Source organism: Anomaloglossus baeobatrachus, chromosome 6 (genome assembly GCF_048569485.1).
Source record: "Anomaloglossus baeobatrachus isolate aAnoBae1 chromosome 6, aAnoBae1.hap1, whole genome shotgun sequence".
Taxonomy (NCBI): Eukaryota; Metazoa; Chordata; class Amphibia; order Anura; family Aromobatidae; genus Anomaloglossus; species Anomaloglossus baeobatrachus.
The window spans coordinates 110,407,479-110,551,657 of record NC_134358.1 but is presented as its reverse complement, the minus strand read 5'-3'; the positions used below and the strand labels follow the sequence as shown (position 1 = coordinate 110,551,657).

At 46.2% G+C, this 144,179-nt stretch overlaps 1 protein-coding gene across 1 annotated transcript; it reads left to right on the top strand.

Annotated features, from left to right (window-relative positions):
- Positions 1-49,232: 49,232 nt before the first annotated feature.
- On the top strand, positions 49,233-74,920 carry GDAP1 (ganglioside induced differentiation associated protein 1). The gene is made up of 6 exons (XM_075353162.1): positions 49,233-49,375; positions 55,490-55,682; positions 62,257-62,430; positions 65,417-65,511; positions 68,012-68,126; positions 74,372-74,920. The coding sequence occupies exons 1-6, from the start codon at positions 49,265-49,267 to the stop codon at positions 74,755-74,757; spliced, it is 1,074 nt and encodes a 357-aa protein (XP_075209277.1). The 5' UTR covers positions 49,233-49,264; the 3' UTR covers positions 74,758-74,920.
- Positions 74,921-144,179: the final 69,259 nt, after the last annotated feature.

Here is a 144,179-nt window from a genome sequence, read left to right as displayed (position 1 = left end):
AGCAAAGTGAGACGCAATCAGCTGTTCAGTCTCAGTACTAGGAGGGCTGCGCCCCCAACTTGCAACCAAGCAAGAAAACATACAAAAAACACAAAAACCTGAGCTGAGACAATGTTCAGTAAACATGCAACATTAAGCATGTGAATTGCAGCCTTAAGACTAGAAAAAACCAAGGAGAAAAATTGTATGAAAAATACCCTGAATATAAATAAATAAATTGCAAGTGCTTAATAACAGGGTACTTAGTGTATACATTTTTGCAAAAAGGTAAAAAGCTGTCTCACCTCGTCACGGTGTACCCATCTGAGACAGTCCCTAACCTACTGAAGTTAAAAACATTATCAATACCTGACTTGTGTCATGTCAGAACTCCAATATGGATGGTGGCAAGTGGTTAGCTGTGTCCCAGATAAAATACACAGCAAAGTGAGACGCAATCAGCTGTTCAGTCTCAGTACTAGGAGGGCTGCGCCCCCAACTTGCAACCAAGCAAGGCTGCAATTCACATGCTTAATGTTGCATGTTTACTGAACATTGTCTCAGCTCAGGTTTTAGTGTTTGTGCTCTACCCGGACGGCTGATGGAGGCTGTCTTTCCCTGCACCTGTTAGAATGTTCTGACTCCTGTGGTTGCCCACCGGTAGTCCGCTCCCCGGCGTATATGTGCCGTAGGAGCCCATTTTGCCCGCAGGCGCTGGCCCTTGGATCTCTAGCCTATGGCAGTGGCTGTATATCCTCTCGGTGTGGACTGTTGCCTTCTGTCGGGTCTTGGTTGTTGGGAAACCCCTGGGGTTCCTGTCACACTCAGATTTGACTATTGTCGGCGGCTCCAAGCCTGGTCGGGGTCCGATGGCCCTGCCTGTGTGCTTAGCTTCACTCCGCTCCCCGGTTCGGTACCGGCGGGCCACCGCCCGACCCCGGTCCTACGGTTCTGTAGAGGTCCACTACCTCCTACAGACGGCTACCACCGTCTGCCAACCTTGCTATCAGTGCCTGGGCTCCGACCCAGACACTTGCAGTCTCTGTCCTTGCACTTTCACCTCCAAACTCTAACTACCGCTTTTTCCCGCCTCCAGGCTTGTGAACTGCTCGGTGGGTGGGGCCAACCACCTGGCTCCGCCCCACCTGGTGTGGACATCAGACTCTGGAGGGAGGCAACAAGGGTTTTTGTTTGACTGTTATAACTGTCTAGGGAAGGGTGTGTGTGTGTTGTTATGTCTGTGACTACCTGGCTTGTCCAGGGCGTCACACTTGCATGCACTGCTCTTTTGTGGTCTAGCCATAGATATTCAATGATCTTCAGATCAGGGTACTGTGAGAGCAAGTGAAAAACCTTCAGCTTGTGCCTTATGAGGTAGTCTATTGTGGATTTTGACTTGTGTTTAAGATCATCATTTTCCATTTGTAGAAGTTATCCACTTTTCAACTTCAGATTTTTTACAGATGGTGTTATGTTTGCATCAAGAATTTGTTAAGATTTCATTGAATCCATTCTTCCCTCTACCCATGAAATGTTCCACGTGCCATTGGTTGCAACACAACCTCAAAGCATGATTGATCCACTCCCATGCTTAATGGTTGGTGAGATATTATTTTCCTGAAATTCTGTGCCCTTTTTTTCTCAAGATATACCTTTGATTATTGTGACCAAAGTGTTCTATTTTATCCTCATCGGGCCACAAGACTTATTTATAAACTGCATCCGGCTTGTTTAGATGGTCTTTTGCATAATTCTGATGCTTAATTTTATGGTGAGGACGCAGGACAGGTTTTTTTCTGATGACTCTTTCATGAAGGCCATATTTGTGCAGGTGTCTCTGAACAGTACCACAACTCCATTATCTCCTAAATTTTCCTGAAGGTCTTTTGCTGTCGTGTTTTAATTTGCCTCTCTAGCAATCATATGAGCGGCTCTCACAGAACGTTTGCTGTAAAAAAGCTGAAGGTGAAAAAAGGATAGCTTCTTCAAATGGATAATGATCCTAAACACAAGTCAAAATCCACAATAGGTACCTCAAAAGGCACAAGCTGAAGGATTTAAAATGGCCCTGGTCTCCTGATCTGAACATCATTAAAAAAATAGTGTGTCTGGACCTCAAAAGAATAGTGCATGCAAGACGACCCAGGAATCTCACAGAACTAGAAGACTGTTCCAAGGAAAAATGGATGAAAATCCCTCAAACAAAAATTGAAAGACTCCTGGCTTTCTACAAAAGCGTTTACAACCTGTGATACTTGCCAAAGGGGGCGCTACTAGGTACTAACCATGCAGGGTGCCAAAACTTTTGCCCTCTGCCCATTTTCTTTTTTTGTTGATTTAAAAATGTAAAGGATGAAAATATATATATTTTTTGTCTAAAATACAAACGAAATGTGTCATCTCTAACTTTATGCCTTTTAGGCTACTTTCACACATCCGGTTTGAGCCGTGCGGCTCAATCCGGCTGTGAAACCTATGCAACGGATGCGGCGAAAACACCGCATCCTTTGCATAAGTTTTTACATGCGGCCGGTCCGTTTTTTTCCGGTTGCGGCACGCTACTGAGCATGCGCAGTGGAAAAAAACGCATGCGGCGGCCAAATGCATTTTTTTCCGCATCGCGCCGCATCCGGCATCCATAGGCATGCATTGAAAATGCGCCACAGCGGCCGGATGCGGAGCGATGCGGTTTTTTTTTGCCGGAGCAAAAAACGTTGCAGGGAACGTTCTATCCGGCTGCCGCATCGGCTAAATCTGCCGCATGCGGCAAAAACCGGACCGAACGCAAGCCCCTGCGGCACAATACGGCACTAATGTAAGTCTATGCAAAAAAAACCCACAACCGGCGTTACAAAAGCCGGTTGCGGTTTTTCTGCAGAACACCGTATTGTGCCGCAGAGCAAAAATCCGGATGTGTGAAAGTAGCCTTAGAGCTAATTTTATTTTTCAACTTGCTTAATTGTTTACAATAAAAATCATTTTGATAAAGGGTGCCCAAACTTTTGCATTTAGGTCTAAATAAAGCCATAACCATCAATCAACTTGTGGATATTCATATTACAGGCTTTGTCTCAAGTTCATAAATGAGTAAAATTTAAAAAGTGCTTTTAAAAACATGCAAATGTATCTCCTTATTATAAAATCTCTCTGTTCTCAAGAAATTACGTATTTTTAATTTTATTCTGTTCAGCTCATTACCTAGATTACCAGCTACCCTGCAGTCCCAGTGTGACTGCTTACTTAGACAAGGCACCAGTAGCGGACATAGGCCAGAGTTTGCGAGAGACTTGTGTGAGGCTCGTATCGTATCACCCAGCACAGCTACACACTCTCCTGACAGGAGTGGGTCGGCTTCATGTATTTCTATGCCGCTGAGATGCTCCTGTCTGGAGAGCGGTAGGCCATGCTGAGTGATGCAATACGAGACTTGCGCGAGTGTCTCGGGCCATAGACAGAAAAGGGCCCCTGTGCAGGAACAATATATGGGCCCCTTGTAGTCAAATAATTCAACACAATGCACAATTCCACATGCTCTGGAGGTACAAGTGGGGGCCTGGTACCTTTTGGGCCCCTGTGCAGCTGTGTAAGGGAGTGACAGGAGCCAGGTAGAAAGGTGGGTTGGAGTAAAGCACTCAGTTCAGCACTAGAGGGCACAGGGTCCCCATAGTTTGTTGCAAGAGAGGGAGTTGAGGAAAGTTAGGGTAGGGCACGGGAGAGAGGGGGTAGGAAAGAGATCAGGAAGAGTGAAGCAGACAAGGAAGAAGGAGGCTGCAGAGTAATATGGAGTGCAGGGTAGTTGGATCCTGAAGCAGAGAAGGTCGCCCTGTTGTTTCAGGACTAACAGGAAAGAATGTTGCTGAGGTTCCCCGGGAAGAGGGAGGTCAGCATGGCCAGAGCACCCGTATTCGCAGGGAAAGGGACCAGTAAACCAGGAGGCCGATGGAAAACTCTGACAGCTGGGATAGTTAGAATAGCAAGAAAATGGATGTGTTTGGGAAAGAAGTTCCCTTTCTCAGAGGAAGAAGATGTCTACCCACTAAATAAAGCGAAGATGTTGAATGACAATCCAGAATCTACCAATTCTTTATCGGGACTGTATACTAATCCAGAGGTAAACTCCTCAGCATCACTGGGGGCTGGCATCCTCCTGTCAACCCTGCAACCCTCTTCCCTTTTTCATGAAGTGAGTCAGTCGGGGACAACACGATAACTATAACCCCCAGCCTCAGCAGAGCCAATGGTATGTCCGCCCCTGCAAGGACCACATGAGAGAAGTCTCTATACTTTTCAGCCTGCTGATGCTATTGAAAAGATAGCCGAATCTGACAAGCCTCAGTGCTCCGCTGCTTCTGTGACACCCCTGGACTATTCAGGGTGTCACAGGGTACTGCACGCTCTTTATCTCTTAGTGCAGGACTCAACCCCCCATGGTTCTGGGTTCCCAACCTGTAGTTCTGCCTCCATCAGCATCCAAAATTCCAACCACACCTCACACCACACCCTGTCAGGCTGCTGATCTGGAATAGGGCCGCCCACCTAGGGGTCAAGCAGATTGGTGGGAGGTGACAGAGTGTGCCGCCCCCATGCCAGCAGCCGGCACTGCTCGGATCCAGGCCTTCAGGGGTGCTGGCTCGAGGGTCTCCGGACCTGGGGGTCTCGCGGACACGCCGAATAAATGGCGGGACATATATGTACGTGTGACGCCCTGGGCAAGCCAGGGGTCACAGGTCATGACACCACTACACCCTACACCCCAGTTAGGTACACCAAAGCTAACCTAAAATCCTTGTTGCCTTCCTCCGGGGGCTGATGTCCACACCAGGGGGTGGGCCAGGCGGTTGGCTCCACCCACTGAGGAGTTCACAGCCCTGGAGGCGGGAAAACCAGGCAGTTGAGCTCAGGCAGAGCTTGAGTGAGGAGCAAGATGAGTTTAGGAGGAGGAAGTAGAAGGAGGACAGTGAGAGTAGTGACAGAGAAAGTGAGAGTGTAGAAAGCCTGAAGTTGGTCCGGGTGTGTGCCCCGAACTGAGAACAGCAAGGTCAGCAGACGGCGGTTTGCAGTGGAGGCTGATCGGAGGTTGCCGAAAGGACCGCGGACGGGTGGTGGCCCGGCGGTACCGGAGCGGTATACGAAGAGAAGCCTGCACCATTGGCAGGGGCCTTTCGGATCCCGGCAAGGCTAGGAGTCGCCGTGAATTTGCCAAATCCGTCAGTGCAGGGGACCTCTGGGTCTCCCAACAACCAAGTCCCGATTGAAGGCAACAGTCCAACCGTTAGAGAGAGACACCGCCACCGCCAGGGCACCAGTTTCTCAGGGCCAGTGCCTGCGGGCAAGAAGGGGCTCCTCCGGCCCAGATTGAAGCCGGGGAGCGTGTTACCGGTGGGAACCCATCGCTACCAACACAGAAACATTAGGTGCAGGAAAAGGGACCGTCACCGTCAACTACTGGGGAAAGCAACTGCAGCCGTCCGTGGGAACCGTCTTTCCAGCCGTGTGTTTTACCGAGAACTGTGTCCCTGTCTCAGGCTGAGTGAGTACCACAGTGCCGTGAGGCACAGCGCTGCCCCCGCGTCCCTGCACCCCGTCAAGCCCTGCACCGGCCCCACCATCCCTCATCACCCACCCCATCACTGGGCCCCGGGACAACTACCCCTACCCACGGAGGGAAGAACCAACAACTTTGCTGCTCCCTGTCACCGCTCCCGGGATCCCCATACAGAGCAGCGGTGGTGTCCACACAATCACCACAACCGTGGGTGGCGTCACGGACAATAAACAATCCCAAAAACCAATCCCCTTTCACTCACGGGCGAGGAGCGCTGCTCGAGCACCCGGGATCCGGCCCATCGCTCGAGCCACCGAGCAGCAGCAGCAGCAGCAGCCGGACCCGAGCAGTGGGAGAGCGCGGCGTCCCCTCCTCCGCCCGCGACATACGGGCTGGGCCGTATTAAGTTCGTGACGCCACCCACGGTGTGTGGGGAGGTGGGACACCACCGCTGCTGTTACGGGGCACCCGGGGGAGATGTTGTTCAGCAAGTTGTTAACCCCTCCGTGGGTAGGGATGGTGGCCCCAGGACCCGGTTGGTGTGTGCAGGAGATGGCGACCGCAGGGGGTGCTGGTGTAAACTCACTGTTAGTAAAACACACAAGTCTCTGGTAAACCAAGGTGATGGTGGCCGGTGCCGCGGCCGGTTGCGTTCTGGTCCCCCACCCGGCTGGTGGTCTCTATCCTTTTCCTGCACTGCTGTGTGTAAGGTGGACTTTCCTAGTGTGAAGCTCAGGAGTCCGCTCCCGGCTGGATGTGGCCTAAGGAGCCGTTCCCACAGACGCTGGCCCGTGGGATCTATGAGCCCTGGCTTATTCCTAATCGGTGGGCTGTTGTCTTCCATGAGGGATTTTGGGTGGGACAGGACCTCTAGTACTGGCCTCAATCGGTTAATTATACAGCTCCAGTTGGTTCTGGTCCTGGCTTCAGGGTCAAAGTACCCCCCTTTATGCTCCGGTTTCCGGGTCGGTTCCCCGTGTCAGTACCGGCGGGCTACAACCCTGTCCTGGTCCACCTCGGTTCCACTGCGCCGTCTTCCCATCTCCTGCTTACAGACACCACCGTCTGCCTCCTAGCCAGTGGCACCAGGGCTCCTACCCTGGTACCGTTCAACTTGAACTTCACTGCTGGAGCCACACTTAGCTCCAGCCCACACTCCTCTCCAAACTCCACTCTCAGCTTAACTCACTGTTTTTCCCGCCCCGGGCTGTCTGGACCCCTGGGTGGGCGTGTCCCAACCATCTGGTCACGCCCACTGGTGTGTCTATCTTTCCCTAAGGGGGGTGACTAGGTTTTCTGGTTGTCTGTGTGTTTCCTAATGAGGGAAGGTGTAATGCGGGGGCCTATTTGTGACTACCTGGTTTTGCCAGGGCGTCACAAGAGCAGTCGACTCCAGGGGAGCAAAGAGAGAGGAAGCTGGGGGTTGAAGCTCCTAGGAAGTTAGAGAAGTGTGTGGCAACCTGTTTTGTGACAGGTTAGGTTCCAGATGGTGGTCTGGGCCCGGAGGAGTCGGAGACCCAATTGCAGGGTATTGAGGCTGGGTGCTTTGACCTGGTCTTGGAGGACAGGAGGCAGCTGAGACTAATAACCGGTCCAGGACCAAAAGCACGGCAGGGTACAGGACCCTAGGTTGGGGAGTAGCTTCAGGCAACCCGATAAGTAACATGTGGAGGATAGTGACTTTATGGACTGTCCCCAAGAAGCTCAGCGATCAGGGGCACTAGCGAAACGAGGGGGATAGGGCTTTCCAACCCAAGCAGCCCACAGAAATCCCATGCGTGAGCCCTTGAGAGCACAGCTCCTTTATCCCAAAAAGGAGGGAGCGGGGACCAGACAGCTTTATGCCTACGGGCCACAAGGACACTTTATAATTTGTGCACGGAGGCGGGCTCCGGACCACCAGGCAGTACCACAAGGGACAGATACCCAGACAGGCTCCCCCAAGAGGGCAGCGGCACCTAGAGACTTGTTTCACCTTGTTGTCAGCGTCTTCTTTGTGGCTGCACCATCACCAAAGTTGCCTGAGTGAGTACATGGTCTTCCCCTGCTTCCAGCTGGCCTTGTTGTGCACTCCCGCTCCACCATTACACAAAGTCCCGGGGTCTCCCCTAGCCATGGAGGGAACGTCACCTGGCTGCCCCACTCCATCTCCCCCGGGTACTCCCATCGGCAGCGGCGGTACTCCCTTACCATGAACCACGGGTGGCATCACAAACTTTTATTTAGTTGTGCATCACCAGAGTACACCCAGCAGTGGACCTTGTTAAGCACCACCACCAAGGAGAGACTGGGTGCAGCAAAGGTCCGGGACAGAGATGGTCACTAACGGAAGCGATGACCTGTCTCCTTAGAGGGTTCTGAGACCAGGATCTTTGGGTGGTGGGTGCCGGGAGGGGTACTCCAGTTACTGAAATGTTAAAATGAAGAACCTCCCCTGCGTGGGAAGACCTGTTAATCTTTATATGTTGATAATACCAATGTAACCAGTTTCACTTGCAGCCCGAGGATGTGCTGGAATTAACCAAGAGGGAATGTAGTGCCCCTGAAGCCATCAGGGTGCTACAAGGTTCTGCATCCTCACAAGGATACCGATAAACAAGAGCACTAGGAGTACTGGTGCAAAAGTAGAAATTTATTATAAGTATCAATAAATAACAACAAGTAAGACAAAGGACATTTTTCAAGCAAAGGTTGAGTGAATGAATACCTGGGTCCCGTGGACCACACTAAAAAGACTCTGTGTGAGATCGATGTATTGGGGCTTACATCAGGCTAGTTTACAGGCAATCTGAAAGGGGTGTTAGGCAGATGTATCAATAGAATAAGTAAAAGTGTTTGCCTATTCACAATGGTGGGGTAAGGGAGCCAGACAGGAGGGAATCCTACCAGTAAAACGCTGAGTCCCATAGACCCCAGTAATAAGGAATAATAAATCCTGTTGTCGCGGGCAGAGGAGGGGACGCTGCGCTCTCCCACTGCTCGGGTCCGGCTGCTGCTGCTGCCGCTGCTCGGTAGTGGCTCGAGCGGTGGGCCGGATCCCGGGGACTCGAGCGGCGCTCCTCGCCCGTGAGTGAAAAGGGGATGGGGATTTTGATTGTGGGGATTTGATTATTGTCCGTGACGCCACCCACGGTTGTGGTGATATTGGTGACACCACCGCTGCTCTAGACGGGGATCCCGGGAGCGGTGACAGGGAGCAGCTTTGTTGTTAGTTCTCTCCTCCGTGGGTAGGGGGTTGGTTGTCCCGGGGCCCGGTAATGGGGGTAGGGGGGGTTGACAGGCGGGTTACAGGGCCTGGTGAGGTGCAGGGTCGTGGGGGCAGCGCTGTGCCGCACGGCACGGTGGTACTCACTCAGCCAATGGTGAGGACACAGTTCTCGGTAAAACACACGGCTGGATGGACGGGTCCCACAGACGGCTGCGGTGTTGTTTCTCCCGGCAGGTTGATGGTGACTGCCTTTCCCTGCACCTGTGTACGGTAGATGGTTCCAATGGGTTCCCACCGGTAACCCACTCCCCAGCTTGGATATGGGCTAGAGGAGCCCCTTTTGCCCGCAGGCTCTGGCCCTGGGAAACGGTTGCCTTGGCGGTGGCGGTGTCTCCCTCTCTTGGTTGGACTGTTGCCTTCTGTCGGGACTTGGATGCTGGGAAACTGAGGAGGTTCCCTTCACTAACGAATTCGGCAAATTCACGGCGACTCCTAGCCTTGCCGGGGTCCGCAAGCCCCTGCCAGATGGTGCTGGCTTCTCTTGGCATACTGGTCCGGTACCGCCGGGCCACCGCCCATCCACGGTCGTTACGGTAAGCTCTGATAGGCCACTACTGCAGACGGTCACCACCGTCTGCCAACCTTGCTGCTCCGTCCGGGCCACACACCCGGACCAACTTTAGTCTGCTCAGCTACCACTTTCCTTCCTTCCACTTTCACTTCCCTAGCTGATCTCTCTACTTTTCCCGCCTCCAGGACTGTGAACTCCTCGGTGGGCGGGGCCAACCGCCCGGCCCACCCCCTGGTGCGGACATCAGCCCCTGGAGGAAGGCAACAAGGGTTTTGTGTCTGACTTCGGTGTGCCTGACCGGGAGTGTGGGGTGTGTGGGTGTTGTGCTCTGTGGCCCCTGGCTTGTCCAGGGCGCCACACTGTGATATAGCCCAATTTCACAGAGAGAGGCCCCTGTATTAATTCATATGACTACCGGGCTAGGCAAGTGCACATAAAGCATACATATAGCCCTATCACTAGAGTTGGTAGTGAAAAGCCCATGTTATAAGTTATGATCTGCAGGGTAGTAATTCCATATCCGCAGGGCGATAAAGCGCTTACCTAATCACAGTGGTGGTGCAGGGGAGCCAGGCCAGACCAGAGGGGAGCCTCCGACGGCCGTTTCGCGGTTCTCACCGCTTCTTCCAGGAGGAGTGAGGATGCTGGGCCTTTACCCTAGAGCCCCGGGAGACCAGTGCCGGTAACACCAAAAACCAAGGTAATCCCAGTTTCTCCCCAACAATCCCCCATACAATGGTACTTAGCTAGGGTAGGACCAATGGAGGGTCGCCTAGAGGTGGAGCCAGACCAGTCCACTAGTTGACCAGGTGGGAGGGCAGACTGTGGAGAGTAGTCAGTAGTCAGACAGTAGCAGGAGAGAAGTGAAGGTGGAAGCGAAGCGACGTCTTCACTCAGGTTAACCGTAACCTGATACCCAGGAGAATAGTTGCCGATGGAGTACGGTGGAGTAGTCCCGGAACTATGAACCCGACAGGGTACAGGACCCTAGGACAGGAAAGAGCTTCAAGCCGACCTGTTAATACCTGCACAGCGAGGGGACCATCAATGACCTTGCTGACCCTAAAAATCCGAAGACTCAGTAGCAAAGGGAGAGCCGGGGACAGGACCAGAGACTCCAACCCCACAGGGTTCATCCTACCGTCAGGCGGACAGAAGTGGACAAACCACCGGACGGGGAGCCACAGTTGCTCTACGCCATGGGGACCCATTTATCAGAGACAGGTGCAGGGGAAGAAGGTACCAGAGTACTAAACTGGCACTGGGACGAAGGGGACCAGGAGGTGAAACCAGCCGACCTCGGGTAACCTGTTACCATCAATTAGCAGTGAGTAAAATCCAGTTGCACTATACCTCTGTGTGGACTACCTTCTTCCGACACCCGTCGCATCGCCCATTCTCTGGGGCCCAGCCCTGCTTGCGGAGGGCCTACCATCCAGGCTGCAATTAACACCAGCCCCAGTAGTGAGATTCTGCAGCAACAGCTCCACATATATAGCCGCAACACCGCAAGTGGTGTCTCGTATGAACACTAACCTAAATCCCCTGTAAATACACCCCATTACAAAAATGCCCACAGCACGGAACCACCGTGACATTCCCAAGACATATACCGCCCGGGACCAAGTACCCCATATCCCTGGGCGCGACACCAGCCCATATCAGTACCCCACCTCCACTTTGCTGGCATCTGAGTCGGAGTGGAGCTCTCTACCCTTTACTGATCCAGCCTCTGGCCCATCCATCTGGCCCATCAAGAGTCACTCTCATTTCACCAGTCCATAGAACCTTTTAAAAATCAGTCTTAAGATATTTCTTGACCCAGTCTTGACGTTTCATCTTACGTTTCTTGTTCAAAGATGGTCATTTTTCAGCCTTCCTTACCATGGCCATGTCCCTGAGTATGGCACACCTTGTGCTTTTTGATACTCCTGTAACGTTGCAGCTTTGAAATATGGCCAAACTGGTGGCAAATGGCATCTTGGCAGCTTCACGCTTGATTTTCCTCAATTTATGGTCAGTTATTTTGCACCTTTTTTGCCCAACACGCTTCTTGCGACCCTGTTGGCTATTTGCCATGAGCGCTTCATTGTTCGGTGATCACGCTTCAAATGTTTGACAATTTCAAGACTGCTGCATCCGTCTGCAAGACATCTCACAGTTTTGGACTTTTCAGAGCCCGTCAAATCTCTCTTCTGACCTATTTTGCCAAAGGAAAGGAAGTTGCCTAATAATTAAGCACACCTTATATAGGGTGTTGATGTCATTAAACCACACCCCTCCTCATTACAGAGATGCACATCACCTGATTTACTTAATTGGTAGTTGGCTGTCAAGCCTATACAGCTTGGAGTAGGGCAACATGCATAAAAAGTATCATGTGATCAAAATACTCATTTGCCTAATAATTCTGCACACAGTGTAGAGCAAAAAGGGATTAATTCTTTGGGAACCATTTGGCATCCGTCTTTGTTCTGCCTGTAATGGATCAGTTTTCATTATAGGTGTCCCTGAACACCTCTAGTTAACACCTCTAGTCTAGCTTAAAAAATGGATCCATTAATGGAAGTTGTGACAGATGAACATATGGTATGATCTGTTTCTCATAGACTTCAATGTTAAATATTGAATGCTGACATTTGTCCCGATTTATATTGAATAAATCCTGTATAGGTTTGTCATCTCAAAATTAATCCAAAACCAGAATTAGATAATGGGCACTTGTGTTCTGACATGTATGGCGGCCTCTACAAACACCTGGCCCTATTGGTTATGTAGTGCCCCTGAGACACTCAGGGCACTACAGAGAACTGCATCCTCTAGGGGATGCAGGACCTACCCCCTGGGACCCAGAGTATTAGTGCCGATACCACCAAAGAACAACCAAAATCCTAAGTTCTCCACAGCAGGCATAGAGGGTTAACCATGTAAGGGGATGGTCGCCATGGAAAGGAACGAGTCCCTGGGATTAGCCAGCCTGGTGGGAGGGGTCAGCAGTCAGTCAGTAGAGAGTCGATGAGAGTGTGGCACACAGAAGAGGTGTGCGGACGTGCCTGAGCTGGATCTGTGCAGCGGTGACCCGGGTGCACAGGAGAGAGGTCGCCAGGTCGGGTACCGGAGATACCGCTGGGACCGGAGCACGCATGGGGCACAGGGCCCTAGATCAGGCACCAGTTCTACACGGCTTGATAAATACCTGCCCGGTGAGGACACCTCATGAACTTCACCGAACCAAATAATCCGGCGGCATCAGCAGTAAACTGGGATCGGGGTTCGGACACTTACCTCCCCACAAGGTCCGCACTGCCCGCCGTACGGAGAAGGAGACTGTACCCCAAAAGGGACAGTCGGGCCCCAAACGCTCCACACTACGGGGACCCAACCAACAGAGAGTGTTGGGAACAGAGCAACCTGGGTCACTACATTGGCACCGATACTCCAAGGGACCTAAACCAGTAATATAAGGGCCTGAGTGAGTAGAGAAAACCTTCTATAGATACACGAAGGGGTATTGACTCCAAAACCAAAAAGAAAACCCTTTTTATGGGGGGTTTTCTTTTTGGTTTTGGCCTGAGTGAGTAGAGACTGTTAAAAACAACCTGGTGTGGTCTCCGTTATTGCCCCTTTTAATCTCCCAGGCACGGCCCTACCTGCGGAGGGCCTAACACCATTGCTGCAATCACCACCAGCTCTGGCAGTACCCACATTTAGCAGCGGCGGTTCTCCATCCTTAACCGCAACCCGCAGGTGGCATCACATGACATTAACTCTATTTTCCCCTGTAAATAAACCCCCTGACAAAAAGGGCCCCAGGGCACGGAACCGGGTAACGGCCACCAAAGTGACATCCCTAACGGTATATTCTGCCCGGGACCGAGTACCCCATTCCCTGGACACTGCATCCCCTTTTTCCTGGTGTGACGAACAGGATTCGAACAAGGCCCGCTAACACGGGTGACGTGTGCCTTAAGGAACTGTATTTAATGGACTGTTTGTGTAAAGACTGCCGCCATCTTTAATGCTGAAAAATTGGCTGCACCATCACTGTGCCCCAAAGAGTCCAAAACTGCAAAAGCACGCAAGGAAGTCTATACCCCATTCCCTGGGCACTACAGTTACATGGCGATAAGACACGGACGGAGGTGTCATCAGTGGCTTTCTCTCTCCTCTTTTCCCATATAAATGCTCGGCTGAGATAGGAGAGATAATTGTCACTGAAACCTATGGGCACCTTAGCCCGGGGCCGCCTGTAACGATTTTCGATGAAATGTATTGTGTTATTGGTCATCATCAGTTTATATTTTACCTGCTGTTCCGTTTATAATGAATTGTGTCTGCACATTCTTGGCTGCTCCTGAAAAGCCTCTATGAACACATGAAAAGGGACATTGTTGGTTATCTTCCTTCTATTCATTGTTGGTTAATCATTTACCAACAAGGTCAGTATTGTCATTTTACTCACGCTTTATGATTCTCATGACTGTGGGAAAGAAGCAGTTTATTAAAATATAATAGTGGTTCTATCATGTTGAACATATTCTCATCCCCCCAACTCTCATGCAACTTGCTGTCTACATACTGGACTTTTAAGGCCACGTGCACACATTGAGTATTTGGTATGTTTTTTCCCTCAGTATTTGTAAGCCAAAATCAGGAGTGGGGGAAAAATACAGCAGTGGTGCCCGTGTTTCTATTATACTTTTCCTCTGATTGTTCCACTCATGGTTTTGGCTACAAATACTGAGGTAAAAAACTCACCGAATACTCAGTGTGTGTACAAGGCCTTGCAAGCATTTTACTTTAGTATTTATGCCTAATCAAAGACAGGAGTCCAATTTTTCACATACAGACAATATGTAGGGTGTAGACCCAAATCCGGGACTGTCCACTGTATCCAGGACGTTTGGGACTAGAGATGAGCAGATCGAGTTGCAGGAGTCCGGTCCAGCATCCAGGTCAGTGGTACCCAACAGCTAGACTGGAGGCTGCAAATCCCTTAACTTCTGGTGTCCCCTGCAGCTTTTGATTATCCATTGCTGGTGCGACATCATCTATCTGTCATGCTCATCTCTATTTCTGACCTCTGGATTTGTTTCTTATTCATTCATAGTCAAAGGAACCATAACTTTCTCAGTTTATATAGCTTCAGTGTATGAGGTTTTGCATTTTTGTGTCGTAAAGCCATGTTCATATGTTACATAAATACTGTTTTTGTTTTCTGCAGCTGTCAGCACCAAACTCCGGGTTGTCGAGATTAAGAAGACACCAAATATGTCTGTTATTTGCGGATTTGTGATGTTTATTTATTTGTTTATTTAAAAAAAGTGCTTTAAAAATGACTTATGTAATTGTTTTTCATTTTTTTTTAGTAATTTTATAAGAAGAAAAGAAATCATCATTTGCTTTATTTAAAAAAAAAAAAACAAAAAACAAAAAAAACAGCCCTGGTTGAGATTGTGTCACAGCCTGGGCCCACTTGAAATTATTAGTAATGGATTTTGTAATATGGAAGTGACCTAAGTTTCTTTTTCCCTCTAGAATACAGGTACATAGAAATACACTGCTATATACAATGTATCTCTATGTACCGGTATAATCTGCTTCTAGGTTTAGTGGCTGCACTGAAGCTTCAAGTATAAAAAATCCTCCTAGTGATGTCAATGTAACCTCTGTCTCTCAGCTTAGGCTACTGCCTGCAATGATGTAGGTTGTGATTTCAATTCCCAAGGAAACCGGATCTTTTAAGAAAGAAAATAAAAAAGACATTTTTGTAATTGTTTTTTTCATTATTTTTAACAGTTTTATAGGAACAAATAAATCTGACTTTTTCTTCACCTCTAGAATAAAAAGACATAGAAATACACTGCTATGTACAGATGTATCTCTATGTACAAGTATAAATTGATTGTGCGTGTGTTCACTGCTTGCAATGCATCTTCAAGTATACCAAATTCTCCTATACTGATCAATGTAGGCCGTGGCTCATAGCGTTAGCTACTGCCGGCTAAGACAGAGGTTGAGGGTTCAGTGCACGGGAAGATCAGAAGAGAATCATTTATTAATGAAAGTTCTACCCTAGTGAATAGGTCACATAGAGTGAGGAAGTCAGATGGTTGGGAACTATGTTGGACACACAGGGCATATCATCTATCACTCAGACATAAAGGGCCGCTGTCAGTCGCATGGCTTTGGCATTGAGTTTAAGGCAAGAGACCCACTTACGAGTGCCTTGCGTGTAACTCGCATGAGTCTTGAATCGCACGGCCTGACACTCTCCAGACAGGAGCGTCTCAGTTGTATAGAGATACATGCAACTGACCTGCTCCTGTCCGGAGAGTGTGCGGCCGTGCCGGATGATGCGATGCAAGACTCACGCGAGTTACACGCAAGGCACTCGCAAATGTGACTCTGGCCTACTACATTCTATTTCCTACTCAGAATACCATGGAAGATAGCCATTAAAGATGAGCGAACCAGAGGTTCGGTGTTAATACTGAACACAGACTTTACACAAAAAAAGAGAGTGCAAGTTCGGGTGCTTTATGTATGAACACCACTCGCACAAACATCACTGTGCTTAGGTACGCTCACTCCTCAGCCCAGTGCAAGCTACTTGCTGTATTTGAACGTCTCACACCGGCGGTAACAGTATGATTGGATGTAGTGGGCACCAACAAAAAAACAGAAAAACCCTTCCCATCCGTTCCTAGAAGGGGTCTGTTTATGGCTGCCTGCATGTGGGCAGAGAGCTGAACTGCACAATAAGTTACTTTCATTAGAGTTCAGGTCAAGTTAGAGTCCCAAACCAAACTTAATTTAAATTTTGTCTGACCCCGCTGAACCAAACTTCCACGGGTCCACTCATCTCTAATAATCATACCTCCCAACCTGCTAGCACTTCAGGTTATGTGACTAAGCAGTGGTGGTGAGGAGCAGGATACATAAATTGTGTGTGCTTGCTGATGCATCACAACTATGTGTGGGTGTTCATGTAGCAGAGTTGCGTGTATGTGTACAATACAAGGAGCATCATACTTTGTGAAGGACATCACACTCATGTGTGTTTGGCTATAGGGACATCATACTGTGTGAAGGAACTGTAGGGTCATTATCATACTGTGTGAGACACTGTGGTGGCATAATACTGTGTGTTTGGGGGATATGAGAGCATCAGATTGTGTGAGGAGGTTTTAGAGATGTTATACTGTCTATGGAGGGTCGGTGGAAGCATCATACTGAGTGTGGGAGACTATACTGGCATCATACTGTATGTATGTGCGACTACTGTTAAGGTGTTATATTCTGTGTGAAGGGCTGTGGTGGCATGATACTGAGTGGTGGGTCCTGTATGGACATCAAACTGTGCGGGGGACTACGGGGACACCATACTGAATGGTTGGAGTTGTTTTTCTTGTAACTTACTATGCACTAATGCTTTGAAGAAAACATATATTTGGAATGTGAACAGATAAAAAAAAATAAAAGGCTCCAGTGTACCTCAAGTGATGCAGAAAAAAATTATGGGAGAAGGTTGCACAGTAATCATTTTTCTTCATCACTTGCATTAGTGACTTTGTCTGTATAACAGCACAATTATATTTCAGGTTGCTGCTGCTTCTTTCTTTTTTTGCTTCTGAGACACTTCAGTGTTAACCCATTAATAACTGAGCCTCATTTTTCAAATCTGACCTGCACACTTTATGATGTAATATCTCTTGAACGCTTCATCATATCCTAGATTGTTACCATATCTGTGATTGTTTTTTTCGTAACATGTTGTACTTTCATGTTAGTGGTAAATTTAGCGGGATATTATTTGCGTTTATTTATGAAAATGTTGAAAATTTAGCCAAAAACTGGAAAATTTCCCAATTTTCAAACTTTTAATTTTGATGTCCTTAAACCAGATAGTAATACTGTACCACCCCGCGCTCGGCTGCAGCCGAAACGCTCGGATCCGGGCTCATTGGTGGGTGGCTCGAGCGCCTCCGGACCCAGGGTCACATCGCTCTGAAAGGGGATGCTGGCGCTTCTGGTGGGGGTTAGGTAGGTGCACGGCCGGAGCCGCGCTTGAGTTCGTGACGCCACCCATGGGATGTGGTGAAGGTAGACACCACCGCTGCAGTTACGGGGCACCCGGAGGAGATGATAATGCAGCAAGTTATTAACCCCTCCGTGGGCAGGGATGGTAGCCCTGGAACCCGTTGGGGGTAGCTGGGCGGTGCAGGGCGGGGCGCGGCCGAATGACACTGTTGTACTCACTGTTCTTGAAACACACAAGTCTCTGGTAAACCAAGTTGATGGTGGTCGGTGCCCGCAGCCGACTGCATCTGGTCCCCCACCTGGTTCGGTGGTGTTGGCCTTTCTCCTGCATCGTGTTGTGTATTTGGGCTGCCTGCACTTCAGCGACGGGAGTCCGCTCCCCGGGTTTGTGGATGTTGGGAGAGCCCTTTTGCCCGCAGACGCTGGCCCGTGGGATCTCTCTGCCTGTGCGGTGACTTTCTATCCCCCTCGGTGGGCTGTTGTCTTCAGTCGGGACTTGGGTGGGAAAGGACCTATAGTCCAGACCTCAATCAGTTAATTAACTCAGTCCAGTGGATTCTGGACCTTATTTCAGGGTCTGAGTACCCCCCTGTGTGCTCCGGTTTCCGAGTCGGTTCCCCGGGTCGGTACCGGCGGGCCACTACCCTGTTCTAGTCCACCACGGTTCCACCGAGCCATCTTCCCGGCTCCTGCAGGCTAAGGCCACCGTTTGCCTCCTAGCCAAGGTACCAGGGCTCCGACCCTGACACCTGTCAGACTGCTGCAGACCTGCTACACAGGCCTGCTTACACTCTCCTTCACTCCACTCACTCCCTGCTCTGACTGTGTGTTTCCTGCCTCAGGCCCTCTGAACTCCTCGGTGGGTGTGGCCAACCGCCTGGCTTCGCCCCCCTGGTGTGTTTATTAAGCACTGAGGGAGATGACTAAGTTTTACTGGTTGGCTGATGTGACCTTATTGGGGGACAGGTGTAATGCGGGGGTCTACCTGTGACTACCTGGCTAGTTCAGGGTGTCACAATACCACACAAAATAGTTAGCAAATAACATTTCCCACATGTCTACTTTACATCACCACTATTTAGGAACTATTTTTTTTGTTAGGAAGTTAACAGGGCTAAAAGTTAATCATCCACTTCTCCTTTTTCCAAGAAAATTTTCAAAACCATTTTTTTAGAGACCACATCACATTTGGAGTGACTTTTAGGAGCCTATGTGACAGAAAATACCCAAAAATGAGGAGCACTTTGAACCCACATGTGCGTTACAAAATTTTAGCACAAGTAAAATATATCTTTGTACCGTGTTAGCCAGTAGAGATAACAAAAATTGTTTAAAAGAACTGAGAGTCCTCAGTGGTTGATACCTTTTAATGGCTAACTGAAAAGATGGTAATAATATATACCATGCCTGATGAAGAGACCTGAGTAGTCTCGAAAGCTTGCTATTATTACCATCTTTTCAGTTAGCCATTAAAAGGTATCAACCACTGAGGACTCTCAGTTCTTTTAAACAATTTTTTTTACAAAATTTTAGAACATTCAGCCATGTAAATGATTTAACTCCCAAATGCATTTTTCATTTTAACAAGAGTACAAGAAGTAAATGGACCATACAAAATGTTATGCAAATACATTCATACCTCATATATGATGGAAAACTACTGTTTGGGCACATGGCAGGGGGAAGGAGCACCATTTGACTTTTGAGTGCAAAATTGGCTGGAATAAACAGTGGACGCCATGTCGCAATTGCAGGGCCCCTAATAGGCTTAAACAGTGGAAACCTCCCAAAAATAACCCCATTTTGGAAACTGCACCCCTTAAATAATTTACCTAGTGGTGTTCTGAGCATCTTGAACCCACTGGTGCTTGGCAGAATGTTAAAATATTGAACCGTGAAAATGAAAAAAAAAAAGTTTTTATTCCCCAAAACTGTTGTTTTAGCCCCAAATTTTCATATGAATTAAGCCTGCTTTACACACTTCAATAAATCCTTCAATCCGTCATCGGGGTCAAGTTGTAAGTGACGCACATCCGGCATCGTTCGTGACGTGTTTGCGTGTGAAACCTACATGCGATCGATATTGAACGAAAATACGGTGATCGCATACACGTCGTTTATTCCTCATACATTGGACGTTTGGTAGTACGAAACTAGTCAATTGTAACGTGTGACATCCCTCATACGATTTTGGTGTCTGATGCTATGTGCGCAGGTGTGCGCTCTGCACCGCAGCTTAAAAAAGGTCTGCTGCAGAGCGCAGCTGAAAAGCTGCGTTCTGAAGCGCCTCACAATGTCTGTCATTCACTAATCTCTGTCAGTCCGTCACTATCTCTGTCCCTCACTCTCTGTCCATGTCAGTCTATCCCTCTTACCCCCTCTCTCATATACTCACCGATCCCCGATCCCCGGCGCGGCTCTGCACGGCATTCACACTGCTCCGGCGGCTTTTACTGTTTTGAAAAAGCCGGCCGCCCATTAAACAATCTCGTATTCCCTGCTTACCCCGCCCACCGGCGCCTATGATTGGTTACAGTGAGACACGCCCCCACGCTGAGTGACAGGTGTCACACTGCACCCAATCACAGCAGCCGGTGGGCGTGTCTATACTGTGTAGTGAAATAAATAAATAAATAATTAAAAAAAACGGCGTGCGGTCCCCCCAATTTTAAAACCAGCCAGATAAAGCCATACGGCTGAAGGCTGGTATTCTCAGGATGGGGAGCTCCACGTTATGGGGAGCCCCCCAGCCTAACAATATCAGCCAACAGCCGCCCAGAATTGCCGCATACATTATATGCGACAGTTCTGGGACAGTACCCGGCTCTTCCCGATTTGCCCTGGTGCGTTGGCAAATCGGGGTAATAAGGAGTTATTGGCAGCCCATAGCTGCCAATAAGTCCTAGATTAATCATGTCAGGCGTCTATGAGACACCTTCCATGATTAATCTGTAAGTGACAGTAAAAAAACACACACACCCGAAAAAAATCCTTTATTAGAAATAAAAAACACAAACAAATTCCCTCATTACCAATTTATTAACCCCGACAAACCCTCCATGTCCGGCGTACTCCACAGTCCTCCAGCGTCGCGTCCAGCTCTGCTGCATGGAGGTGACAGGAGCAGCAGAAGACACCGCCGCTCCGGTCACCTCCACGCAGGTAATGAAGACAGCCGTGCGATCAGCTGATCTGTCACTGAGGTTACCCGCTGTCACTGGATCCAACGGTGGATGCAGCGGTGGCCGCGGGTAACCTCAGTGACAGCTCAGCTGATCGCGCTACTCACCTCAGTTGCTGACTGGAGCTGACCGGAGCGGAGGTGAGTAGCGCGATCAGCTGAGCTGTCACTGAGGTTACCCGCGGCCACCGCTGCATCCACCGCTGGATCCAGTGACAGCGGGTAACCTCAGTGACAGATCAGCTGATCGCACGGCTGTCTTCATTACCTGCGTGGAGGTGACCGGAGCGGCGGTGTCTTCTGCTGCTCCTGTCACCTCCATGCAGGAGAGCTGGACGCGACGCTGGAGGACTGTGGAGTACGCCGGACATGGAGGGTTTGTCGGGGTTAATAAATTGGTAATGAGGGAATTTGTTTGTGTTTTTTATTTCTAATAAAGGATTTTTTTCGGGTGTGTGTGTTTTTTTACTGTCACTTACAGATTAATCATGGAAGGTGTCTCATAGACGCCTGACATGATTAATCTAGGACTTATTGGCAGCTATGGGCTGCCAATAACTCCTTATTACCCCGATTTGCCAACGCACCAGGGTAAATCGGGAAGAGCCGGGTACTGTCCCAGAACTGTCGCATATAATGTATGCGGCAATTCTGGGCGGCTGTTGGCTGATATTGTTAGGCTGGGGGGCTCCCCATAACGTGGAGCTCCCCATCCTGAGAATACCAGCCTTCAGCCGTATGGCTTTATCTGGCTGGTTTTAAAATTGGGGGGGACCGCACGCCGTTTTTTTTAATTATTTATTTATTTTTTTCATTACACAGTATAGACACGCCCACCGGCTGCTGTGATTGGGTGCAGTGTGACACCTGTCACTCAGCATGGGGGCGTGTCTCACTGTAACCAATCATAGGCGCCGGTGGGCGGGGTAAGCAGGGAATACGAGATTGTTTAATGGGCGGCCGGCTTTTTCAAAACAGTAAAAGCCGCCGGAACAGTGTGAATGCTGTGCAGCGCCGGGGATCGGGGATCGGTGAGTATATGAGAGAGGGCTGCTCAATTCAGTTACTCAGGGGACTAGCGGTCACCGGTGAGTCCTTCACTGGTGACCGCTAATCAGGGCGCGACACAGACAGAGCCGCAGCATGACCATGAAGTCGGGTGAAGTTCACCCGAGTTCATTCTGATCGTGCGGCTCTGTCTGTGTCTGCTGTCATCTGCCATTCAGCTCTGCTACATGGCTGTCTGTGTCTGCTGTCAGCGGCCATGTAGCAGAGCTGAATGGCAGATGACATAGTAAAAACGCATCCCTACACATTACACACGCTTGGCAAGTCAATAAATAAAAAAAAAAAAGGGTGCCCAATGCATACGTCACAGAGCACATGATCTAAAGGATCGCACACAAAATTGATCAATTTAACATAGGCTACTAACGCTCGTGTGACAGCAAATGAACGACCTATGTGCAATCTCATTCAATCTCATATGCGACCTGGGCGTGTCACATCGCATACGAGATCGCATACCTAATTGTAAGGTGTAAAGCTGGCTTAAGTGGACATCATAATTTGTTGTGCAATTTCTACTGAGTACAGGGAAACTCCATATGTGGTTACAAACTCTTGTTTGAGCACATGGCAGGGTTCAGAAGGCAAGGAGTGCCATTAGATTTTTAGAATGCAAAATTGACGCTGAGGTTCCAAAACAGCAGAAACCCCCAAAAGTAACATCATTTTGGAAACTACACCCTTCAGGGAATTTATTTAGGATTCTGCTGAGCAGCTTGAATCCAATGGTGCTTTACAGAATTTTATAATATTGGGCTGTGGAAATGAAATATTACTTTTTCAACACAAATGATGCTGAAGGCCCAAATTTTTCATCTTCACAAACAAGTGTAACAGGAGAAAATGGACCACAAAAATTGTTATGCAACTTTTCCTGAGTATGGCAATATGTGGTTGGAAACTACTTTTCAGCACTGTCCATAGCTCAGAAAGGAAGGAGCACCATATCAGAGTGCAGATTGGCCTGTTATGGTTTGCGGATGCCATGTCACATTGGCAGAGCCCTTGAGGTGTCAGGATAGCAGAATCCCCCATAAGTGACCTCGTTTTACAAACTACACTTCTTAATGAGATGATCTAGCAGTGCACTGAGTATATTGACACCATGTTTCACAAAATCCTAGAATCATAGAATGCTAGAGTTGGAAGGGTCTTCCTGGGTCATCTGGTCCAGCCCCACTGGTCACAGCAGGATACACTAAATCATCCCACACAGATGTCTGTTAAGTCTCTTTTTGAAGACTTCCATGAAAGGGAACTCACCACCTCTTGTGGGACCCTGTTCTACTGTCAAAATGTTTTTTCAAATATCTAATCTGTCACTCATCCCAACCAGTTTCAACTGACTGCTTTTAGTCTTTCCTTGTGCAAATAAGAATAGTGCTGCTCCCTGTACAGTGTGACAGCCCTTCAGATATTTGTACACAGCTATTAACGCTCCTCGTAATCTTCCTTTTTACAAGCAAAGCATTCCAAAATTCTGAAACCGTTCCTTATAGGACATGGATTGTAGACCTGTCACCATTCTGTGACCATTCTGGTCACTCTTCTCTGAACTTGCTTCAGTTTGTGTCTTTTTTAAAATGTGGTACCCAGAACTGGACTCCGTATTCTTGAAGAGGTCCGACCAAAGAAGAGCAGAGAGTAATAATTACTTGTGATCTAGACTGTATGCTTCTGTTAATACATTCCAGAATTGTATTTGCCTGTTTTGCTGCTGCATCACACTGATGACGCATGTGCAGTCTATGATCTATTAGTATACCCAAGTCTTTTTCACATGTGCTGTTGCTTAGCTCTAATCCTCCCATTCTGTATATGTTTTTTTTTTATTTTTCTTGCCCAGATGTAGGACTTTGCATTTCTCCATGTTAAAAACCATTCTGTTAGTTACTGCCCAATTTCCAGTTTATTTAGATCTTTATGAATCCTCTCTCATGTCTAGTATTAGTTAATCCACCAAGCTTTGTGTCATTAGGAAATGTAATCAGTTTAAATTTCATCATCTAATAATAATTGATAGATGTTGAACAACACAGGTCCCAGGATAGAGTCCTGTGGTACCCCACTTGAGAAATTCTTAAACTGGATGTGCAACTATTTATGACCATTCTTTGGTCCGATCACTGAGCCAATTATGAATCCACCTGTAATGCTACCACCAGGGTGGTGCAAGTACACAGGAGAGATATAAAGCGCCTAGGTGTAATACGGCATCTGCCCACTAGATGTCACCAGTATCTAGACGGGGAAGTAGCAGAATGGTCGAACACACAGAGAGTCAGAGCTGGGAAGTCACGTCAGTGCAGGAAGAGGAGCTGAAGTGACGTGGAAACTTAAGGTCGGTAGTTGGGCCGGGAAGTAACGTCAGATACACATGGGGAACAAAACCATGTCAGAGAGCAAGCTGGGTCAGAAGCCGAAGGGGAACGTCAGTACAAAAGGGGGAAGCGGGACTGAGGGAACAAGACAAGCAGAGGGTCAAGAAATCAGGGAGCACCAACAAGACGGACGGAGCCGTGGACAGGACATTGAGAGGAGTCAGGGTAGCAGGATGTGAATCAGAACAAACTTACGGGAACCAGAAGCGCACACTGCAGAGCAGAAACGTCTTGCTTTATCTTTGGGCTGTATCCACCGTAACTTCACCAGTGATAGTCTGCAGAAACTATCACTGGTGAAGTTACGGTGGATACAGCCCAAAGATAAAGCAAGACGTTTACGGGAACGAAGCACCAAACAAGCCCTACCCACCGGAAAGGACCCATGGAATACAAACAACCGAGCAATAGACAAAACGTAATGGCTCTGCAAGAAGCAGAGCCAAAGGTAAATCGTGAAACCACCCAACTGTAGCCTTGTCAATCCCATACTTGGTCATTTTTTTTTCAATAAGACTGGTATGAGATACTTGTTATACAATTGGGCAGTGAAGAAAAAAATAATTAAATGAATGAAAAAAAAATAATTTTAGCCCCAGATTTGAAATTTTCACAAAGGGAAATTGATACAAATGACCGCATAATTGGCACACAATTTCTCATGAACATCACAATACACGTAGTTTATGAACTCCATATACAGTGCTCAGAAGAGCAGAAACCTCCCTCAAGTGACCCAAATTTGAAATTACACCCCTCTGGGAATTCATCTACAGGTGTAGTAATTAATTTGACTCCATGGGAGTTGCATCACCTTGTTTTGGGAGCTATAATGTTTCTATAATTCTGCTGACAGTCATGTGAATGCTTGTTTTTTGTGGAATGAGTTGATGTTTTAGTGGCACCATTTTCGGGCACAATATTTTTTTATTGCTTTCTATTTCGATTTTTGGTAGGTTGAATGAATAAAAACCAGCAATTCAGAATTTTTTTATGCCATTTACTGTGTGGTAAAACTGATTAGACAGCTTCGTTCTTCAGGTCAGTACAATTACAGTGTTACCACAGTTATATAATTTTTATGTTTTGTCACTTTTGCAAAGTAAAAACAATTTTAAAGAAAAAGTATTGTTTTTGCATTGCTGTATTCTGAGAGCTATAGCTTTTTTATTTTTTCGCTGATGAAGCTGTGTCAGCTTATTTTTTGCGGGACAAGATGATGTTTTCAGCTACACCATTATTATTTGCATTTGTCTTTTTGATTGCGTTTTATTCCACTTTTATGTCGGAGGTATGATGTATTTTTTGCCACGTTTTTATTTATTTCGTTTTTTTCTATTCTGTTCACTAGTGGTTAAATAGTGGGACATATTTATAGATCGTATTGTTCTGGACGTGACAATACCAAATATGTGTACTTTATTAGTTTATTTTTGTTTTTATATAAATATTCCATGACAACCATCGGCTCCCCATGATTTCTTCACGGGGATGCCGATGGGGGTGAGAGAAGGAGCCCCTCGCTCCCATAACCTTCTAAATACCAAGATCATTATTGATCAAGGCATTTAGAGGCTTAAACAGCCGGGGTCGGTTTAGACCCTTACCCTGTCTGTAAGACCTCCTTCACACGTCAGTGATTCCGGTATGTATGACGCCTGTTTTCATACGTACTGGAGATACGGACATATGTAGACCCATTTAAATCAATGGGTCTGCGCACACATGTGTGTTTTTTCATGGATTTGTGTCCATATGAACACACGTGTGTCTGTGTTTTCTGCAGGGAGACAAGTCCGTTTTTCTCTGGCAGCACTGATGTCACATGGATCACACATTGATGTGATCCTTTGTGACATAAGTGTGACACGTATCAGAGAAAACACGTGTCTTTGAAATAAAATGATGTTCTATACTCACCTGTCTTCAGCACTGCTGTCTTCGGTGCTGCTGTCACTTGCTTCCGGGCCCGCTCATTATATTCATTGCATATTCACTACACCGCGGACCCGGAAGCAGCACCGCTGGAGACAGGTGAGTATGGAAATTCATGCTGTCAGAGTGCTATCTAGATGTCACATGGATATTACACTGACAGCAAATGCTGAACACACACACGGACACATGCACACATTTCTATACTCACCTCTCTCCAGCGATGCTGTCTTCGGCCCTGCTGTCACTAGCTTCCAGACCCACTCATTATGCTCATGAATATTCACTGCACTGCGGACCTGGAAGACTACAGCGCCAGGGACAGGTGAGTAAAAAGTTCCTGATCTCTCTGTGCAATCATGGATAGCACACGGAAGACACACATGTGCCAAAATCACGGCACACGGATGGGCATACGCACCTTCAAGACGGACTGTGAAAAACGTGCGTTTTTATCACGGATGTGTGAAGGGGTTACTGCAGGAGCTCGGCTGTCAGGTAAGCCGAGCTCCTGTGCTGATGGTGTGGCGCCCCTGAGACGTCAGTCACCACAGGGCATTGCATTTAATTTAGGGTGCAATGCTTGGACTTGGGTGATGAAGGGATTAATTACTCGTGTTGTATTTCACTTGCAAAACATCTAGCTATGAGTCACCACTTACACAGGAAGCCAGGCAATCTGGGGAAATCCAGGTTGCCAGGGCAACAGCCACTAAGAGTCATCCAAAGGGTGGGGGCACTGACTGAGTGAGAGGCACACAAACAGATTCTAGTCAGATCAGTCCAAGACTCAGAACAGAGAAGACAGCCTTGGGAGAGCAGCGTTTAACAGACTGGTCCTGAGGACGGGAGACAGGTGGAAATAGTCCCAGGACCAGGGGCCACAACACCACTCTGAGTCCGCAGGAATGAGACTGGAATAGGGTGAGAGGTGGATGGTTGAGATGGTGAGACAGAGGAGACATGGTAGCTGAGGTCGAGCCTAACCATTCCCACAGTGCCAGCGCAGTTGCGGTGCAGAGACCTTGGTTGGGGAAACCTGCATGGACTCTAACAAATCTGCAGGGGATGGGGATTTCATGACCCATCATCCACCACCCACTTTCCCGGAGCACAGTGACATATAGGATCCGGGGTCGGGTTTACAGCCAGGCCCCATGACGAGGACCCGCGTCATCTACATACGGGGCGGGACACTTAACACATACAGCGGGGTCCCCAAGTTGCTTCAAGCCACAAGGAGACGCTAGTCAGCACAAGGAAGAAGTTTTCACACATTTCCACAGACACCGGTGATTGCCTCTGATTCACACGGGACCGGCTGGAGTCCATCCATGGTGGCAGAAAGCGTCACCTCCGGGGAGCTTTTAGAACTGTGAGTAAAAAGAACGTTGAACCGCAACCCCGGTGTCGTCCTTGTCGCCCTCTTCCTCCCTAGGGCTTACTCCACCTGTGGGGAGCGCGACTATCTGGGTTGCATTAACATCAGCCCCAGAGGAGAGCAACATCTCGCAGCGGTGGCCAATTCCTAGCCACACACCACGGGTGGCGCTGCAAAGCATCCCCCATTCCCATCCAACACCGCCCCTGGAAGAGGAAAAGTTGCAGGAAGGGTCTACAGCGGAGGAGGCCGAGACCCCAGTCACCGCTGCAACCGGTGACATTCTTCCCAGAAACCCTTCACCCTCCTTCCCTCCCCCCTTTACATCTTGCTGATGCTTGTTTGTCTTTTATATGTAGCCGATGGGGCCACGGAGTCGGGTCAGGCCAGTCACAGCAACTTCACAAAACCACTGGCCTGGTGACAAGTAACCCCTTAGGCCCCCTGGGGTGCTGCAATTATAGCGGGCGGAGGGGACGCGCTCGCCACGCTCGGGTCCAGGGCTTCTGCTGCTGCTGCTCGGTGGCTCGAGCGGTGGACCGGACCCGGGAACTCGAGCAGCGCTCCTCACCCGTAAGTGAAAAGGGGGTGGTATGTTTAGGGAGATTGTTCGTGACGCCACCCACGGGACATGGTGATGATGGCACCACCGCTGCTGATAATGGGGATCCCGGGAGAGATGGTAGGGTGCAGCTGGGATGTTGTCTCCTCCGTGGGTAGGGGGGTTGGTGATCCCGGGGCCCGGTGGTCTGACGGGGAGGCTGGATGGCTGGGGTGCAGGGACTGCGCGGCGCGGTGCCGGACGGCACTGGTGTACTCACTCAGACAATCACTGACAAAGTCACTGGTAAACCAAAACGGCCGGATGGACGGGTCCCGCAGCCGGCTGCAGTGTTGATGTTGTGCTCTCCCCGGACGGCTGATGGTGGCTGTCTTTCCCTGCACTTTTTAGAATGTTCTGACTCCTGTGGTTGCTCATCGGTAGTCCGCTCCCCGGTGTATAGGTGCTGTAGGAGACCGTTTTGCCTGCAGGCGCTGGCCCTTGGATCTCTAGCCTGTGGCGGTGGCTGTATATCCTCACGGTCTGAGCAGTTGCCTTCAATCGGGACTTGGTTGTTAGGGAACCCCGGGGGTTCCTGTCACATTCGGATTTGACTATTGACGGCGGCTCCAAGCCTGGTCGGGGTCCGATGGCCCTGCCTGTGTGCTTAGCTTCACTCCATTGCCCGGTCCGGTACCGGCGGGCTGACGCCCGACCCTGGTCCTTACGGCTCTGCGGAGTTCCATCAACTCCTGCAGACGGCCACCACCGTCTGCCAACATTGCTGTCAGTTCCTGGGCTCCGACCCAGACACCTGAAATGTTTACTCCTCTCACTTTCACCTCCAAGTCTGATCTGACACTTTTCCCGCCTCCAGGCCTGTGAACTCCTCAGTGGGTGGGGCCAACTGCCTGGCTCCGCCCCACCTGGTGTGACCATCAGACCCTGGAGGGAGGCAACAAGGATTTTTGGTTGACTGCTGTAACTGCCTAGGGTGGGGGTGTGTATGTTGGTATGTTTGTGACTACCTGGCTAATCCAGGGCATCACACTCCCCCTTGGTAAAATGCAGACCATCCACGGGCTGCCCGTCCATCACCAGTTTAATTTTTCAAACTGAAAAAGATAAATAACATTTAAACAGTCAACATACGTATATTTAGAAATTTTTCCTTTACGGGAGGTGCAGTGCTTTAACGTTTCAAACATTTTTATTAAACGGGCGGGTTCGTTGTCATCCGCTCTCCCACCCAAATAACCTGATCCTTGATGCTGCCCCTAAGAAGCGGGCAGCACCCCTTTTCCCCAGTCCAGGTCCAGGTTACTCGAACGGGTACGGTGTCTCGCACCCGGCTGTCACTTCAGGGGACCCCACGTCCAGGGGGACCCCTGACCCCCGGAGGATGGCCACCGGTCCAGGTGGTGGCCGGGCACCAGTCTGCTCTGCTTCGGGCCCTTCCTCCAATCTGCCTATCCGGAGGCGGCACGGACGGAAAACGGCCCAACAAATTATTTACAGGCCCACAAGTTCGTGGGTGGCCTGCTAGTTCTCGGCCATGTCCATGAGCAGTTCCTCATGCAGACGGTAAACACATAGAGTCCCTTCGGGGACAACTTGCCGGCAACGGCCGGGATAAGCAACTGGTTGCTGATCAGGTGATAAACTCAGGTGATTGGTGTTCATTCATTTAACTGAAACAGGTGCTGGGAGTCCCAACGGGGACAACTTTCCTCTTTTCCTCATCTTTAAACAGCAATCCCGCGGCACAGCTGCCGTTGCTGCCGCTACCGGTGTGGAGCACCCTCTGCTTGCTCCGGTTCAGGCGGTGTGGGGGATGGGCCCAGACAGAGTCCCTCCGTGCCGGCTACGACCGATACCTTCGATAATGAGGGACCCTGCTGTGACGTGGCCTGCTCTGCCTCCTGGCAGCTGCATCCCTGCCGTGCCTCAGCCGAGGCCCGGGGTCTCGGAGAGGTTGACAGGACTTGCGGTGCTGGCCTCTGGTCGAGGATCGGCTCCGCTGTGGCCGGGCGGACTTCCGGGGCCGTCGTCATCTCCGTCGCAGTCGGGATGGAAGCCGGGACGGGTGCCAGGGCGGTGACAAAGGTAAAGCCCAGGGGTCGCAGGTCTGGGCCCTCTCCCTCAGACGCTGCGGGCTCCGCTACCGGTGACAGGGGTAACGGGTCGGTCGGGGCGTTGGCCGCGGACATGGGCAGTGAGGAAGGTAGCATGGTGGACGGCAGCAGGCCGGGCCCCTCAGCCGTATCGACCGATCCCTCAGGGACATAGGGGCGTGGGTCGCTTACCCGCTCCTCTGAGACCACCCCACCTCCACTTCGGATGCCCAAACGGTTGCGGCCAGGCCCTTCATCTCCGACGTCCACTTCGCCAGCATGAAGTGGACTTGGGCCTGGAGCTCCTGACACATCTTGCGGCTGGATCCAGGAACGTGTTTCAGCAGAGTCCTGGCGTTCCTGCACGCTGCAGCGCTAGTTACATGCCGCCGCGGCTGCGACCGCCGCTCCTCCGACTGCTCCGTCAGGCGCAGACATCTTTTTCCCGTCCCCCCTTGGTTCTTTCTAGCACTTCCTCTTTGGGGGCGGGGCTTTGCTTTTCACGCCTTCCCTGCTCGGGGAAGACGCTCGAGCAGGAAATCTTCGCGCCAAAGATGGCGGCGCTTCAAATTTTTCGTCTGGACGCCGCCGGCGGGAACCACAAGGCGCACTTCTACCGGTAGGTAGATCGGTCCAATCCTGTTCACAGCGCCAAGTTGTCGCGGGCGGAGGGGACGCGCTCGGGTCCGGCGCTTCTGCTGCTCGGTGACTTGAGCGGTGGACCAGACCCGGGGACTCGAGCAGCGCTCCTCACCTGTGAGTGAAAAGGGGGGTGGTATGTTTAGGGAGATTGTTCATGACGCCACGGACGGGACGTGGTGATGATGGCACCACCGCTGCTGATAACGAGGATCCCGGGAGAGATGGCAGGGTGCAGCTAGGATGTTGTCCCCTTGGTGGGTAGGGGGTTGGTGATCCCGGGGCCCAGTGGTGTGACGGGGAGGCTGGATGGCTGGGGTGTAGGGACTGCGTGGCGCGGTGCCGGACGGCACTCGTGCACTCACTCAGACAATCACTGACAAAGTCTCTGGTAAACCAAAATGGCTGGATGGACGGGTCCCGCAGCCGGCTGCAGTGTTGATGTTGTGCTCTCCCCAGACGGCTGATGGTGGCTGTCTTTCCCTGAACCTTTTAGAATGTTCTGACTCCTGTGGTTGCCCACCGGTAGTCCGCCCCCCCGGCGTATAGGTGCCATAGGAGCCCGTTTTGCCCGCAGGCGCTGGCCCTTGGATCTCTAGCCTGTGGTGGTGGCTGTATATCCTCACGGTGTGAGCGGTTGCCTTCAATCGGGACTTGGTTGTTAGGGAACCCCGGGGGTTCCTGTCACATTCGGATTTGACTATTGACGGCGGCTCCAAGCCTGGTCGGGGTCCGATGGCCCTGCCTGTGTGCTTAGCTTCACTCCGTTCCCTGGTCCAGTACCGGCGGGCCGACGCCCGACCCCTATCCTTACGGCTCTGCGGAGTTCCACCAACTCCTGCAGACGGCCACCACCGTCTGCCAACCTTGCTGTCAGTGCCTGGGCTCCGACCCAGACACCTGAAGTGTCTACTCCTCTCACTTTTGCCTCCAAGACTGATCTGACACTTTTGCCGCCTCCAGGCCTGTGAACTCCTCGGTGGGTGGGGCCAACCGCCTGGCTCCGCCCCACCTGGTGTGGACATCAGGCCCTGGAGGGAGGCAACAAGGATTTTTGGTTGACTGTTGTAACTGCCTAGGGTGGGGGTGTGTATGTTGGTATGTTTGTGACTACCTGGCTAGTCCAGGGCGTCACACAATGGTGTGGGAGATGCTGATCACATTCATTTTTTGGTGTATGGAGCAGGGGAGGGTCTCTATACACCATACAGGGCAGCTGCTCGCTGTGTTACAGGTGGCTCTAATAGTGATGAATGGTGCTAGTTTCTATCAATGCTGTTTAACCCCATAAATGCTGCTTCCAGTCTCTGACAGCAGCATTTTCCCTGGTGGGGCATACATTCGAGGGCTTACCATGATAGGCCACCGTTTTAATGCTCCTGTAAGGCCAGACACAGGCTTTCTTATGTGTATAATTATTTGTACTCGTCACTCTGACTGTACTGTACTAAAACAAGCCATGATATGACTATACCGACAGAAAAATAAAAAAGTTATATATCTTTGAAGAAGGGATGGGGGAAACAAACGTGCAAAAATGAAAATTGGACGTCCTTGTTTGGCCTTTTACCCTGAATATAGATGGACAGAGACATCTAGTGGTAGCATAGATAATACTGAGGAAAGATTGCAATATCAGCAGAAAAGATTCTGATTGGCTCCAAATTTATTCTGCAGCAATAAAAATGCTTTTAACTATACAAGATTTAATAGTTTATATTAATTAACAAAATGCAAAGTGACAGAACAAAAGATAAATTCAAATCAATATTTGATGTTACAGCCCTTTGCCTTCAAAACAGAATTAAAGCATCAATTCTTCTAGGTAAACGTGTACATAGTTTTTAACTCCTTCACGGCCTCTGACGTACCGGTACATCACAGGTCGTGTCTGTTCTTTCAATACGGGCTCAGGCAGTGAGCCCGCACGCGCATTTCAGTTGACCTGATCAGGCAACATGTGCAGTTAACAGGCATGGGTGTTAACCAATTAAATCCCTCTGTCAATCTCTGACTGCGGGATTTAGGCCCCTTTCACACGTCAGTGATTCTGGTACGTTTGTGCTTTTTTTTAAACGTACCAGAATCACTGACATACGCAGACCCATTCTAATGAATGGGTCTGCTCACACGTCAGTGATTTGTCACTGCACGTGTCTCCGTGCAGCGTACCCGCGTGTGCGTGATTGCTGCACGGAGACATGTCCATTTTTTTCTGGCATCACTGATGTTCCACGGACCACGCAGTGGTGTGGTCCGTGAAACACGTGCCAGAAACAAACGTGCTTTTAAAATAATAAACATTTTAACTCACCCGGCGTCCAGCGATGTCCTCTGCAGCCCGTTCTCCCTGCTCCTTCTGTGCCGGCTGATTACTAATAATGAATATGCGCGACACAGCCGACCTGGAAGCAGCTCCTGCAGGGGTCACCGCCGGCCGGATGCTGCGTCGCGGGAGGATTCAGCACCACGGACAGCGGGAGCGGGCGCAGGTGAGTTGATTTCTAAGTGCAATCACGGGCCACGGAGAACGGAGCCCGGATTGCACTTAGACAACCCACGTGTGCCGTGATTTTCGGCACACGCAGGGACATGTGCGTGTTTTACACGCCAGTGAAAAACGTCTGTGTTTTTCACTGACGTGTGAAACGGGCCTTAACGTGTGTCATTCCCCGCCACCATCGGCGGCCCCATGACATGATTGCGGGGCGCCGATAGGTTGTCATGACAGCCAGGGGTCAGCTGTTGAACACTGTTATGGGCAGCTTCCTGCATCGCTCTGAACAGCAGAAGTGATCGGAGTGTATGAGCTTAAAGTCCACTAAGGGATCTAATAAAAAAGAAAACAAGAAAAAGTGTAAAAAACAAAAGTTTAGAAATAACAAAACAAAAGAAAAACACAACTCAAAAGTTCAAATTCCCCCTTTTGCATCATTGAAGATGAAAGAATTAAAAAGTAATTAAAAAAAACACATATTTGGTGTCGCAGAGTTCAGAAATGCCCGATCTATCAAAATACAAAATAAATTCATCTGATCGGTAAAGGGCGTAAGGAGCTAAAAATCAAAATGCTAGAATTAAGTTTTTTTGGTCGCTGCAACATTGAAATTAAATGCAATAACAGGCGATCAAAACTTCGCATCTACCTCAAAATGGTATACTTAAAAACGAAAGCTCAAGTTGCAAAAAATAAGCCATCACTGAGTCCCAGATCCCGAAAAATCAGAACACTATGGGTCTTGGAAAATGGCGGCAAAAATGCAATTCTTTTCTTTAACAAATTTCTGTTTTTTTTTTTTTTGTTTTTTGTTTACCACTTAAAAATAAAACTATATACGGACCTGTGCTTTTAAAATTAGAGGGTGTAGGGCTTTCATACTGGGAACTGTGGTACTATCATACTGAGTGGGCTAGGGAGGGTATCATATTGAGTGGAGGGTGGGCTGTGGTAGAATCATACTGAATGAGAGACCGTGGGTGCCATCATACAAAGTGTGGGACTGTGGAGTCCATTATATTTAGGGGATGTGGGGGCAATTATATTGAGTGGTTCAACTGTAGTGCTATGATACAGAGTGGACTGGACTGTGAGGGGGAACCATCCTGAGTGGGGCACTGTGGGGGGCACCATACTGAATTGGGGACTGTAGGGGCTGTCACATTGGTTTGGTTACTATAGGTGCCATCATAATGAGTGAGGTGCTGTGGGGGCCTTTATAATGAGTGTTGTGCTGGAGGGGCCATCATCATAATGAGTTAGATGCTGTGGGGGCCTTTATAATGAGTGTTGTGCTGGAGGGGCCATCATCATAATGAGTGAGGTGCTGTGGGGGCCTTCATAATGATTGATGTGCTGGAGGGGCCATCATATTAAGTGAGGGACATCATAATGAGTGAGGTGCTGTGGGGCCATCATATTAAGTGAGGGACATCATAATGAGTGAGGTGCTGTGGGGCCATCATAATGAGTGATGGGCTGGAGGGGCCATCATATTAAGTGGGAGACATCATATTTGGGAACTATGTGGGCTATCAGTTTAAGTGGGGGCTATCATACTGATTGGCTAATGTACTGGGTAGGGAGTGTGGGAGTAAAATACTAAGGGACTATCATATTTTGTAAGGAACATAATACTTAATCTTGGAAACATAATACTTAACCTCTTCTCAACCTATGATATGCCCATATGTCATTGTTGGAAAGGGGTTCCTGATCTGTGAAGTATGGCTACATCTTGGTGTGACGCCCTGGCCTATCAGGTCATCACAGGGTTTTGTGCAATCTGCCCTTCTGCACAGTATCCAACCCTCCTTGGTTACGGGTCCTGGTCCTTTGGTGTTGCTAACAGCTTAGCCAGTCAACATCCTAGGAACACTTTGCACCATACCCACCAGACACACCATTGGGGGCCTGAAGGGAATAGGGCCGCCCATATGGGGGGTTGGTATGGGAAAGTGACAAGGTGGAAAAGGAGTAAGAGAGTTGTGTGGTGGCTCTTAAGAGAAGAGGTCACAGGTTAGGAGCTAGGCTCTTTGAGTAATGGGTGGCAGACGTTGGTCTGGACCTGGTAGGAGCTGGAACCCCGGTCACAGGGGATCATGTCTAGGGGCACGTATCACCGAGGAGGGCAGCCGGCGGCCTTGAGCCATCTACGGGCAGGGGCAAGGGCACGACGGGATACGCGGACCCTAGGCCGGGAAGTAGCTTCAAGCGTCCTGGTAATTTACCCGACGGGGGTGAAGCCTTCAAGATTCATCCCTCACCCGCTCCAAAATCGGGGTACTAGCGCACCGATGGGATAGGACTTTCCCTGACACGGTACACAGAAATCCCGAGCGTGAACCCTGAGAGCAAGCTCACTCCGTTAGCCATACAGGTGAGTGGGACCCGACTAGTTCCACACTACAGGGTCCAAACAGTGAACAAGTCGCCACGGAAAAGGCCACAGGCTAACAAGCAACACCAAGGGTTCGGACCCAAGCGTGCTCCCTCCTTGCTGCAGCGGTGCTCAGAATTCTGGTTTACAAGCTGTCGGTGTCAGTATTCTTGGACTGAGTGAGTACGCAGAAACCCTTCCTTTTCCCAACGGCACCCCCACGCCTGCACCACCAACACCGGGACCCGGGGCACAAACTCCCTACCTACGGAGGGGTTAAACATCTTGATGCAGTACCATCGCCACCGGGCTCCCTCTCTCCCCAACAGCAGCGGTGATATCCCTCCTTACCACGCACCGTGTGTCACAAACGTCTAACTCCCCTGTACATACTCCCCTTTTCAAACTCGAGTGTCCGCACGAACCCCCGGGTCCGGAGACCCCTCAAGCTACTGCGGTTCCGTATCGAGTGGCTCGGCCGCTGGCACGGGGGCGGTACATTGGCAATCATGCGCAGCACAGGAGCTGTACCTATGCGATCGCTACTGTGACATTGGCTTACATGACTGCCGTACCCCTACTCTCACAGCCAGGAGCAGTCCCCGTACCACTCTTAGCTGTTTAACCCCCTAAATGCAACGATCAATAGCGATCGTAGTATTTAGGGGCTTAGAGAGGAAGTACACTCCCTCTACCAAGCAACCAGGACCCCAATGTGGGTTCTGATAGTTGATATGGTAACCTAAGGTTGTCATGGTGACCTCTGGGTTATCCACCTACGGCAAGGCTTGTGACAGTGCAGTACTGACAGGTATAATGTATTGCAAGCTGGTGCATTTCAATACATTTATACCAGTGATCAGAGCAATAACAGTTGATGTCCCATTTAGGGACAAAGTAGAAAACATGTAAAAAGAAAATTGTAAAAATATAAAAAAAACAGAAAATAAAATAAATTACATAAAAATATTATACCAATACTTGCATATATTTATCTAAAAAAAAAAATACCAAATATAGGTACTTTGTTTGTATAACAGAACAACCTAATCTATACAACTGTCACACTAGTTAACCCCTTCAGTAAACACTGTAAAAAAGTAGAAAAACTGTCTTTTCATCATACAGCTGACAAAAAAGTGAAATAGAACGCGATCAAAAAGTCACATATAAATAAAAATGGAACCACTGAAAAACGTCATCTTGTCTCACAAAAAATAGGCTGCCATACATTTGTCAGCAAATAAAATAAAAACGCTATAGCTCTCACAATACAGCATTGCAAAAACTATTTTTTTTGTTATAATGTTTTTTTTATGGTGCAAAACGTAAAACAAAATTCTAAATGTGGTATCGCTGTAATCATACTGATCCAAACAATAAAGCTGTCTTATCACTTTTACGACATTGGGAATTGAATTACAAAACAAACAGAGAAATAATAGTTTCTGAAGTGCTGCTTCTTCTTGTTTCTGCCTTTCCAAAAGTGGAATAAAAACCGATCAAAAAATATTATGTGTTCCAAAATGTTACAGAGAAAAACTCCAAATCATCACGCAAAAAACAAGCCCTCACATGACTCGGTCAGCAAAAAAATTATAGCCTTCAAAATTCGATGTAAAAAAAACATTATTTTGTAAAAAAGCATTTTAGTATGCTAGTAGAAAAGCCTAAAAAACTAAATAAATCTGTAGTAGAAAAAAGGAATGTAGGGCACACCCAATCCAAAAGGTATATTATATTATTCAAAACAAATTAAAAACGGCATAACTACTGAACAGATTCTCATCAGCAGATATGGCGTTTTTAATATTTTTTGAATAAAGAAGATTTTAATATACCTCTGGATTAGATCTGCCCTACAGTAGATATGGGCAAACCTGCAGATGTTCGGGTTTGGCGTATCCTTTAAAAATGTGGGACCCTATGTGGCTTTTTTTAAAAAAATATTTAAAATATAAGTTTAAAAAACACCAAAAACTCAGCATGCACACATAGCCTAAAGCAAATCTGTCCTGAGCTAAAACGGTATTAACCTAGTGTACCTATATAACAGTGCTGTTATCAGGGTAGCTATCAGGGTATTACAATCATGCCCGGGATAATTACTTAGCTTTATTAAGCCCCAGCCGGGCGGTGTCACTTCAGCCACTACATATGACTACGGTGCATGCAAAGCCCTTCTAGGGCATCGCATGCACATTAGCCATGTGGCCGGAAGCAAGGTGAGTGGAGCAGAGCAGGGAGGCGGCGCGTGATTCCGCAGTGTGATGAGGTCATCACTCTGCGCCTCATCACAGTGATGCTATACAAGAGAAAAAGAAAATGTGCAACAAGTGGGATCACCAGAAATGACCATATAATATCATTTTATTAATCAAAAAGGACATACAAACACACAGATGTTCATTAAAAACAATTAAAAAAGCAAAAAAGCTTGTACATACATTTGGTGCCAATAATATGAGCCACCAAAATACACCCCACCCTCTCAGCAAGCCAAAGAGAAACCCCACATAATAAGTCAGAGTAAGTGTGATAGCCAAAAAAACCTTGTTCAATCAATAACAGGCAGTGAACACGGCATGCTAAATGAGACAATAGCAGGCAGAAGGACAATTGCTGCATACAAATACCTCAAAGCCGCATGAAAATAATCTGCCCTGAAAACAAATGTCTGGAACCAGTATAAGGCAAATCACATACCCAGGGGTCCTGCACGGGGTAAATGGCAAAGCAAATATCATGAGAAGGGTGGGGTGGAAACTCCACGCGTATCGCTACAAGGAGTTGTAGCTTCCTCAGGGGAAAGTGAGGCACACTATGGTAGGTATGTCTTAAATAGCCATTATAATCAAAGAAAATTGCTTACCAGCATGGGCAAGGAGGAGGAGGGAGAGGTCGCTATGCAACCTGAAGATGCCGATGGGCGCCGCCATTGTGAGTCATGTGATCAAATCATGTGGTACCTTTTTTTTTTTTTTTTTTTTTGCAGACAAGCGTCACAGCCCAATTGCAAGCTCCAATGCCAGGTCGCTATGCAACCTGAAGACGCCGATAGGCGCCGCCATTGTGAATCATGTGATCAAATCATGTGGTCCCTTTTTGCAGGCAAACGTCACAGCCCGAACGCAGGCGCAGTGATATCAGCGCCACAAGCACGATTAGCAATCCCTTAGTATAGTGAAATAGGTATACAAAAGACATATATATTGTACACTATGCATGCGAAACAGGTAGTACATATGTGCTAGATGAATAACGCAAGTCACTTTGTATATACGGAAATCCACATGAATCTGCGCGTGCGCAGTTTCAGTAAGAGATCCCCGAAGGGACATTTCAAGTGCAGGGATTAAAAAAACCTGACAGCACAGAGGTAATACTCAAGTTACCACTAGAGTAACATTGAGTGTTAATCCATCATACGGGTACCTATGTTATGCACACACAATGCTGATATGTCACGCACAAACACTTGTGGCCTGCATCACGTGTCTATATGACACCATGCCAAAAACAGTGCTTCTCATCGCGCATGCGCCGAGACATCAGCAATGTCCCATTCAAAAGCAGAGAAATGATCTCAGTGGGCAGCACAGCCCATTAAGGCCAGTATAACTGAATAACAAGAACTCAAGCATTCACAATCTGTGCGCACAGAACCACACGCATACATCCAATAAAGATTGAATATGGATACTGTTCCCGAAAAATATTTATCTCACCACTTCATGCGCATGCGCTATGTAAATGCATACTAGCATAGAGGACTCTGTTGCCCAAAATACGGGCCTACAGGGAAACCACACAGCCATTGTATGAATTTGTCACAGAAAAAAGTCTTTGTTCAGAGGACATAACATAAAACAGTACAGGTACACGAACCCCCATCCCAGATTAGCACAAAAATAGACCTGTGTGCTTGGATGACACAAGCACATAGTCTGAGTACATGAAGTAGGTAATATGCATATGAAGGACCATAAGGGAACCAAGAAGACCAAATTATTAATACAGAAAGCCCCACTAGAGGGTTGGTAACCTACAAGGGGGCTAGCCAGAAACCGCCTCGGAATTACAAGCAGGTCATGAGACCAAACTGAGCAAGCAAAAGGGTGTGTTCTGGTCACCCATACAGGTATAGCATGTTCACATGATATATAAGTGTCCAAAAAAAGTGGGATTGCCAGGTAGAGATAATGTCCAAATAAATGGCAGAGTCCCATTGAGGCGGGTCTTCCAGAAGTGGTCAGCAACTTGAATGTATCCATCACCGAAAGGTAGACAAAAGAACGCTTCAGATCATAGTTCGGGTAATCCCACAGCTCCAAAGACCAAGAAAGAAGGAAGAGCCCAGAAGGACGGACTCAAGTCTGCACGTCACTGGACATCAAGGAACGGACGTCCAAAAGTGATTATTTGTGTGTACATAAATTCTTCACGAGCTGTAGTCAACAGACCCTGTTCAGGGCAAATGGAGCCAAGCCCACATGGTCAGAACCCTGGAATGTTAAAAAGGTAAATACATAATCAAGATTGTATCCACACCAAAGAGTGGGGAGGTGGGAAGAGGCTGGTGGGAGGAGACACAGGTGGCGCCCATCGCTTTGTTCCAGAGGCACGTGTCAAACTGGTTTAGATACATCGACGATGTTCTCTTTCTCTGGACAGGTGACCGTGCGTCTTGTGAAGATTTTATTGCCCAGCTGAATGAGAACCCGTGGCACATCCGACTTTCTGCAAGTATATCAACAACAATGGTGGAATTCCTTGATTTGAGGGTTATGTTGGAGAATAACCATATTACAACATCCCTGTTCCGGAAACAGACGGCTACCAACAGTGTGTTACATTATTCCTCTTTTCATCCGAGACATGTGCGAGACGGGATACCCAAGGGGCAGTTTTTGCGAGTACGCCGCAATTGTACTGATGTCACCACCTTCAGGAATGAGGCACAAGATTTGACCACGCGATTTATCAAGAGAGGATACCCACGCAAGGTTGTTTCTAAAGCCTTCCAACACTCAGCCAACACTCCACGGTCCGACACGTTTCGGGGCAGACTGAGAACTGAGATGGGTACTATAAACCTGGTGACCACATATAACAACCATTGGGATAAGGTACGACAGGTTCTTACAAAAAATTGGAATATCCTCCTTAGTGAGCCCAGGTTGACTCCATTTATCAGCGCCCATCCCAAATTGACCGCAAAACGTGCGATGAATTTGAAGGATATGCTTTCTTCTAGCCATTTTAAGAGACCCACTATTCCTTTGGGTCGGGGACACAAACTTGTTGGGTCTTTCCCGTGTGGGGACTGCACCATTTGCCCTTTTCTTGTTGCTGACAGTTGTGTTCGCATTGGTGTTTTTCCAGGAACCATCATCACCAAATTTTACTCAAACTGTCGAAGTAGGAATGTTGTGTATCTCCTGATTTGCGAGTGTCCAAAACTTTATGTCGGACAGACCACACAGGAGCTTCGCCGCAGGATCCAGCACCATTTTTCTGACATCCGTCGAGCACAAAAAGACCAAGCTCAAGGTAAGCCCATTTCCTCTGTGGCTAAACACTTCCTTGACTCACATGGTTGCTCGTTTCGCAAGGTCCAGATCCTGGTATTGGATCATGTTCAAATGAACATCAGGGGGGGTAGGGTATCTGACGAATTATTGAGAAGGGAAGCGAGATGGATATACCAACTTCAGAGTCTCTCCCCCCAGGGATTGAATGAGGAACTTTTGTTCACCGGCTTCTATAAGAAGTAAATGCTTGACCTGCACCAATTACATGGGATACTCCCAGTTGGATGTGGCATCCCATTTACTTGGGGATTTGTGAGAGCCTCATCACATTTACACCAGTATTTTTGGTGGGTCTGGCCTTCCACCCCTTTCTCTACCCCCCCCCCCTCTTCCCCCCCCCCCCCTCTTCCCCCTCCCCCCCCCCCCCTCTTCCCACCTCCCCACTCTTTGGTGTGGATACAATCTTGATTATGTATTTACCTTTTTAACATTCCAGGGTTCTGACCATGTGGGCTTGGCTCCATTTGCCCTGAACAGGGTCTGTTGACTACAGCTCGTGAAGAATTTATGTACACACAAATAATCACTTTTGGACGTCCGTTCCTTGATGTCCAGTGACGTGCAGACTTGAGTCCGTCCTTCTGGGCTCTTCCTTCTTTCTTGGTCTTTGGAGCTGTGGGATTACCCGAACTATGATCTGAAGCGTTCTTTTGTCTACCTTTCGGTGATGGATACATTCAAGTTGCTGACCACTTCTGGAAGACCCGCCTCAATGGGACTCTGCCATTTATTTGGACATTATCTCTACCTGGCAATCCCCCTTTTTTTGGACACTTATATATCATGTGAACATGCTATACCTGTATGGGTGACCAGAACACACCCTTTTGCTTGCTCAGTTTGGTCTCATGACCTGCTTGTAATTCCGAGGCGGTTTCTGGCTAGCCCCCTTGTAGGTTACCAACCCTCTAGTGGGGCTTTCTGTATTAATAATTTGGTCTTCTTGGTTCCCTTATGGTCCTTCATATGCATATTACCTACTTCATGTACTCAGACTATGTGCTTGTGTCATCCAAGCACACAGGTCTATTTTTGTGCTAATCTGGGATGGGGGTTCGTGTACCTGTACTGTTTTCTGTTATGTCCTCTGAACAAAGACTTTTTTCTGTGACAAATTCATACAATGGCTGTGTGGTTTCCCTGTAGGCCCGTATTTTGGGCAACAGAGTCCTCTATGCTAGTATGCATTTACATAGCGCATGCGCATTAAGTGGTGAGATAAATATTTTTCGGGAACAGTATCCATATTCAATCTTTATTGGATGTATGCGTGTGGTTCTGTGCGCACAGATTGTGAATGCTTGAGTTCTTGTTATTCAGTTATACTGGCCTTAATGGGCTGTGCTGCCCACTGAGATCATTTCTCTGCTTTTGAATGGGACATTGCTGATGTCTCGGCGCATGCGCGATGAGAAGCACTGTTTTTGGCATGGTGTCATATAGACACGTGATGCAGGCCACAAGTGTTTGTGCGTGACATATCAGCATTGTGTGTGCATAACATAGGTACCCGTATGATGGATTAACACTCAATGTTACTCTAGTGGTAACTTGAGTATTACCTCTGTGCTGTCAGGTTTTTTTAATCCCTGCACTTGAAATGTCCCTTCGGGGATCTCTTACTGAAACTGCGCACGCGCAGATTCATGTGGATTTCCGCATATACAAAGTGACTTGCGTTATTCATCTAGCACATATGTACTACCTGTTTCGCATGCATAGTGTACAATATATATGTCTTTTGTATACCTATTTCACTATACTAAGGGATTGCTAATCGTGCTTGTGGCGCTGATATCACTGCGCCTGCGTTCGGGCTGTGACGTTTGCCTGCAAAAAGGGACCACATGATTTGATCACATGATTCACAATGGCGGCACCTATCGGCGTCTTCAGGTTGCATAGCGACCTGGCATTGGAGCTTGCAATTGGGCTGTGACGCTTGTCTGCAAAAAAAAAAAAAAAAAAAAAAAAAAAAAAGGTACCACATGATTTGATCACATGACTCACAATGGCGGCGCCCATCGGCATCTTCAGGTTGCATAGCGACCTCTCCCTCCTCCTCCTTGCCCATGCTGGTAAGCAATCTTCTTTGATTATAATGGCTATTTAAGACATACCTACCATAGTGTGCCTCACTTTCCCCTGAGGAAGCTACAACTCCTTGTAGCGATACGCGTGGAGTTTCCACCCCACCCTTCTCATGATATTTGCTTTGCCATTTACCCCGTGCAGGACCCCTGGGTATGTGATTTGCCTTATACTGGTTCCAGACATTTGTTTTCAGGGCAGATTATTTTCATGCGGCTTTGAGGTATTTGTATGCAGCAATTGTCCTTCTGCCTGCTATTGTCTCATTTAGCATGCCGTGTTCACTGCCTGTTATTGATTGAACAAGGTTTTTTTGGCTATCACACTTACTCTGACTTATTATGTGGGGTTTCTCTTTGGCTTGCTGAGAGGGTGGGGTGTATTTTGGTGGCTCATATTATTGGCACCAAATGTATGTACAAGCTTTTTTGCTTTTTTAATTGTTTTTAATGAACATCTGTGTGTTTGTATGTCCTTTTTGATTAATAAAATGATATTATATGGTCATTTCTGGTGATCCCACTTGTTGCACATTTTCTTTTTCTCTTGTATACCATAACTGTTTGCTTTGAATGTGCTAGTGGTTGTGATCCCATCTTTATATATTTTTTTCATTATCTTTGGTGCCCTCCCGCCTGTCTTGTTCATCACAGTGATGCGGGCAATGCGGAGGTAGCGAGGATGTGGCATCCGGCGGGAATGGTAGACACTCAAAGAGCTGAAGATTTCTGGGGGTTGTGGGGGGCTCGCAGTCCCCAGCCTCTGCATTTCTTTAGCAGGGTGCGTGTCGGAGGGTGCACATCCAGCCTAAATGCATGGTGGCTCAGAGAGGATGCCGCGCAACATGGGAGCTGGGGAGGGTGAGCAAAATGTTTTACTTTTTCTTTGTGTGGCAGAAAATATAAAAGCAGAGGCCCTGGAAGGGCATGCATACAAGAAGGAGGGCATATATACCAAAATAAGGGACAAAAACTGGGATGGGGACGACATTATACCAGAATGTGCCCAGGAAGGGGGATTATATATATAAAATATATATATACAGTTGGGTCCAGAAATATTTGGACAGTGACACAATTTTCGCGAGTTGGGCTCTGCATGCCACCACATTGGATTTGAAATGAAACCTCTACAACAGAATTCAAGTGCAGATTGTAACGTTTAATTTGAAGGTTTGAACAAAAATATCTGATAGAAATTGTAGGAATTGTACACATTTCTTTACAAACACTCCACATTTAAGGAGGTCAAAAGTAATTGGACAAAACCCAAACAAAATATTTTTATTTTCAATATTTTGTTGCGAATCCTTTGGAGGCAATCACTGCCTTAAGTCTGGAACCCATGGACATCACCAAACGCTGGGTTTCCTCCTTCTTAATGCTTTGCCAGGCCTTTACAGCCGCAGCCTTCAGGTCTTGCTTGTTTGTGGGTCTTTCCGTCTTAAGTCTGGATTTGAGCAAGTGAAATGCATGCTCAATTGGGTTAAGATCTGGTGATTGACTTGGCCATTGCAGAATGTTCCACTTTTTTGCACTCATGAACTCCTGGGTAGCTTTGGCTGTATGCTTGGGGTCATTGTCCATCTGTACTATGAAGCGCCGTCCGATCAACTTTGCGGCATTTGGCTGAATCTGGGCTGAAAGTATATCCCGGTACACTTCAGAATTCATCAGGCTACTCTTGTCTGCTGTTATGTCATCAATAAACACAAGTGACCCAGTGCCATTGAAAGCCATGCATGCCCATGCCATCACGTTGCCTCCACCATGTTTTACAGAGGATGTGGTGTGCCTTGGATCATGTGCCGTTCCCTTTCTTCTCCAAACTTTTTTCTTCCCATCATTCTGGAACAGGTTGATCTTTGTCTCATCTGTCCATAGAATACTTTTCCAGAACTGAGCTGGCTTCATGAGGTGTTTTTCAGCAAATTTAACTCTGGCCTGTCTATTTTTGGAATTGATGAATGGTTTGCATCTAGATGTGAACCCTTTGTATTTACTTTCATGGAGTCTTCTCTTTACTGTTGACTTAGAGACAGATACACCTACTTCACTGAGAGTGTTCTGGACTTCAGTTGATGTTGTGAACGGGTTCTTCTTCACCAAAGAAAGTATGCGGCGATCATCCACCACTATTGTCATCCGTGGACGCCCAGGCCTTTTTGAGTTCCCAAGCTCACCAGTCAATTCCTTTTTTCTCAGAATGTACCCGACTGTTGATTTTGCTACTCCAAGCATGTCTGCTATCTCTCTGATGGATTTTTTCTTTTTTTTCAGCCTCAGGATGTTCTGCTTCACCTCAATTGAGAGTTCCTTAGACCGCATGTTGTCTGGTCACAACATGCGGTCTAACATCAACCCCAGACCTTTTAACTACTTCATTGATTATAGGTTAACGAGGGAGCCGCCTTCAGAGTTAATTGCAGCCCTTAGAGTCCCTTGTCCAATTACTTTTGGTCCCTTGAAAAAGAGGAGGCTATGCATTACAGAGCTATGATTCCTAAACTCTTTCTCCGATTTGGATGTGAAAACTCTCATATTGCAGCTGGGAGTGTGCACTTTCAGCCCATATTATATATATAATTGTATTTCTGAACATGTTTTTGTAAACAGCTAAAATAACAAAACTTGTGTCACTGTCCAAATATTTCTGGACCTAACTGTATATATATATATATATATATATATATATATATATATACATACACACACACACACACCCACGGAGAGGGTGTGTGTGTGTGGATGGATAGTATACAGAGGAGCAGTTTATGTGTGAGGATACTCTGTTTATATATATATATATATATATATATATATATATATATATATATATATATATATATATATATATATATATATAAAAAAAGGTGGGGCATCTTGTGTGGGGGATAGTACACAAGGGGGCTGTGTACTTGAGGGATATTATACAGAGTGGCAATGTGTGTAGGGGATATTATACAAAGGGGTAGCATGTGTGTGAGGGATACTATACAGAGGGGCAGTGTGTGTGTGTGTGTGGGGATATTATACAGAGGGGCAGTGTGTGTGTGGGGGGATATTACACACGTGGTCAAAATTGTTGGTACCCCTCATTTAATGACAGTCACAGTGAATGGTCACAGAAATAACTTGAATCTGACAAAAGTAATAATAAATAAAAAAAACTATGAAAATGAAAGTCAGACGTTGCTTTTCAACCATGCTTCCACAAAATTAAAAAAAAAAATAAAACTCATGAAATAGGTCTGGACAGAAATGATGGTACACTCTTCCTTAACTTAATATTTGTTGCACAACCTTTTGAGGCAATCACTGCAATCAAACGTTTCCTGTAACTGTCAATGAGACTGCTGCACCTCTCGACAGGTATTTTGGCCACTCCTCAAGAGCAAACTGCTCCAGTTGCTCGTGTTTGAAGGTTGCCTTTTCCAGATGGCATGTTTCAGTTCTTTCCAAAAAAGATGCTCAATAGGATTTAGGTCAGAGCTCATAGAAGGCCACTTCAGAATAGTCCAATGTTTTCCTCTTAGCCATTCTTGGGTGTTTTTAGCTGTGTGTTTTGGGTCATTATCCTGTTGCAAGACACATGACCTGCGACTGAGACCAAGCTTTCTGACACTGGGCAGCACATTTCTTTCTAGAATCCCTTGATAGTCTTGAGATTTCATTGTACCCTGCATAGATTCAAGACACCCAGTGCCAGATGCAGCAAAGCAGCCCATAACATAACAGAGCCTCCTCCATGTTTCTTAGTAGGGACAGTGTTCTTTTCTTGATATGCTTCATTTTTCCGTCTGTGAAAATAGAGCTGATGTGCCTTACCAAAAAGTTAAATTTTTGTTTCATGTGTCCATAGGGCATTCTTCCAGAAGCTTTGTGGCTTGTCAACATGTAGTTTGGCAAATTCCAGTCGGGCTTTTTTATGTTTTTTTTTCCAAAAATGATGCCCTCTTGGTCGTCTGCCATGAAGTCCACTTTAGCTCAAACAACGATGGATGGTGCGATCTGACACTGATGTTCCTTGAGCTTTAAGTTCACCTTTAATCTCTTTAGAAGTTTTTCTGGACTCTTGTGTTACCATTCATATTATCCGTCTTTTTGATCAATTTTCCTCCTGCGGCAACATCCAGGGATTTTGGCTACAGTCCAATGGATCTTATATTTATGAATAATATGTGCAACGGTAGTCACAGGAACATCAAGTAGCTTGGAGATGGTCTTATAACCTTTACCTTTAACATGCTTGTCTATAATTTTACTTCTAATCTCCTGAGACAACTCTTTCCTTTGCTTCCTCTGGTCTATGTTGAGTGTGGTACACACTATGTCACCATACAGCACAGTGAGTATCTGTAGCCCTATATAAAGGCCCACTGAGTGATTACGAGATTGTAGTCACCTGTGATGCTAATTAGTGGACACAACTTGATTTAACATGTCCCTTTTATCACATTATTTTCATGGGTATCATCATTTCTGTCCAGGCCTGTTTCATAAGTTTTATGTTTTTAACAATTCTGTGGAAGCATGGTTATAAAGGAATGTCTGACTTTCATTTGTTCATTTTCATAGATTTTTTTAAATTTATTATTACTTTTGTCAGATTCAAGTTAATTCTGTCATGATTGTGGGTTTTTCTTTCATTAAATGAGGGGTATCAACAATATTGACCACGTGTGTTTATAGATATTATACAGAGGACCAGTGTTCGTAGGGGGGATATTATACAGAGAAGCAGTGTGTAGGGGGATATTATACAGAGCAGCAGTGTGTGGGGGGATATTATACAGAGCAGCAGTGTGTGGGGGGATATTATACAGAGGAGCAGTGTGTGTGTGGGGGATATTAGGATATTATACAGAGGAGCAGGGTGTGGGGGGATATTATACAGAGGAGTAGTGTTTGGGGGATATTATACAGAGGAGAAGTGTGTGTGTGTATGTGGGGATATTATACAGTGGAGCACTGTGTGTGGGGAAATTATACAGACGAGCAGTGTGTAGGGGGGATATTACACAGAGGAGCAGTGTGTGGGGGGATATTATACAGAGAAGCAGTGTGTGTGGGGGGGATATTAGGATATTATACAGAGGAGCACTGTGTGTGGGGATATTATACAGAGGAGCAGTGTGTGGGGCGATATTATACAGAGGAGGAGTGTGTGTGGGGGGTTATTGTACAGAGGAGCAGTGTGTGGGTGGGTATTATACAGAGGGTCAGTGTCTGTGTGGGGGATATTATACAGTGGAGCAATGTGTGTGGGCATATTATACAGACGAGCAGTGTGTGTGTGGGGATAATATACAAAACAGCAGTGTGTGTGTGGGGATATTATACAGAGGAGCAGTGTGTGTGGAAGAGATATTATACAGAGGTGCTGTGTGTATGGAGGGGGGATATTATACAGAGGAGCTGTGTGTCTAGGGGGATATTATAGAGAACAGCAGTGTGTGTGGGAATATTATACAGAAGAGCAGTGTGCGTGTGGGGATATTATACACGGGGCATTGTGTGTAGGTATGTTATACAGAGAGGCAGTGTGTTTGGGGGGATATTATACATGGGGCTGTGTGGGCGAGATATTATGGAGAGGAGCGGTGTAGAGGGTGTATTATTAATTTTCTGAAGGAAATACCATTTTCTGGAACAACTTCAAGAGTATTAACACTTTTGGCTATGACTATGTGTGTATATATATGCACTTTTTTCCCAGCATGGCGGTGAGAGTGTGGAAGGTTTGAGTGGTGGAGGCGGAGCTGGTGTGGAGTCTCAAGGGGGCCCAAAACGTTTGCCAGTATGGGGCCCTGAAATTCCTAGTGGCGGTCCTGGCTGTTATACATACACACACACCACTGGTGGACACAGACAGGACAGGTCTCCTTTGCAAGAACAATATCTGGGCTTATTTCAGTGCAATAACTCAATAGACACTTGCACCTGTATTGGAGGTAGTATGGCCCCTGACCTCTCGGGCTCCTGTGCGGTCGCACATGTTGCACCACTGATATCACACTGTGCACGTAGAAATCATTATTGCGCTGTCCGCCCTCCTCAGTGGTTGAGGTGTCTCAGTGTCTGCCCTCCCACAATGCTTTGCTGCTGCCGGTGCTGATGCAGCCAGAATCCCAGCTTTCCCCGGCAGAGATGGGTGAGCAGCCCGGGCCGGCCGCGGGGGATAAGCTCATCCTCTACCACTGGACGCACTCGTTCACGTCCCAGAAGGTGAGCGCGGCGCGTGGCCCGGGACAGTGCGCGGGGTGCTGTGCGGGGGGTGCAGTGCGGGGGGTGCAGTGCGGGGTGCTGTGCGGGGGTGCAGTGCGGGGGGTGCAGTGCGGGGTGCTGTGCGGGGGGTGCAGTGCGGGGGGTGCAGTGCGGGGGGGTGCAGTGCGGGGGGTGCAGTGCGGGGTGCTGTGCGGGGGGTGCAGTGCGGGGGGTGCAGTGCGGGGTGCTGTGCGGGGGGTGCAGTGCGGGGGGTGCAGTGCGGGGGGGTGCAGTGCGGGGGGTGCGGGCGTGTCATGGGCATCCTCGCTGTATTGCCGCTGCTGCTCGCTTCCACAGCGCAGGCCTCCGAGATGGGCAGAGCTCTCACCCCCCGATTCCCTCGAGCAGCCCAGGAGATGACTGGGGAGGAGGCTGCAGATATTGGGCTGTGCCGACTGCAGGCACAGAGGCCGGGCAGCTCCATCTGCTCCTCTGCATCACACAGGAGAGAGTATATCTGCATGTACAGTATCTGAGCTCATATGCCTGTATACGTGCCCTGTGCCCCTGTATACATGTGTGCATGTACAGTATCTGAGCTCATATGCCTGTATACGTGCCCTGTGCCCCTGTATACATGTGTGCATGTACAGTATCTGAGCTCATATACCTGTATATGTGCCCTGTGCCCCTGTATACATGTGTGCATGCACAGTATCTGAGCTCATATACCTATATATGGGCCCTGTGCCCCTGTATACATGTGTGCATGTACATATCTGAGCTCATATGCCTATATATGTGCCCTGTGCCCCTGTGTGCATGTACAGTATCTGAGCTCATATGCCTGTATACGTGCCCTGTGCCCCTGTATACATGTGTGCATGTACAGTATCTGAGCTCATATACCTGTATATGTGCCCTGTGCCCCTGTATACATGTGTGCATGCACAGTATCTGAGCTCATATACCTATATATGTGCCCTGTGCCCCTGTATACATGTGTTCATGTACAGTATCTGAGCTCATATGCCTATATATGTGCCCTGTGCCCCTGTATACATGTGTGCATGTGCTGTATCTGAGTTCATATGCCTGCATATGTGCCCTGTGCCTCTGTATACATGTGTATATGTACATATCTGAGCTCATATACCTATATACGTGCCCTGTGCCCCTGTATACATGTGTGCATGTGCTGTATCTGAGCTCATATGCCTGTATATGTGCCCTGTGCCTCTGTATACATGTGTATATGTACATATCTGAGCTCATATGCCTATATATGTGCCCTGTGCCCCTGTATACATGTGTGCGTGTGCTGTATCTGAGCTCATATGCCTGTATATGTGCCCTGTGCCCCTGTATACATGTGTGCATGTACAGTATCTGAGCTCATATGCAGATGTGCCCTGTGCCCCTGTATACATGTGTGCATGTACATATCTGAGCTCATGTGCCTGAAGTTGTGCCCTGTGCCCCTGTATACATGTGTGCATGTACAGTATCTGAGCTCATATGCCTGTATATGTGCCCTGTGCCCCTGTATACATGTGTGCAGGTACAGTATCTGAGCTCATATGCCTGTATATGTGCCCTGTGCCCCTGTATACATGTGTGCATGTACAGTATCTGAGCTCATATGCCTGTATACATGCCCTGTGCCCCTGTATACATGTGTGCATGTACATCTGACCTCATATGAGTGTATATGTGCCCTGTGCCCCTATATACATGTGTGCATGTACACTATCTGAGCTCATATGCCTGTATACGTGCCCTGTGCCCCTGTATACATGTGTTCATGTACAGTATCTGAGCTCATATGCCTGAATATGTGCCCTGTGCCCCTGTATACATGTGTGCATGTACAGTATTTGAGCTCATATGCCTGTATACGTGCCCTGTGCCCCTGTATACATGTGTGCATGTACAGTATCTGAGCTCATATGCCTGTATACGTGCCCTGTGCCCCTGTATACACGTGTGCATGTACATATCTGACCTCATATGAGTGTATATGTGTCCTGTGCCTCTGTATACATGTGTGCATGTACAATATTTGAGCTGATATGCCTGTATATGTGCCCTGTGCCCCTGTATACATGTGTGCATGTACAATATCTGAGCTCATATGCCTGTATACGTGCCCTATGCCCCTGCATACATGTGTGCATGTACAGTATCTGAGCTCATATGCCTGTATATGTGCCCTGTGCCCCTGTATACATGTGTGCATGTACAATATCTGAGCTCATATGCCTATATACGTGCCCTGTGCCCCTGTATACATGTGTGCATGTACAGTATCTGAGCTCATATGCCTGTATACGTGCCCTGTGCCCCTGTATACATGTGTGCATGTACAGTATCTGAGCTCATATGCCTGTATACGTGCCCTGTGCCCCTGTATACATGTGTGCATGTACATATCTGACCTCATATGAGTGTATATGTGCCCTGTGCCCCTATATACATGTGTGCATGTACACTATCTGAGCTCATATGCCTGTATACGTGCCCTGTGCCCCTGTATACATGTGTTCATGTACAGTATCTGAGCTCATATGCCTGAATATGTGCCCTGTGCCCCTGTATACATGTGTGCATGTACAGTATTTGAGCTCATATGCCTGTATACGTGCCCTGTGCCCCTGTATACATGTGTGCATGTACAGTATCTGAGCTCATATGCCTGTATACGTGCCCTGTGCCCCTGCATACATGTGTGCATGTACATATCTGACCTCATATGAGTGTATATGTGTCCTGTGCCTCTGTATACATGTGTGCATGTACAGTATTTGAGCTGATATGCCTGTATATGTGCCCTGTGCCCCTGTATACATGTGTGCATGTACAATATCTGAGCTCATATGCCTGTATACGTGCCCTGTGCCCCTGCATACATGTGTGCATGTACAGTATCTGAGCTCATATGCCTGTATATGTGCCCTGTGCCCCTGTATACATGTGTGCAGGTACAGTATCTAAGCTCAAATGCCTGTATACGTGCCCTGTGCCCCTGTATACATGTGTGCATGTACATATCTGACCTCATATGAGTGTATATGTGCCCTGTGCCCCTGTATACATGTGTGCATGTACACTATCTGAGCTCATATGCCTGTATACGTGCCCTGTGCCCCTGTATACATGTGTTCATGTACAGTATCTGAGCTCATATGCCTGAATATGTGCCCTGTGCCCCTGTATACATGTGTGCATGTACAGTATTTGAGCTCATATGCCTGTATACGTGCCCTGTGCCCCTGTATACATGTGTGCATGTACAGTATCTGAGCTCATATGCCTGTATACGTGCCCTGTGCCCTGTGCCCCTGTATACATGTGTGCATGTACATATCTGACCTCATATGAGTGTATATGTGTCCTGTGCCTCTGTATACGTGTGTATGTACAGTATTTGAGCTGATATGCCTGTATATGTGCCCTGTGCCCCTGTATACATGTGTGCATGTACAATATCTGAGCTCATATGCCTGTATACGTGCCCTGTGCCCCTGTATACATGTGTGCATGTACAATATCTGAGCTCATATGCCTGTATACGTGCCCTGTGGCCCTGTATACATGTGTGCATGTACAGTATCTGAGCTCATATGCCTGTATACGTGCCCTGTGCCCCTGTATACATGTGTGCATGTACATATCTGACCTCATATGAGTGTATATGTGTCCTGTGTCTCTGTATACGTGTGTATGTACAGTATTTGAGCTGATATGCCTGTATATGTGCCCTGTGCCCCTGTATACATGTGTGCATGTACAATATCTGAGCTCATATGCCTGTATACGTGCCCTGTGCCCCTGTATACATGTGTGCATGTACAATATCTGAGCTCATATGCCTGTATACGTGCCCTATGCCCCTGCATACATGTGTGCATGTACAGTATCTGAGCTCATATGCCTGTATATGTGCCCTGTGCCTCTGTATACATGTGTATATGTACATATCTGAGCTCATATGCCTATATACGTGCCCTGTGCCCCTGTATACATGTGTGTGTGTGCTGTATCTGAGCTCATATGCCTGTATATGTGCCCTGTGCCCCTGTATACATGTGTGCATGTACAGTATCTGAGCTCATATGCAGATGTGCCCTGTGCCCCTGTATACATGTGTGCATGTGCTGTATCTGAGTTCATATGCCTGTATATGTGCCCTGTGCCTCTGTATACATGTGTATATGTACATATCTGAGCTCATATACCTATATACATGCCCTGTGCCCCTGTATACATGTGTGCATGTGCTGTATCTGAGCTCATATGCCTGTATATGTGCCCTGTGCCTCTGTATACATGTGTATATGTACATATCTGAGCTCATATGCCTATATACGTGCCCTGTGCCCCTGTATACATGTGTGCGTGTGCTGTATCTGAGCTCATATGCCTGTATATGTGCCCTGTGCCCCTGTATACATGTGTGCATGTACAGTATCTGAGCTCATATGCAGATGTGCCCTGTGCCCCTGTATACATGTGTGCATGTACATATCTGAGCTCATATGCCTGAAGTTGTGCCCTGTGCCCCTGTATACATGTGTGCATGTACAGTATCTGAGCTCATATGCCTGTATATGTGCCCTGTGCCCCTGTATACATGTGTGCAGGTACAGTATCTGAGCTCATATGCCTGTATATGTGCCCTGTGCCCCTGTATACATGTGTGCATGTACAGTATCTGAGCTCATATGCCTGTATACGTGCCCTATGCCCCTGTATACATGTGTGCATGTACATATCTGACCTCATATGAGTGTATATGTGCCCTGTGCCCCTATATACATGTGTGCATGTACACTATCTGAGCTCATATGCCTGTATACGTGCCCTGTGCCCCTGTATACATGTGTTCATGTACAGTATCTGAGCTCATATGCCTGAATATGTGCCCTCTGCCCCTGTATACATGTGTGCATGTACAGTATTTGAGCTCATATGCCTGTATACGTGCCCTGTGCCCCTGTATACATGTGTGCATGTACAGTATCTGAGCTCATATGCCTGTATACGTGCCCTGTGCCCCTGTATACATGTGTGCATGTACATATCTGACCTCATATGAGTGTATATGTGTCCTGTGCCTCTGTATACATGTGTGCATGTACAGTATTTCAGCTGATATGCCTGTATATGTGCCCTGTGCCCCTGTATACATGTGTGCATGTACAATATCTGAGCTCATATGCCTGTATACGTGCCCTATGCCCCTGCATACATGTGTGCATGTACAGTATCTGAGCTCATATGCCTGTAGATGTGCCCTGTTCCCCTGTATACATGTGTGCATGTACAATATCTGAGCTCATATGCCTGTATACGTGCCCTATGCCCCTGCATACATGTGTGCATGTACAGTATCTGAGCTCATATGCCTGTAGATGTGCCCTGTTCCCCTGTATACATGTGTGCATGTACAGTATCTGAGCTCATATGCAGATGTGCCCTGTGCCCCTGTATACATGTGTGCATGTGCTGTATCTGAGCTCATATGCCTGTAGATGTGCCCTGTTCCCCTGTATACATGTGTGCATGTACAGTATCTGAGCTCATATGCCTGTATACGTGCCCTGTGCCCCTGCATACATGTGTGCATGTACAGTATCTGAGCTCATATGCCTGTAGATGTGCCCTGTGCCCCTGTATACATGTGTGCATGTACAGTATCTGAGCTCATATGCCTGTATATGTGCCCTGTGCCCCTGTATAAGCCATAGTGCAGTTCAATAATTAAAGGTCCATGTAGCTAAAAAAGTTAAAGAATAGAGGAGGACACTTCATTAAAGAAAGCAGACACCCCGAAGAGAGAGAAGACAGCCCCAAAAGAGAATACAGAGCCCGCAACCACACTCACCAGTCCCCGCACGGCTAACCATGGGAAATGAGAAGGGGTTGTCTCAGTAGTGGACAACCCCTTTAAATAAAGCTCTTTTCACCTCACGAGATGTTGGTTAAAGAATTAATATGAGGCTCGGAGCTCATTTGGGGTATTAGGCTATATTCACATATAGATTCTGGGGCAGAAGTAATGACCTCTGTGATCAGTTCTACATGTATGATTAATCTCAGCCAATGGGATATACCGTCTGCTTTTATTATTAGGCGAGGCTGGTCATAGCTGAAAAGGCTTTGAAGTGTGAAGAGCATGATGTGAGCCTTCCTCTGAGCGAGCACAACGAACCCTGGTTCATGCGGCTCAACCCCTCAGGAGAAGTGCCCGTTCTGGTTCATGGAGAAAATATCATCTGTGAAGCTACACAAATTATTGATTATCTGGAACAGACATTTATTGATGGTAATATGATTGTGATGGTGTGTGTACTATTGTATTAAAGTGGAAATCCAGCCATTAATACATATGTAGAAAATCATATATAAAGACATAGAATACATATGTGCCTACCCGGAATACTGACACCAAGCACTTAAAGGGAACCCGCCAGCAGGATTTTCATATATAAAGTAAAGCCAGCACTATACTGCCCCTAGGATGCTGGATATAAGCATAGCTTTTGTTCAGAGATTGGAGATTTTATTTCAGAAATATGTGCAAGTAAAGTTCCAGCAATGCACTGCTATTTGATTGACAGATGCAACAGGGGTGGGAATATGTGGGTTGGGTATTGCTATCTATTCCCACCGCTGTCTGCTGCCTGGCCTCTGTAGATGTTAGACTGTATGGGCTGCATTACAAACAAGCCCTGATCACGTGACAGAAATTACTCTTACCTGGAATTAGGCCATACAGTCTAGCATCTATCAAGGCCAAGCAGCAGACATGGACAGGAATAGAGCGCAAAACCGGACCCATATATTCACAAAGCACTGGCTTCACTTTATATATGAAAATCTTGTGGGTTGGTCCTCTTTAACCCCTTCACGATCATGGACGGATATATCCACGGGCAGGCGGCGTTGATCGGAACACATATCAGCTGTTTTCAACAGCTGACATGTATGCCTGCATGTTACGAGTGGAATCGCATTCCACCCGTAACATTAACCCCTTACATCTCGCTGCCAAAGTCTGGCAGTGAGATCAATATGCGTGCGGCCATGATTTTTACTTACCGCCGCCCCCACCGGAAGTCACGTGAGTGATCACGTGACTTTCGGTGGTTGCCATCGTAGCACAGGGTCATGTGATGACGCCTGCAGCTATCAAGTTTCACTTTTGTTTTCCCTCGGCCGGGAGTAGAGAGAAACAGGAAGTGACTGAATCTGCTGTTTACAGCTGTATAGCTGTGATCAGCAGATAGATAAGAGCGATCGGATTGCTGATCGCTATAGCCCCCTAGGGGGACTAGTAAAATAAAAAAAAAGTAAAAAAAAAGTTTTAAAAAATAAAAAAAAACAAAAAAACCCTAAAAGTTCAAATCACCCCCCTTTCCCCGCATTGAAAATTAAAGGGTTAAAAAATAAATAAATATACACATATTTGGTATCGCCGCGTTCAGAACTGCCCGATCCATCAAAATATAAAATCAATTAATCTGATTGGTAAACGGCGTAGTGTCAAAAAAATTCCAAACGCCAAAATTACGTTTTTTGGTCGCCGCAAGTTTTACGCAAAATGCAATAACAGGCGATCAAAGCGTAGCATCTGCGCAAAAATGGTACCATTAGAAACGACAGCTCGAGACGCAAAAAATAAGCCATCACTGAGCCATAGATCCCAAAAAATGAGAACTCTACGGTTTTCGGAAAATGGCACAAAACGTGCGCCACTTTTATTGGACAAGCTTGTGAATTTTTTTAACCCCTTAGATACAAGTAAACCTATACATGTTTGGTGTCTACAAACTCGCACCGAAAAACATTGAAGCATACAATGAAAAATGCCACTTGCTAACTTGAAAGTGTGAATAATGAAATGCATACCTGCCATGAATATTAGGAAAAAGGAGATATTTAGCAATCGCATTGATCAATGTAACTGAGCCCCAAAACCTCGTCAAGGTATATCTCTATATTGGGGTCCCTAGCTCTATGACCCTAACTGTGTGTCATCTCATTGCAATTAAAAACTGCTGTGTGTGGAGAGGGGTAACCAAGGACTTTCTTATATAGGAGATGGAAAAAACATGTCTGAAAGGGGCGGAGCTGTGTTCACATTCAGAAAAAAAACTTCATAATACTTTTTCCATCTCCTATATAGAGATATACCTTGACGAGGTTTTGGGGCTCAGTTACATTGATCAATGCGATTGCTAAATATCTCCTATTTCCTAATATTCATGGCAGGTATGCATGTCATTATTCACACTTTCAAGTTAGCAAGTGGCATTTTTCATTGTATGCTTCAATTTTTTTCGGTATGCTTATAGCATTATACTATTATCTAACTTTGATGTGCAGCCTTATCCTTATGTACTATGTATTTTTTTGGCTTGCACTCATAATATATATTAGTGCTCACTAGAGTTATCCTATTTAGTATTACAAACTCGCACCGACCTCAGGCATTATACCCGCACATCAGTTTTACCATATAGTGAACACCGTGAATAAAACATCCCAAAAACTATTGTGCCATCACAATTTTTTTGCTGTTTTCCAGTACACCATATGGTAAAACTTATGGTTTAATTTAAAAGTACAACTTGTCCCGCAAAAAACAAGCCCTCATATGGCAAGATTGACGGAAAAATAAAAAAGTTACGGCTCTCGGAAGAAGGGGAGCAAAAAACAAAAACGCAAAAATGGAAAGTGCCCCGGGGCTGAAGGGGTTAAGGAAAACCTGGTCTTTTTAGTATTATACACAAATTACACACACACATATACTATATATATATATACACTGTATATACATATATATATTATATATATATATATATATATATATATATATATATATATATATATATATATATTATATACAGTGCAGACGAAAAGTTTGGACACACCTCATTCGAAGAGTTTTCTTTATTTTCAAGACTCTGAAAATTTTAGATTCACATTCAAGGCATCAAAACTATGAATGAAAACATGTGGAATGAAATACTTAAAAAAGTGTGAAACAACTGAAAATATGTCTTATGTTCTAGGTTCTTCAAAGTAGCCACCTTTTGCTTTGATTACTACTTTGCACACTCTTGGCATTCTCTTAATGAGCTTTAAGAGGTAGTCACCGGAAATGGTTTTCCAACAGTCTTGAAGGAGTTCCCAGAGATGCTTAGCACTTGTTGGCCCTTTTGCCTTCACTCTGCGGTCCAGCTCACCCCAAACTATCTCGATTTGGTTCAGGTCTGGTGACTGTGGAGGCCAGGTCATCTGGTTTAGCACCCCATCACTCTCCTTCTTAGTCAAATGGCCCTTACACAGCCTGGAGGTGTGTTTGGGGTTATTGTCCTGTTGAAAAATAAATGATGGTCCAACTTAACGCAAACCGGATGGAATAGCACGCCACTGCAAGATGCTGTGGTAGCCATGCTGGTTTAGTATGCCTTCAATTTTGAATAAATCCCCAACAGTGTCACCAGCAAAGCACCCCCACACCAATACACCTCCTCCTCCATGCTTCACGGTGGGAACCAGCCATGTAGAGTCCATCCATTCACATTTTCTACAAAGACACGGTGGCTGGATCCAAAGATCTCAAATTTGGACTCATCAGATCAAAGCACAGATTTCCACTGGTCTAATGTCCATTCCTTGTGTTCTTTAGCCCAAACAAGTCTCTTCTGCTTGATGCCTGTCCTTAGCAGTGGTTTCAAGGTTTCAAAGCAACTATTTTACCATGAAGGCCTGCTGCACAAAGTCTCCTCTTAACAGTTGTTCTAGAGATGAGAAGGTGTGTCCAAACCTTTGGTCTGTACTGTATATATAGAGCTCTAACAAAAATTAAGAGACCACTGCAATATTTTCCGTTTTTGAGTAAAATGCAAATTGTTCTTTTATTCTATAAACTACTGACTTGTCTCCGAATTTCTAAGCAATACAATTTGTATTTATTTTCTGAAAATGAGAAATGGTCAAAATAACAAAACAATACATTGCTTTCAGACCTCAAATAATGCAAAGAAAGCAAGTTTATAATCATTTAGAAACAACAATACTATTAATATTTTAACTCAAGAAGAATTCAGAAATCAATATTTTGTGGAATAACCATGATTTTTAATCACAGCTTTCATGCGTCTTGGCATGCTTTCCACCAGTCTTTCACACTGCTTTTAGGTGACCTTATGCCACTCCTAGCGCAAAAATGTAAGCAGTTCTTCTTTGTTTGATGGCTTGTGACTATCCATCTTCCTCTTGATTACATTCCAGAGGTTTTCAATAGGGTTCATGTCTGGAGATTGGGCTGGCCATGACAGGGTTTTGATGTGGTGGTCCTTCATCCACACATTGATTGACCTAGCTGTGTGACATGGCGCATCGTCCTGCTGGGAAAAACAGTCCTCAGAGTTGGGAGAACATTGCCTGAGCAGATGGAAGCAACTGTTTTTCCAGGATAACCTTGTATGCGGCTTGATTCATACGTCCTTCACAAAGTTTAATCTGCCCAACTCCAGCCTTGTTGAAGCATCCCTAGATCATCACCAATCCTCCACCAAATTTCACAGTGGGTGCAAGAGATTGTGGCTTGTATGCCTCTCCAGGTCTCCGTCTAACCATTAGACGAGTGTTGGACAAAGATGCAAATTAGACTCATCACAGAAGATTACCTTACTCTAGTCCTGTATGGTCCAATCCTTATGGTCTTTGGCAAACTTCAGTCTGGCTCTTCTTTGCTTCTCATTGATGAAAGGCTTTTTTCTAGCTTTACATGACTTGAGCCCTGCCTCTAGGAGCCTGTTACGAACTGTTCTTTCCATGCACTTCACCCCAGCTGCCATTTGACATTCCTTTTGTAGGTCACTTGATGTCATCCTGCGGTTGTTGAGTAACATTCAAATAAAATGATGGGTATCCTGGTCAGTGGAAACTCGCTGTCGCCCTCTGCCAGTCTGTACGCCGGTTGGAATTCAACTTAAACTAGAGAACCTTATTTTTATAAAAATGTGCAGTGGTCTCTTAATGTTTGCCAATGCTGTGTGTATATATCTATATATCTATATATATCTATATATATATATATATATATATAATATACATACATATATGCTGTATATATATATATATATATATATATATATATATATATATATATATATATATATATATATATGCACACACACACACATACACCCCCACACCCACACGGTGGTTAAAATAAGTATTTGATACACTGCCAATTTTACAACTTTTCCCATGCAGAATTTAAAATAAATCCAGAAAATCACATTGTATGATTTTTAAATAATTAATTTGCATTTTATTGCATGAAACAAGTATTTGATCACCTACCAACCAGCAAGAATTCTGACTCTCACAGACCTGTTATTTTTTCTTTAAGAAGCTCCTACTCTGCACTCATTACCTGTATTAATTGCACCTGTTTGAGCTTGTTACCTTTATAAAAGACACATGTCCACACACTTAATCACGCTCCGACCTCTCCTCCATGACCAAGTCCAAAAGGTTGTGTAAGGGCTCCAGGGTCAAAGTTGTAGACCTGCACAAGGTTGGAATGGGCTACAGGACTATAGGCAAGCAGCTTGGTGAGAAGGCAACTATTGGCGGAATTAGAAAATGGAATAAAAACACAAGATGACTGGCAATCTTAATTGGTCTGGGGCTCCATGCAAGATCTCGCCACATGGGGTAAGGATGATTCTGAGAAAGGTCAGGAATCAGCCCAGAACCACAAAGTAAGGAAGGACTTGATCAATGACTTGAAGTTGGGACCACCGTCTCAAAGATTACCCTTAGTTACACACTGCAACATCATGGAGTAAAATTCTGCTGAGCACACAAGGTCCCACTGCTCACACTAGCACATTTCCAGGCCCGTTTGAAGTTGACCATTTGCATGATCCAGAGGAGGCATGGGAGGAGGTCATGTGATCAGATGAGACCAAAATAGAACTTTTTTGTATCAACTCCACTCACCGTGTTTGGAGGAAGTAGACCGATAAGTACAACCTCAAGAACACCATCCCAATTGGGAAACATGGAGGTGGAAACATTATACTTTAAGGGTGTTTGTCTGCATAGGTAACATGACGACTGTACCGTATTGAAGGGAGGATGGATTGGGTCATGTAACGCGAGATTTTGGCCAATAACCTTCTTCCATCAGTTGAAACATTGAAGATGGGTTGTGGCTGGGTCTTCCAACATCACATTGACCCGAAACACACAGCCAGAGCAACTAAGGAGTGCCTCCGTAAGAAGCATTTCAAGGTCCTGGAGTGGCCTAGCCAGTCTCCAGACCAGACCTCAATAGAAAATCTTTGGAGGAAGCTAAAACTCAAATGTTGCGCAGCGACAGCCCTGAAACGTGAAAGATCTGGAGAAGATCTGTATGGAGGAGTGGGACAAAATCCCTGCTGCAGTGTGTGCAAGCCTGGTCAAGAACTACAGGAAACGTCTGAGATGTGTAATTGAAAAGAAAGGTTTCTGTACCAAATATTAAATTCTGTTTTTCTATTGTATCCAATACTTATTTCATGTAATAAAATGCAACTTAATTATTTAAAAATCATACAATGTGATTTTCTGGATATTATGTTTTTACTTTATCTGTCCCAGTTGAAGTGTACCTACGATACAAATTACAGACCTCTCCAATCTCTGTAGGTGGAAAATTACAAAATTGGCAGTGATCAAATACTTATTTTCCCAGTTATACTTTGCTTTTCTTGAGGGTTCAATAATCCAGAATATTTTATAATTTGGCACATATTTGTCCTTATTTTACTGTGCTATTATTGTGGGGTGGTTATTTTGCCAGTTTGAATTAATTCTGGATACATTTTCAGAGAAAACACCACGGCTGGTGCCAGAAGAAGGAAGTGTCTACCATATCAGAGTGCAGCACTACAGAGAACTGCTGGACTCCTTGCCTATGGACGCATATACTCATGGCTGCATCCTGCACCCGGAGCTAACAGTGGATTCCATGATACCAGCATATGCCACATCCCGAATTCGCAGTATGTACAATGCATACATTACACACCTCTGTGCGTCCCAGAAGGATGGAAACAATATTGGAATACCACATTGTGACACACTTGAGGAAATACTAGATTTTTTTTTTCCCGAAGCGTCTTTTTTAGGTTCTTTGGACATTTCCTGAATGGTTTTTTTCCATGTTTTTTGATCACCAGCATTTGTTTGAGTGATTTTCCATCATTCGTGTGGCATTTTTGAGCTGGCATTTTCCTTTCTATTTAACATTAAAGAAACCGCTAGAATTTTTTAAAGCAAAAATGTTGCCAAAAGGCTAATAAAGATGCCTGCGCACCTTTTGAACTTTCTCATCGACTCTCTATTATGAAGTGTGGAAAACACCTAAAGAGTGGTCAGGTCATTTATGTTAAAGGGAACTTATCATATCCCCAGACGCTATTTATAATTATAATAATAATAACAATAATATTCATTCATTTAGCGCTATTAATTCCACAGTGCTTTACATACATTGGCAACACTGTCCCCATTGGGGCTCACAATCTAAATTCCCAATCAGTATGTTTTTGGAGTGTGGGGGAAACCCACGCAAACACAGGGAGAACATACAAACTTCTTGCAGATGTTTTCCCTGGTGGGAATTGAACCCAGGACCCCAGCGCTGCAAGACTGCAGTGCTAACCACTAAGCCAGCATGCTGCCCTTGCAGAGATGGGGAGCTGGCCTGGCTTAAGTCAGTGTCGGGCATTGCTAAGGCAGTGTAAGTGTCGGGCATTGCTAAGGCAACGTGCACATGTTGAGTTTATTTGGTGAGCTTTTACTTCAGTATTGGTAGCCAAAACCAGGAGTGGGTGATAAGTGGTGCCGGTGTTTCTATTATACTTTTCCTCTGATTGTTCCACTCCTGGTTTTGGCTATAAATAGTGAGGTAAAAAACTCCATGTGTGCACGTAGCCTACAGTCACAGTTCTGAGAGCAGTGACTGAAACAGTCCCGGCCGCACCCCTCTGACTGAAAGCCAAAGGCTGCCAGGAGGAATAAATTTAATTTCCTCCCAGTAGCCAGCTTTCCATGTGATGACGACACTGCTTCAGAAGACTATTAACCTGCAGATTAACTTCATATGTGCAGGTTAATAGTGTTTGGAGACATGACAGGTTCCTTTTAACCTCTTGTTGTCTTTGGAAACTTGAAGAGGTTAAAAAATGCTCAAAAAACAGATTTTTACATATAATACATACAGTCAGGGCCAGAAATATTTGGACAGTGACACAAGTTTTGTTATTTTAGCTGTTTACAGAAACATGTTCAGAAATACAATTATATATATATAATATGGGCTGAAAGTGCACACTCCCAGCTGCAATATGAGAGTTTTCACATCCAAATCGGAGAAAGGGTTTAGGAATCATAGCTCTGTAATGCATAGCCTCCTCTTTTTCAAGGGACCAAAAGTAATTGGACAAGGGACTCTAAGGGCTGCAATTAACTCTGAAGGCGTCTCCTTCGTTAACCTGTAATCAATGAAGTAGTTAAAAGGTCTGGGGTTGATTGCAGGTGTGTGGTTTTGCATTTGGAAGCTGTTGCTGTGACCAGACAACATGCGGTCTAAGGAACTCTCAATTGAGGTGAAGCAGAACATCCTGAGGCTGAAAAAAAAGAAAAAATCCATCAGAGAGATAGCAGACATGCTTGGAGTAGCAAAATCCACAGTCGGGTACATTCTGAGAAAAAAGGAATTGACTGGTGAGCTTGGGAACTCAAAAAGGCCTGGGCGTTCACAGATGACAACAGTGGTGGATGATCGCCGCATACTTTCTTTGGTGAAGAAGAACCCGTTCACAACATCAACTGAAGTCCAGAACACTCTCAGTGAAGTAGGTGTATCTGTCTCTAAGTCAACAGTAAAGAGAAGACTCCATGAAAGTAAATACAAAGGGTTCACATCTAGATGCATACCATTCATCAATTCCAAAAATAGACAGGCCAGAGTTAAATTTGCTGAAAAACACCTCATGAAGCCAGCTCAGTTCTGGAAAAGTATTCTATGGATAGATGAGACAAAGATCAACCTGTACCAGAATGATGGTAAGAAAAAAGTTTGGAGAAGAAAGGGAACGGCACATGATCCAAGGCACACCACATCCTCTGTAAAACATGGTGGAGGCAACGTGATGGCATGGGCATGCATGGCTTTCAATGGCACTGGGTCACTTGTGTTTATTGATGACATAACAGCAGACAAGAGTAGCCGGATGAATTCTGAAGTGTACCGGGATATACTTTCAGCCCAGATTCAGCCAAATGCCGCAAAGTTGATCGGACGGCGCTTCATAGTACAGATGGACAATGACCCCAAGCATACAGCCAAAACTACCCAAGAGTTCATGAGTGCAAAAAAGTGGAACATTCTGCAATGACCAAGTCAATCACCAGATCTTAACCCAATTGAGCATGCATTTCACTTGCTCAAATCCAGACTTAAGACGGAAAGACCCACAAACAAGCAAGACCTGAAGGCTGCGGCTGTAAAGGCCTGGCAAAGCATTAAGAAGGAGGAAACCCAGCGTTTGGTGATGTCCATGGGTTCCAGACTTAAGGCAGTGATTGCCTCCAAAGGATTCGCAACAAAATATTGAAAATAAAAATATTTTGTTTGGGTTTGGTTTATTTGTCCAATTACTTTTGACCTCCTAAAATGTGGAGTGTTTGTAAAGAAATGTGTACAATTCCTACAATTTCTATCAGATATTTTTGTTCAAACCTTCAAATTAAATGTTACAATCTGCACTTGAATTCTGTTGTAGAGGTTTCATTTCAAATCCAATGTGGTGGCATGCAGAGCCCAACTCGCGAAAATTGTGTCACTGTCCAAATATTTCTGGACCTAACTGTATGTTCATTCATTTGAGCACTTTATTCAGGGCGGAATCTGCATGAAAAAGACTGTGTCCACATACCATGAATGATGACTCTTATATTGTTATTGATGTTAACTATTTTCAGGTCAGATTGGAAGTACTGAATCTGAGCTCAAGAAACTTGCTCAAGAAAACCCAGACCTTGAAGATGCCTACATTGCAAAACAAAAACGCCTTAAGGCAAGTGCCCCTAACAGAGACAGATATGTTTTGTTTTTTTTTGAGTTGTAAGAGAGTTTTTAATAAATAAATGTACTCATCTGCAGACACCTTCAGTACATACATCCTATTAGGGTATATTCATTACAGGATGAGGGGTCTCTTGCTTGGGCGTTTTCTTTAAGAACAAGATGAGGGTTCTGCTCTGGTGAACTCAAGCCAGCCATGTATTACATAAGTACAAGTGCATCTCAATAAATTGAAATTGAATTTATTTCAGTAATTCAGTACAAAAAGGGAAAAGCTTGTGCACCTTTTTCTACCACACTTTTTCCTTCCACTCAACTTTCCATTAATATGCTTGTATATCTCACTCTGAACAGCAAGCTTCTTTAGAAATGGCCTTTTGTGGCTTACCCTCCTTGTGGAGTGTGTCAATGACTGCCTTCTGCACATCTGTCAAGTCAGCAGTCTTCCCATGATTGTGTAGCCTACTGAACCAGAATAAGGGACCATTTTAAACGCTTAGCAAGCCTTGCAGGTGTTTGCGGTAATTATTATAATTTTCTGAGATAATGACTTTTGGGTTTTCATTGGCTGTAAGCCATAATCATCAAAATTAACAGAAATAAATACTTGAACTAGATCACTCTGTGTGTAATGACTCTATATAACATATAGGAATAGACCACTGTGTGTAATGACTCTATATAACATATAGCAATAGATCACTCTGTGTGTAATGACTCTATATAATATATACGTTTCCCTTTTTCTATTGAATTACTGAAATTTATTAACTTTTTGAGGATATTCTAATTTATTGAGATACACTTGTATGTGGCTACTCTTGGATTCCAAAATGAGCAACTGTGTCTGACATATAAAAAGGGTGATTTGACGACCCCTTTTATTAAGGCCTCTTTCACACGTCAGTGATTCTGGTACGTTTGTGCTTTTTTTTAAACGTACCAGAATCACTGACATACGCAGACCCATTATAATGAATGGGTCTGCTCACACGTCAGTGATTTTTCACTGCACGTGTCTCCATGCGGCGTACCCGCGTGTGCGTGATTGCCGCACGGAGACATGTCCATTTTTTTCTGGCATCACTGATGTCCCACGGGCCACGCAGTGGTGTGGTCCGTGAAACACGTGCCAGAAAAAAAAGTGCATTTAAAATAATAAACATTTTAACTCACCCGGCGTCCAGCGATGTCCTCTGCAGCCCGTTCTGCCTGCTGCTTCTGAGCTGGCTCATTACTGTCGCGCATCTTAATGATGCACGACACAGCCGACCCGGAAGCACCTGCTGCAGGGGTCAGCGCCGGCCGGATGCTGCACCGCGGGAGGATTCAGCACCATGGAGAGCGGGCGCAGGTGAGTTGATTTCTAAGTGCAATCACGGGCCACGGAGAACGGAGCCCGGATTGCACTTAGACAACCCACGTGTGCCGTGATTCACGGCACACGCAAGGACATGTGCGTGTTTTACACGCCAGTGAAAAACGTCACTGTTTTTCACTGACGTGTGAAACGGGCCTAATGTAGTATTTATATATAACATTACAGTTTTATTACCCAATAATGAGAACAACATGCTTCAAAGCCTCCTATAACATATTTTGTTCTAACACTGGGGTCACTGAAAAATTTAACTAAAAATGATAAAATTGTTTTAATTTTTTAAAATTGTAAATTTAGTAATTGTAGATTTATGGCGAAAGGGTTATGATTAGAGATTGGAGAAATGGTTCTAGTCATGAAAACTCTCAATCCATAGCAGATGATAGAATAAAGGGTACTTTACACGCTGCGACATCACTACCGATATATCGTCGGGGTCACGTTGTTAGTGACGCACATCCGGCGCCGGTAGCGACATCGCAGTGTGTAACACCAAGGAGCGATGATCAACGAGCGCAAAATCGTTCAAAAACGGTGATCGTTGACACGTCGCTCCTTTCCTTAATATCGCTGCTGCCACAGGTACGATGTTCGTCGTTCCTGCGGCATCACACATCGCTATGTGTGACACTGCAGGAGCGAGGAACATCTCCTTACCTGCGTCAACCGGCAATGCGGAAGGAAGGAGGTGGGCAGGATGTTACGTCCCGTTCATCTCCGCCCCTCCGCTCCTATTGGCTGGCCGCTTAGTGACGCTGCAGTGACGTCGCTATGATGCCAAACGCACCTCCCTTTTGAGGGAGGGATTGTTCGGTGGTCACAGCGACGTCGCTGACAAGGTATGTGCGTGTGACGCTGCCATAGCGATAATGTTCGCTACGGCAGCGAGCACCAAATGTCGCACGGACGACGGGGGCGGGTGCTATCGCGCTCGACATCGCTAGTAATCACTAGCGATGTCGCAGTGTGTAAAGTACCCTTAACAGTTGCTGTAATATTGGGTGCACTGGTGATTTATCATTAATATCTGATCAACCAAAATATCTGCACAGAAAAAGAATTGGGTGAAGTATTGGATTTGTGGGTTTTCAGTGTGATGATGTATTTCCAGAATAAACTGATGGAGCATGATAACTTAAAGTACTTGACAAAAATACTGGATGAGCTGGAAAAAGTCCTGGACCAGGTTGAAACCGAATTACAAAGACGTAGCGAAGAAACACCAGGTAATTATAACCACTAATAACTATTTTTAAAAGGACAGTGTAATAAAAAAAATGACTTGTTTAAATTAAATTTGTATGATATCTGAACATATCTGAGCCAAGGATCCCCAACCTTTCTTACCTTTAGAGCCACATTTAGTGTTGAGAGATATCGCAGGCCATTTCCTGCGCACCCACCATCCCCCACCGTAGTGTCACTCAGAGCCCCGACTACCAGTATAATGACAACCAAAACTTCCCCACTCACAGTATCTGGTACCCCCTCCCTTCAAGACAGTATACTTACAACTTAGTGGTTCCCACTGTACCACCATTCAGAATTCTCAAAGGAAGCACTCCCACCACACGATTGCATCCAGCTTCAACATCGCTCTAACTAATAGTATCATATTAGCCAACACCTGCATACACACATCCATATCTGCTCTTCTGTGCAGGATAACTCACAAAAGTCACCATCTGGAGACCTTCTCTTTATGGTTGGTTGCTAGACCGTCCAGTTGTTCTATGCATCTGAATTTCCTGCTTTGACTTTAATCTCCTCACCTGCATATACATTTAAAGTCCCTTTGCTTTTGGTATGCTAACCTGCTGCTTTCCTGTTGTATAATTAGTTAAATCCTGTCCGTATTTTTTTTTTTTTTTTTCTCTTCTTTGAGTGCTTCCTACCTGTTTGTAATTCTTTCATGTGCCTCACCCCTGCTGGTCAGCTGATGTTTATCTGGGTCAATGAGACATGTATATAAGTACTGCACTAGGTCTATGACCGTGGTCTGTGTGCGTGCCTCTGGATAAGTGCCTCATAAGTGTCAGAAATATACCAGAAATGAACCAGACATGCCCAGAAGGTAAACTTCAGCTCTTTCTAACCAAGCTTTCCACTGACACAACTTACTTGTTAAATCATATACTTACCACACTACTCCCACCATGTTCACCTATGCCCTCACAGTCTTTGCCCCTCTCCTCCTCACTCTCCTTCGCTATCCCCACACCCCAGCACCCTCTAAGCAAATATTCATCTCCCCCTCCCTCCTGCCTTCTCATCTGTCCTCATCTGCTGACCTACTCCTGAACCTCAGGTCGCTCCTAATATCGCGCAGACCATGCCGTCCAATCTCCTTCTCCCACCTGCTCTCCCTTTCTCTACTCCTTCTCACTGCTGGTGACATAGCCCCCAATCCTGGCCCCCCATGGATGGTACACCCCTCTTTATCACCCACACACCACTCTCCACATAATAGTCACTACCGCAATCTATCCAACATAAAAACTATTCCCCTCTCACCGACTCCGCCGCCCCCTCTCTCAGGAGCGCTCTGGAATGCCCGCTCAGTGTGTAATAAACTGCACATCATTCATGATCTCTTTACCTCCAGCAATCTATCCTTTCTGGGCATCACCGAAACATGGCTGACACCATCCAACTCTGCCTCCCCAGCTGCACTATGTTACGGTGGCCTGCACTTCTCCCACACTCCTCGCCCTGGCAATAGACAAGGTGGAGGAGTGGGCCTCCTTCTTTCTAACAACTACAACTTCACCACAATCCCACCTCTACCCTCCCTCGACCTGCCTTCCTTTGAAGTACACTCTGTCCGAATCTATTCTCCCTCCAACCTCCAAGTGGCTGTCATATACAGACCCCCGGGCGCCACCACTGCCTTCCTCGACCACTTTTCTGCCTGGCTTCTACACTTTCTCTCTGCTGAGATTCCCACCATAATCATGGGTGACTTCAACATCCCCACTGACACTCGCCAACAAGCTGCTTCCAAACTCCTCTCCCTTGCTTCGTCTTTTGGCTTAACTCAGTGGTCCACCTCTGCCACCCACAAAGATGGACACACACTAGACCTTATCTTCACCCGCCTCTGTCCCCTTTCTGACTTCACAACTTCCCCCCTCCCCCTATCTGACCACCATCTTCTGACCTTTTCAGCCCTGTCCTCCTCACCTACCCCCCCTGTCCAGCACCTAGCACATCCCCGCAGAAACCTTGCACACCTCAACATGCACACCCTCGCCGACTCTATCCTCCCACTGTCCTCCATATCGTCCCTCCACGACACAGACAGCGCCACCACTTTCTACAACACCACCCTCACATCAGCTATTGATTCAGTCGCTCCCCTTGTGCATGGCAGAGTGATACGAATCAATAGACAGCCCTGGCACAACAGCCTCACTAAAAAACTTCGGCAAAGGTCTAGGGCTGCAGAGCGGCGGTGGAAGAAAACGCACTCCCAGGAAGACTTCACCACATTCAAAAATGCAATTCACACATTTCGTTCAGTCCTCACCTCCGCTAAACATGATTACTTCAGAAACCTCATATCCTCTCTAACACACAACCCCAAACAGTTATTCAACACTTTCAACTCCCTCCTTCGCCCGCCACTGCCCCCTCCAACCTCCCTCATTTCTGCAGAAGACTTTGCCACCTATTTCCAAGAAAAAATCGACCTAATAAGGCAAGTCTTCTCTGCTCAGCCACCACAACCCCTTCATGTAGCTGACCACTGCCCCTCTCCCATAAACTTCCTCCCCACCATCACCGAAGGAGAGCTTGCACGTCTTCTCTCAAAAGCACACCTCACCACCTGCGCACTTGACCCCATGCCATCCCACCTCCTTCCCAACCTCACCACCATCCTTATTCCAGCCTTAACCCACCTCTTCAACCTATCTTTAACGACTGGAACCTTCCCCTCTGCCTTTAAACATGCAACAGTCACACCTATCCTAAAGAAACCTTCCCTCGATCCAACCTCTACTACCAGCTATCGCCCCATATCACTACTCCCACTTGCCTCAAAACTCCTGGAACAGCATGTCCATGCTGAACTTTCCTCCCACCTCTCCTCTAACGCTCTCTTTGACAACCTACAGTCCGGCTTCCGTCCACATCACTCTACCGAAACTGCCCTGACTAAAATCACAAATGACTTGCTTACTGCCAAAGCGAACAAGCACTTCTCTATACTCCTACTCCTAGACCTGTCCTCAGCCTTCGATACCGTTGACCACTCCCTCCTATTACAGACCCTCTCTTCCCTTGGTGTCAGAGATCTTGCCCTCTCTTGGATCTCTTCATACCTCTCAAATCGCACTTTCAGTGTCTCCCACTCCCACACAACCTCTTCATCCCACCATCTCTCTGTTGGCGTCCCTCAAGGCTCTGTCCTAGGACCCCTACTTTTCTCGATCTACACATTTGGCCTGGGACAACTCATAAAGTCCCATGGCTTCCAATACCACCTATATGCCGACGACACCCAGATCTACCTCTCTGGCCCAGATGCCACATCTCTGCTGTCCAAAATCCCGAAATGTCTATCTGCTATATCCTCCTTCTTCTCCTCTCGCTTCCTAAAGCTCAATGTGGCCAAAACTGAACTAATCATCTTTCCTCCGTCTCACCTACACTCTCCACCTGATCTATCTATTACAATAAATAACACCACGCTCTCGCCAGTACCCAAAGTTCGCTGCCTCGGAGTGACCTTTGACTCTGCCTTATCCTTCATACCACACATCCAATCCCTCACCACCTCCTGCCGTCTTCAACTCAAAAATATTTCCAGAATCCGCCCTTTCCTCAATTTGCAATCTACTAAAATGCTAGTGCATGCCCTCATAATCTCCCGCCTCGACTACTGTAACATCCTCCTCTGTGGCCTCCCTGCCAACACGCTCGCCCCTCTCCAGTCCATCCTTAACTCTGCTGCCCGACTTATCCACCTCTCTCCTCAATACCACCCCGCTTCTCCCCTCTGCATGTCCCTCCACTGGCTTCCAATCCTCCACCGTATCCAATTCAAACTTCTAACACTGACCTACAAAGCTGTGCATAATCTTTCCCCTCCGTACATCTCCGAACTACTCTCCCACTACACTCCAACACGTCACCTCCGGTCCTCCCAAGATCTCCTCCTCTCCTCCGCTCTCATTCGCTCCTCACGCAACCGACTCCAAGACTTCTCCCGAGCATCCCCAGTCTCCTGGAACTCGCTGCCTCAACACGTCAGACTATCCCCTACCCTTGCAAACTTCAAACGGAACCTGAAAACGCACCTGTTCAGAAATGCCTACAATCTACAATGAACTCGCTGCCGCCCGACCACCGTGCGGAGCTGCCGCCCGACCACCGTGCGGAGCTGCCGCCCGACCACCGTGCGGAGCTGCCGCCCGACCACCGTGCGGAGCTGCCACCCGACCACCGTGCGGAGCTGCCGCCCGACCACCGTGCGGAGCTGCCGCCCGACTACCGTGCGGAGCCGCCGCCTGACCTACACCCCACCTATTGTCTCCTCCCCATAATCCTATAGAATGTAAGCCCGCAAGGGTAGGGCCCTCTTCCCTCTGTACTAGTCTGTCTACTGTAACTTGTATACGTATTTTGTATGTAACCCCCCTTCTCATGTACAGCACCATGGAATTAATGGTGCTCTATAAATAAATAATAATAATAATAATAATAATAATAGACCTTGTGCTATTACACAAAGTTTTAGGCTGCCATGAGCCACGCATCATCGACACGTAAGCCACATTTGACTCCTGAGCCTAAGGTTGGGAACTCCTGCTCTAGGCAATCTGCGCAAGTCTCAAAGGAGGGTAGGAAGTGAGCTGGAAAATAACCTGTGTATCCTGTATCATCTACTCTATATGGAGGTGTTATCTTTAATTGTAATTCTGTCTGTGATGATCATGAGACTACTGAAAACTCTTATGAACAGATCAGGAAGCATTTGTTTAGCAGGTTTGACAATTGCAAGATATATATATATATACATATATATATATATATATATATATATATATATATATATATATATATACAGTACAGACCAAAAGTATGGACACATCTCATCTCTAGAACAACTGTTAAGAGGAGACTTTGTGCAGCAGGCCTTCATGGTAAAATAGCTGCTAGGAAACCACTGCTAAGGACAGACAACAAGCAGAAGAGACTTGTTTGGGCTAAAGAACACAAGGAATAGACGTTAGACCAGTGGAAATCTGTGCTTTGGTCTGATGAGTCCAAATTTGAGATCTTTGGATCCAACCACCGTGTCTTTGTAGAAAAGGTGAACGGATGGACTCTACATGCCTCGTTCCCACTGTGAAGCATGGAGGAGGAGGTATGATGGTGTGGGGGTACTTTGATGGTGACACTGTTGGGGATTTATTCAAAATTGAAGGCATAATGAACCAGCATGGCTACCACAGCATCTTGCAGCGGCGTGCTATTCCATCCGGTTTGCGTTTAGTTGGACCATCATTTATTTTTCAACAGGACAATGACCCCAAACACACCTCCAGGCTGTGTAAGGGCTATTTGACTAAGAAGGAGAGTGATGGGGTGCTACGCCAGATGACCTGGCCTCCACAGTCACCAGACCTGAACCCAATCGAGATGGTTTGGGGTGAGCTGGACTGCAGAGTGAAGGCAAAAGGGCCAACAAGTACTAAGCATCTCTGGGAACTCCTTCAAGACTGTTGGAAAACCATTTCCGGTGACTACCTCTTGAAGCTCACCAAGAGAATGCCAAGAGTGTGCAAAGTAGTAATGAAAGCAAAAGGTGGCTACTTTGAAGAACCTAGAATATAAGACATATTTTCTGTTGTTTCACACTTTTTTAAGTATTTCATTCCACATGTTTTAATTCATAGTTTTGATGCCTTCAATGTGAATCTGCAATTTTCAGAGTCTTGAAAATAAAGAAAACTCTTTGAATGAGAAGGTGTGTCCAAACATTTGGTCTGTACTGTATATATATATATATATATATATATATATATATATATATATATATATATATATAGGTCCTGATACCCTGACCGATTGCTGAAAAGACTCCTGTGAACTTCACATCTAATGAAACGGCTCCTGTATAAGCGTGTACAGTGAGGAGTATGGAGATCTATCTATGTATCTATCTATCTATCTATCTATCTATCTATCTATCTATCTATGTATCTATCTATCTATCTATCTATCTATCTATCTATCTATCTATATCTATACACACACACACACACACAAATACTGGTGGCTTTTTGTCACTTGTAAAATTGTATGGGATACATAGATAGATAGATAGATAGATAGAGGGATAGATAGATAGATAGATAGAGGGATAGATAGGTAGAGTAAATATCATACAGTAAAATATATTGAAATATGTAGAGTAAAGGTTTCTTTCCATTGACAACTCTTCTTTCTCTCCCTTATACAGAAGAAGGGTCGGGCAGTGAGTCCTGGCTGTGTGGACAGTTTTTCAGCCTGGCAGACATATCATTAGCTGTCACTCTTCACCGATTGAAGTTCCTTGGATTTGCCAGAAGAAATTGGGGGAATGGAAAACGTCCAAATTTAGAATCCTATTACGAAAGAATCTTGCATAGGAAGACTTTCAGTCAAGTTCTTGGAAACGTCAATAACATTTTAATCTCTGCCGTGTTGCCAACTGCATTCCGAGTGGCCAAAAAACGAGCCCCATCTATTTTGGGCACTACTGTCATAATGGGATTGCTGGCAGGAGCAGGCTACATTTTTTTCCTCTGTGTTAGGAAAAGACTTTTCAATGCATTCTCATCTATTAGGTCAAAACATTTTTTTTAGTTCATCTAAACATAATATATGGTAATTGGAAAGGGACTGTAATATATAAGAATTATAAAAATGTGACAATCATGATTTGGGATTGTGAAAGAAAAGCCATTCTCACTATATCCACATCTCAACCTCACATGGTGTCACCACAATAAAATATATGTGAAAATAACATATTGGTAAAGGTATTTATTATGTGTATCTTATGCTTAGAATTGTGCAGTGAAAGATAAACCCCTACCACTGAGTACACCTAGGTCTGTGGATCTCTATCACCTACTGCATTCTGGTGGAAAGCTCCTGTTACGTGACGGAAAACCGTAAGAAACTGAATCGCCTACAGAGAATATCTTTTATGTCACACCCTACAGCAGCGAGCAAGGAGAATAGTGAACGCACTGGACCAAGACACTGATCACTGACCCGGAGTGGACCTGTGCGACTACCGAGACTTTGCTAAAGCCACAGATGGTGGGGATAGGCTGCTGCTGGTAGTCAGTTGCCAGGAGGCAACGCCAGAGAATCTTGGTGCCTCGGCAGCTTGCGCCCAAGGACGGGCAGGCAAGAGCTGGCTTCGGTGCAGGTGTAGCAGAGGCAGACAGGAGCTGGTAGGCACGAGTTTGTTCTGGTAGGCACCTTAGGATAGGTAGACACTAGCAGAGAAAAGCAGAAACAGAAACACAGGTGAGTACACAGTAAATGGACAATGGCTGGAGGGACCTGACAACTAACGGGAGAAAGTGTAACCTAACTAGACACATTGCACGGTTGCGCAGGCTAAGCAGATCTTCCGGGTTAGGTTGCACTGGCCTTATAAGAAAAGGAGGGGCAGTGCTTTTGAAAGCCCTGTTGCGCGTGCGGGGGCCCCGGGAAACAGAGGACAGGACAGTAGATGTGGTGAGCGGGGAAACAGCTGGGTAAGAGCGTTGGCGCCCCTGACATACGGTGTGCGGGGGTGCCGATGGTAGAACACTTTATTTGTCAAAACATCTTAGCTGTAAAGAAACTTTAGCGGAACAAAAAGTGATTGTTACACTGCTTAGACTTTTTTTTAAAATGTATAACCTTTTCAAAATATGTCTCAAAGTGCAGTAGCATTTTTAAACCTACAGACAAAAGTGCAAAAATCATTTTGGGCTTCAGATGACCAAAAAGATTTGTGGTACCCACCTTCGGTCCAGTTCCGTATTGCAGCCAGACTTCACTACTGTGGCTGGCATCCTCGGCTTCATCTCTTCTGGCCTCAATGTTGCTTTCTAGACCCTGTGTCATCATAAGGTTGCGGCACTTCACCCGTTATAATGTCACGTGACATCTAGTATTTAGGCCTTACCCAAAATCATATCATCTCCATGCTCGGGAAGCAACACATGCCTAGTAAATGACGGGGTAAGGATGTCAGCCACAGAAGTGAGGTCCAGCAGTAACAGAGCTCTGAATCAGAGGTCAAACCTGGTTAACACAAATCTATTTGCTTCTTTTTACCCTGACCTTTAAACCCCCACCCATGTTTCTTATCAGGGATCCCTATTTCTGCTCCAGAATATGTAGAAAATTATGTTAATAAAAGAGCTACACCAACATGGTAAATATGGGCCATTATGTCAGTCTGGAGTGCAGAAGAGTTGCTTAGACTAGACAATAGACACCTGTCAGCAGGATGAGTATATGCACTGGTCTCCAGTCTATGAATGTATATAAGAGAGTTAATCTTCACTGACTGATATATTAAAAATGGTAAGGAATTAAGACACAAAGTATATTAACGTACAATGCCTTGAAAAAGTATCCATACCACCTGAACCTTTCTGTATTTTTGCACCTGACGCCCACAAAATTAAATGTATTTTATTAGGATTTTATGTGATATGCAAACACTACGTAGCAAGTATTTGTGAAGTGTAAAGAAAATGATACATGGTTTTCTAAATACAGTGTGTCCGTAAAGTCATGGTGCACTTTTGCCTGGTCACAGGAAAGCAACAAAAGACGATATAAATGTGAAATCTTTACCAAATAAAAGGAAAACTCTCCCAGTTTCATACCTATTCAGTGCAGTTCGATGTGAGCTCCATTTGTTGCCCTACACACATCCAAATGATAGTGAAATTCTTGCCATACACGGGTAAGGACGTCTGGTGTAACAAAGTGAAAAATGTTTGTGATTCTCTGTTGTAAATGATTAATGTCGTTGATACGTTCAATGTACACATGTTGCTTCACATAATCTCAAAAGTTAAAGTCTAAGGGCGTCAGATCCGGGGATCGTGGAGGCCATGGCTTGACAGAACCTCTGCCTATCCACCGCCGGGGGAATGGTATATCCAGAAACTCACGAACAATGGTGTCGTAGTGTGGAGAAGCACCGTCCTGTTGAAAGATGACACCTTCTGGAAATTGTAGCACTGCATACAATTCCAACATGTGAAGATAGGTATTTGCGTCACATACTGCTCTGCGAAAAAAAATGGGCCTATCACCTTATCATGCATCAGGCCACACCACACTTTCACTTTAGGGGTGTTACGTTTGTACTCAACGTAGGCATGAGGATGTCCAGCAGCCCATATTCAGATATTATGGCGATAAATATGTCCACAGATATGGAAGGTCGCCTCATCGCTAAACACAAACTGCAAAAATCTTGCATCTTTGTCGATCTCATGAAGCATCGTCTGGGTCTATCCGCCGGTTTGATAGCGTGAAACAGACGCAATTTGTACCCCGTAAAACAGAGACGTTTCTTTATCACCTTATGGACTGTAGTCTTGCTAAGGTGTAATTGTCGAGCACATGCATGCACAGATTTTTTAGGGCTCCTTAGGTAGCTACCTCGTATAGCCTCTACAGAGTAATCACTGATTGGTGGCCTACCAGAACAGGGTTTCTCCACCAAACTGCCGGTTTCCTTCAACTGCATATCCCGCCAAGTAATGTTATTCCTATGTGGTGGCGCTTCATTATAAACACGCGGATATTCACGTTTCACTTTGGTTATGGATTAAAATTTAGCGAGCCACAGAACACACTGACCTTTCCCCCCTACCATCCACATCTCGACTGGCATGGCCATGGGCTGCTCCGCTGTATGCACGTCACAATTTTCAGATTTATATTTTTTAAATATTTTGAACACCATATATCGTTTTCTTTACACTTCACAAATACTTGCTAGTTTTTGTTGGTATATGGCATAAAATTCCAATAAAATACAGTTAAGTTTGTAAGTATAATGTGAAAAAAATGCAGAAAAGTTCACATGGTATGAATACTTTTTCAAGGCACTACATATTAGAAATCTGTAGATTTTTTTTATTTATACAATGATTAAACGTTAACATGAACTTAGAAACACTATGATATGTAGGAAATCATACCACAATTTACCACCAGATGCCAGCAGTGTACCACAGCACTCATGATCGTGGTTTCTTACTGTTTCGTCCTCATTACTGATAGTGAATCCAGTTTTTATTAGTAAAATACATTCTAATTATTGTAATTTGTATGTGACACTTAACTTTGCTGCCAAAGGGAATAAATGAAAAACAAAACTCAAACAATGTCCTTATGTCAACCTCCATGCTCCAGCCCGTCTATATGCAGTGGTCACATTCAGCCAGGGCCGGACTGGGACTAAAATTCAGCCCTGGCATTTGGGAGTACACAGGCCCACTTTTCACGTGGTGAATGTGTAATATCTTTGTGCACTTGTATATGTGAGTACTGTATGGCACTATGTGACACTGTATGGCACTATGTTACACTGTATCACTCTATGTCACACTGTATGGCGCTATGTGACACTGTATGGCACTATGTGACACTGTATCACTCTGTCACACTGTATGGCGCTATGTGACACTATGGCACTATGCGAGCACTGTATGGCATCATGTGAGACTGTATGGCACTGTGTGAGTACTGTATGGCATTATGTGAGTAGTGTATGGCACTGTGTGAGTACTGTATGGCACTAGGGGACACTGTATGGCACTATGTGACACTGTATGGCACTATGTGAGTACTGTATGGCACTATGTGACACATTTTTGCAGTGTGTAGCAGACCTTGATGTATTTTCTGCTCTTTGCTTCCCTGATTTGTGGATTGTTCCGCCACATACCTGTGTCCTAATCACTCTACAAGCGCTGCAGTCACTACATGGGATTGTACCTGTGTGGACAGGTCTAGGACTAATATCACTGATATCACACTAATTAGTCCTCGATTAATGACTCCGTGCCCCTCCCCCTACACACACACATTACAATGCACCCCCATTACCCTCACACACACACACACACAGTGCAATGCACCCCCATTACCCACACACATACACAATACAATGCACGCTCCATTACCCCCCCACACACACAATACAATGCACCCCCATTACCCCTCCCCCCCCACACACACACAATACAATGCACCTCCATTACCCCTCCCCCACACACACATACACACAATACAATGCACCCCCATTACACACACACAAACACAGACACACAAATACAATGCATGCTCCATTACCCCCTCCCCACACACAAAATACATTCCCCCCACCATGACCTTCTCCCCCACACACACAATACAATGCACCCCCATTACCCCTCCCCCCACATACACACAATACAATGCACGCTCCATTACCCCCACCACACACACACACACACAAAATACAATGCACCCCCATTACCCCATTTTAACTTTTAACTGCAACAGGAAATATCAAAGGCACACTGTCCCAATGGGGAACTGAACTGTGGGTAGCCAGGAACCACTACCACTGCTGCATAGGCCCGCGTGGCTTCCCCAGCTGCCTGGAGATGGGCTTTCCGAACCAAATGCAGTACATCCCCGGGCTGTAGACTTCCAAGGGGGACAGGGGTTGTGCTGCAGAGTGCACCGTTTCTTCCTGGGGCCGAGCCGTCGGGGGCTCCTCAGCCTCATCGGGAATGGGCTCGGTAGAACGGATCAGCGGAACCGGGAGGGTCTGCGTTGCTTTATCCTGACAGGGTGCTGCCGACGAAACTGGTTTCTCGTGGACCCACACCACCGCTATCATCCTCTGCATCTCCTCCTTCCAACCCAGCTCCTGCTGTATCGATTCGACCCGCACCTGGACACAGAACTGCACCAACTTCCGTTCTAACCAGGCAGCGGTCCCCGGCGGCAAACGGTTCCACTCTGGCTCCTCCACTCCTTCGGCCGGAGCGGGAGCTGCCGCTGCCTCCTCACCTGCCACATCCACGGGCGCCATTCCCGTCACGCCCGGGCGGACTGCCGGAGCCATCATCCTTCATGTGGCAGGCGGGTCACCGCCAGCTGCTACACGGGGAGTCACCACCGGTGTCTAAGGGTCCGCCGCTCCTGCGACCGGAGCGGGAGCTGCATCTTCCTCACCAACTGCTTCCTTCGCGGGTGCCGCCGCTCCTGCGGCGGGTATTGCACTGCCGTCCATATGTGGTACTGACAGCTTCCCGCTTCTCCCCCTCGGTCTCTTGCCGGCACCTCTTCATGCGGCCTGTAAGTTTCGTTTTACGACTTCCGGCCTCGCTTTCCGGCCACAGTCCCAGGGGGCGGGGCTTCGGCTTTCGCGCCCTTTTCGCAGGGAAGAAGACGCTGGGCTGTAATTTTCGCACCCAAAAATGGCGGCAAGATGGCGACTTCTGAAAATTTTGCAACGGATCACCGCTGACTGTCCAACACAAGGCGCACTTCCACAAGGTAAGTGGATGGGTTCTGTTCACAGCGCGAAGTTTCGGGGTGTGCCGCCCTCTTGCCAGCAGCCGCCGCTGCTCGGATCCGGGCCTTCAGGGGTGGTGGCTCAAGGGTCTCCGGACCCGGGGGTCTCGCGGACCCCTGGGTGGGCGTTTTCCAACCGCCTGGTCACGCCCACTGGTGTGTCTATCTTTCCCTAAGGGGGGTGACTAGGGTTTAATGGTTGGCTGTGTGTTTCCTAGTGAGGGAAGGTGTTATGCAGGGGCCTATTTGTGACTTCCTGGTTTTGCCAGGGTGTCACATCTGCTTTCTTTAATGAAGGGTCCTACTGTATTCTTTAACTTTCTAATTGCTTGTATACTTCCTTATGGAATCACAACTAGGGCTTATTTTTGGATTAGGGTTTATATTTTAAGCATACTCTAAACAGCCCCAAAAATCCTATTTGGGCTTATTTTCAGGGTAGTCTTATTTTTGGGGAAACAGGGTATTAGCAAGATTGTCTAATAGTCTAATATGTGTCAGGGTTAGTTTTCATGTCTATCCTTATTTAAATTATGGGAGGTCAGGGATGAATATCGCTATTTGTCCCTTGTATTATGTAAATGGTCCACAGACAAATGATTTTATATATATATCTTTTAATTTGCACCTCCTGTTGAGCCTCATCCCTAAGTATACCACTTTTACAAGTCTTTTTGGTGAAAAAGGTAAACATCAGAGCAGGAGGAGGTGTGTTAGGGGTCCTGTTACCTTAGCCTCCCACCCATTCCATTCTACTTGGAGGCTGAGGGTTTATCGAGGGCGGGAGGAGAAGCGCCTTCAGCTTCATCTGCCTAAGGAACCAAAATACCTTGTAACGGCACTGTCACAGACCACCATCTTGCTTCATGGCAGAAGCAGACCTGCAGATTCAGTTATTGATTAGAAAAGTGTAGGTGACTTTGAACCATGTGCCTTAGCACTTAGTGGCGTGACCCCATTCTGTAGGATTACATGGTCTGCTGCTTTGTGGCAAATTTGCTGTGGTTCCTAAATGCTTCCATTTTTCAGTAATAGCACTCACACTTGACCGTGAGCAGACTGCATGGCTAGATTTTATACACTAAAGCCTGCTTTACATGTTACGATTTCACATACGATATCGTATGCGATCGTAACCGCCCCCATCGTATGTGCGGCACGTTCAATTTTGTTGTATGAGCCGCACAAATGATTAACCCCCCGTCACACGTACTTACCCGTCCATACGACCTCGATGTGGGTGGCGAACGTCCACTTCCTGGAGTGGGAGGGACGTTCGGCGTCACAGCGACGTCACGTGGCAGCCGGCCAATAGAAGCGGAGGGGCGGAGATGAGCGGGCGTAAACATCCCGCCCACCTCCTTCCTTCTGCATTGCTGGCCAGGAGCCGCAGGACGCAGGTAAGATCTGTTCATCGTTCCCGGGGTGTCACACACTGCAATGTGTGCTACCCCGGGTACGATGAACAACTTGACGTTCAATTTATGAGGAATGAACGACGTGCATGCGATCAACGTTTTACCGTTCATTCGCAATCGCACGTAGCTGTTACACACTACAATGTAACTTACGATGCCGGATGTGCGTCACTTACGACGTGACCCTGCCGACACATCGTAAGATATATTGTAGTGTGTAAAGTGGGCTTTATGGCAATGGGACTAAATACAAAACCTGAACTCAGAAATTAAGAGGTGTGTCTGTTGTCCTAATATTTTTGTCCATATGATCTACACTGGAAATCAAAATTAGAGAACAACACACAATTTCCTAAATGTTAATGTCATTGTGTAGTCCTATTTGATTATATCCTAATATGAGTAAACTAGCAGTATTGCTAATTTGCTTCATTATCTGACAAAGCCTATTTAACTGGCAGCCTTACTTTCCAGTTTGCACTAACTGGTATGCCATTCTAAAGTGACTGAAACAGCATGTCATCCAGATGAAGGTCAAAGGGGTGACTCTATGAGCCATAGCAAGAAAATGTTGTCATTCCAAATCTGTAATTTTGAGAATATTGCATCTTTACTACATAATAAAGTTTTTCAAGTCCCTCAAGAAGGCTGGTGGCCCTCGAAAGACAAATGCAAGAGAGGACAGAATAATGTGGAGAATCTCCATGGGTAATCGTTTCAACACTGCAGTGGCAAGTGCTCGGCAGTTCAGCACTGAACAGGGAAAGCATTTGTCTTATCATACAGTGTCACAACGTTTAAGAGCATTTGGACTGAAAGCCCAGTTTGCAGTGACCAAACCTCACATTAGCATAAAGAATTAAAAGGCTAGACTCACCTTTGGCGAGGAGCATGTTGTGTGGACAGAGGAGAAGTGGTCCACACTTCATTTCAATGATGAAAGCAAGTTTAATTTATTTGGGTCTGATGGGAAACATTTTGTTTCTCCACAAACTGGGTAAAGACTGAACCCAAAGTGTGTTATGAAGTCGGTGAAAGGTGGTAGAGGAAGTGTCATGGTTTGGGGAAAGTTTTCTGCAGCAGGAGTTGGACCTCTAATACAGCTACATAACAGAGTGAATACAAGTGTGTATCAGCACCTTTTTCAACAACACATGGTTCCTTACTTGCATTAATCATTCAATGAGCCAGCAATTTTCATGCAGGACAATGCCCCCCTATCACACAGCAAAATGGGTAAAGCAGTTCCTTGAAAGAGAAAACATTGAACAATGAAATGGCCAGCCCAGAGTCCTGATCTAAACCTAATAGAAATCTTTGGAAAATCCTTGGTGACAAAGTTATGGCGAAGAATCCCACAACAGTCAAAGAACTATGGAAGACACTGGAAGAAGAATGGACCAAAATACCACCAGAGCAGTGTGAGAGACTAGTGATGTCCTGTGGTCGCAGATGTGCTGAAGTCACTCAAAGCAAAGGCCTGTACACGTCCTACTGATCGGTGACTGTTGTTACCATCAGAAAATTTAGTTATAATCTTTCTGTGTGCTACAGTCATTGCTGTTCTCTAATTATGATCATCACGTTTTGGGCAAAATAAAGGTTTAATGTTGATATACTTTGGATCTTTTGTAAAACACTGTTCTAGTGGCATGGTGAACCCCTTACAAAAAAACCCTTCAAATGTTGATTAATAGAAGCCAAACAGCTTGTTTTGGATGCATTTTTATTTTGGTTGCATCTGCTTGTTCTACAGTGACTTGCGATTTTTTTTTTTAATTTTTCAACCTTTTGCCACATTTCAGGCTTCAAACATAAAAATTTTAATGTTACAATGAAGAATAAACAACATATGGGACACAATTGTGAAGTTGAACGATATTTATTGATTATTTTAAGTTTTTGTAAAAAATAAAAAACTGAAAATTGGAGCGTGCAACATTATTCGGCCCCTTTACTTTCAGCGCAGCAAATTCACTCGAGACGTTCATTGAAGATCTCTGAATGATCCAATGTTTTCCTAAATGACTGATGATGATAAATATAAGCCACCCGTGTATAATCAAGTCTCCGTATAAATGCACCTGCTCTGTGATAGTCTCAGTGTCCTGTTTAAAGCGCAGATAGCATCATGAAGACCAAGGAACACAACAGGCAGGTCCATGATACTGTTGTGGAGAAGTTTAAAGCTGGATTTGGTTACAAAAAGATTTCCACAACTTTAAACATCCCACTAAGCACTGTGCAAGCGATCATATTGAAATGGAAAGAGTATCATACCACTGCAAATCCACCAAGACCCGGCCGTCCATCCAAACTTTCATCTCAAACAAGGAGAAGACTGATCAGAGATGCAGCCAAGAGGCCCATGATCACTCTGGATGAACTGCAGAGATCTACAGCTGAGGTGGGAGAGTCTGTCCATAGGACAACAATCAGTCGTACACTGCACAAATCTGGCCTTTAAGGAAGAGTGGCAAGAAGAAAGTCATTTCTCAAAGATATCCAGTAAAAGTGTCATTTAAAGTTTGCTACAAGCCACCTCGGAGACACACCAAACATGTGGAAGAAGGACCTCTGGTCAGATGAAACCAAAATCAAACTTTTTGAGCACAATGACAAACGATATGTTTGGTGTAAAAGCAACACAGCTCATCAGCCTGAACACACCATCCCCACTGTCAAAAATGGTGGTGGCAGCATCATGGTTTGGGCCTGGTTTTCTTCAGAAGGGACAGGGAAGATGATTAAAATTGATAGGAAGGTGGATGGAGCCAAATACAGGACCATTCTTGAAGAAAATCTGTTAGAGTCTGCAAAAGACCTGAGACTGGGACGGAGATTTGTCTTCCAACAAGACAATGATCCCAAACATAAAGGAAAATCTACAATGGAATGGTTCACAAATAAATGTATCCAGGTGTTAGAATGGCCAAGTCAAAGTCCAGACCTGAATCCAATCGAGACTCTGTGGAAAACAGCTGTTCACAAATGCTCTCCATCCAAACTCACTCAGCTCGAGCTATTTGCAAAGGAAGAATGGGCAAGAATTTCAGTCTCTCGATGCACAAAACTAATAGACACATACTCCAAGCGACTTGCAGCTGTAATTGCAGCAAAAGGTGGCGCTACAAAGTATTAACTTAAAGGGGCCGAATAATATTGCACGCCCCGATTTTCAGTTATTTATTTTTTAAAAAAGTTTAAAACAAGCAATACATTTCGTTCAACTTCACAATTGTGTCCCACTTGTTGATCCTTTCACAATAACATTAAAATTTTTATCTTTATGTTTGAAGCCTAAAATGTGGGAAAAGGTTGAAAAATTCAAGGGGGCCGAATACTTTCGCAAGGCACTGTAGACATGATTCATGTGCTTATTCGAGAAAAACGGGTTTTGTTTTTTTTTCTAATTTATTAAATGTAGCTTTCACAATTTTCACTATCTTCGAATAGGGACTGAGAAAAGGCGCATTGAGTAAAGGGCTCTTTACACGCAACGACATCGCTATCGAGATGTTGTTGGGGTTACGGAATTCGTGACGCACATCCGGCCTCGTTAGCGACGTTGTTGCTAGTGACACGTACGAGCGACCGCTAATGATGCAAAATACTCACCAAATCGTTGATTGTTGACACGTCGTCCATTTCCCAAATATCGTTGCTGATTTTGGACGCAGGTTGTTCGTCGTTCCTGAGGCAGCACACATCACTACGTGTCACACCCCAGGAACGACGAACAACACCGTACCTTCGTCCTCCGGCAACGAGGTGGGCGTGACTTTCATGTGGCTGCTCTCCGCCCCTCCGCTTCTATTGGACGCCTGCTGTGTGACGTCGCTGTGACGCCGCACGAACCGCCCCCTTAGAAAAGAGGCTGTTTGCCGCCCATAGCGATGTCGCTAGGAAGGTGGAAGATAAGTATGTGTGACGGGTACTAGCAATTTTGTCTGCCACGGGCCCCTTTGAATTTTTCAACCATTTCCCACATTTCAGGCTTCAAACATAAAGATAAATAATTTAAATTTTATGGTGAAGAATCAACAACAAGTGGGACACAATTGTGAAGTTGAATGAAATTTATTGCTTAATTTAAACTTTTATAAAAAATAATAAATTGAAAATTTGGGCGTGTAATATTATTCGGCCCCTTTAAGTTAATACTTTGTAGTGTCACCTTGTACTTCGATTACAGCTGCAAGTCGCTTGGGGTATGTGTCTATCTATTTTACACATCGAGAGACTGAAACTCTTGCCTATTCTTCCTTTGCAAACAGCTCGAGCTCAGTGAGGTTGGATGGAGAGGGTTTGTGAACAGCAGTTTCAGCTGTTTCCACAGATTCTCGATTGGATTCAGGTCTGGACTTTGACTTGGCCATTCTAACACCTGGATACGTTTACTTGTGAACCATTCCATTGTAGATTTTGCTTTATGTTTGGAATCATTGTCTTGTTGGAAGAAAAATCTCCGTCCCAGTCTCAGGTCTTTTGCAGACTCCAACAAGTTTTCTACAGGAATGGTCCTGTATTTGGCTCCATCCATCTTCCCATCAATTTTAACCATCTTCCCTGTGCCTGCTGAAGAAAAGCAGGCCCAAACCATGATGCTGCCACCATCATGTTTGACAGTGGGGATGGTGTGTTCAGGGTGATGAGCTGTGTTGCTTTTATGCCCAACATATCGTTTGGCATTGTGCTAAAAAAGTTTGATTTTGGTTTCATCTGACCAGAACACCTTCTTCCACATGTTTGGTGTGTCTCCCAGGTGGCTTGTGGCAAACTTTAAACAACACTTTTTATGGATATCTTTGAGAAATGGCTTTCTTCTTGCCACTCTTCCATAAAGGCCAGATTTGTACGACTGATTGTTGTCCTATGGACAGATTCTCCCACCTCAGCTGTAGATCTCTGCAGTTAATCCAGAGTGATCATGGGTCTCTTGGCTGCATATCTGATCAGTCTTCTCCTTGTTTGAGATGAAATTTTTGAAGGACGGCTGGGTCTTGTTAGTTTAGCAGTGGTATGATACTCCTTCCATTTCAATATGATCACTTGCACAGTGCTTCTTGGGATGTTTAAAGTTGTGGAAATCTTTTTGTAACTAAATCCGGCTTTAAACTTCTCCACAACAGTATCACAGTTGTGCCTGTTGTGTTCCTTGGTCTTCATGAAGCTATCTGCGCTTTAAACAGAACACTGAGGTTATCTGTTACTTATCCGCGCCGCCATAGCTGCAAGCAGCCTGCTGCGGTTCCTGTTGTGGCCAGGCGCCGGCTGCCATTTTTGGCTGTGCCTCGGGTCGTCCAGCTGGCTGCCTCCGCCTCCACGCCTAAGTGTGGAGAGGCGGCTAGTGCGCATGCAGGCATCGGTGTACCCCAGCCAGAGCTTAAGTCCAGTATTTCTCCTAGTGAGCATGCTCAGCCTGATAGTGCCATTTTTGAGGCTAAGTCCTCGGTTCAGGCTACTGAGCATGCCCCTACACTTAGTGTGAAAAGCCTCTTTGCACAGGTAGTTGGACATTGTGCAGTGTCTAAGTCCTGTGTTGTGCCTACTGAGCATGCTCAGGCAGATAGTCTGATTTCTGAGACTGTTGTTCAGGCTACTGAGCATGCTCAGGCACTTGGTGAATCAGAGGCTAGGTCCGAGAAGGATCTCACTGGGCACGTCTGTGAGGTGGCAGGCCCTGATAGGGCAGAGGGCATCAGGTGTCCTAATGACGTGGCCACTCCGGACTGGCTCGCGGAGGCCCGCCCCTATGATCTGGCACCTCAACATTGGTTGTCAAACGATGATTGCTGAGGTGTTCGGGGCGTGGCTGCCATGAGGTCATCAGTGACATGGCGGTTCCGGATAGGCCGCTGGTGATGTTGCTGATGACATGGCTATTGGATCCTAGTGGTGCCATTGTGGTCCACCCTTGGTTTGGGGCGGACCCAGGTTATAAAAGAGGCTGGAGACAACATGGAGGTGCGCAGTCTTCTCTTATGCTTGTTGTGAGCACACCTCCATGTATAAAGCCCATTGCGGCATAAGCCTTTGTTTGGAAGCGGTAGGTAGGGTTAGGCGTCCGGTGCTTGTCATGCCAAGACACCTGTGGCTCAGCACGTTAGGGTCAGGCGCCGTGCTTCCCTCCTGCCATTTCAGTCTTGCTGCAGCAGCCCAGTGGCGTTAACTGGGCTGCGGCTGCTGCGCCATCTGTCCGGTTGTGCCTCCTACGCGCACGGACAGCATACCCCAGGACCCCTGTGGTGTTAACCGGGAGTTCCTGGTTTGGGTGTGCGGACCCTGTTATCCTCTTCGGCTTCCCAGTCAACACTACTTATGTGACCACCTGGCCTGACGTGTCCTTCACACACGTGGCCAGTCGAGAGGTGACCAGAAACGCTAATTGGAGGACCGCTCGGCCTGACATGTCCTACACACGTGGCCGATAGGGCGCTTTGGCGGACGTCTTCCGGTCAACGCTACCTGGTCACCACCCGGCCTGACGTGTTCCCTGCACACGTGATCGGTGTAGTGCCAGGTACACCAAAATGCTAACTTGGTTGTCATCCAGTCTGACGTGTCCCTACACACGTGAGCGGTACCCAGGTTTCCTGGGTTACCTCAGAGCCACCCAGCTCTGTATTCTCCGCCTAAGCTTTGGGTTGCCAGCAGCTCCTTTGTCATCTGGAGCACGGTGGGCCCCGACTGGCGATTGGGATATTTACCACCTTATCCTGATCTGCCAGTTCCCCCGTAACACTATCACAGAGCAGCTGTATTTATACGGAGACTTGATTACACATAGGTGGCTTATATGTATCATCATCAGTCATTTAGGACCACATTGGATCATTCAGAGATCCTCAATGAACTTCTGGAGTGAGTTTGCTGCACTGAAAGTAAAGGGGCCGAATAATATTGCACGCCCCAATTTTCAGTTTATTATTTTTTACAAAAGTATGAAATAAGCAATAAATTTCATTCAACTTCACAATTGTGTCCCACTGGTTGTTGATTCTTCACCATAACATTACAATTTTTATCTTTATGTTTGAAGCCTGAAACGTGGGAAATGGGTTGAAAAATTCAAGGGGGCCGAATACTTTCACAAGGCACTGAAAGATAGAGAAGGGAACCAACTTCCGTGTCATCCCTTCACATATTACAAGGGACAAAAAGGAGGGACAAACTTAGGCTGCACCAATCACTTAGAGCATGAGACACCTGTTGTAATTCCTTCCATGTGCATTTACTGGCTACCATTTGCACAATGATCATAAAGTCGTAACTGTTTTTTGCATCTATATTTGTTTTTAATTTAATTTCTATGGGCAGCACGGGGGCTCAGTCATTAGCACTGTTGCTTTGCAGCGTTGTGGTCCTAAGGCTATGTGTGCACGTTGCATATTTGCATGCAGTTACGCTGCGATCTGCACTGCAGTGTAACTGCATGCGTCCTGCGTCCCCAGCATAATCTATGAAGATTATGCAGGAGACGTGCACACGTGGTGTCTTAGAGCGCAGCGCTTCGGCTGCTGCCCGAAGCGTGCGTTCTAAGAAGTGACATGTCACTTCTTTCCTGCGCTCTACCTGCAGTCCCCGCTCTGTCTATGGGAGGGGCTACACTCAGAGCGCATGGAAACGGCTTTTTTTTTTCACAACGGACTCTTTCTGCAGCGATTTGAAGCGCACGTGTGCTGTTCAAATCGCTGCAGAAATTTCTGCAGGGACAGAATGCTACGTGCGCACATAGCCTTAATTCTTCTTTTCCGAAGCACAGCATCTGCAAGGAGTTTGTATGTTTTCCCAGTGTTTGCGTGGGTTTTCTCTGAGTTCTCTGGTTTCCTCCCACACTCCACACACATACTGATAGGGAATTTAGATTGTGAGACCCATTGGGAACAGTGATGATAATCTCTTTCAAGTGCTGCAGAATATGATGGTGCTATATAAGCAATGTCTAATAAATATTGATATATTAAAAAGAATGTATCTATCACTACTAATTTTGAACTTTTTATACATTCTTTTTCTATACTTTTAAACACCTCATAAAATCCCATGGCTTTTAGTACCATATTTTTGTTAGAGCAGGCATTCTTGAAACGCGTTGTTTTCAAAATTATTTTTTTTTTATTTTTAAAATCATTGTTCTATATTGTGACAGCTCCTATTTATCGCCAAATTTTTGTGCTTTTATCTCATGTTTATGTTAATATCATTCAAATTTACCTCTATGGCCTAAATATTATCTCTCTGGTATTCAGAATTGCAGAGTACACATCAGCTATATCCTCCTCGTCTTCCATCCGAAATTTAACATGGAGAAAACTAAAGTCATCATCTTTTCCCCATTTTACTGAATTCCTTTACTAGGTTTATTAATCACAAGGTTTCATTAGTCTTAAAGTAACGTTTAATTCCCCGACTGTTGACTTCCAAGTTATAGACTCATGCCCTTGCCACATTGTTACGTCTCCACATCAAAAACATTTCAGATCTGTTTTTTCCTTAACATAAATTCAGCAAAAATCCTGGTGCAGACTTTTATCATTTCCTACCTAGACTATTGTAACACTATCTGTAGTCACCTATCTACAACTCATGCTGCCCTTCAATGCACCATTATCTCTTTTGCGTTGTTAATTCATCAAACTGACAGCTCACCAGCAACCCGTGTAGCGACGCTCCAGGGATCCCTGCCAGGTCAGGTTGCTGGTGGGATCGCTGGAGCGTCGCTTAATGTGACGGTACCTTAAGTGTGCATTATTTTTTTTAATTTACACTATGCTGGATGGTTTATGAAACATGTCTTCAGGGATAGACAAACCCTTAACATTAAAGGGGTATTCCCCTCTCCAAAATCCTATCAGTATATGTACTACATGTAATATTATATTAGCAAATACCTCTAATTAGAAATGTAGTATAGTTTTTCTGACATAGCTATGTCACTTACCTCATGTGCAGAGCATTGCAGCATAGGTATCTGTCGCGGGCGGGGAGGGGACGCTGCGCTCACCCACTGCTCGGGTCCGGCTGCTGCTGCTGCTCGGTCGGTGTCTCGAGCGGTGGGCCGGATCCCGGGGACTCGAGCGGCGCTCCTCGCCCGTGAGTGAAAGGGGGTGGTTTGGTTTAGAGATATTGTCTGTGACGCCACCCACGGTTGTGGTGAGGCTGTGACACCACCGCTGCTCTGGACGGGGATCCCGGGAGCGATGACAGGGAGCAGCTTGGATGTTATTTTCTCCCCTCCGTGGGTGGGGGGTTGGTTGTCCCGGGGCCCGGTGAGGGAGGGATAGCAGGCGGGTTACGGGGCCTGGTAATGTGCAGGGTCGCGGGGGCAGCACTGTGCCGCACGGCACGGTGGTACTCACTCAGCCAATGACGAATGCAAAGTCTCCGGTAAAACAAACGGCTGGATGGACGGGTGCCACAGACGGCTGCGGTAGCTCTCCCGGTAGGTTGGTGGTGACTGCCTTTCCCTGAACCTGTGTTGTGTTCACGGTTCCAATGGCTTCCCACAGGTAACCCGCTCCCCAGCTTGGATGGATGCTGAGGGAGCCCCTTTTGCCCGCAGGCTTTGGCCCTGGGAACTGTAGCCTTGGCGGTGACTGTATTTCCCTTCACGGTTTGAGCTGTTGCCTTCAATCGGGTCTTGACGGCTGGGAAACCCCGGAGGTTCCCTTTGCTAACGAATTTGACCGGTTTTACGGCGACTCCTAGCCTGGTCGGGGTCCGTAAGCCCTGCCGAATGGTGCTGGCTTCTCTTTGCTCCTCGATCCGGTACCGTCGGACCACCGCCCGTCCCCGATCCTTACGGTTCACTCCAATCAGCCTCTCCTGCAGACGGTCACCACCGTCTGCCAACCTTGCTGTATGTGCCCGGGCCACGCACCCGGACACGGTCAGTCTCCTCTACTACCACTTCACTCTCCAAAACTGGTCTGACTTCTCTCCCTTTTTCCCACCTCCAGGACTGTGAACTCCTCGGTGGGCGGGACCAATCACCTGGCCCACCCCCTGGTGTGGACATCAGCCCCTGGAGGGAGGCAACAAGAATTTGTGTTTGACCTAGATGTTCCTAGCCAGGGTGTGGGGTGTGTTGTTGCAGTACCTGTGACTTCCTGGCTTGTCCAGGGCACCACATATCCATGGTTATGACCACGAGTAACTTACTTAATGAGTGGTCGTAACCATGGATACCTAAGCTGCAATGCCCTGCACATCAGGTAAGCGACATGGCTATATCAGTAGAACTATACTACATTTCTAATTAAAGGTATTTGCTATTATTATTATTATTATTATTATTATTATTATCACACTTACTGCATTTTGGGATAGGATCTTGGAGATGGGAATAACACTTTAATGCTGGCTTAAATATACTTAGATTAACCTATTGGTATTTGGTTTAACAACAGCCTAAGAGGGTACTTTTTCTGGGAAGAAAAAAGTAAACAGCGCATCCCAGTGTCAGAAAATCTCTGGGGTTTCAGCTACCGGGGGTGATCACGTTGCAGAAAATGGAAAGCGCCGGTAAAAATGATTTATCTCCCAACTGGAATAATCAAACATGTCAGATGGGAGATAAATCTCCTCCCTCGGTATAGCAAAGTGCCGCTCACCCCCGGAAACCCCCCCTCAACATTGCCTAAAATGGCCGTCGAACGTGTTGCGCACCACCTGCGCGCATCCTCCTGCTCTAATTTCTGCTTCATCTGACATGTCAGATGAGGCGGAAAAGTCGTCCCCAGGTCCAACCAGGTCTATCACTGTCAATCCCCAGTCCCCTCGGTCCCTTCGGTACCTCTTGCAGCATCGTTCCCCCACCACCCCTCTTTCTCCTTGTTGTCAGAAGAAATGCTGGTCGCATGCGCGGACAGCAGCTGTCAGCCAGCTTTGCACGCAGTGACACTAAGCTTACTGCACTCACACTGCCGTGCTGTGGACCCGGGGAGTGTGGGAGTGTGAGTGCAGTATCCTCAGGTCACTGCAGCAACACTCCTTACATGGAGGGCCTGCTCTTCCTGAAAATGGGGAAAGCGTTTTCTGAGCATGCCCCCCATATTCTAAAATGAGGTTACTGCTGGTCACTTTGCCTTCGCTTGGACTGGGGCAGTGTGAGTGCAGTATTCTCAGGTCACTGCAGCCACACTGCTGACATGGAGTGTCTGCTCTTCCAGAAAATGAGGGATACATTCTCTGAGTGTGCCCCCCTATTCTGGAAGGTCCAGAATCATTGTGGGACCTCCAAAATAAATTACGGCAGACCGGATTTTTTTTCTTTTCAATAAATTGGTGAAAGAGGGAATCTGTTCGGAAGTGTTTTTTCAAATAATTTTTTTTGTCATGTTATTTTTTTATTACTGACTGGGTTTGTAATGTCTGGTATCTGACAGACACCGTGACATCACTGCCCTCTGGGCTTGATGCCAGATGACATTACAGCTGGTATGAATCCCATATATTATCCCATTTTCCACCGCACCAGGGCAATGGGATGATCTGGGGCAAAGCGCCAAGATTGACACATCTAATGGATGCACCACTTCTGGGGCGGCTACGGCCTGCTATTTTTAGGCTGGGAAGGGACAAATAACCATATAGCGGGTGCCTTAGAGCTTCGAAGTGGTGCACGGATTCTTCCAAACAGGCCAGGTGCGGTATGGAAGACAGGCAGGAGAGAGGAAAAGGAGTAGATCCAGCACCAAAAATGTATATATAAAATAAACTAACTTTAATTCCATTATTATTAAAACAAAAGGCACTACATATTAAAAAATTGCAGGCATAGAAACACCTGGTGCTTCCGTCGCTCCATACATATGGTGGAACCCCTACAGGCGAGTCTTCCATTCTACCCCACCAATGCGTGCTTATGCAGCCCACTAATTTTACTTTCTCCACTTACGTTCCCTACAGTTTATGCTGCCATACCCCCATTCAGCAACCCTTCACCCCCTGAACGATTTTGGACATTGTCATAGCCTGGCTCCCCGTCCACAGGTCAGTCTCCATTAATCCTTCAATTACTTTATAACTTTTTGCTTATCCACTCTGATCTTGGCTTTACTTCATCTTCTTTTGCTTCACACATATACCTTATAGACTTTTCTCCTCTTTTATCTAATTTTCTTACTAACTACCTTGGTCCCTCTACCTGTCCCTCCCTGTTCTCTCCTGGGCCTTATGACCTTACATACACTAACAACACTCGGACACACAACAGGTTATCTTCACCTATTATCCACACACATACTTTATCTAACATACATCTATACCCCATACTCTGACCACATAATCCTGCTCATCTCCATCCTCATATCAATACTCTCATACAATTATTCCCTCTTGATGACTACTTCGGCTTCTCCTTTGACGCTTTTCCTCTGTTCTCTTTTCAGCCTATTCCCGTCCACTATCTTCCCTCTTTTTCCAATTTTTCCTCTACCCCTTACCCACCATGTCCTTACTTTTTTTGTAGCAAATGTAGTAGTCCTTTGCAACATTTCAATATGAGATTATATCTTTGCATTTATCTAGTCCACTGCTGTAAGGCTATATTACAATATAATGCACTTGCTACTTGTGTATATATTTGTGTACTTTTATTTATTTTTTTATACCTTTTTGTATATTTATTGTACATATTTTTTGTATATCTCTGTGATTTATGTACATATTGTATATATTACACATATTCTGATTCCCATCCTTTATATAGAACAGATAACCTTGACAAAGACCTTGAACAGGTCGAATAGTCGACTATGGATATTCTCTGTGGTGCCGATTCGGAATAAAATGATTCACTATTTGCAGCATTCAAGAACTCGGTGCTGAGGTTATATTTGATGACATTGAGGACATAAGGGTGCTTTACACGCTGCGACATCGCTAATGATATATCGTCGGGGTCACGTCGTTAGTGACGCACATGACAGCTAGCAGCGACGATCAACGATCGCAAAAATGTCAAAAATTGTTGATCGTTGACACGTCGCTCCTTTTCATAATATCGTTGGTGGTGCATGCCGCTGGTTGTTCGTCGTTCCTGTGGCATCACATCGCTATGTGTGACACCGCAGGAACGACGAACATCTGCTTACCTGCGTCCACCGACAATGAGGAAGGAAGGAGATGGGCGGCATGTTCCGGCCGCTCATCTCCGCCCCTCCTCTACTATTGGGCGGCCGCTTAGTGACGTTGCTATGATGCCGAACGGACCTCCCCCTTAAAGGAGAGATTGTTCGGTGTCTCCAGCGACGTCGCTAAGCAGGTATGTGCGTGTGACGCTGCCGTAGCAACATTGTTCGCTACGGCATCGATCACACCCTTGACGAAACAGCGACGTGGGCAGATGCTATCGCGCACGACGTCGCTAGCTATTGCTAGTGATATAACAAGCTGAGAGAACTAGGAGGGAATAGATAACCAATATCATAGGTTTGAAAGAAAATTCTATTCAAACAGGATCAGTTCAAATGTATCAATATAAACTTTATTAAGTATAAAAGACAAATTTAAAAACTTAGAGAGTAATCCAAAGTTATGAGTTGTAGGTAAAGACAGGGAAATAGATGAAAGATTCAGAGCAAAGGCTGTTTAAGTCTGAGCCATCACCATGGGGGATAGAGGTAAAAAACTCAGCCCCAGCATGTGAAACTAAATAATACGATCCTAGTGAAAATACACATGCCAAATACTAAAAGGAGCATGGCTACTTACCCATGGTGAAGCCTAGTCAGACCAACAGCCACTGCATCCCAACGCGTTTCGTAGTCTTCAGGGGACTGCGACATGATGTGTGGTAAGAGGGCTCTATTTATATGTGCCCCAAACAAGTAATAGGTCATGCGCTCATTCAAGCCGCATGGAGGGGCGGAAACTCGTCCGGAGCGTCCATCATCGGGCCGTTCCCGGAAGTGACGCGGGCATAGCAGTGTCGTCACTCTGCGCCCGCCTCATCCCGTTGAGGAAGCCATCATTCAGGATGCTCGAGAGGGGACCGCACCGCGCATGCGTGCCACGGGCGCGGCCATCTTTAAAGAGGGCACTGAGAAGGGCAAAATAGTATCTGGCGATACAGAGTAGGGATATGTTTAGTGCGTAACGCAGCTGGTTTGGGTAAGGATGGGGGAAGCTCAAAGGCATCGGGGATATATAATGGATGGTATGGGAACGATGTATAGAATCCCACAAAGCGGCAAACAGAGGAGGGGGGAGGGGCCAGCAGAGCATCTCCACTCCTACCAATGCTGCGACAGGCATACACTTCACATCTACATAGATGCTTATCATTATGCAAATCGCCCAGAGTTCGCATCCTATCTGCATGCCAGTCACAGTAAGGGCGAGAGGGAGAAGACAAAGTGAGGTGATAACAAAGGCAGATCCCACCCCAGAAATACCGCATATTCAAGCATCAGTCTCCTATAAGTAATAAAAAAGAGGGGAGAGGAAGGGAGATAAAAGAGGGGAAAATTAAGGAGGATAACTAGGAGTCCGGCGTGATGGGACCCACAACTCAAATCCACAATAGTGGACAGAGTCGGAGGGCACAGCAGGCCAGACTTCTGTCTAGTGGAAAGTGTCAAAACCCATATAATATATGTAGATAGAAAAATATCATAATGGTTTCCCAATGAATAAGGATTAATATTTCCACACCCAATTATAATATTTTGTAGCAACAGCTACATGTATACAAGAGGAGAGAGGGGGACAAGGTACAGTAGCTAGCAGGGATCCGGCGTGACGCGAACCACGATCCACCCCCACGGAGTGGAAGTGGAATCGAAGCCCGCGGCAGGCAGTATCCCGGCCAACCAGCACAATATATAAGAGATGTATAATAATAAATATTGCTACACAAAACATCCAATACATATATAGAAGAATTGTCATAAGTTTTTCCGACAATAATGTCCCCATATTTCATGCTTGTGATCCGAGCCGAATATCATATGTCCCAATGAGATGTTACGAAAGAGCCAGAAGAAAAAAGGGATCCCTCTTGATCATAGATGAAAGGAATACACTAACAATAGATAGAAAATAAAACTGGGGTTAAAAACAAATACAAAAAACACACCATTAAAAACAGAGGAGAGAAACCGTTAGCACTAGTATTTTTGTATAGACATTACAAAAAGGGCGCGAAAGACAATTTCTCATTTAGGCCAGATGGTGCCATAGTTCCCAATGTAACAATCTAGCGGCATTCAAGTTTAGCCAATGCTTTTTTATGATTGCCACCTCTTATTCCTAGTTTAAGCCTGTCAATCCCCTCACTTTCAAAGAAGAGGGGTTGGAGGCATGATGTAATTTAAAGTGTCGGGGGATGGTCTTGAGGGACTCGAGATCAGACACCTCCTTTGCAGCAATGATGTCCCTGACATGCTCTCGCACCCGGATGCGGAATTGCCTAGATGTTAATCCTACGTATGTCAATCCGCAACCACATCCAGCTGCGTAGATCACATACTCGGTACTGCAATTAATGAAGTGCCTGATCTCAAAGCTCCTCTTCCCATCCGCCGACACAAACGTTTTTGTCCTTTCAATGTTGCAGCATGACTGGCATGTTCCGCAAGGAAAACATCTCCACCTTGCTGGTCCAACATTGAAAGGAAAGGAAGTTTTGGGGGCATAGTGACTATGCACCAGATAGTCTTTCAGATTCCGATTTTTCCGAGCTGTCAATGCCGGGAACCTGGGAAGCACCGATCTCAATGATGGTTCGGTTTTCAGAATTGACCAATGTTTGCACAATATTCCCCTGATATCCTCCCATTGATTATTATAGGTTGAAATAAACCGAATGGTGGTATCTTGTTGTTTACTATTCTTTTTGCATGAAAGAAGTTGATCTCTGGATGTGGTTTTAGCTCTACCATAGCCTCGTTTGATGTCCCTGAGACTATAGCCCCTATCTCTAAAACAATTTTTGAGGGCCTGCTGTTCAAAGGATTGGTCTGTTGAACAGACTCTCCGTGCACGTAAAAATTGTCCTGTTGGTATTGCCCTGATAGTAGAGGGCAAATGTGCTGATGATGCATGCAGGAGACTATTTACAGAAGTTTCCTTTCTGAAGATGGTAGTCTGAACTGTGTGATCAGGCAAAATCGTCACCTTGATATCCAGAAAGTCCACCTCTACTGGATCCCACTTATAGGTGAGTCTGATGTTTAAATCATTGCAATTAAGTGATGTGATGAACTCCTGTAGTTCAAGGTCGGTTCCCCTCCAGAAGATAAGGATGTCATCAATATATCTATGCCAGCACTGCACTGGGGAGGCGGCGCAGGCCCCGTCACCGAGAACCTCCCTCTTCCACGATCCCAAGAAGAGGTTCGCGTATGACGGGGCGCACGACGCACCCATTGCAGTGCCGCGCTTCTGGAGGAAGAACTGATCCTTGAACAGAAAAAAATTGTGGGTAAGTATGAACTCCAACAATTCTAGGATCAAGTTCTGCATTTCAACATCCCAATTGCTCATCCGTAGGAAGCATCTCGTGGCGGCCAACCCATCGCAGTGTCGAATACACGAGTAAAGAATCTCCACATCAACTGTCACCAGCAACACACCACTATCCAGCGAGATACCATCAATCCTCTTCAGGACGTCCGAGGTGTCTCTGACAAAGCAGGGCAGCGTTTCAACTAATGGATGTAGATAATATTCAATAAACTTACAGATACTATCGCATAGCCCTCCGATGCCAGAGACAATCGGACGCCCCGGGGGACAGGTAGGATTTTTATGTATCTTAGGTAATAGGTAAAAAGTGGGCGTTACTGGGAATTTGGTGTGGAGACCCTCATATACCTTTTTCGTGATCACACCACGCAGGAGGGCCACCTCAAGGATGACTTCCAGTTGAGACTCAAACCCTTTCGTGGAGTTCCCAGATAGGGGGATATAGGTGTCAAGGTCTCTTAACTGCCTAAAGGCCTCACGTTCGTACATGTCCGTGGGCCAAATTACCACATTACCCCCTTTGTCCGCAGGTTTAATCACAGTTCCCTCTAACGATTTCAACTCATCAATTGCTTTGTTATGTCTCAGGGGGAGATTATGACCACCCTTCGATCTCTTGAGGTTCCGGAGATCTTCTAAGACTAGTTTAGTGAAGATGTCAACCTGCGGGCAAAGGGAGGAAGGCGGGAAGGCAGTAGAGCGTGGATAGATCGAGGTGGGGAATTTACCTGATGAAGTATCAGCTGATTCCTTCTCAAGCTCCTTCAAGATTTTTAGAACTTCCAAGTCTTCAGATGTTAGTCCTTGGGTATCCATATCATCTTTGTAGTGCAATTTACACAGGATCAATTTTCTGGCAAATAATTGCAGGTCTTTTGTTACTGTGAAAAAATCGAAATCCGCATCAGGGGCAAAAGAAAGACCAAGACTTAAAACATTAATCTGATTTTCAGTTAATTTGTGTTTAGATAGATTAATGACCTCCATTACCTGTTTACTTTTTTTATCCTTTGGCTGTGGAGGGGTTAATTTTCTCTTCGTTTGGTAATTCCTTTCCCCCTGATGCTTGGATCTCGTCTGTATACCCAGTCTCTCTGCAAATTGATCATTCAAGCCACTACCCGTGGGGATCTCCTCCTCCATAGAGGACATGGATGAAAAGGAGCCAGAGCGTGAACCCATGCTTTTATTTTTCCTCCTTATAGTCCTCTTCCATCTATACACGGTTCCATTTTTATAATCTGATAGATCTCTCTGATATTTTCTTGTTTTCGTTCCTGTAATCTCTTTTTCCCATTTGGAAAATTCTTTATCCAAATCTGCATTAAGGGATGCTAATTTTTCTTTGGAGAAACATTCCATAAGTTTCCCCTGGATGGTGTTAATTTCCAGTTCAAGTTCCTTCAATGTGCTAGCATTATGGCCGACTAGGAGTTTCATGAAAGTCATGGAGCACACATTAGAGGCCTCCTCCCATTCCTTTTTAAAGGTATCCTCCTTTATGTCAAAGGAGGGGAATAGTTGTACCCGTAATCCTCTTGGGATGAGGCCCTTCTGAATGTATCGCTCCATGAATATCATGTTCCACCAGAGTCTTGTCTTTTGGTTTAGCAATTGTTTTAGTCTGCCAACCATTTTTACATTCTCCTCTGTTTCAGAATTAAAAACAGGCTCTGAACTTTCACTAAAAACCTAGTTGATTTTTGTTATCCACGCTTCTTCGCACGCTTTGTGGTCCATGTGTCCTGTGGAGACTGCTGTGAATAAACACAGAAATGCAATTAAGAAACAGGATAGGACACAGAGGACCACCTTATGCATCATGAGACAGCATATGGTCAACCCTCAAAAGGCAATATAACAAGCTGAGAGAACTAGGAGGGAATAGATAACCAATATCATAGGTTTGAAAGAAAATTCAATTCAAACAGGATCAGTTCAAATGTATCAATATAAACTTTATTAAGTATAAAAGACAAGTTTAAAAACTTAGAGAGTAATCCAAAGTTATGAGTTGTAGGTAAAGACAGGGAAATAGATGAAAGATTCAGAGCAAAGGCTGTTTAAGTCTGAGCCATCACCATGGAGGATAGAGGTAAAAAACTCAGCCCCAGCATGTGAAACTAAATATTACGATCCTAGTGAAAATACACATACCAAATACTAAAAGGAGCATGGCTACTTACCCATGGTGAAGCCTAGTCAGACCAACAGCCACCGCACCCCAACGCTTTTTATAGTCTTCTTCAGGGGGCTGCGACATGGTGTGTGGTAAGAGGGATCTATTTATATGTGCCCCAAACAAGTAATAGGTCAGGCGCTCATTCAGGCCGCATGGAGGGGCGGAAACTCGTCCGGAGCGTCCATCATCGGGCCGTTCCCGGAAGTGACGAGGGTGTAGCAGTGTCGTCACACTGCGCCCGCCTCATCCCGTTGAGGAAGCCATCATTCAGGACGCTCGGGAGGGGACCGCACCACGCATGCGTGCCACGGGCGTGGCCATCTTTAAAGAGGGCACTGAGAAGGGCAAAATAGTATCTGGCAATACAGAGTAGGGATATGTTTAGTGCGTAACGCAGCTGGTGTGGGTAAGGATGGGGGAAGCTCAAAGGCATCGGGGATATATAATGGATGGTATGGGAACGATGTATATAATCCCACAAAGCGGCAAACAGAGGAGGGGGGACGGGCCAGCAGAGCATCTCCACTCCTACCAATGCTGCGACAGGCATACACTTCACATCTACATAGATGCTTATCATTATGCAAATCGCCCAGAGTTCGCGTCCTATCTGCATGCCAGTCACAGCAAGGGCGAGAGGGAGAAGACAAAGTGAGGTGATAACAAAGGCAGATCCCACCCCAGAAATAACGCTTGAATATGTTTGCCGCTTTGTGGGATTATATACATCGTTCCCATACCATCCATTATATATCCCCGATGCCTTTGAGCTTCCCCCATCCTTACCCACACCAGCTGCGTTACGCACTAAACATATCCCTACTCTGTATCGCCAAATTCTATTTTGCCCTTCTCAGTGCCCTCTTTAAAGATGGCCGCGCCCGTGGCACGCATGCGCGGTGCGGTCCCCTCCCGAGCGTCCTGAATGACGGCTTCCTCAATGGGATGAGGCGGGCGCAGTGTGACGACACTGCTACACCCGCGTCACTTCCGGGAACGGCCCGATGATGGACGCTCCGGACGAGTTTCCGCCCCTCCATGCGGCCTGAATGAGCGCCTGACCTATTACTTGTTTGGGGCACATATAAATAGATCCCTCTTACCACACATCATGTCGCAGTCCCCTGAAGAAGACTACGAAACGCGTTGGGGTGCGGTGGCTGTTGGTCTGACTAGGCTTCACCATGGGTAAGTAGCCATGCTCCTTTTAGTATTTGGCATGTGTATTTTCACTAGGATCGTAATATTTAGTTTCACATGCTGGGGCTGAGTTTTTTACCTCTATCCCCCATGGTGATGGCTCAGACTTAAACAGCCTTTGCTCTGAATCTTTCATCTATTTCCCTGTCTTTACCTACAACTCATAACTTTGGATTACTAAGTTTTTAAACTTGTCTTTTATACTTAATAAAGTTTATATTGATACATTTGAACTGATCCTGTTTGAATTGAATTTTCTTTCAAACCTATGATATTGGTTATATATTCCCTCCTAGTTTTCTCAGCTTGTTATATTGCCTTTTGAGGGTTGACCATATGCTGTCTCATGATGCATAAGGTGGTCCTCTGTGTCCTATCCTGTTTCTCTATTGCTAGTGATGTCGCAGAGTGTAAAGCACCCTTTAGTCTTTTCATGGAGCACAATAGCTACATTGTGCTGGCTTTCCTTTGTATGTTCATAAAGTGACACTGGCCAGAATTGCAAAAAATGGCCTGGTCATTAAGTACAGGCCTGGCTTCATCCGTAAGGGGTTAATTTCAGTAATGTTCAAAAATATTTCATTGCAAACTCTTTTTATATAGTGAAGTAAAAGTTAATGCTATTACTATAGCTGTTATGTATGGTGGAATGTTGAGGTTTTGGTCTCCAGTGATTTATGACTATTGATTGATTTAGGCTACATAATGAAAAGGAGCAATGTCCAAAAATAACTCCCAACAAAATCTAAAAACAACTTTTAAGTAACCAGTTAGTTGTAAATTTTCTTCGGAATTTGTCATTTTAGCATGATCAATGGAAGTAAGAATTGAAATATTTAGTTTTAACTGGCATATTTGCAGTGCACAATACTATTTATTGCATTCTTTAAACCACTCTCTTCACCTCATTGTTTTTGTATCGAGAGATCACGGTCTAGTGGTCTAAATTGTAATTGCAAAAATTTGTTTTGGATTATACTGTGTACGACTGGGTCATTTCAGAACATCACATTCTCACTAAAACCTTAAATATTCTTTCCATTTGACAATGGATGCAAAGTGCTGCTGTTATATATATAATCTGCATTCGGAACTGTGTAAAGTGATAGGTAGCATTCCTAATAATGGAACTATTTCTTCTTATCGTCAGATTCTGTATAAGAGAACATCAGTATTTCAAATTAACACTTTATTCACCTTATGTACAGATCTTAAATGTACATATACACGTAAATACACAGGCCTAAACTTTTTTAAACCCAACAGATTTCCTTTCGTTGAGTATCTTTTTTTTAAACTGTTCTATACTGTAGTATGTACATAAACTGAGATTTCATTATTACTTTCTTACTCACTTTGGCATATTTTGTTACTAAAGGGAAATTCTAGTAAGTAGAAGTTATCAACTAATAATAATAATAATAATAATAATCTTTATTTCTATAGTGCCAACATATTCTGCAGTGCTTTACAATTCGGAGGTTCATATGCAAACAAACATAAGTAACAAAAAAAGACAACCCTGCTCGTAACACCGTGGGAGATAACAGTGCTACCTCCCGCAGTCCTATAGAGAATTAATGGAGTGATAATGTGCATAATCAACCTTCATTCTATTTGATTGGAAGCGGTCTCAGTGGTCAGACCCCTGGAGATCTAAACACAACCTGAAAAAATGGTTTGGAATACTTGTTAATTTAAGTGCAATGTAGGTGCATATTCACGCTGTGGCCATTAACAGAAAAAAACCCTAGGATAAAAAGAAAGGAACAAATACCCTGAAGTAAGTACTGTATTTTTCGGATTATAAGATGCACTTTTCCTCCCAAAAATTTGGGAGGAAAATGAGGGGTGCCCCTTAAAATCAGAACATTGCTTACCGGAAGGTGGAGAATTGGCAAGGGGCTGTCTGTGTGCTCTCTGTGTGACCGGCTGGGTGCTTGTTGGTCTATGTGACTGGCTGCCTCTCTGTGCTGGCTGCCGGCTGCCTCTCTGTGTGCGTGGTAGGGCGACCTGCTGGCTGCCACTCTGTGCTGGTGCCCGGCTGGATGTGCAGACAGCGGTGGCTGTGCGGTGGGTGTCCCAGATGGTCTGTCCGCGGTGTGGGCTTCAAACTATGGAGGTCGGCGTCAGCACGTGCACAGATGGAGCTCTTGGATGAGAGCTCCAACTTCGTATGCGCTGCTCTGGGCACCATTTCTTTGATGCCCGTATTGCCGACAGAGCATCTGGGACACTGCTCCACCACACAACCACCGCAGCTTCTGCTGCCAGCACAGACCTGCCGCCACTGACAGCACTGACCTGTCGCCGCTTCTAACAGCACTGACCTGTCGTCGCTGCTGACAGCACTGACCTGCCGTCGCTGCCAGCAGTGACCTGCTGCCACTGCCAGCACTGACTCGCCACTACCAGCACTGACCCACCACTGCTGCCAGCACAACCTCTGCCTCCTGTGACCCCACTCTACCCCTGCTGCCACCCCCCTCTGGTAAGACAACACCAGACTATAAGACAGACCCCATTTTTTTTTCTCTAAATTTGGGGTGCGTCTTATAATCTAGTGAGTCTTATAAAACGAAAAATATGGTAAATAAATAGTCATAGTACATGTAGATAACATAAGTACATAGGTATTTAGTTGATACTATTTTGATCAAAAGAGCTTGAAGCCATCCCACCTGACAAGGTGTACCCAAATCAGGCTGATATGGTCAAAATAATGTCAACTATGTTATTTAACCCCTTCACGACCGCGGGCCGTAACATTACGTCCCTGCGGTCATAACCTTACTGCCCGCGGTCTGCCGGCAGCATCATGCTGCGATCGGAACACATCTCAGCTGATTTTCACAGCTGAGATGTGTGCCTGCTAGACACGAGCAGAATTGTTATCTGCTCGTGCCGTTTAACCCCTTATATGGCGCTGTCAATATGTGACAGCGCCATTATAAGCGCGATCGCGGTAAAATTTTACTTACGCTTGATACCGGAAGTCATGTGACGCGATCACGTGACTCCCGATAGTTGTCATGGTAGCACAGGGTCATGTGATGTCTCCTGTACTACACCTGACTTGGTTTCACTTTCGCTGTGCCAGCGGCACAGCTAAAGAGAAAGAGAGCGTATCTGCTGTTTACAGCCTTGTAGCTGTGATCAGCAGATACTGCAGAGCGATTGGATTGCTGATCGCAATAGCCCCCTAGGGGGACTAGTAAAATAAAAAAAAAAAGTTAAAAAAAGTTTTAAAAAATTAAAAAAAAACTAAAAGTTCAAATCACCCCCCATTCGCCCCATTGAAAATTAAAGGGTTAAAAAAATAAAAAATATGCACACATTTGGTATCGCTGCGTTCAGAAACGCCCGATCTATCAAAATATAAAATCAATTAATCTGATCAGTATACGGCGTAGCGGCAAAAAAATTCCAAACGCCAAAACGACGTTTTTTTGTCGCCACAACTTTTGCGCAAAATGCAATAAGAGGCGATCAAAACGTAGCATCTGCGCAAAAATGGTACCGTTAAAAACGTCAGCTCGAGACGCAAAAAATAAGCTGTCACTGAGCCATAGATCCCAAAAAATGAGAACGCTACGGGTCACGGAATATGGCGTAAAACGTGCGCCACTTTTTTCGGACAAACTTCCGATTTTTTTGAACCCCTTATATAAAAGTAAACCTATACATGTTTGGTGTCTACGAACTCGCACTGACCTGAGGCATCACACCCACTCATCAGTTTTACCATATAGTGAACACAGTGAATAAAATATCTCAAAAACCATAGTGCTATTGCACTTTTTTGCAATTTTTCTGCATTTGGAATTTTTTTGCCGTTTTCCAGTACACTATATGGTAAAACTGAGGGTTTCATTTAAAAGTACAGCTCGTTCCGCAAAAAATGAGCCCTCACATGACCATATTGACTGAAAAATAAAAAAGTTACGTCTCTCAGAAAAAGAATGGCGAAAAAAAAACGGAAAGCGAAAAATCGGCCGGTCGTGAAGGGGTTAAATGTACAATTAGTCTTTACTTACTGCAGGGTATTTGCATATTTGTTTTATCCTAGGGTTTTTTTTCTGTCAATGGTCATAGTATTGCACTTATCTCAACAAGTGTTCCAGCCCATTTTTGGGTGTTTGTGTTAATTTTTTTTAGACTTTTTATATACAGGGGTGTCTCTCCCTCTTTGTGGGTTGTGCTTTTTCAGCAGGTGCTAAAACAGCCAGGCCTGGGTCCTTCTTTGACCCAATCTATTTTGAGGCCTGCTAGAATGTAAAGAGATGAACCACTAGACATTGGGCCATCCTGATTGGGTGTGTCTGTATATGCCACAATAAGCATGGAGAGCAGAAAGAGGACTTGGGAACAAAAATTGTTGAAAAATATCTACAATCTCAAGGTTACAAATCCATCTCCAGAGATCTTGATGTTCCTATGTCCGTTGTGTGCAACATAATCAAGATATTTGCAACCCATAGCACTGTAGCTAATCTCCCTGGATGTGGATGGCAAGCAGGACAATGAGCCCAAATAAACTTTAAAAAGCTCCCAGAAATGGATGGAAACAAAATGCTGGAAAATTCTAAAGTGGCCAGCAAAGAGTCCAGATCCAAATGCCAAAGCAATTGAAATTGCTGTTGAGAGAAGACGATCTTCAAATATGAGTGACCTGGAGCAGTTTGCAAAAGAAAAGTACAAAATTTCAGATGAGAGATATAAGAAGTTTGTTGACAGTTATAGGAAGCAATTGATTGCAATTATTTATTCCAAAGGGTCTGCAACCAAATATTAAGCTTGAGGGTGCCTATAATTTTGTCTGGCCTGTCTTTTGTTATGCCCAATTTGCCTAATTTGCCTTTTTCCTCAGTTTTTTTTGTGTTGCTCCAATACACACAAAAGAAATAAACGTGTATGATAAAACATGTGTGATTGCAATAATGTTCTGGGAGAAATACTTCACTTTCTGGAACAATTTCAAGAGTGGCAACACTTTCAGCCATGACTGTATACTACACACACTAGCTGTCATGTGCGGGCTAAGCGTGTGAGCCTGCATCAAAGGCAGGGACACAGCATATGATGTACATATATGTCATATGTCATAAAGGGGTTAAAGTGGACCTTTTACAACGTTTTTCATATTGAACTTGAGACAACATGTAATAGTGGCTCCAAAGCATAATAATAGTTGTTGTTTTTTTAATATTGTTTGGTATTGAGCTGTTAGACGCTCGGACGAGCTCGATTCATGTACAGTATATAATGAAAGTCAATGGGGAAGTTGAGCATTTTACTGGAAGATCTTATTTTGGTCACACACTCCCGCAGGCAGGACCTATGAACTCAGCTCATGAGACCATGAGAACATCATCATAAGTCGTTCTGCACCTCTGTCTCTCCCTGCTTATGATTGGTCACCATCATACAGGAAGCTGAAGTACACGCCCCCAGATCAAACTTTCTAATAACACAGACAAAAGGCCGCTTTACACGCTGCGATATTGGTACCGATATCGCTAGCATGGGTACCCGCCCCCATCGGTTGTGCGACATGGGCAAATCGCTGCCCGTGGTGCACAACATTGCCCAGACCCGTCACACTACTTACCTGCCTAGCGACGTCGCTGTGACCAGCGAACCGCCTCCTTTCTAAGGGGGCGGTCCATGCGGCAACACAGCGACGTCACTAAGCGGCTGCCCAATAGAAGCGGAGAGGCGGAGATGAGCAAGATGCAACATCCCGCCCACCTCTTCCTTCCTCATTGCGGGCGGGATGCAGGTAAGGAGATGTTCGTCGTTCCTGCGGTTTCACACGGAGTGATGTGTGCTGCCGCAGGAACGAGGAACAACATCATTACTGCAGCAGCAACGATATTTGAGAATGGACCCCCATGTCACCGATGAGCGATTTTGCATGTTTTTGCGACGATGCAAAATCGCTCATAGTTGTCACACGCAACAACATCGCTAAAGCGGCCTGATGTGCGTTACAAATTCCGTGACCCCAACGAGATCGCTTTAGCGATGTCGTAGCGTGTAAAGCGGCCTTTAGACGTAAAAAAAAGTTAACTCATTAGGTGTTAAATATTTGATTAATATCTCTGCAATGAACAGGCAAAAAAAAACTACTTTTATTAAGCCCTGTAGCCACTACTACATGAAAAATGTGCTTAAATGTCCTCTTTAATCATACAAAAATAATTTCCACAAAAAAGACATTTTTTTTTCACTCTGCAGCCATTATTACATTTTTAATAATAAAGATGAGTATTGAATATAAAGGGTGCCTATATCAGTGTCACAGTAACCTTTAGGTTTTTCTATTTTTCCCTCCCAAAGTTTTTTGCTTTAAATTGTTTATCATTCGCTCATTTGTATTTAACACGAGTTCTCTATACAAAAAAAAACTGTCTCACTTGATTAATTTTTTCAGGAGATATTCCACATTATGTACTAAAACTTCATGGATGCCAATAATGAGCAGAACTGTACATCATGTTAAAAGGTCCATTCACATAGGCCGGCATAACGTAGGATGCGTCATGCACCCAGGCTTCAGAAGAAGTTGGACAAAAGAGGAGGCGCCAGTACCGGAGAACGGAGAAACCCATCCGACCAGTCTGCACTGTACCCACTATTTAGGTAAGTCATTTTTACGTTCTACACAGCGGCCTGGGCTCTTATATACAGCATGTTAGAATGCTGTATATAGGAGCTCACTGGTCGTGGCCGCAGCTTATAGTCACCAAATCTGGTGACAGGTTCCCTTTAAGTTAACTTTCATGCAATGACTGCATTTTTTCTGCATTCATCTGAGCCTATTTATAACAATCTAGAATTAATGCAAATTAGTACTATAAAAACTAAAGCAGCAAATTGTGTGTCAGCCTCAAAACATTTGGTCATGACTCAATGCCATCTCCACTCCCCATGACTTAGCAGTTCATACAGCTGCTAATTGGGTAAATTCTTTGTGCTCTGCATTCATCTCTTTAGGCATTACACTGCTACTCTGATTAAGTTAGATTTGGGGTATTTCTCCTAAAAAAATTATCAACTCTCCCATTACCAATTTCTTGCCCAATTTGTCTCCACACTATGTGTAGTTGACTTTCCAAAAATAGAATTGGCAGGCAGCTATAAAGTCAAGTGTGAATTTGGGAACCAATATTGCTGCAGCAACTTCGATAGTTTTTCTTGGGAGGATCTAGACTTTCTCAGCATAACAACCTTAGGTGTGGGGATATAAATGTGAAAAATGAGGACTGATATATTATAAGTAAGCAATGTTGCAATGTTGGTCCATTGTACAAAAATATTTTGTTTTTTTTGCCTGAACTTTCATTGCTCTTAAAACAAGTGGAAATAGTGTCTTTGTGAAAAATGCAAATTTAGTTTTGGTATAAAGACAGTCTGAGCAGGGCTACTGCCTATCTAAGCAAACATACTACCAAAGACTATATTGACTTGCAGATGTTTATGTAGACTGTATATGTACACAAATGTGTATGTATGTCATGGTTACTCTTACAGGATGCAAATAAAATTGCAATACACACATCACTATCCCTATGTTCAGCCCACTGAGTCAATACTGTTGGACCACCTTTCATTGCAAGGGGGATGTCTCTACCAGCTTTCCACCTCTGGAGGATGACATTTTTGAACATTTTTCTCTGCAAAATAGCTTTAGCTCACTGAGATTGGATGGAGGCATCTGTGAACAGCACTTTTCAAGTCTTGCCACAGATGCTCAATGGGATTTCGGCCCTGACTGTGACTGGGCCATTCACACTCATGAATATGCTTTGATTTAAGCCATTCCACTGTAGCTCTAGCAGTATGTTTAGGGTCATTTTCCTTCTGGAGGGTGAGCATGATAAGGAAAATTCCACAGTTTCAGGAAATCTCCTTCTAGTGAATGTCTGCTAAATCTCAAATCGAAGGTCACTGAGCGCCGGCAGAAGAAATTCAGACCACACAGGAATTGCTGGTATGAATTCCTTTCTCAGTGAAAAGAAGGTGCACATATCACGTGCTTTATTGCTACAAGCCTTTTTATAGAGCAATAATGGGTTAATCTCTTAGCAGAATTCCTAACAGTATGCCATTGGCTATATTAAAAACATATGCAGAAAGCCTGTGATATTTGTCTATATTTGGGATTTTCTCTCCAGCCCTTCCTGTTTTCCAACCCACCATAACTCACAGGGTCCCTGTCACGTAGCTCACTAGTCATGGATCAGATGCAGCTAGTCATCATTATCTACATCTTCATTCTGTTCCCTTGTATTAGACATCATTGGCACACTTCAGTGTACACATGTGTTACGAACCGGCGCCGCCATAGCCGCAAGCAGCCTGCTGCGGTTCCTGTTGCGCCCAGGCGCCGGCTGCCGTTCTTGGCCGTGCCTCGGGTCGTCCAGTTGGCTGTTCCTTCCACCACGTCTAAGTGTGGAGAGGCGGCTAGTGCGCATGCGTGCGCTGATTTACCCCAGCCAGAGTTTAAGCCCGGTGTTTTGCCTAGTGAGCATGTTCAGCCTGATTGTGTTATGTCTGAGACTAAGTCCTCAGTTCAGGCTATTGAGCATGCTCCCACAATTAACCCTAACAGCCTCTTTGCACAGGTACTTGGACTTCGTGCTGTGTCTAAGTGCTGGGATGTGCCTACTGAGCATGCTCAAACTGATAGTCTGCTTTCTGAGCCTGTTGCTCAGGCTACTGGGCATGCTCAGGCACTTAGTGCACCAGAGGCTAGGTCCGGTAAGGACCTCACTGAGCATGTCCGTGAGGTGGCAGGCCCTGATAGGGCAGAGGGTGTCAGGTGTCCTGATGACGTGGCAACTCCGGACTGGCTCGCAGAGGCCCGCCCCTATGATCTGGCACCTCAGTATTGGTCGTCAGATGATGACTGGTGAAGTGTTTGGGGCGTGGCTGCCATGAAGTCATCAATGACGTGGCGGTTCCGGATAGGTCGCATGTGACGTCACTGATGACATGGCAGTCTGCTATTGGACCTTGGTGGTTCCACCCTGGGTTTGGGGCGGACCCAGGTTATAAAAGGGGCTGGAGACAACATGGAGGTGCGCAGTCTTCACTTTTGCTCAGTCAGAGCACACCTCCATGTTAGAGCCTCATTGCGGCATAAGCCTATGTTGGGAAGCGGTAGGTAGGGTTAGGCGAACGGTGCCTGTCACGCCAAGATTCGTGGCTCGGCACATCAGGATCAGGCGCCGTGCTTCCCTCCTGCCGTTCCAGTCTTGCTATAGCAGCCCAGTGGCGTTAACTGGGCTGCGGCTGCTGTGCTTCCTGTCCGATTGTGCCCCCTACGCACACGGACAACGCACCTGCTGCGCCACCTGTCCGATTGTGCCCCCTACGCACACGGACAACGCACCTGCTGCGCCACCTGTCTGGTTGTGCTCCCTACGCGCACGGACAGCGGACTCCAGGACCCCTGTGGAGTTAAAAGGGTGTTCCTTATTTTTCTCGGCTTCCCGGTCAACGCTACTGGTGTACCCATCTGGCCTGACGTGTCCTACACACACGTGGCCAGTCGAGAGGTGGCCAGAAACGCTAATTGGAGGACCGCTCGGCCTGACGTGTCCTACACACGTGGCCGACAGGGCGCTTTCGTGGCGGTCTTCCGGTCAACGCTACCTGGTTACCACCCGGCCTGACGTGTTTCCTGCACACGTGGTTGGTGTAGCGCTAGGTGCACCAAAACGCTAATCGGGTTGTCATCCGGTCTGACGTGTCCCAACACACGTGACCGGTTCCCAGAGTTCCTGGGTTATCTCAGAGCCATCCAGCTCTATAGTCTCCGCCTAACCCTCAGGTGCCAGCAGCTGCTTTGTCATCTGGAGCGCGGTGGGCCCCGACTGGCGATTAGGATATATACCCCCTGGTCCTAATCTGCCGGTCCCCCCGTAACAACATGCTTATAGTATCTTGTTAATCATATAGAAAAGAAAATGTGGTTATAGAAAAGCATATAGAAAAATATATTGTATTCTCACAAGCCTATGCCCAATTCTCAAGTCTTTGCACCATCTAACAGGTTTTCATCCAGGATTGTCCTGTATTTAGCTCTATCCATCTTCCCATGATGAACTCTGAACAGCTCTCTGTCCCTGCTGATGAAAAGCATGCCCACAGCAATACACTGCTAGCACAATTTTTGAAAGTTGGAATCGTGTTTTCATTGTTATGTGCAGTGCTAGTTTTCCACCACACATAGCGTTTTCCATTTGGACAAAAACATTCTATTTTGGTATCATCTGACTAAAGCACATTTTTCCATAGACCATGTATTGGACACAGCTAGCATGTGAAAAAATGTGCTCTGGTCAGATAAGACCAAATCAGAACTTGTTTGGCAATTAGCTCTGTGCGGCAGAGAACTAACATTGTACATCATGCTGAAAACACCATCCACACTATCAAACATGGTGGTGGCAGAATCAGGCAGTGGAAATGCTTTTGCTCAGGAGGGACAAGGAAGCTGGGGAGAGTTGAAGGGAAGATGGATGGAGCCAAATACAGGGCAACCCTGGAGGAAAACATGTTAGAGGCTGCAAAGTACTTGAGACTGGGTCACAGGTTACCTTCCTTAGAACAAAGACCCTAAAAATACTACCAGAACTACAATGGATGGTTTAGAGCAAAGCCTATTCATGTGTGAGAATGGCCCAATCACAGCCCAGACCTAAATCCCATTGAAAATCTGTGGCAAGGCTTGAAAATTGCTGCTCACAGATGCCTCCATCGAATATCACTGAGCTAGAGTGATTTTGCAAAGAATGGGCAAAAATTCAAGCTTCTAGAAGAAATACCCCAAAAGACTTGCAGCAGTAATTGCAGCAAAAAGTGGTCCTACTAAATATTAACTTAGGGGTAGCTGAATACAAATGCATGAAATGATCTTTCTCTCTGCTGCTTGTGCTAATATCTGATATGCATAATCAGGCACCCTACTTTCCCAATTAATCTGACCTGTTCCTTCTTTGCTTCAATATCTCTGTGGTGTGCTCCAACTTCTCACTGTAACCTCTCCCCCCCCTGTTCCTCACCTTCTTTTTATGACCTCTGTTCACTCTGCCTATGTAATGTTGCATCTGGTTTCTTTGATTGAGTGACCAAGAGGTTCTTGTTGCACTCCTCCCCTTCACAGCTGATTGCACTTGTATATGGATATATTGGGGCCACTGAAGTCTGCACAAGACTGCATGTCTGCACTAAGACAAGTATGCACCATATAAGTATGATGCATTGAATTAGGCCAAATTATGGTAACTGCATACATAGTCACTTTAAACAATGTTTGTGTTTCTCTTCACTTTCACCCCTATAACACTTCACTTTCTACTTACCCCCCCCGATCCCTAAACCCAGTAATGACCTGGTCATCTCTCCCTCCACCCTCCCCACCCACCTCACCTTCTCCTCAGATCTGTTGCTCCACTTTACTCCCTGCATCTCCAGACACACACGGCCACCTCATGGCCTCTCCTGCTCCCACCTACTAACACTCTCTCTGCTTCTCCTCACTGCTGGAGATATCTCCCCCAATCCTGGTCCTCCTCACCACATCCCCATTGTCACTTCGAACCCTCATCCACGATCTATGACAAATTTTCCCAACCTTTCTAACCTTATACCCATTCACCCAGCCCCCGCTCCCACAGTCCCACTAACAGGGGCCCTATGGAACGCTACCTCCGTCTGCAACAAACTTTCCTACATCCATGATCTTTTCATCACTAATAAACTTTCTTTCCTCGGCCTCACTGAAACCTGGCTCACCCCCTCTGACACAGCCTCTCCTACTGCACTTTCTTATGGTGGTCTTCATCTGTCTTATACCCCCGCCCCAGTAACAAGCATGGTGGAAGAGTTGGTTTGCTTCTGTCTGACCAATGTTCCTATACACCAATTAAATTGCCACCCTCTGTTACTCTCCCCTCTTTTGAGGTGCACTCCGTCTGCATTTACTCCCCCTCCAACCTCCAACTGGCTGTCATCTATTGCCCGCCAGGGCCAGCCACCGCCTTTTTTGACAATTTCACCACCTGGCTACTACACTTCCTTTCCACCGACATTCCCACTATCATCATGGGCGATTTCAACATCCCCACTGACACTTCTCACTCATCTGTCTCTAAACTATTAATACTCACTTCCTCCTTCGGCCTCACTCAATGGTCTTCTTCAGCTACTCACAAAGATGGCTACACGCTGGACCTCATCTTCATTCGTCTCTGTTCCTTATCTAAGCTCTCTAACTCACCTCTCCCTTTGTCTGACCACAACCTACTCACATTCTCTTTCCTCTCTTCTCCAAATACATAACCCCCCTTCAAAAATGTTCGCAGCCTCGCAGAAACCTCAATCACCTTGATTTGCACTCCCTTTCTCAGTCCCTTCTCCCTCTCGCAGACATTGCTTCCTTACATGACTCAAATGCTGTAGCCATTTTATATAACACTACAATCTCTGCAGCTCTTGAATTGGCCGCTCCCCTCACACATAGCAAAACTCGCACAATCAATAAGCAACCTTGGCACACGAGCCAGACTAAAGAAGTGAGTCGGGCTTCCAGAATTGCTGAATGCAGATGGAAGAGGTCTCATTCCACTGAGCACTACGTTGCATATAAAGAGTCCCTCACCACTTTCAAGTCTGCACTCACTGCTGCAAAACAAACCTACTTCTCATCCCTCATATCCTCTCTATCTCACAACCCTAAACAGCTATTCAACACTTTCAATTCTCTCCTCCGTCCCCCAGCACCACCTCCCTCTCTTCTAATTTCAGGTGAAGACTTTGCCTCTTTCTTCAAGCAGAAGATTGACAACATCAGAGCAAACTTTGGCCCACAATCCCCACAGCCCATCATCATAGCTACTCAGCCCTCTTCCTCCAAATCCAGCTTCTCCCCATGACAGAAGATCATCTTTCCACTCTACTCTCAAGATCACATCAAACCACCTGTGCACTTGACCCGCTCCCGTCACAACTCATCCCCAACATCACTGCAGTCCTCATCCCAGCCCTAAAGCATCTCTTCAACCTATCACTATCAACTGGTGTATTCCCTTCATGCTTTAAACATGCTTCGATCACACCCATCCTTAAAAAGCCCTCTCTTGACCCATCCTCTGTGTCTAACTACCGCCCCATATCCCTTCTCCCCTATGCCTCAAAACTCCTGGAACAGCATATCCATCTTGAACTGTCCTCATACCTCTCCTCCTGCTCCCTCATTGACCAGCTACAATCTGGCTTCCGATCGCATCACTTTACTGAAATTGCCCTAACTAAAGTCTCCAATGACCTACTTACTGCCAATGTCAAGCGGCACTACTCTATCCTCCTCCTCCTCCTGGACCTGTCCTCTTCCTTCGACACAGTAGACCACTCCCTCCTATTACAGATTCTCTCCTCTGTGTGCATCACAGACTTGGCCCTATCTTGGATCTCTTCATACCCAACCGACCGAACTTACAGCGTCTTCCACTCTCACACATCCTCCCCATCCTACCCTCTATTCGTTGGGGTCCACCAAGGTTCAGTTCTTGGACCCCTGCTGTTCTCCATCTACACCTTCGGCCTGGGACAGCTCATAGAGTCCCACGGCTTTCAGTATCATCTCTATGCCGATGATACTCAGATCTACCTCTCTGGGCCTGACATTACCTCCTTACTAACAAAAATCCCACATTGTTTCTCTGCTATTTCATCCTTCTTCTCTGCACGATTCCTAAAGCTTAACATGGACAAAACAGAATTCATTGTCTTTCCTCCTCCTCATTCAACTTCTCCACCAAGCCTATCCATCAAAGATGATGGCTGCTCACTCTCCACAGTCTCACAAGCTCGTTGCCTTGGAGTAACCCTCGACTCTGCTCTATCCTTCAAGCCACACATCCAAGCCCTCTTTACCTCATGCCGACTACAACTCAAAAATTACTCCCGGATTCGTGCCTTCTTTAACCAAGAATCAGCAAAAACATTAGTACGTGCCCTCATCATCTCCTGCCTCGACTACTGCAACCTCCTGATCTCTGGCCTCCCTTCCAACACTCTTGCACCACTCCAATATCCTGAACTCTGCAGCCCGCTTAATCCACCTCTTCCCTCACTATTCCCCAGCCTCACCACTCTGCCAATCCCTTAACTGGCTTCCCATTGCCCAAAGACTCCAGTTCAAAACATTAACCATGACCTACAAAGCCATCCACAACCTGTCTCTTTCTTACATCTGTGATCTAGTCTCCCGATACCTACCTGCACGCAACCTCAGATCCTCACAAGATATCCTTCTCTACTCCTCTCTTATCTCGTCTTCCTATAATCACATGCAAGATTTCTCTCGTGCCTCCCCCATACTCTGGAACGCTCTACCCCAGCATATCAGACCCTCTCCTACCGTGAAAAGCTTCTAGAGGAACCTGAAGACCCACCTCTTCCGACAAGCCTACAACCTACAATAACCCTCAGTCCTGTACACCACTGTGCAACCAGCTCTGTCATCACCTATTGTAACCTCACCCTTTCTCTGTAGACTGTGAGCCCTCGCGGGCAGGGTCCTCTCTCCTCTTGTACCAGTCTGCTTTGTACTGTTAATGATTTTTGTACTAGGTTCTATGTATACCCTTTTTCACTTGTAAAGCGCCTTGGAATTAATGGCGTTATAATAATAATAAATAATAATAATAATGTCACAACGTCCAGATTTTTAAAAAAAAAAAAAAAAAAAATGTGGAAAGCCATGTTTAATTTCCTTTACACTTCAGAAATACTTGCTACTTTGTGATAGTATATCACATACAATCCCAATAATATACATTTAAGTTTGTGTGTATAATGTGAAAAAATGTGGAACAGTTCATAGGGTAGGATGGAGTACTTTTTCGAGGCACTGTATTTTTACCGCACTTTGATGATGTTTATTCAGATTTTTGCTTTAATGCCTCTGTTTTTTTTGTTACTGACCCCTTTACTAAGTTTAATATGGGAAGAACTGGGGTACCTTGAAGAAACTGATACCACATTGAGGACAATATGTACCACCTAGAACTATTAATGAAGAAAGAGCTTTTTGACCACTGTAATATGGCTGAACTTGTTGCACTGTGTTTGTCCAGATTCCACATGAGATGCTTGGTCCTCTAGTCTCAGAGAATTTTTACCATCTTGTCTAGTTTTATCTTTTTATTTTCCATGTCCTCAGATCTCCCTAAAAGGTTGTTATTTCATTGTTACATCAGTAAGGTTTCCATGTTTCCATTTTGATGCTTTCTCTATTCTGCTGTCTGACGTCATGAAACTGGCTGTAGACCACGCGAGTCTCCTTCCATTATCAACATTAGTGAGGATATAGGTAAAACATTCAGTTCTCTGACACTTTCTCTTTTAGGGCTGGTTGACAAATGTAATGTGTTAATTTGAAAACTAATAATGTTAGTAAAGACTGAGGTAAGGGAAGTTTTAGTTTATTTCCTGGCCGGCATTATAGGACTGCATCATTAGGCCGATGGCATTGGCCTCTACCCGGGAACAATCACCAGCACATATTGTTACCATATGATTTCAGATTATGCATTGTGCTTTTTAATACTATACTTCTTATTATTGACATTAGCTACATTTTTACTTATTAATGCTGTTATTTTGGATAAGATATGATCAATATTTTAGTAAGAAGGTCTCCAATCACCTAGAGTACATTTGTTTTATGCCAAATTATAAAAAGTAATTTTAAAGTTAAGCTGTACGTGGAAGCCTGACAGCTCCATATAGGAGTTCTACAAACAGGATTTGGTCAAGACAGTCCACTTAACAGGTCAAAGATGACCCCTGGCCTAAATCAAGAACACTCATATAAAAGGTTCTGGACTTAAGGAGGGCCACTGGGTTATGTCTATGTAGTGGCAGAGAACAGTTGATGTGCCAGGTCAGAACCAGAGATGAAACAAAAACAGCTGAATAAACAGGTCCATATTTTACAGCCTATTGGTATGACTGGTCACCAGAAGAAAGCACGAAAAAAGCAGAGAGACCTTCATATCTTATATTTATCACACCTCTATCAAATTAAGTACACACAAATTTGTTTCATTTCATAATGAGATGCAATTTTATTAATATGTATACAAAATTCAGTAAAGAGATATCAATCCGAAAAACACAGGGTACAGAGAGTGCTTGTAAAAATCACAATAAAAACAGGGAGGTGTGTCCAAAGGGTCAGACTCAAGAAATATTATCATATAAAGAATAATGCATAAAATGCAGATAAGTCAGCCTGTGGATCAAGTAGCCAAATTGACAAGAAATATATATGGGAAGTCCCAATGGATGTCAAATACACTCATACAGAGTAAGAGTTCAAGCTGGATGGCCAATTACAGCATGCTAACATAGGCAGCAAAGTTAACATAGAAATTAGAGCAGCAGAGAAAACCATCATTCTTGTACAAGTGCTGCAAACAGAAAAGACACTCACAGAGGTAAATAGATATTGACTGTATGACAGTATAAGGGAATATTGAAGTTACAACAACATTGGTCATAATATGTGGACAGTCGCACAATCAATATCACATAGATGTCAAAAGCATCCAGATGTCGTGGTGTCAACCGGTGGTGAAACCACCACACAATTAAGGAAAAAAGAATAGATCTACCTGTGGCCAAACATTTTTGTAACCCCGACCACAGCATCATTGACATGAAATTGCTGGCATTGAAAGGGAATTTCAAGTCCCAGAGAGACAGGAGACTATGGGAGTACAAACTTATGATGACCTTTGACACATTCAGAGCAGGGATGAATGTGTCTCATGGATTCATGTCTTTTTACATCAGTTAAGAGATGTGCTCCTCTGACCATCTGAGTGCATCACAGCTCTGGACCAGACCCTGATCAGAGGACAATAAAACTTTCACTCTAAACTGCAGCAATATTTATGGCCACAACAGTTTGCCCCCCTGCCATAGTGAGAGTTCTGTTTCATATAACTTGTTTTGTTTTTTTTTCTGCACTATTCTGTCCTGTTGTGTATAAATATGTGACTCTTCAGATTTTGTGTTATACCATGCCTGATGAAGAGACCTGAGTAGTCTCGAAAGCTTGCTATTATTACCATCTTTTCAGTTAGCCATTAAAAGGTATCAACCACTGAGGACTTCAGCTGTTTTTTGTAATTATTTAGTTTTTTATTTTTCTGAGAATTATACCTACATATGTCAAAATGATGTTATTACACATGTAAGTTGCAGTGTAGCCACAGCAAGAGGTGCAATTTACAAAAAAAGTATATATTGTCAATGACTAACAATTTCATTACTGGCTACACCTCATAGCTAAGAAATAAAAAATAACTAAGAAGTGAAGAGATCCTTTCTTTTCATACACAGAGATTATAAAATAAGCATCTATTTGTTTACAATATGGAGCATTTAACAGTGAAATTTAAATTGTCTTTTCAAAGTTTTAATAAAAATTTTCCATATTAATTTTTCCTACTTGTTCCTTATAATTCTGCATAATCAGAAGTTGCCAATCCTCCCCGCTCTCTTTCATGACCATTTTCCCTCTCTAAATCCATCTTGCTTCAGTCTGATTTTTCTCTCTTCTTATTTTGTAATAAATGACAGATTGAGCACACAGTTTTAATGTTTTTATTGTTATTTTCCCAGCTGGAGTCTCTGGACAAAAAAAACAGAATACTTTCGTTTCTAGGATATAAGAAATTAAATTCTGGTATCAATTTATTATTTATATAGGTTTTAATTGGAGTTAGTGGATTCATTTCTTTGCTACTAATTAATGTCACAGCTTGCTAAACCCTCCTGATTGTGATTTGCTTTTTCTTATCAAAGTGTGAAAAAAGGGGATAGTGGTATTAGCTTTAGTTAGATGTAAACTTACTAGCAGCTCCTTTGGTATGCTATAGCTTGAACAATTCCTTTGTAGATTTATCAGTGAAACATGTGTTGAGACTCGAGTCTTCTCTTAGGGTATTCATGGTGTGAATGTAGCGCCCCTGAACCCGTCAGGGCACTACTAGGTACTGCATCCTGTCAAAGATGCAGGGCCTACCCCCAGGGACCTGGAAGACCAGTGCCGGTAACATCAAAAGACATAAATATCCCCAGTTTCCCTATCCCAACCAGGGTGACTGACTAGTCCGGGACCCAATGGATGGCCGCCCAGGGGTGGAGCCAGTCCAGTCCACTAGACAACAACCAGGTGTGAGGGGGCAGACAAACAGATAACAAAGACAAAGGAGTCTGGTAGTGACAGTTGATGGGGACGGACGTGTCTCCAGATGGGGTTGTGTAGCAGTGACCTAGGTGGCGAAGGAGAATGGTTGCAAGGGAGGGTACAGCCAGGTACCCCTGGAACCGGAGCACCGACGGGGCACAGGGCACTAGGTCAGGCGAACGCTTTGGGCTTCCTGACAAATACCTGCACAGTGAGGGGACCATCACGGACCTCACTGGCTCAAGAATCTGGGGCACCCTCAATGCAGAGGAAGGGTGCCCCCTTCCTCTGCATTGGGTGACATCATTCCAGTATCATCTGCACCAGATGCTGAGTTTATCCTTGGGAGTTCTGCACTATGGGACTGCGTGTCTGAAACTTTATTATCATCCACATCTTACTCAGACCTCCTGATGAACCGTGGTTACGGGGAAACACACCTAGGCAACCCATTAATAGCTTACGGCGGCTATACTGCACATTGGACTGATTGTACAACTTACTCTTCATCAGCAATTTGATATTTTTTCTTAAATAATGTGTCTTTGTGAAAACATCTTGACAAGAAGGACTTTTGCTTATTCTAACCTAAGTTTTGCTTGGAAGACTTTTTGCCATTGTGTAGTATGTACTGTTATATGTATTAGCCGCTGTTTGTATGTGACTGTAATCTTAGTCCCTCTAAATCCTTAAATTTATTGTTCCTCCCGTCTTGCTCCTGGTATCCAGGGGTAAGTGGGAGAAATTTTGATGCATATTGTCTAAATGGACTTTGATCACTGTGTTGGTCAAATTACAATTTGGGACCTTGTTTGAAAGTACGGTCATTATGGGGTATGTACTTTATTAGCCAGTGTGGCATGTGTGTGTTTTTTCTACACTTTTATGAATAATTTTGGAATAAAAGTTTGTTATGGGAATATTTTGTATTTTTTATGTATCTATATATATAATTGCCTTATTCTGTCTGTCTGTCTGTCTGTCTGTCTGTCTGTCATGCTCCAAAATTGTGTCCTTACGGTGACACAAAGCTGATTGGCCGCTGGGCTCGCCATGGCCCCCCCCCCACGGATTGGCCGCTCGCCCAGGCTGCGCCCCCACACGGATTGGCCAGCCGCTCGCCCAGGCTCCACCCCCCCCACAGATTGGCCTCTCGCCCCGGCACCCTGCAGGCATTGGCAATTCGGCCACGCCACGCCCCGCCCCCCTCACGCAATGCACGCTAGCTCTGGCCCCGCCCCCTCCCTCCCCCCGCGCATTCCCCGAACTGACACGGCTGTCACGGAGGTGAGTACTGTACTCTCCCCCCCCCACCGGCCCCCGCTCGCACGGGAGTGGTGTGGTTACGTTGGTAACCATGCTTGCATGGTTACAAGCGCATCAAGGTCCTGCTGCGGCGGAAGATCCACACGCACACCATAACAGCACACACACAAACATACACACACATCAGATCACACTCACTCTCACACACACCTCACACACATCTCACACACACCTCACACACACCTCACATCGCATCCACACACTCACAGCATCCGGCGATATCGCTTGCTTCTCGGCCTCGATACTGTACTGTTGTGACCTTCCAGGACCTGACGGAGGATCACATGGCCAGAGGCATGTGGTATCTCCGGATGTTGTGAGTGTGAGCGCGTATGTGCGATATCGTCAGTGTCTGTGTGTGTGAGTGTATGCGATTGGGTGTGTGTGAGTGTATGCGATCGGGTGTGTGTGAGTGGATGCGATCGGGTGTGTGTGAGTGGATGCGATCGGGTGTGTGTGAGTGGATGCGATCGGGTGTGTGTGAGTGGATGCGATCGGGTGTGTGAGTGTCGGCAGAGGAGCACGGCGTGCTGGAGGAGGCTGGGAGCAGAGAGGCTGATCATGGGGAAGGCTGGGAGGGGGAGGCTGATGCTGGGGGAGACTGGGAGGGGAAGGCTGATGCTGAAGGAGGCTGGGAGGGGGAGGCTGGGAGGAAGGAGGCTGGGAGGAGAGAGGCTGATCCTGGGGAAGGCTGGGAAGGGGAGGCTGATGCTGAGGGAGGCTGGAAGGAGAGAGGCTGATGCTGGGGGAGGCTGGAAGGAGAGAGGCTGAGGCTGGGAGGAGAGAGGCTGATACTGGGGAAGGCTGATGCTGAGGGAGGCTGGGAGGGGAAAGCTGATGCTGGGGAAGGCTGGGAGGACGGAGGCTGGGAGGAGAGAGGCTGATCCTGGGGAAGGCTGGGAGAGGGAGGCTGATGCTGGGGGGGCTGGAAGGAGAGAGGCTGATGCTGGGGGAGGCTGGAAGAAGAGAGGCTGATGCTGGGGACAGAGAGGAGAGGCTGATGCTGGGAGGAGAGAGGCTGATGCTGGGAGGGGGAGGCTGATGCTGGGGGAGGCTGGGACGAGGGAGGCTGATGCTGGTGGAGGCTGATGCTTGGGGAGGCTGATGCTGGGGGAGGCTGGAAGGAGAGAGGCTGATGCTGGTGGAGGCTGATGCTTGGGGAGGCTGATGCTGGGGGAGACTGGGAGGGGAAGGCTGATGCTGAGGGAGGCTGGGAGGGGGAGGCTGGGAGGAAGGAGGCTGGGAGGAGAGAGGCTGATCCTGGGGAAGGCTGGGAACGGGAGGCTGATGCTGAGGGAGGCTGGAAGGAGAGAGGCTGATGCTGGGGGAGGCTGGAAGGAGAGAGGCTGATGCTGGTGGAGGCTGATGCTTGGGGAGGCTGATGCTGGGGGAGACTGGGAGCGGAAGGCTGATGCTGAGGGAGGCTAGGAGGGGGAGGCTGGGAGGAAGGAGGCTGGGAGGAGAGAGGCTGATCCTGGGGAAGGCTGGGAAGGGGAGGCTGATGCTGAGGGAGGCTGGAAGGAGAGAGGCTGATGCTGGGGGAGGCTGGAAGGAGAGAGGCTGAGGCTGATGCTGGGGAAGGCTGATGCTGAGGGAGGCTGGGAGGGGAAAGCTAATGCTGGGGAAGGCTGGGAGGACGGAGGCTGGGAGGAGAGAGGCTGATCCTGGGGAAGGCTGGGAGAGGGAGGCTGATGCTGGAGGAGGCTGGAAGGAGAGAGGCTGATGCTGGCGGAGGCTGATGCTGGGGGAGGCTGGAAGGAGAGAGGCTGATGCTGGTGGAGGCTGATGCTTGGGGAGGCTGGGAGAGGGAGGCTGATGCTGAGGGAGGCTGGGAGGAGGGAGGCTGGGAGAGGTAGGCTGAGAGAAGAGAGGCTGATGCTGGGGGAGGCTGGGAGAGGGAGGCTGATGCTGGGGGAGGGTGGGAGGAGGGAGGCTGGGAGGAGAGAGGCTGATGCTGGGGAAGGCTGGGAGGAGAGAGGCTGATGCTGGGGACAGAGAGGAGAGGGTGATGCTGGGAGGAGAGAGGCTGATGCTAGGATGAGAGAGGCTGATGCTGGGAGGAGAGAGGCTGATGCTGGGAGGAGAGAGGCTGATGCTGGGGGCAGAGAAGCTGATGCTGGGGGCAGAGAGGCTGATGCTGGTGCAGCATGGGGGATGGAGCACGATGGGGGGGTGCGCAACATCGGGGATGGAGCATGATGGGGGGTGCGCAGCATCGGGGATGGAGCACGATGGGGAGTTCGCAGCATGGGGGATGGAGCACGTTTGGGAGTGCGCAGCATGGTGGGTGGAGCACGTTTGAGAGTGCGCAGCATGGAGATGGAGCACGATGGGGGGTGCGCAGCATAGGGGATGGAGCACGATGGGGAGTGCGCTGCATGGGGGATGGAGCACGATGGGGAGTGCGGAGTATGGCGGATGGAGCACGTTTGGGAGTGCGCAGCATGGCGGATGGAGCACGTTTGGGAGTGCGCAGCATGGCGGATGGAGCACGTTTGGGAGTGCGCAGCATGGGAGATGGAGCACGATGGGGGGTGCGCAGCATAGGGGATGGAGCACGATGGGGAGCGCGCTGCATGGGGGATGGAGCACGTTTGGGAGTGCGCACCTCCCCCCAACACACACACACACACACACACGCGCGCGCACTGCACAACACACCACACACCACACACACACACACTGGGAACCACAAACAACTGCTCTACACAGACACCCACACACACAGACAACGCTGCACACACACAACACCCAACACACAAACACCGCGGCACACACAAATATACGCACATACCGCACAACACACACATTGCACAAAACATACCTCCCCCCAAAACACACCACACACACACAAACCGCGCAACACACACACAACGCTACAGACACACAGCGCTCCACAAACAACGCAACACACGCAACACACATACAACACCGCTCTCACCCCCCGTCACACCCAGACAACACCCAGAACATGTACAGCCCCTACACAAACACTTGGTAACTACACACAACAACATCTATATATATATATATATATAACAAAAATCATACATGAACTACACAATACGTAAATTCTAGAATACCCGATGCGTAGAATCGGGCCACCTTCTAGTATATTATATTCACAGTTTATCGTTATACTTGTTAATTTCCCCATACAGAGCCAACCCCTTGCTGCTACCCCGTACAGATCCCACCCCATGCTGCTTACCCCTGCCCCATACAGATCTCACCCCATGCGGCTGCCCCTGCAGATCCTACCCCATTCTGCTGCCTCCTGCCCAATACAGATAATTCCCCACTGGCTGCTCCCAGTAACTTAGGCTCAATGAGCTCTTACCTGCTGCTGGCTCCGGAGTCATCTCCTCAGCAGCGCTCTGCTGAGATGCAAACAGCATGGTGAAATAAACCCATTATGCTGCCCATGGTGTTATCAGTGAGTGCATCAAGTCAGGGAGCTGATTGGAGCTTCACTGACCTCGGAAGTGCGGGGCGCAAGGAACAGGTATGGAGGTTGATTTGTATTAGTTTATTAAAGACGCTAATACAAATGAATTCCAAGAGCAACAACTTTCCCTCCCGAATAGACCTCAGTTTTAGTATTGAGTCTGTTAAAAAAACGTTTCTTTTTTTAAATTGTCGCCCCTGGAACCGCCTCTTGTGACCCGCCACCTTATGCACCAGACCTCCCATGCCTCTTACTCCCAGTGCATCCTTACTATTACTATACAGATATAGAATTAAGGGTATATTAAAAAGTAACCTTTACTTAAAAAAACAAAACAAAACAAAAGAAAACTAGCACAAAAGCCCAAACATGAAATGGTAATTACTAAAATTAGTAAATAATTAATTTAGGGATTAAGCAGAGGTATTATAATCAATGAAAATCACTGCACAGTTGCGCCAAGCTCATCTTCAATAGATATTGAGAGGATGTGCAGTCATCTAATAACCTCACCAAGTCGTATAGACAGTAGAAATATGTGCCCAATACAAGATCATAGGGGCCGTAAGATCCCCACCTCAAGAAATTGGATGGGCAATCCAATAACAATTATAAAATCTATCTCCTCTCAGGTGAGTAGAGAAAGTGTGAAGTTGGTAATAAGATGTATTAGGTGTTTTTGAGTAAGTTTATATTAATTTCTGCCAGTTTGTACATAATTTAATGCACAATAGCATCATTCTATGAAGTTTAACGACTCATCTAATACTGCTGAGCCCCTGAGGAATCAGGCAGTTTATAATAAATGATGAAACACGTTGGGCTTTTAGTATAGAATAATAGTAATTAGGTGGTGGTTTTTCTATTTAGTCACCGCTCACTATCAACTTTGTGCCTGGGGAGCTGTGCAATACTTACACCTATTAGTCTAATGACTTCACTAATTATTTATAGTGATCATGAAGTTATATTCAGAGAGGTTTATAGTATATTTGCTTCAGTCCAGTCTAAATCTATCACTTTCTGGAAGATACTAGATGAATGTTTAAAAAATACCTTAAAGGGAACTTTTCACCAGGTTTTTCCCATATAAAGTGCGGCCACTACCAGTATTTAAGACTTTATATACAGCACCCTAGAGTACATAACACAACGAATTTGAATGGACAAGCCTCATGCCGAATCTGAGATTGGCGAACCTTTCCCAAACAAGTTTGCTCATCTTACCGTATATGAAGGAATGGCCAGGGACTCTGCCAAGCCTGGGGGTTGTAATAGTCGTGACACACCTGACCGGCCCACTTCATGAAAAAGGGAAGAGGGATTGAGGGGCGGCAAGAGGATGCCAGCCCCGAGGGATGCTGAAGAGTTTACCTCTGGATTAGTATACAGTTCCGATAAAGAAGAGGCAGACTCCGGATTCTCATTCAACATCTTCATTTTATTTAGTTGGTAGACATCTTCTTCCTCTGAGACAAGGCACTTCTTCTTTCCCAGAGTTATCCACTTACTTGCTATTCTCACTATCCCAGCTGTCAGAGTTTTCCATCGACGTCTTGGTTTACCGGTCCCTTCCATTGACCATGCTGACCTCACTCTTCCCGGGGAACCTCAGCAACATTCTTTCCTGCCAGTCCTCAAACAACAGGGCGACCTTCTCTGCTTCAGGATCCGACTACCCTCCACTCCATGTTACTCTGCAGCCTCCTACTTCCTTGTCTGTGTAGTGCCCCTGAAGTCATCAGGGAGCTACAAGGTTCTGCATCCTCACCAGGATACAGGGCCTACCCCCTAGGGACTCGGAAGACCAGTGTCGGTGTCTTGCTAAATTCTACTAAAAAGGGGGCTGAAAGCCCGTACTTACGAAGAGCTCACTGATATCCTAATCAGGCACGAATACTAAGATTCTTTATAGCAAGATACTATTTTTTTAAGAGCACATGAATAATCAATGGTACATAGGCATTAGAACTACTTTATAATCATAGAATCTTATACAATAATAGAAATATGCATCAACATTACCGTTACGTTGTAGCAATCCTTTCTCATTGGAGGGACTCGATTATTGAGAAGGAACAACCCGGCCCTTTGCATCACAGGAGCGGTACGTACACTTCAGCTTCCTGGAAGGGTTCCCTAATCTCATTAATAGAGTCCGGTCTCTTTATAAGAAACTTTGTACGTTGTGTTTTCTGAGTGGTTAATTGGTGACCAGCATGTCAGCTGAGTCATTCATGTTCATGTAACTTGACCACAAGCTGCTGTGGGCACCAGCAGCTTCCTGCACATTTCCTGCACATTTTGCCAGTTGACCACTGGCCGACCACAGTTTTCCTGGAGATAATGCAATGAGCCGTACATTTTACATGCTAGCTTCCTTACACCTGTTATCCACTAACCACAAGTTTCTTTACTGTGGAACTGTAAACGTTAGTTCCTGATAATTGTGGTTTTGCTCAAGATCTATTTGACACGTACGCTTGGTCATAGTGAAATAGGGTCAGCCAGAGGACATCTCTCTCTGATACTGAATTATTGATGGATCAAATAATATCTGGGATCACTATATTTTTTGATTATGATCCTTATCTAATGACACTCATTCTTCAGTCATATCACATTGGTATCACAGTCGGTCACACACAAACACTCCAGGTAATCCCAGTTTTCCCCAACAATCCCCCATACAATGGTACAGGGCTAGGGTTGGACCAATGTATGGCTGCCTAGAGGTGGAGCCAGTCCAGTCCACTAGTTGACCAGGTGGGAGGGGCGGACTGAGGACAGACAGTCAGTTGGTCAGACGGAGTCGAGCAGTGAAGGTGGACAGGAGGAGACGCACTGAGACGGGGGTTCACAGTAACCTGGTGCCCAGGAGGGTAGTTGCCGGTGGAGTACTCCCAGAACTACGCACCGACGAGTTACAGGACCCAAGGACAGGCAGAAGCTCCAGGCAGGCCTGTTAACACCTACACAGCAAGGGCACTATCAAGGACCTTGCTTACCCTAAAAATCCGAGACTAAGTAGCAAAGAGAGAGCCGGGGACAGGACCAGAAACTTCAACCCCACAGGGTTCACGCTACCGTCAGGAGGACAGCAGTGGAAAGAAACCACCAGATGGGGACCCCCAGTTGTTCTACGGCACAGACACCCACCAACCAGAGACAGGTGCAGGGGAAGAAGGCACCAGATTACTGAACTGGCACTGGGACTAAGGGAACCTGGTGGTGAAACCAGTTGGCTTCGGGTAACCAGTTACCACCAGCAAAAGTAAGTAAAAACCCAATTGCACTGAACTCTTGTGTGGACTACCTTCTTCCGACACCCGTCACATCACCTACCCTCTGGGGCCCGGCCCTGCTTGCGGAGGGCCTACCATCCAGGCTGCCATTAACACCAGCCCCAGTAGCGGACATTGTGCAGCGGCGGCTCCATCCACATAGCTGCAACACCGCACGTGGCGTCACATGTGAACATAATTCTAATCCCCTGTAAATATTCCCCCTTTACAAAAAGGGCCAAGGGCATGGGACCGGGCAGCGGCCACCAAAGTGACATTCCCCAGTTATACACCGCCCGGGACTGAATACCCCATATCCCTGGGCGTGACATCTGCTTCACTACCCTGTAGTCTCCTTCCTTCTCTCACTAGTGCCCTCCCCACACTCGTAAACTCACCCTTCCCCTCCTGCAACAAAGTATGGGGATCATGTGCTCTCTAGTGGTAAGCTGCTTAACTACACCCCAACCCACCATTCTATCTAGCTCCTGTCACCCCCTCACATATATTCAAAAAGGTAGTGACAGGTTCCCTTTACACCTGCAGTGAATAGTACAACTATTCCAAGGTTGATTTTGGTGGCAATCTTCACTTCTGTTGTGGTATTTTGCTTGTGTTGTAACCATCCAGTCTTCTCTCCTGCCTCGCCAACTAATCACAGCACCACTCTAACGTACAGAGCTCATTTTGTTGCACATTTCAGCCTTTAGCCCAATGGTTTAGCTTTTGCATGGAAGAACAAGCCAATTAATTTGTAACATACAGCAAATATTATCTTGTGGGGGATCACAGTAAAAACAGGTTACAAAAGTGAGGGGTCATCGAATATACTGTCATGAGCGCCATTTAATTTTGGAATGTCAATTTGTGTACTCATGGTTATATATATGTATATATATATATATATATATATATACACATAATATATAAAGCTGAATGTATGTATGTAAGTATGTGTGTGTGTGTATGTCCGGGATTGGCATCTGCACCGTCGCAGCTACAGCCACAAAATTTTGCACACTCACACTTCTGGACAGCGGGAGCGTCATAGGCTATGTTTTGAGGGGAAATTTTAACCCCGCGCTTTACAGTTATTCACCAAAAAACCTGCCTCCATTAAAGCGAATGGCGCTGGGAGCCACAGTGCAGCCAGAACTTCAGAAGAATGCGCAGCCACGCCCTTAAATGGAATGTTGGCGTGTCACAATGCAGCCACGGAAAGAGACTGACACAGACAGGGAAAGAGGCAGACACAGACAGGGTAAGAAATAGACATAGACAGGGTAAGAGACAGACACAAAGAGACAGACACAGACAAAGAGACAGACTGACAGGGAAAGAGACAGACAGGGAAAGAGAGGGAAAGAGAGAGACAGGTTAAGAGACAGACACAGACAGGTAAAGAGACAGAGACAGACAAAGAGACAGAGACAGACAGAGGGAAATAGACAGACAGGGAAAGAGAGGTAAAGAGACAGACAGGGTAAGAGACAGACAAAGACAGGTAAAGAGACAGACAAAGAGACAGACACAGGGAAAGAGACAGAGGGAATAAGGGAAAGAGACAGACAGGGAAAGAGAGGGAAAGAGACAGACAGGGAAAGAGAGGGAAAGAGACAGACATGGAAAGAGACAGACAGGGAAAGGGACAGAGATAGACAGACAGGGAAAGAGATAGATCGACAGACAGGGAAAGAGATTGAAACAGACGGAGAAAGAGACAGAGACAGTCAGAGGCAGACAGGGAAAGAGATAGAGAGAGAGACAGATAGATATATACACAGGGGGAGACAGACAGAGAATGGGAGAGAATCAGAGAGATAGTTACTATCCCAGGCGTTAATACATTCTATTTATACATTCTATCCTGGGAATGTTAATACATTCTATTTTGTTAACAACAGTTATTAACCCGGGCAAAGCCGGGTAGTACAGCTAGTAATATATAAAGCTGAATGTGGGTGTGTGTGTGTGTGTATGTCCGGGATTGGCATCTGCACCGTCGCAGCTACAGCCACAAAATTTTGCACACTCACACATCTGGACCCCGAGAGCGTCATAGGCTATGTTGTGAGGTGAAATTTTAACCCCGCGCTTTCCAATTTACCAATCAATTTTGCCCCTATCTACATAATGGGGAAAAAGTGAAACGAAAAGTGTATCCGCACCATCGCATTTACAATCACAACATTTTGCACAGACACCTCATGTAACCCAGGGAACGAAAATTGAACCCCGCGCTTTACAGTTACTCTCCAAAAAACATGCCTTCATTAAAGTAAATGGAGCCTGGAACTACAGGTTATTAGTAGGAGCTGTGAGTGGTTGCTATAGGAACAAAAGACATTCATAGTATAAGAAGCTTATATGTGAGGTAATAAGATGTTGGTGGGGAGACGGATAGAGAGAGACAGAGAGAGAGACAGACAGACACAGACAGGGAAAGAGACAGAGACAGACGGGGAAAGAGACAGACAGAGACAGACGGTGAAAAAGAAACAGACAGACGGGGAAAGAGACAGACCTGGAAAGAGACAGATGGGGAAAGAGACAGACAGACATGCAGACAGGGACAGACACAGGCAGACAGGAAAGGAGGAGACAGCCAGAGAGACAGACAAAGATAGAGGGGGAAAGACACAGCGCTGATAGAGACAGAAGGGGAAAGAGACAGAGAAATAGAGACAGACAAAGACAGGCAGACAGGCAAAGAGACAGACAGGAAAAGACATAGACAAAGAGACAGGGAGACAGACTAGGAAAGAGACAGATCTGGGAAAGAGACAGACCTGGAAAGAGACAGATGGGGAAAGAAACAGAGAGATAGAGACAGACAGACAAAGAAAGAGACAGACAAAGACAGGCAGGCGGGGAAAGAGACAGATGGAGAAAGAGACAGACGGGGAAAGAAACAGATGGGGAAAGAGACAGACAGAGACAGATGGGGAAAGAGACAGACGGGGAAAGAGGTAGACAGGGAAAGAGGCAGACAGGGAAAGAGGCAGACGGGGAAAGAGGCAGACCTGGAAAGAGACAGACCTGGAAAGAGACAGACCTGGAAAGAGACAGACGGGGAAAGAGGTAGACGGGGAAAGAGGCAGACGGGGAAAGAGGCAGACGAGGAAAGAGGCAGACCTGGAAAGAGACAGATCTGGAAAGAGACAGATCTGGAAAGAGACAGACGGAGCTAATTACTTGGCTAATTTAGTTGAATCTGTGTGGAATATCTGTGGTGTTGAAATATATGTTGTGAAATGCTTCTATTAGCTTAGTTTTTGCCTTTTAATAATTACATTTCTATCTATTGGTTTTGTGGTTTTTATGTGCAGAATACATTTTTGTTAATACATTCTATTTTGTTAACAGCAGTTATTAACCCCGGCGAAGCCGGGTAGTACAGCTAGTATATATATAATATATAAAGCTCAGTGTATGTATGTGTGTATGATTGTATGTGTGTGTGTGTGTGTGTATGTCCGCTAAAGGAATTTGCACTGTCACATTTACAATCACGAAATTTTGCACAGACACTCCATGTGACTCAGGGAACGTCATAGGCTATGTTTTGATGGGAAAATGTAACCCCACGCTTTACAGTTATTCTCCAAAATCCTGCTTCCATTAAACTGAATGGAGGTGGGAGCTACGGCTATTAATAGCAACTGTCAGTGGTTGCTATAGGAACAAAATAAACTGCTAGTATAAGAAACTTATGTGTGAGGCAATAAGATGTCGGTGGTGAGACGGATAGAGAGAGACAGAAAGAGACAGACAGACAGAGACACAGACAGAGACAGACGGGCAAAGAGATAGACAGGCAAAGAGACAGACTAGGAAAGAGACAGATGGGCAAAGAGACAGACTGGAAAAGAGACAGACGTGAAAAGATAAAGATGGGGAAAGAGACAGCCCTGGAAAGAAACATCCCTGGAAAGAGAGAGACGGGCAAAGAGACAGACCTGGAAAGAGACATACCTGGAAAGAGACAGACCTGGAAAGAGACAGACCTGGAAAGAGACAGACCTAGAAAGAGACAGACCTAGAAAGAGACAGACGGGGAAAGACACAGACCTGGAAAGAGACAGACAGGGAAAGAGACAGCTCTGGAAAGTGACAGCCCTGGAAAGAGACCGCTCTGGAGACAGCCCTGGAAAGAGACAGACCTGGAAAGAAACAGTCAGGCAGAGAGACAGACTGGGAAAGAGACAGACTGGGAAAGAGACAGACAGGGAAAGAGACAGACGGGGAAAGAGACAGACGGGGAAAGAAACAGACGGGGAAAGAAACAGACAGGGAAAGAGACAGACCTGGAAAGAAACAGACAGGCAAAGAGACAGACAGGCAAAGAGACAGACGGGGAAAGAGACAGACGGGGAAAGAGACAGACGGGGAAAGAGACAGACCTGGAAAGAGACAGACCTGGAAAGAGACAGACCTGGAAAGAGACAGACGGGGAAAGAGACAGACGGGGAAAGAAACAGACAAAGACAGATGCTTTGGCAATGCTAATTGTATTTTGGTCCTGCCAATAAAGCCTACTTGATTTGATTTGATTTGACAGATGGGGAAAGAGACAGAAGGGTAAAGAGAGAGACAGACACAGAAATGGAGGCAGATAGGCTGATGCAAATACAGACAGAGACATAGACACAGACAGACAAAGAAAGACACAGAAAGAGAGACAGACAGACAGCGACACACAAACGGAGACTGGGAGAGAGACAGAGAGACGGTTACTAACCCGGGCAATGCCCGGGTACTACAGCTAGTCTAGTATATCGGTGGCCTCCACTTCTCCCACACTCCTCGCCCTGGCAATGGACAGGGTGGAGGAGTGGGTCTCCTTCTTTCTAACAACTGCTGCTTCAACCCAATCCCACCTCTACCCTCCCTTGTCCTGCCTTCCTTCGAAGTGCACTCTGTCCGAATCTATTCTCCCTCTAACCTCCAAGTGGCTGTCATATACAGACCCCCGGGCGCTACCACTGCCTTCTTCGACCACTTCTCTGCCTGGCTTCTACACTTTCTCTCTGATGACATTCCCACCATCATCATGGGTGACTTCAACATCCCCACTGACAACCGTCAGTCGGCAGCCTCCAAACTCCTGTCCCTTGCTTCATCTTTTGGTCTAACTCAGTGGTCCGCCTTTGCCACCCATAAAGATGGACACACACTAGACCTTATCTTCACCCGCCTCTGTTCCCTTTCTGACCTCAACACTTCCCCCTCCCCCTATCTGACCACCATCTGCTGACTTTTTCAGCCCTGTCCTCCTCACCTGCCTCCCCTGTCCAGCGCCTAGCATATCCCCGCAGAAACCTTGCACACCTCAACATGCACACCCTCTCTGACTCTATCCTTCCGCTGTCCTCCATATCGTCACTCCACGACACAAACAGTGCCACCACTTTCTACAACGCCACTCTCACATCAGCTATTGATTCAGTCGCTCCCCTTGTGCATGGCAGAGTGAGACAAATCAATAGACAGCCCTGGCACAACAGCCTCACTAAAAAACTTCGGCAAGTGTCTAGGGCTGCAGAGCGGCGCTGGAAGAAAACACACTCCCAGGAAGACTTCACCGCATTCAAAAATGCAATTCACACACTTCGTTCAGCCCTCACCTCCGCTAAACAGGACTACTTCAGAAACCTCATATCCTCTTTAACACACAACCCCAAAGAGTTATTCAATACTTTCAACTCCCTCCTTCGCCCACCACTGCCCCCTCCAACCACCCTCATCTCTGCAGAAGACTTTGCCACTTATTTCAAAGAAAAAAATCGACCAAATAAGGCAAGTCTTCTCTGCTCAACCACTTCAACCCCCTCACATAACAGACCACTGCCCCTCCCCCATAAACTTCCACCCCACCATCACCGAAGAAGAGCTTGCACGTCTTCTCTCAAAAGCACACCTCACCACCTGCACACTTGACCTGATCCCATCCCACCTCCTCCCTAATCTCGCCACTATCCTTATTCCACCCTTAACCCATCTCTTCAACCTATCTTTAACAACTGGTACCTTCCCCTCTGCCTTTAAACATGCAACAGTCACACCTATCCTAAAGAAACCTTCCCTCGACCCAACCTCTACTACCAGCTACCGCCCCATATCACTACTCTCGTTCACCTCAAAACTCCTGGAACAGCACGTCCATGCTGAACTTTCCTCCCACCTCTCATCTAAGGGGTACTTTGCACGCTGCGACATTGCAAGCCGATGCTGCAATGCCGAGCGCGATAGTCCCCGCCCCCGTCACAGCTGCGATATCCTTGTGATAGCTGCCGTAGAGAACATTATCGCTACGGCAGCTTCATATGGACTCACCTGTCCTGCGACGTCGCTCTGGCTGGCGACCCGCCGGGTCGTGCGGCGTCACAGCGACGTCACACGGCAGGTGGCCAATAGGAGCGGAGGGGCGGAGATGAGCGGGATGTAAACCTCCCGCCCACCCCCTCCTTCCGCATATCCTACGGAAGCCGCGGTGACGCCGGTAGGAGATGTTCCTCGCTCCTGCGACTTCACACACAGCGATGTGTGCTGCCGCAGTAGCGAGGAACAACATCGGACCGTCGCGTCAGCGTAATTATGGATTACGCCGACGCTGCACCGATGATACGATTACGACGCTTTTGCGCTCGTTAAGCGTATCATCGAACCTTTACACACTACGATGTCGCATGCGATGCCGGAAGTACATCATTTTCAATTTGACCCCACCGACATCGCACTTGCGATGTCGTAGTGTGCAAAGCCCGCCTAACTCTCTCTTTGACAACCTACAGTCCGGCTTCCGTCCCCATCATTCTACTGAAACCGCCCTGACTAAAATCACGAATGACTTGCTTACTGCCAAAGTTAACAAGCACTTTTCCATACTCCTACTTCTAGACCTGTCCTCAGCCTTCGATACTGTCGACCACTCCCTCCTATTACAGATCCTCTCTTCACTTGGTGTCAGAGATCTCGCCCTCTCTTGGGTCTCTTCATACCTTTCCAACTGCTCTTTTAGTGTCTCCCACTCCCACACAACCTCTTCATCCCGCCATCTCTCTGTTGGCGTCCCTCAAGGCTCTGTCCTGGGACCCCTACATTTTTCTATCTACACATTTGGCCTGGGACAACTCATAAAGTCCCATGGCTTCCAGTACCACCTATATGCCGATGACACTCAGATCTACCTCTCTGGCCCAGATGTCACTTCTCTGCTGTCCAGATTCCCAGAGTGCCTATCTGCTATATCATCCTATTTCTCCTCTCGCTTCCTAAAGCTCAATGTGGCCAAAACTGAACTGATCATCTTTCCTCCATCTCACCTACACTCTCCACCTGATCTATCCATTACAATAAATAACACCAGGCTCTCGCCAGTACCCAAAGTTCGCTGCCTCGGAGTGACCTTTGACTCTGCCTTGTCCTTCATACCACACATCCAATCCTTCACCACCTCCTGCCGACTTCAACTCAAAAATATTTCCAGAATCCGTCCTTTCCTCAACTCGCAATCTACAAAAATGCTAGTGCATGCCCTCATAATCTCCCGCCTCGATTACTGTAACATCCTCCTCTGTGGTCTCCCTGCTAACACGCTCGCCCCTCTCCAGTCCATCCTTAATTCTGCTGCCCGTCTGATCCACCTCTCTCCCCAATACCACCCCGCTTCTCCTGTCTGCAAGTCCCTCCACTGGCTCCCAATCTTCCACCGCATCCAATTCAAACTACTAACACTGACCTACAAAGCTGTGTATAGTCTGTCTCCTCCATATATCTCTGAACTAATCTCCCACTACACTCCAACACGTCCTCTTCGGTCCTCCCAAGATCTCCTTCTCTCCTCCTCTCTCATTCGCTCCTCACGCAACCAACTCCAAGACTTCTCCCGAGCATCCCCAGTCTTCTGGAACTTGCTGCCTCAATACGTCAGACTATCTGCTACCCTTTCAATGAAGAAAAAACAAAAAGCCAGCACTAAATGTGCACTTCAGCACTAAACATTCCAAACTGTACTTATTATAAAAATTTTGAGATTTTTGGCAAATAGCCTGTGGACAAGGCCTGATGACTTAATGTGAACAGTCACCAACCGCCAAAATCTAGACAGATGGAATACATCCCAAATTGGGGTGCATAGCAAGGTGGAGGTCAACCACCGACCAATTCAATGAAGAAAAAACAAAAAGCCAGCACTAAATGTGCACTTCAGCACTAAACATTCCAAACTGTACTTATTATAAAAATGTTGAGATTTTTGGCAAAAAATTGCAATTTCTTGAGTTGCCTCGCCACGTCACGGCAAATCTCATTTGAGGCAGTCCTACACTAAAATATTTTTATAAAATGTGCCATACGGCCTCACATATGAATAGTAGAACTGCTCTTAGCAGCACTCACCTGGTCTATTTCAATCCCGTACCCATGACTGAGTCATGGCTGTGGGCGGGACAGGTCCAAGCAAATGCTGCATGAAGTAAATAGCCTGTGGACAAGGCCTGATGACTTAAAGCTTGCTACCCTTGCAAGCTTCAAATGGAACCTGAAAACCCATCTGTTCAGAAATGCCTATAATCTACAATGACCTCACTGCTTCATTATCGTGCGGAGCCGCCGCCCGACCACCGTGCGGAGCCGCCGCCCGACCACCTAGCGGAGCCTCCGTCCGACCACCAAGTGGAGCCGCCGCCCAACCTACACCCCACCTACTGTCTCCTCCCCAAAATCCGATAGAATGTAAGCCCGCAAGGGTAGGGCCCTCTTCCCTCTGTACTACTCTGTCTACTGTAACTTGTGTATGTATTCTGTATGTAACCCCTTCTCATGTACAGCACCATGGAATTAATGGTGCTCTATAAATAAATAATAATAATATATAAAGTTGAGATTATGTGTGTGTGTGTGTGTCTATGTATGTCCGCTAAAGGAATCTGCACCATCGCATTTACAATCACGAAGTTTTGCACAGACACCCCATATGACTCAGCGAACGTCATAGACTATGTTTGGGCGGGAAAATTTAACCCTGCACTTTACAGTTACTCTCCAAAAATCCTGCTTCTATTAAACTGAATGGAGTTGGGAGCTGCAGGCTATAAATAGCAGACAGAGACAGACAGACAGAGAGAGACAGAGATAGAAAGACAGACAGACAGAGACAGACACAGACAGAGACAGCCCTGGAAAGAGACAGAGAGATAGATGGCCAAAAAGAGACCTGGAAAAAGACAGCCCTGGAAAGAGACAGCCCTGGAAAGAGACAGACGGGCAAAGAGACAGACGGGCAAAGAGACAGATGGGCAAAGAAACAGACCTGAAAAGAGACAGCCCAATAAAGAGACAGACCTGGAAAGAGACAGACCTGGAAAGAGACAGACGGGCAAAGAGAGAGACAGACAAAGAGACAGACGGACAAAGAGACAGACCTAGAAAGAGAAATTCGGGCAAAGAGACAGACCTAGAAAGAGACAGACCTAGAAAGAGACAGACCGGGCAAAGAGACAGACTGGGCAAAGAGACAGCCGGGCAAAGAGACAGCCGGGCAAAGAGACAGAGGTGCAAAGAGACAGAGGGACAAAGAGACAGCCCTGGAAAGAGACAGATGAGCAAAGAGACAGACGGGCAAAGAGACAGACGGGCAAAGGGAGAAACAGACAGACACACACATAGAGAAAGACACAGAGAAAGAGAGAGACAGACAGACAAGGAAAGAGACAGACAGAGAGACAGACAGACAGCGACATACAGACGGAGACTGGGAGAGAGACAGAGAGACAGTTACTATCCCGGGCAACGCCGGGTACTACAGCTAGTATATATATATATATATATATATATATATATATATAAAGGCCCCCTTCACACGTCCGTGATACACGTGCGTGTTTGGTCCGTTTCCGTATATACCGGAGACACGGCCAAACGTGCACCAATGTTAATCTATGATTGTGGTCACGCGTGCGTTATTTCATTATGTCCGTGTGTGCGTGTCCGTGATCCGTATGTGTTTGCGTTTTGCACGGATGCATGTCCATTATCTGCACGGAGCTTGCACACGTGGACACAATGAAAGTCTATGGGTATGTGCACACACGTTAGTAAACACGTATGCATCTACCTATAGTCCGTGTCCGTTTGGTGTTTTTATTTCTAGTGATGTCAGCTATTCTTTCTATTTCTGTGTATGTCGGTCAATCTCCCTGAGTCCGTCGGTCGGTCTCTCTGTTGGTCTCTCTGTCCCTCTCTCACAGTCTGTCGGTCAGTTTCCCCCCCTCTCTGATACTTACCGTTCCCCGATCACCGGCGCGGCGCTGCACGGCATTCACACTGCTGCGGCGGCTTTTACTATTTTGAAAAAGCCGGCCGCTCATTAAACAATCTCCTATTCCCTGCTTTCCCCGCCCACCGGCGCCTATGATTGGTTGCAGTGAGACACGCCCCCACACTGAGTGACAGGTGCCTCACTGCACCCAATCACAGCAGCCGGTGGGCGTGTCTATACTGTGCAGTAAAATAAATAAATAAATAATTAAAAAAAACGGCTTGCGGTCCCCCCCAATTTTAATGCCAGCCAGATAAAGCCATACGGCTTTAGGCTGGTATTCTCAGGATGGGGAGCTCCACGTTATGGGGAGCCCCCCACCCTAACAATATCAGTCAGCAGCCGCCCAGAATTGCCGCATACATTATATGCGACAGTTCTGGGGCTGTACCCGGCTCTTCCCGATTTGCCCTGGTGCTTTGGCAAATCGGGGTAATAAGGAGTGAATGGCAGCCCATAGCTGCCACTAAATCCTAGATTAATCATGTCAGGCGTCTCCCCGAGATTCCTTTCATGATTAATCTGTAAATTACAGTAAATAAACACACACACCAGAAAAAATCCTTTATTAGAAATAAAAAACACACACATATACCCTGGTTCAACAATTTAATCAGCCCGAAAAAGCCCTCCATGTCCGGCGTCATCCAGGATGGTCCAGCGTCGCATCCAGCTCTGCTGCATGGAGGTGACAGGAGCTGCAGAAGACACCGCCGCTCCCGACAGCTCCACGCGGCAAATGAAGACAGCCGCGCGATCAGCTGAGCTGTCACTGAGGTTACCTGCTGTTACTGGATCCAGTGACAGCGGGTAACCTCAGTGACAGCTCAGCTGATCGCGCTTCTCACCTCAGTTGCTGCGTGGAGGTGACCGGAGCGGCGGTGTCTTCTGCAGCTCCTGTCACCTCCATGCAGCAGAGCTGGATGACGCCGGACATGGAGGGCTTTTTCGGGCTGATTAAATTGTTGAACCAGGGTATATGTGTGTGTTTTTTATTTCTAATAAAGGATTTTTTCTGGTGTGTGTGTGTTTATTTACTGTAATTTACAGATTAATCATGAAAGGAATCTCGGGGAGACGCCTGACATGATTAATCTAGGATTTAGTGGCAGCTATGGGCTGCCATTAACTCCTTATTACCCCGATTTGCCAAAGCACCAGGGCAAATCGGGAAGAGCTGGGTACAGCCCCAGAACTGTCGCATATAATGTATGCGGCAATTCTGGGCGGCTGCTGACTGATATTGTTAGGGTGGGGGGCTCCCCATAACGTGGAGCTACCCATCCTGAGAATACCAGCCTTCAGCCGTATGGCTTTATCTGGCTGGCATTAAAATTGGGGGGGACCGCAAGCCGTTTTTTTTTAATTATTTATTTATTTTACTGCACAGTATAGACACGCCCACCGGCTGCTTTGATTGGGTGCAGTGAGGCACCTGTCACTCAGTGTGGGGGCGTGTCTCACTGCAACCAATCATAGGCGCCGGTGGGCGGGGAAAGCAGGGAATAGGAGATTGTTTAATGAGCGGCCGGCTTTTTCAAAATAGTAAAAGCCGCTGCAGCAGTGTGAATGCCGTGCAGCACCGCGCCGGGGATCGAGGAACGGTGAGTATGAGAGAGGGGGGGAAACTTCAGTCACTCGGGGGATTAGCGGTCACCGGTGAATCCTTCACAGGTGACCGCTAATCAGTACTCGACACAGACAGAGCCGCGGTATGAGGATGAAGTCGGGTGAAGTTCACCCGAGTTCATTCTCATCGCGCAACTCTGTCTGCTGTCAGCCGACATTTATAAACGACATTGTGCATCACACACATGGACATTACACACGGACATTCCACGTACACATACACGTTAATTCCACACGCACACACGGACGTTCTACACACAAACACGGCTAGCATACGCAATTCACACAGGTGCCACACGGACCATAAAAACGGACACAAAAACGGGACACGGGCCCAAAAAACGGCCCGTAACACACGTGCGTGTTTTTCACGGACGTGTGAAGGGGGCCTAAAAGGTACTTTTTTGATTATTTGTTAACTTGTCACACTTGTATTTGCATGATATAAGGGGGTTTTATGACGTGTAGAAAATCAGTCCTGACGCATTAGGGTAACTTATATTAGGCATTGTTGCTTTCCAGCTATAATGATGGACCTGATATAAACTCTCTACATTGTTTCATAGTTTTGCAAAAAGTTTTGTTACACGTTATTACTTTTACATCTTGCATTATCGGCATTATTTTTCTTAACATACACTGTACTTTAATTGTGATTTATCACTATATGTTATTATTTTTTCCATTCACGATTCAACTTCCTTTTTGGATACATATCAATTCCTTTTTGAGGGTGATGTTGTTACTTTGGTCATACAGACACGTCTGACATGTGTAGTATTCTTATAATGTTATTTTGGATTAGTAGTACTTATAATTTGACACATTTTTGGATATAAGGCTGCATTTCTGTCACTTGTGTTCTTATTGTTTATCAGTCTTTTATTGTTGGTTCTCTCCATTTATAGATAAAGAGTACTTTGACTATTATTATATATTTTTTTTTTATCTCAGTGGAGTACGCAACTTATTATGCTCTTTGCTCCTTATTGTTCACCAACCTTGGATTGTACGATTATTTGTCACTAAATGTTCCATAACAATCTGCATTTAGGAGTTTCTTGCATTGACCTTTTGTTTAATCCTTTAATAGAAATATTTCTACTTGTTCTTAATTCCATATTTTACAGTCTGTTTATAATGTTGTCATTTGAAACATGCTGTAGTTTCCTACACGAGCGTGAAAAACGGACGAGTGCAATGCGAGAAAATCTCGCATTGCACTCAGACCAATGTTAATCAACGAGGGACAGCAGTTGATCAGCTATTCTCGCATCCAGATTCTGGATGCGAGACAAGTCGCAACATGCTGCGATTTTCTGCGAGAGCCATATCACTCGCACCCATTCAAGTGAATAGGTGCGAGAGAGACATCGGACTGCACTCGGATGTTATCCCAGTGCAGTGCGATATACGCACAGACAGACAATGGAGGAGATAGGGGGGATTAACCCCTCCCTCTCCTCTGCAGCGCACACCCTCAGCTTCACAGCTGTGACCCAATTGCAAGATCGAGGAGTGGAGGAGAAAAGACCCGAGGTCTGGAGCTGGTACCGCTCGGCCTGGGCATAGATAGAAGGGTCCCAGAGCCCACGGGAATTCCTACACTACTCCGTGGCCTCGTTGCACACATCAATCAACGAGTGGAGGGGCACAGTCGCAATTCGGGGACTGGTCCCCAGGCTAGAGGTGGTTAAACCCACGGGCTCCCTAGTGAAACCAGTGGCTGAGGTGTCTTCAACCACCAAAGCTACCACCACACACAAATTCACTGGAAAGGACCAACAGGGCCTGGGGCCCTCCTGGTATACAGTTAGGTCCAGAAATATTTGGACAGTGACACAATTTTCGCGAGTTGGGCTCTGCATGCCACCACATTGGATTTGAAATGAAACCTCTACAACAGAATTCAAGTGCAGATTGTAACGTTTAATTTGAAGCTTTGAACAAAAATATCTGATAGAAATTGTAGGAATTGTACACATTTCTTTACAAACACTCCACATTTTAGGAGGTCAAAAGTAATTGGACAAATAAACCAAACCCAAACAAAAATTTTTTATTTTCAATATTTTGTTGCGAATCCTTTGGAGGCAATCACTGCCTTAAGGCCGGAACCCATGGACATCACCAAACGCTGGGTTTCCTCCTTCTTAATGCTTTGCCAGGCCTTTACAGCCGCAGCCTTCAGGTCTTGCTTGTTTGTGGGTCTTTCCGTCTTAAGTCTGGATTTGAGCAAGTGAAATGCATGCTCAATTGGGTTAAGATCTGGTGATTGACTTGGCCATTGCAGAATGTTCCACTTTTTTGCACTCATGAATTCCTGGGTAGCTTTGGCTGTATGCTTGGGGTCATTGTCCATCTGTACTATGAAGCGCCGTCCGATCAACTTTGCGGCAGTTGGCTGAATCTGGGCTGAAAGTATATCCCGGTACACTTCAGAATTCATCCGGCTACTCTTGTCTGCTGTTATGTCATCAATAAACACAAGTGACCCAGTGCCATTGAAAGCCATGCATGTCCATGCCATCACGTTGCCTCCACCATGTTTTACAGAGGATGTGGTGTGCCTTGGATCATGTGCCATTCCCTTTCTTCTCCAAACTTTTTTCTTCCCATCACTCTGGTACAGGTTGATCTTTGTCTCATCTGTCCATAGAATACTTTTCCAGAACTGAGCTGGCTTCATGAGGTGTTTTTCAGCAAATTTAACTCTGGCCTGTCTATTTTTGGAATTGATGAATGGTTTGCATCTAGATGTGAACCCTTTGTATTTACTTTCATGGAGTCTTCTCTTTACTGTTGACTTAGAGACAGATACACCTACTTCACTGAGAGTGTTCTGGACTTCAGTTGATGTTGTGAACGGGTTCTTCTTCACCAAAGAAAGTATGCGGCGATCATCCACCACTTTTGTCATCCGTGGACGCCCAGGCCTTTTTGAGTTCCCAAGCTCACCAGTCAATTCCTTTTTTCTCAGAATGTACCCGACTGTTGATTTTGCTACTCCAAGCATGTCTGCTATCTCTCTGATGGATTTTTTCTTTTTTTTCAGCCTCAGGATGTTCTGCTTCACCTCAATTGAGAGTTCCTTAGACCGCATGTTGTCTGGTCACAGCAACAGCTTCCAAATGCAAAACCACACACCTGTAATCAACCCCAGACCTTTTAACTACTTCATTGATTACAGGTTAACGAGGGAGACACCTTCAGAGTTAATTGCAGCCCTTAGAGTCCCTTGTCCAATTACTCTTGGTCCCTTGAAAAAGAGGAGGCTATGCATTACAGAGCTATGATTCCTAAACCCTTTCTCCGATTTGGATGTGCAAACTCTCATATTGCAGCGGGGAGTGTGCACTTTCAGCCCATATTATATATATAATTGTATTTCTGAACATGTTTTTGTAAACAGCTAAAATAACAAAACTTGTGTCACTGTCCAAATATTTCTGGACCTAACTGTATATATAGTACTACCCGGCTTCGCACGGGTTAATAACTGTTGTTAACAAAATAGAATGTATTAACATTCCCGGGATAGAATGTATAAATAGAATGTGAACACACACAATATGGCACAAAGAGGCACCAGACTTATGAATAATAAATAATTAATATGGAATAGACCTTGATGTGTGCAAAAATTGCAATATTTATTTATTTATAAAGGGTGGCAAAACACTCACAATTTTAAAATCATTTAAAATCAGACATAAACACTAAACACTGCCTCCAACATGGGACATGTGAATTGCATAGACAAGCATATTGAGGGTATGCACAACAATACTGCCTCCTATGTGGGTATTCTTATACAAAATCAAGTATATACTGTTACTGAATATCCTGAGACTGTCACCAAATGGTATATAACAAAGGCTGAACTAGGCAAAAATAAAAAATAATAACAATGAGTCCAAACAGTCACTAAGGAAGGTTACCAAAAACTGCAATACAAGGTCCCGGAGTCACAGTGTGAGAGCCCGCCGCGTTACGCCAGTCACGCTGGCTTCATCAGGAGACTGCCATCCCAGTGCTGTGTAGGTCTATAAATATCACCCACTAAAATATTTAAACCTATCAAGGAGGAGGAATAGACAATATACACAGTGCTAATTGGGT

Coding starts and splice junctions, on each gene's coding strand:
- GDAP1 (XM_075353162.1), top strand. CDS start 49,265: ATGCAGCCAGAATCCCAGCTTTCCCCGGCAGAGATGGGTGAGCAGCCC. Junction 49,376..55,489: donor ACTCGTTCACGTCCCAGAAG/GTGAGCGCGGCG, acceptor TTTTATTATTAG/GCGAGGCTGGTCATAGCTGA. Junction 68,127..74,371: donor ACGTAGCGAAGAAACACCAG/GTAATTATAACC, acceptor TCCCTTATACAG/AAGAAGGGTCGGGCAGTGAG.